This window comes from Dysidea avara, chromosome 3 (assembly GCF_963678975.1).
Source record: "Dysidea avara chromosome 3, odDysAvar1.4, whole genome shotgun sequence".
In the NCBI taxonomy this organism is placed as follows: Eukaryota; Metazoa; Porifera; class Demospongiae; order Dictyoceratida; family Dysideidae; genus Dysidea; species Dysidea avara.
In genome coordinates this window covers 15,254,072-15,398,250 of record NC_089274.1, presented here as the reverse complement: position 1 = coordinate 15,398,250, position 144,179 = coordinate 15,254,072, and the positions used below count along the sequence as shown (strand labels likewise).

At 37.7% G+C, this 144,179-nt stretch overlaps 4 protein-coding genes and 4 long non-coding RNA genes across 12 annotated transcripts; 3 read left to right on the top strand and 5 right to left on the bottom strand.

The window, feature by feature from the left end:
• Positions 1 to 24,878: 24,878 nt before the first annotated feature.
• LOC136249573 (uncharacterized) lies at positions 24,879 to 26,015 on the bottom strand. Its single transcript, XR_010698268.1, has 5 exons — positions 25,753 to 26,015; positions 25,584 to 25,676; positions 25,249 to 25,527; positions 25,148 to 25,193; positions 24,879 to 25,094 (listed from the first exon to the last, which is right to left on the bottom strand). It is a non-coding gene; the product is annotated as an uncharacterized lncRNA (long non-coding RNA).
• A 2,675-nt stretch (positions 26,016 to 28,690) lies between these two features.
• LOC136249566 (uncharacterized) lies at positions 28,691 to 55,737 on the bottom strand. The gene is made up of 19 exons (XM_066041616.1): positions 55,563 to 55,737; positions 51,708 to 52,937; positions 51,457 to 51,561; positions 51,160 to 51,400; positions 50,093 to 50,272; positions 48,763 to 48,932; positions 48,649 to 48,706; positions 48,248 to 48,577; positions 48,055 to 48,198; positions 47,812 to 47,962; positions 40,350 to 40,457; positions 40,050 to 40,138; positions 39,761 to 39,811; positions 39,569 to 39,711; positions 39,364 to 39,514; positions 39,169 to 39,306; positions 30,733 to 30,873; positions 29,017 to 29,267; positions 28,691 to 28,971 (listed from the first exon to the last, which is right to left on the bottom strand). Exons 2-19 carry the CDS (start codon positions 52,925 to 52,927, stop codon positions 28,758 to 28,760), a joined length of 3,885 nt encoding a protein of 1,294 aa, XP_065897688.1. The 5' UTR covers positions 52,928 to 52,937; positions 55,563 to 55,737; the 3' UTR covers positions 28,691 to 28,757.
• Positions 55,738 to 55,982: 245 nt separating this feature from the next.
• Positions 55,983 to 74,146, bottom strand: LOC136249567 (uncharacterized). Its single transcript, XM_066041617.1, has 19 exons — positions 73,899 to 74,146; positions 68,475 to 69,698; positions 68,146 to 68,250; positions 66,860 to 67,106; positions 65,032 to 65,211; positions 64,804 to 64,967; positions 64,332 to 64,389; positions 63,936 to 64,268; positions 63,735 to 63,884; positions 62,861 to 63,011; positions 62,700 to 62,807; positions 62,455 to 62,543; positions 57,644 to 57,694; positions 57,451 to 57,593; positions 57,252 to 57,402; positions 57,062 to 57,199; positions 56,870 to 57,010; positions 56,347 to 56,591; positions 55,983 to 56,298 (listed from the first exon to the last, which is right to left on the bottom strand). Exons 2-19 carry the CDS (start codon positions 69,677 to 69,679, stop codon positions 56,115 to 56,117), a joined length of 3,843 nt encoding a protein of 1,280 aa, XP_065897689.1. The 5' UTR covers positions 69,680 to 69,698; positions 73,899 to 74,146; the 3' UTR covers positions 55,983 to 56,114.
• A 510-nt stretch (positions 74,147 to 74,656) lies between these two features.
• Positions 74,657 to 91,241, bottom strand: LOC136249561 (uncharacterized). Of its 2 annotated transcripts, none has more exons than XM_066041605.1 (19): positions 91,116 to 91,241; positions 86,600 to 87,841; positions 86,433 to 86,534; positions 82,980 to 83,229; positions 82,528 to 82,707; positions 78,396 to 78,565; positions 78,273 to 78,336; positions 77,800 to 78,129; positions 77,593 to 77,745; positions 77,119 to 77,290; positions 76,582 to 76,689; positions 76,320 to 76,408; positions 76,227 to 76,268; positions 76,028 to 76,170; positions 75,819 to 75,969; positions 75,637 to 75,774; positions 75,444 to 75,584; positions 75,071 to 75,315; positions 74,657 to 75,014 (listed from the first exon to the last, which is right to left on the bottom strand). In XM_066041605.1, the coding sequence occupies exons 2-19, from the start codon at positions 87,829 to 87,831 to the stop codon at positions 74,822 to 74,824; spliced, it is 3,903 nt and encodes a 1,300-aa protein (XP_065897677.1). In that variant the 5' UTR covers positions 87,832 to 87,841; positions 91,116 to 91,241; the 3' UTR covers positions 74,657 to 74,821. The 2 variants fall into 2 exon arrangements, with proteins under 2 accessions (XP_065897677.1, XP_065897676.1); XM_066041604.1 differs by having other exon boundaries at positions 91,147 to 91,239.
• Positions 91,235 to 116,079, top strand: LOC136249563 (uncharacterized). 3 transcript variants are annotated; one of them, XM_066041611.1, is made up of 19 exons: positions 91,235 to 91,356; positions 93,641 to 94,907; positions 95,124 to 95,225; positions 96,171 to 96,420; positions 97,296 to 97,475; positions 104,038 to 104,207; positions 104,264 to 104,327; positions 110,926 to 111,255; positions 111,303 to 111,455; positions 111,621 to 111,789; positions 112,689 to 112,796; positions 113,738 to 113,826; positions 113,885 to 113,932; positions 113,990 to 114,132; positions 114,191 to 114,341; positions 114,397 to 114,534; positions 114,590 to 114,730; positions 115,088 to 115,332; positions 115,384 to 116,079. In XM_066041611.1, the coding sequence occupies exons 2-19, from the start codon at positions 93,676 to 93,678 to the stop codon at positions 115,577 to 115,579; spliced, it is 3,909 nt and encodes a 1,302-aa protein (XP_065897683.1). In that variant the 5' UTR covers positions 91,235 to 91,356; positions 93,641 to 93,675; the 3' UTR covers positions 115,580 to 116,079. The 3 variants fall into 3 exon arrangements, with proteins under 3 accessions (XP_065897683.1, XP_065897682.1, XP_065897684.1); XM_066041610.1 differs by having other exon boundaries at positions 91,258 to 91,356; positions 93,638 to 94,907; XM_066041612.1 differs by lacking the exons at positions 110,926 to 111,255; positions 111,303 to 111,455 and having other exon boundaries at positions 91,258 to 91,356; positions 93,638 to 94,907; positions 115,384 to 116,078.
• Positions 116,080 to 119,506: 3,427 nt separating this feature from the next.
• LOC136249558 (uncharacterized) lies at positions 119,507 to 121,652 on the top strand. Its single transcript, XR_010698259.1, has 3 exons — positions 119,507 to 120,190; positions 120,570 to 120,641; positions 121,166 to 121,652. It is a non-coding gene; the product is annotated as an uncharacterized lncRNA (long non-coding RNA).
• Positions 121,619 to 128,247, bottom strand: LOC136249556 (uncharacterized). Its single transcript, XR_010698256.1, has 3 exons — positions 128,045 to 128,247; positions 122,097 to 122,207; positions 121,619 to 121,874 (listed from the first exon to the last, which is right to left on the bottom strand). It is a non-coding gene; the product is annotated as an uncharacterized lncRNA (long non-coding RNA).
• Positions 124,660 to 130,971, top strand: LOC136249557 (uncharacterized). 2 transcript variants are annotated; one of them, XR_010698258.1, is made up of 4 exons: positions 124,660 to 124,803; positions 129,621 to 129,931; positions 129,990 to 130,206; positions 130,257 to 130,971. It is a non-coding gene; the product is annotated as an uncharacterized lncRNA (long non-coding RNA). The 2 variants fall into 2 exon arrangements; XR_010698257.1 differs by lacking the exon at positions 124,660 to 124,803 and adding an exon at positions 125,784 to 125,841.
• Positions 130,972 to 144,179: the final 13,208 nt, after the last annotated feature.

Sequence of the window (144,179 nt, the reverse complement as noted above, 5' to 3'; positions counted from 1 at the left end):
TCGTGCTTTATTAGCATTTTGGCCGCACGCCTCGTGCTTTATTTTTCATATAGCACTCGCGCCTATGCTTTAACATATATATAAAGAAACTAGTATAATAAAATATGAAATAAAAAGTATTGAAACATGAGAGATATGATGGATGATATACCATATAGCAGGTTTTTTCAAGGGGAAAATTTTTGTGATTTTCATGGATTGGCAGCTACGTATCTATAAAAAGTTCTCCTCTCAAAATTTGCAGCTCGATCAAAATAGCATTGTGTGAGTCCTGAAGAAGTGAAAAATTTCCACCTCAAAATTTTGGATGGTGGTAATCTGCGAAAAATTTTCCCCTGAAAAAAAATCCCACTATACAATATTACAACATACAGTAAATCCCTGCTCTGGCATTGAACAAATTATGCAATGTAAGGATTTTCCCACATGGCTATGTTGTATTATCAAGACACACGGTAGTGTGTCGTGTGGCCCAAGAAGCCGGCGCGTAACACCCGTGAGTATATTGACAGGAAGAAAGAAAACGCAATTTTCGTACCTCCGTAGCTCTGTGCTACCTTGATGAAACAATACGATTTTTGCTGTGGACATGCCCTCCAACTTCAGCACTCCACATTCCAAATTTGAGCGAAATCGCTTTACGCGTTCCCGAGATATGTGACTTCAAAAATTGGCTTAGTTTCTTCATTTTTTTTCTTCTTATTTTTCTTCTTGTTGTTGCACACTTACAAAAACTGCTATAAAACGCGAACGCCATATCTGATTGCCTTGAAATTTGGCACACAGAAGGGGGGTATAAAGGCGCATCTCGGTACCAACTTTGGTTGGAATACGATAAACAGGCAAAGAGTTATGAGCGATTATTCACGAAAAATAACACCAATATGTTGTCACGCCTACAGGGTAAACCGGGCCGCGTATGGGAAGAAGCTGAAAATCGGTGGGTGAATAGGTTAACTATTGAACCTCAAACCTTTTGTGGTTTGAAAGAAATCGAGCTAAAAACCAGGAAGATACAACGAAAAAACCAACACTGCGTAACAATTATGCAATCGAGATTAGCTAATAAAAAAAACGACTGCTTGCCACGCCTACCAGATAAACCGCTTGGGGGTAATGCTTTGAAAATCGTTGTACAGATGGAGTAATCATCTTAGAAAGGCTCATCAATGGTGTAGAAGAATCAGACTTAAAGCCACGGAGTTATAACACGAAATCCAACTTGATGCAGTAAGTGCGAGATCGAGATACTCTAATAGAGCAGTCATCCTAATAGAGCAGTCACCCTGAAGAGAATTCAAGAGATCAGCTAGAAACAAGAAACCTGTATAGAGATCAGCTACAAACAAGTCATCCTGTAGAGAGATCAGCTAGAAGAAGTTACCTTGTAGGGAGTTCATGCAACTATGGAAAGAGATACGTAGTTCAGCTAGAAGAAATCACCTTGTAGAGTTAAGCTACAAAGAAACCACCATGTAGAGAGTTCAGCTACAAACAAATCACCCTGTAGAGAGATCAATAGAAGAAGTTACCTTGCAGAGAGTTCAGCTACAAAGAAACCATCATGTAGAGAGTTCAGTTACAAACAAATCTCCCTGTAGAGAGATTAGCTAGAAGAAGTTACCTTGTAGAGAGTTCAGCTACAAAGAAACCATCATGTAGAGAGTTCAGCTACAAACAAATCTCCCTGTAGAGAGATCAGCTAGAAAAGGTTACCTTGTAGAGAGTTCAGCTTCAAACAAATCACCCTGTAGAAAGATCAGCTAGAAGAAGTCACCTTGTAGAGAGTTCAGTTACAAAGAAACCACCATGTAGAGAGCTCAGCTACAAACTAGTGACCTTGTAGAGACATCAGCTAGAAGAAGTTACCTTGTAGAGAGTTCAGCTACGAAGAAACCATTCTGAAAAGAGCTCAGCTGCAAACAAATCACCTGTACAGAATTCAGCTACGAACAAATCACCCTGTAGAGAGATCGGCTAGAAGAAGTTACCTTGTAGATAGTTCAGCTACAAACAAATCTCCCTGTAGAGAGATCAGCTAGAAGAAGTTACCTTGTAGAGAGTTCAGCTACAAAGAAACCATTCTGTAAAGAGCTCAGCTGCAAACAAATCACCTGTACAGAATTCACTCAATTCAGCTACAAACAAATCACCCTGTAGAGAGATCAGCTAGAAGAAGTTACCTTGTAGAGAGTTCAGCTACAGTGTACAAAGAAACCACCATGTAGATAGTTCAGCTGCAAAGAAATCACCCTGTATAAAATTCTGCCACAAACAAATTACCCTGTAGAAAGATCAGTTAGAAGAAGTTACCTTGTAGAGAGTTCAGCTACAAAGAAACCATTCTGTAAAGAGCTCAGCTGCAAACAAATCACCTGCACAGAATTCAGCTACAAACAAATCACCCTGTAGAGAGATCAGCTAGAAGAAGTTACCTTGTAGATTGTTCAGCTACAAACAATTCTCCCTGTAGAGAGAGCATCTAGATGAAGTCACCTTGTAGAGTGTTCAGTTACAAAGAAACCACCATGGAGATATCTGTAATCAATATATGTATTATATAATTATATATAATTTGTACATTTACTGATAAAATATTTAAAGTACATCTACTTCATCTTTTCTTCTTCCTGTGGTAAAGAAAAAAAGATAGGTTAAAAAAGTCCCAAAGCCGGCCTATGGCCGGCTTTGGGGTATACAAATACAAAAAGAAATGAAATCTAATCCAAAACAGCCAAGCTGTAAAAAAAGTGTGTGGCCCTCAAAAAGGCTATGGTGAAAAAAGATGTGAAATCCAAGGTGGCGGCCAAGAAATGGCTGTGACGGTAGGTTAATGGTAAAAATTTTAATAATGACAATTCAGGTGAATTTTGTGCCAAGACCAAGCGGCACAAAAATTCACCTGAATTGTCATTATTAAATTTTTTACCATTAACCTACCATCACAGCCATTTCTTGGCTGCCACCTTGGATTTCACATCTTTTTTCACCATAGCCTTTTTGAGGGCCGCACACTTTTTTTACAGCTTGGCTGTTTTGGATTAGATACCATCATCCAGATATATCTTGTTTCACCACGTTTTACATGTACAGCTTGGATGTTTACTTCAATTAAAGTAGTATATATTGTAGCATAAGCAACAAATTATGTAGCTTCGAAAATATTCGTAGAAAAAGTGACACAACTATCTTGTGCTATTACCAAAGTAGATCCATAATAGATGTGTGCCTATATGAAATGCAATCAGATATGCATGCAGTGTTGCTTGGATACTATCATATTGTGATTCACTTGGTTTGTTGCATAGTAACTTGAAAGGCACATAGTCCTAAGGTGGCTGAAAGAACAATATTTAGTAATAAATGAATGGGGGCCAGCCTTCTGTGAAAAAGTATTACACAAACTTAATGAACAGTTGCCCTAATGGTGTTAATCTCTTATAATGTACTTTTATCTTGATCAGCTAACTCAAAGAGTGTACAATACAAGGAATGTTGTACACAAAATACTATAGATACACTCCCTACCTTAATGTAGTTGAAACTGACTGCAAGCACATAAGTTGGTAATGGTATCAATACCAGTACCGATACAAGTATTGCTATTACTCCATATGGAAGATGTTGTCCAGCGAAACACTGTAGTGTCCCATCAAAATAGTAAACCTGTTCAAGTTTAATGTGTAACAAAACTAAAATGTGTAGTTCTACTTCTTTACTCACTCTCTTTCCTTGGAAATTAATGGGTTCGTACACCTGCACACATGCCAGCAAATTCAAACAGGTATCAGCAGTGTAGACATAGATGATTAAAATTAAAAACCAAATGCCATCAACTGTCTTTCTTTCACTTAGACGAGTCAAAAATCGTGCTCTATGAATATAGAACAACAGCTATGAGATAAATAACACCAAAGCTACTTCTTACAGGATAATGTAAATAGTAGCACACATTGCCATCAGTGCTGGTATTACAAATCCAAGCATGGCAACTTTTACTGTATCCATGTGAGGTGAAATACACAATGGAAAGAACAGGCTAAACCCAAAAAATCTTGACAAGTAGAAATGCTACAGTTAAAAGAAGTTATTAAAGATATTACAAAATTCACACACATACCCACTGAATGTTTCCTTTCGTAGCTCCTGCTTGGTAAATATATCCCAAAACCTGTACAACAATTAAAGTGAGACATGCAAGAGACAACACAGAAAAAGAATTTTTATTCTTGGAAGATTACATAAAACAAGGATATTTCATATCGCAGCTATGAAAAATTTTGTGTTAACAATTATCCACTGTATGCAGTTTATAAACAGAATAAATATCGATCCAATAATATTATACAGAATATTCAAATATTAAGTCCAATTTTTTAGTTACATCCCTACAATTATAGCTGTACCTGACTATAAAACAGAAATCCTTTGAGTGTGTTTGGTAAATGAACATTGTAGTACACGATCAAAAACGAAACAATTATGATCAAAATACCTGAGAATAAAACATATGCTATTAAAATAGTAGACAATAAAGAACAGCACACATGAAACACACAAGGTTAGCATTCATACACATTCAATATGCTCAATCATCCATGAGTGCATGTAGCCATGTTATGTATACATATACATACGTGCAGTTACGTGTCTAAATTGTTAAAATTAACATATTACACTCATTTACACAACTACACAACTTACAAATGAGAACAAACACTACAATATGCCATTCTTCACATGACACACATTCAATAAGATTTAAGGCTGTGCCATGATTGGAACTGCTAGGACACCTTCCACACAGGAAGTCTATAAAAAAATTAAGAAATGTGAATATGTGAACAGCATAATAGTAATTGAGATTGTGATCATTTCAGTACAAGCCGCACATAGGACCGTCACTATTTGATTGGTTACAGCTTGCCAAGGCTTACAGCTAGAGTCAATTATCAAATCTCAATTATCTGAACAGTTGATTATCTGAATGCAAAAAAAAACTGTTCAATTAGAGTATTTTGTCAACAGGAGTATGTTCTATTAGAAACAATAGCAAAAGTGAACAGCTGTTTGGTTTTCACACTCCTCTCCCAATATTATTGTAGATAATTGACTCTTCACTGTATTTCAGTTACACAACACTTTGTATGGCTTTCCTAGTTAAGTAACAAGCAATATGCACCCTTCTAGTGAAAGCATTTCAAAATAATGGTCCCAATTCCAGGTGACATGTTTGGTACGTGTTTGGTTGTGCCATTACATATGTCTACTGCGAATTGACACCTTGGGCTGTCAGCAAAAAGAAATGGGACACAAAGGAGGACAAAGGTAAGTCCATGATGCATGCATTGTATGTATTGTGGTATGCCAAAAGGCATGTCTCGGGATTAAGCAATGTCGAACAGTGAAAAAATTAAGCCCATAGCCTTAGCCGTTATCGAGTTACACTTGCCTGAAGGCATCAGGCAGGCAGGCGGGCGGGCAGGCGGGCGGGCGGGCAGGCAGGCAGGCAGGCAGGCAGGCAGGAAGGCAGGCAGGCAAGCAGGCAGTTATCAGTAGAAAATTTCATTGAATAATTTTTTAAAAGCTCATAACAATTTTTTGGAAGCCTTTAGGATTGTACTGAAGACACTTTTGGGCTTGGTTATACCTAACCAACAAGTACACAAAAAATTCGGGATTTTCAACTAGAGTAGGGACCATAACACATCGATAAAAAGTGCTGAAACAAGCTGGAGTAGTGCATGATATTAAATCACAGTAAAATAATAAGAAGTGTTATATCCCTACTGTGCATTTCCATTATCGTATTTTGAGCACAGAGGGATGTAACACTTCTTATTGTTTTACTGTGATTTAAAATCGTGCACTACTCCAGCTTGTTTCAGCACTTTTTATCGATCTGTTATGGTCCCTAGTCTAGTTGAAAATTCCTAATTTTTCTGTGTACTTGTTTGTTAACTCTTTTGTAAGTAAAAAGCTGTAAAAGATATCCACACAAAAACAGCCAAGCTGTGAAAAAATGGTGCGGCCTTAAAAAGCCTGGGTGAAAAAAGTTGTGAAATCAAAGGTGGCGGCCAAGAAATGGCTGCAATGATGTTAATGCTAATAAATTTTAACAATGCACACAGCCATTATTAAAATTTTTAGCATTAACATCATTGCAGCCATTTCTTGACCGCCACCTTTGATTTCACAACTTTTTTCACCCAGGCTTTTTAAGGCCGCACCATTTTTTCACAGCTTGGCTGTTTTTGTGTGGATTTCACTCCTTTTTGTACTCTACTAGGCCCCAAAACCAGCCTATGGCTGACTTTGAGGTTTGTCTTTACTCACATTTCTTCTTTTCTATGTAGATACAATGATGATTATTGAAGACAGACTTATAAAAGTATTTCATTGCATGATTTAATTCAATATTTGATAATATTATTGTAATACTCTAATAGAGTGCACATTTTTTTGAGGACTTCTAATAGAACATACATAGAATGTTCTAGAACAGTCTAGAACTTCTATTGGTAGATTTATGAAATTACAAACGTTTGACTATAAGCAGATTTCAGCTAGAAATTTCATTTATAAAGTAGAAATTAAGTGAGGTGATCAGTCAAGGTAGCAGTGGTTCAGTGGTTAAGGATGCAGGTGTTAGGTATGGAGGTCCCTGGTTCGAACTCTGGTAAGTTTTTTTTCCCGACATTTTTGCACACCTTTTTTACCCCGTGGTGACTGCTCTATTAGAGTATCTCGATCCGTGATTTTACACTTGCTTAGTTTTTGCTTTATAACTTTGTCGCTGTAACTCTATTGCTATTCAAACTATCAAAAGGCACTGCTACGATGATCAGCCTATCTACACACCAATTTTCAAGTTATTTCTATGCTTGGTTTACCCTGTAGTCGTGACAGAAGTTTGATCTGTTTTTACGTGAATAAACGTCCATAACTCCTTGAATACTACTCAGACTTACAACAAACTTGGTACGTGAATCCACCGTTACACGTTCTTAATTTGTGCCAAAGATCGAGGCAATCGAATTACACGTTTGCATTTTATAGCAATTTTTGCAGTGTGCAAAAAGAAATCGAAGCCCCCGTACGGCATAAGAAGAAAAAAACGAAGAAATTAAAACAAAATTTTGGACGCCCATATCTCGCAAATGGCTGTTGCGAATTTAATCTAATTTGCTGTGTGGCGTACCCTACCTGGGGGACAGCTATAATGCAAAAATAGTGTGCTTTGGAGAAGGGGCCATGGAGCTATGCATGCGTGAAAAAGCTGTTTTCTTTCTTCCTGTAAATATACTCACGGTGTGGTCGCCGGCTTTCTTGGCCGCACGACACACTACCGTGTGTCTTGATTAGTGTTACTGTAAGGTTAGAAACTTATAAAAAAAACAGCACAAATCATCTTTTGTACACCTGGATATAGGTGATACAATGGGTAGAAATCAAGTAGGGAGTGTGGGTTCACTTTCCTAGTACAGGCAAAATTTTTTCACTTTAGTACTTTTGGGGACATGTTTGCTTGACTGCTCTATCAGGGTATTTGAATGTTCTATTAGAGTACATAATTATATCAATCTTTTCTTGCTGTTTTCATTCAAAATAATTTCAGGAATCTTATTCTGAGGAGGGCTAAGCCTCCCCCCAGCAGACTGAGGGGGCTTCAGCCCCTAGCCCCCCTTTCCATCTCCTTTGGATGCCACACAGTCGTCAAACTGTTGAAAATCCTTTGGCTAGCAAAGTAAGAGACAATTCAACCATTTCTACTTCACCAAGCCAATCTTGGATGATTTCATGCATGGTCACAAATCACCACCCCAAAGGCTTGGGGAATTGGAATAGACAAAAAACACACCAAGTAGTAACACTGTATGAATGGATAGTGTATGAATGCAATGAGTTTTGAATTGATATTGTGTGTATTACAAACTAAGCACAAATTGGCTTTGTTTACCAGTCCTTCCTTGACTACACTGCTGATCAAGATCATCATCCTTGACTAGACATCCTGATAATCTTCCCTCTTGTGTACAATCTTGATAAGTTAGTGGAATTCTGGCTGTCAAGAAATTCCCATCATCATCAAATCCTCCATATCTATCAGACTGAACAATGGACATCAAGCACTTATGCCATGTTTGGTAAATTACAAAGACACATATTTTATGAAACACTTACACGGACATAGATGTGTCTATTAGTCTGGTCTTGTCTTATGATAACATCATTACCATAGATGAACACACACACTCCATCAGTACTGTTGTATTCATAGCCAACATGACAACATCTTATGCTCACATCTACTGTAAGTCTATTGACCTGTGTGGCGATTGTACGGAACAACATGATAGTACTAAGCTATACATACCACTTGTCCATTGGATGATCAATGAGATTTAGCATGAAACTGGATGGAAAACTAAAAGAGCTTCGTCGGTTTATAGCACAGTTATTCATCAGTTGTTCACCATTGCGCATCACAAGCGACGTGTTCTGCAATGTCATGTCATTTACTGCCGCAAAATTTGAAGCGATTTCCTCTTGGGGATCTAGATCAACCACCAGTACATTGGACGGTTGTGCTGTTGGGTTTCTGTAATATGAGTACACTGCATCTTGCAAGTTTCCATCTTGATCTTCAACGTGAACACGAAGGGTAGAAATTTCTCCCAGAGAAACCATATTGTTGTCATTTTCCTAAAAAAAAACAAGAACATCATACCACTACTAAAAGTAACGGACGCAACAGACAACACTTGTGCATTAACTTACCACAATTAAAACATGTGGAGCAGTTTCAAAATATGGTCTAGTTTCATTAATACTTTGGCTAAGAGGGTACAAACAATGTATATGTACAAAGTTGATATGCTAACACAATGCTTACCTATAACTAAATATTGATATTTTAGGAGAAAATATTGATGCATTGAAGAATTCTGCAGGATTCTTTGCAGCTGAACGTTGACCAATAACACACTGACTGATGTCATCAGCAAAAAATGCTTGTCCTTGTCCACGTTCTTCTACTCGGTTGTTTTCAAATACAAATTTCACCTATTACAGCAGTATTTGGGAACGTTATACACACAAATACATGACTAACACAATACTAAGAAAATTTGTTATAAACTGCATCTCTATGATTATACCTAGATGCACATCATGACCGACTGTTCTGTTAGAGTACATGTAATTGTGGTGTATTGCTGTTGTATATGGCGTTTTACACAGTGGAAAACTGTGGTAAATCTTTGGTTAACCAGGATAAAATGACAAACAGGAGAATCTTAGTATTAGTTAATACAAATCATCGATTAAATCAATTCATACTATTGCTGTACCAATTGCCCATCATGTTCTTGTTAAAACTGAGTGTGTCTACTGTACATGTTTCAGCTAACAGTTTGGAGGATTTCTACTAGATACTTATTCAAGATGTTTACAGAACTAGTATGTTTCGTTTTAATTAAGAGCAATGAAAAGTGGTAAAACAAGAGATATGCACTTAGCTACTATATTGGTGTTTCTGTAAGAGTAGTTTTATAGATTTGACATTGGATACACCACTAAAACTCTTCTGCAAAGGTATGTTTCACCGTGTCTACAATGACTTTGTTTTGGGGGTGCCATTTACTTTGAAGGTAATCCCTACTGTACAATCTGAAACATAGAATCCTATGGACAAGGGAACATGCACATACACTACTAACATTACGGGCAAAATTCAAACATGGTGTCTAGTGATAGTGAACATATCATTAGTTACATCACTTTTGTGTGCAACAGGGATACACAGAATGGGCTGCTGTGAAGATAGGAGGGCTGTTGAGTCAAGGGAACAGCTTGGATGGTCCATTGGAGTAATTTTGTGTCACTAGCGAATGTAGAAAGGCTGTCCTAGCTGCTATGCCTGTGCTACCATTCTTCCCTTGTGCCATTCATCTCCATTTCCTTTGCTTCGTCATGTTGGTAACGTGACATACTCAAGCATGTGCCTTCATATAATCAAGAGTACATAATAATAGAGACTCCCTCTTCTATTATTATGTACTCTTGATATAATGTCCTAACAAGGAAGTTTAAAAGTTACCATTTTATAGTACATGGCAGCCATGTTTAATCACAAAGTTACATGCTCCCTTGTCCATAGGATTGATGCACTCCTGGTACAGTACTACCAGACTGTATAATAAATTTAGTTGTATTCAAGATGTTCCAGTTTCATGACAAAATATAAAGACTCTAACAGAACAACCAACTACACAGAAAACAATCAACTACTTACTTTCCATAAATCTGGTTCATTTTCATGTTCCCCGCCGATATTATATTGGATAAAACAGACGTTGTTTAAGAGTAAAGTGATGTCATTTCCAGCCCTGAAGTTTCCTGCGGCAATACCTCCCCCGAGTTGTGATGCAGTGTTGTTGGTGAAGGTTATCTTAGTGTCCGGTAAAACATGCATCTGTCAAACAAAATTATTAATGTATTAAACAACTAACCACATCCAAACTTTGATATACATACAGGCTATATACTCAACCACTATAACAAAAATCTTATGTAACCTGAGTAGAAATCTGAAAGTCTATGCAGGTATCAACATTTTAAGCGAGTAATGTTGCTTATATTGAAAATTACTACTAAACTACTTTTAAGGCCAGCTCTGGAGGGTGTAGGCCATACCCTCCTTCCACTTTTTCTCAATTCTTAGCTAGTGCATACTATGTATAAATTAATGGTATGAGAAGCTATATAATCACACATGCAAGATTGCTGGTTAATTACGTAAGTGCAACTTACTTTCTAACTTATCAAAGCTTCTTATGAACTATAGCAGTACAAAACAGTACAAAACAGTAGTGCTGCACTAATGAAACAGTTTACAGTACTTCTATAACAGCCTATGCAAGCCACTCAAACACAGAGTAACTATTGCCAGAAAGTCTTGGTAGGAGCATGCAATAAAGGATTTGTGCATGTCCTTTTGATGATTGGTATGATTGACGCAACACCATAATTAGCAATGACTTCATAGCTACTGTGATCATACATATCATCATACTGTACATCGTCAGAAGCAGTACTGACAATATGGTATTCTACTCAACAAAACAAGCAGATACAGTTCAATATGTAAGATGACTGATTGTGTTAGTTGAATTTCTCAAATGTAGCCAACACATGTGGAACTTGGGAATACATATGTTCAATTAAAAGAGGTGTCTTTAATTTATGAGACATAAAATAACAAACTGTCAGTACTAGCACAATAAAACTGGTTTATTACTGGTGTTCATTGAAGAAATATTGCACACTTGAACTCTATACTCACAACAGTAGTAGTAGTAACATGAACTAACCAGTGCAAGTTCTCCTAGTCTGATAGCACCACCAAAAGTTCCTCCATAGTTGTGAAGAAACTCCAAACAGCCACTGATAGTTAATTTTGCATGATTCATGTTCACTCCACCTCCAATATTAGATCGAAACACATTTCTACCTCTAAATTCCACTGGGAATCGTAGTCCAATGACAGTGTTATACTGATATATTAAGAGCGAAGAGCCTGGTATACGGTAGATGCTGTTGTTTTCAAATGTGCTGAAAACACAGAATAACACACATTGTAATGCATCAAACATAAACTACGTGGCTTACCAGTTTTCAATCACTGTGGGATAGCTGCCAACATCTACCCGACTGTATGATGCCACTCCAACAGCTGATCCAGTGAGCAGAGCAAAATTGCTTATGAATGTGCAGTTGAAAGTAATGATATACAGGTAATGGTTACTAGTATATTAATTTAAAAATGAAGTAGAGATCCAAGCTATAAAAAGCAGTAACAGAAAAGAGATGAATGATGGCACTACACCATAGCTTCATAGCTTGGTGGGAAAATCCCTACATTGGCATGTTATAACAATCATTTTGTTCAACTCCAAAGTAGGGATTTTCCCACCGAGCTATCCTTGCTTAGATCCCTGCTTCATTTTGCTTGGTGTATTTTTTGTTCTGGGTGACTGCTGTATTAGAGTATCTCGAGTCTAGCCTTCATCTACAGGGGGCATGTCACTATTTTATATTTTCACTGTGCTAGCATTATGAATACAGCTAGACCAATAACAAGGGTGTGTGGCCATCATGACCGAGTAAATAGATTATTAAAAGGTGTGGTCTCTACACTGTATTGTTATTAATCAACCAAGATCGTTAATGGGCATGGTCTCAAACCTATCATGAAGTATCTACCAAGCATAAGCGCTTTAAAGAATTGCGCTGCTCAAGGAAGGTGTTGATATGGAAAGTAACACCTCAATATGGTTTCATTGCATGAAGAAGACAACGACTGAAAAAGGAAAGACAACACACAGAGGGCACACACTCGTCGGAACCCCAAAAGGCACATGAATTTGTTATCGTGGCATAAAATGGTAACTGTGTGCTGCTTAATTTGACCTCCACTTGAGACTGTGGTCAGGCAGGCAGGCAGACAGGAAGGCAGGCAGACAGGAAGGCAGGCAGACAGGAAGGCAGGCAGACAGGAAGGCAGGCAGACAGGAAGGCAGGCGGGCGAACAGGCAGGCAGGCTGGCTGGCTGGCAGACGAAAATTTGAGTTTCAGTGATTTTTTTGAAATTCTATATCCGGCTGCCTGTAAGTGTTTTCTTGTTTAACATATTGGATGTTATTTAGATGGACTAATATTATTCTGCAAGGTGATTTTTGTTGCATAAGATGCCTCTAGGATGATTTTTAAAGGAGGCATTTTAGGAAGCGTGTATCACTTTTGGGGCAATCTTTACTTAAACAGTACTACCATACTGTTTGATAAGCAGTGAGGTATTTTAATGCGTGTTAGTATATCATGTGCATTACTAACACTGGGTATTCCCCTTCATTATTAACACCAGGTAAGCTACTTGGATATTGGTTCTTTGTACATAAGCGGCTTCAAGGAATATAATGTACTAGTATTTACTAGGACTTTGGAGTCTAAAATTCACTCTTACCTATTTTAAAAGATAATGGCAACAAAAAGAACATAATTGTATAACACATATAGATATATGCAAATGTGTTTGTACACACTCCTCATAAATACATTCATGCACATGCATGCATGGACACGCACGCACATGCATGCATGGACACGCACGCACACGCACACGGATATGCATGCGCACATACGTACAACCAAATAACAGATGTAATGTACAATACATAACATACTTTGTGATGACAGCATTGTTTGTGTTTACTCCATCTTCCACGACTGTTAAAGAACTTCGCACGAGTAGTGCTACAGCACCAGAAATAACTGCCCAATTATTAGTGAATTTAGAATTCTTCACTCGTAATTCATTAAATTCAGATGATCCATACAAACTTACAGATATGCCACTCCCAATGCCACCTGCTGACAGAGGCAGTGTTGTTAAACCATCAGTAATGGTTGAAAACACCTGGTCAACTTTATTTATAAAGCTATCAGTATCAAAATCAATAACAGTATCACTTCTTGATCTCAAAAAATTTCCAAGTGCTCTGTTTCCAATAAATTCACATTCAGAAATATCCACTAAACAGTTAACTGAGTCCAGAGAGATCATTGCTATGGCACCACCTTGGTGGATCGCAGAATTGTTATAAAATTTGGTGTTAGAAATGCATGCTGAAAGATTGGTCACTTGGTTGAACTGCAAATAAACACCACCACCATTTCCAAAGGGAATAAACCCATATGGTCTCCCTTCAGTTGCTGGATTATAGTTTGGTCTCTTGTAAGCAATGTTGTTCTCAAATGTACAGTTCTCAATGGACAACCTAACATCAACTTGGTCTCTGAAATACACTCCGATTCCGACACCTCCAGATGGATCAATAAGAATTGTTGAAACAAATTAGTGTTAATATCTGGTTGCAGACCGACACTAGAATGAAAATGACAATTTCTTACAACTATGTTATTACACAAAACCATTTGAAGTCCATTGTCAGTATTGTGGTGAAAAGTTGAGTCTGATATTTCCAAATTGGTAACATTAAAGATGTAAAGTCCTGATGAACGAGGTCCACATCGTGAGATGCTCAAATCGGAAATGGAAATGTTAACGCCATTGTCGAAACCATTTCCATTAAACAGTGACAAACTTAAATTCTCTGGAAGACACTCTATTTCAACAGTACCTGTAATATTAGGATCCTTTTTAATAATAATATTTGTAAAATTTATGAAATTGATATGGCTTCCATTAGTAGAATAATATCTTCCTGGCTTTACGAATATTGTTACGGAGTTGTTATTGTAATTTTTAGCAATTTCAGTTACTTGTTCAGCAAAAGATTTACCCCCCGGTCTGATCACTCCATAGTTGTCAGTCAGAGTTAGTATATAAGATGTGTTAAGTAGAAATGCTGAGGTAAAAATGAGCCACTTTGTTGACAACATCTTTTAGTATCTACAAAGTAAAACACTTGATGAGATACTACCCGACACACACAAGTATATATTGGGGGAAGGAGAGTGTCGAACTGCACTATATGTTGTGTAAAATGAGCCCATAAAGTCCTATGGTATGACTCGGTGATTTGTGTTGATTGGTGACTAACTATATATGCAGTGCAAGCACGTCTCTATACCATGAAGAAACCAAAGCTGCTGAGTGAAAGAACAGTGTACTGAGGAAAGTATGGCGCATCACACAGGGGAACTTGGTGTATCACACAGGGGAACTTGTTTTTGCTTTCCAGGTAGTCTAGCCAATCTGGAAAGCAAAAACATCACGATGCTTACTTAGTCTTGGTAATTTTTTTTGACATTTGGAAAAAAAGAGACCAAATGACAAAAGAAAAAATACAGTCTGGCTGGTGAGATTATTCCAGTTCCCACATGTGCTGTACTTTGTGTGATGACCTCACATGTGACATCTTCATTCGAGATTTCATCAAGGTCACCATCCACTGCCTCGACAGTTTTTCCAGCAAAACTAACAGGTCTAGATGGACTTTCAGCCATTGTGATTCCATGCAGACCACCTGAAACAGAATTGAACTAGTAACGTGTTAAATCTGGGAAATCTACAGCGGTCAGGTTTATGAGAAGAAATGAACGTATGTGGGTTACTTTATGGGTTCATTTTTCACAGCCTATAGCACAATTCAACCCCATTCTATACTCTTGGCAGTATGAGGCGGAACTCTTCCATAACATTCTAAGCTTATTGTATTACTTGTTTTTTGTTGACTGTCAATTGTCAATAATAGAAATCATACACATACATATGCATAGTATCTGTAGTTGGAGTGAATCACACATTTGATGTATTCCCCTACATGCTATGTATCAGGGGAAGACTGATACCATACCTTCTGTTTACCTAGCATGTATAAAATGATGTGATAGAGTTTCCCTAAAGTAGTGATCATGTCCCCTTATTAAACAAGTACATTAGTGGGAGGTTAATCGGTATATTATATGGATATATACATCATCTAACCAGACCAGACAAAAGCCAGACAATAATGTCATTCTACTAATTTCAAGCCTTGACAGTATTCTCTTGTGACCAAACCGCCTTTTTTCTTTTGTTTTAGGGTACCGCGTGGCCAGACCGCTTTTTTTTCTTTTTTGTGTTGGGATACCCTACCCCAACACAAAAGAAAAAAAGCGGTCTGGCCATACGAGACTACCTGGACAGCTCCTCATAATAGTTTTGAGAGCTTTCTTTTTGGATGTGTGATAACTTTGTATGGTGGTTTCTGGTATTATTGGGGATCAGGAGCAGCATGGATGGCCTCATATAGCTATGTACATAGTTAAACATCTTCAGCATTAACTTTTGTAGAGTATCTCAACCATAAGTTTATCTGCTTGATCAAAAATCACAAATGTATTTGGTACATGTGTAGTTTCAACCATCAGTGAGCTACAACACTATATGAATTTCATGGAAATAGTTTGTGGAAATTAACTTTTGGCTATGTGTGTGGAGGAGACCTAGAGAAAGTGGGGTCTAGTGCCTAGTCTAGTGTGGCTCAATGTGGGTCTCATGAATACCTTGGTCTGAGATCACACGCAATCATGAATTAACAAGCTCGACTGTACTGATAGAAAATGCAGTTTTACATACTCAAGAAACTTATGTGAGCCATGCCCACCATTCGGGAATGTGTTTTGCTGCCTAAAGGATGCATGGAGCAATGGCCACTTATCAGGACTGCATGCTACTGTCTGGACATGCATGGCATCACACCTATTTTTCAGGATTGAATGCTGCTGCTTGTAGGAAACTATTCTGGTGTCAAGGTAAGCCAGGAATTGTGGGTTACTGTGGCTGATTACAGACTTATGTTGAGCCACGCCCACTTATCAATCATTGATTTTGCAGCTTGGGACTTGTGGAGCCATAATCGAGATTCCCATGTGTCACAGATTATAGACCACATACACCACAGACATGTGTGTTCCTAAATTATACATGTACCACTGTGTATGTTTCTGGTCACATCTTTGCACAGGAGTAGTGCTAGACAGGTAGACAAACTTTGAAATCGTCAGTATTTTGGTACCATGATAATTATGTATTGAATGATGCTCTTCGGAGAAGTTTTCCAAAACTATTTGTACAGATTATTGAGTACTGCTGACCCCCTGACCCAAACCAGACGGGACCCAGATGTGACCACCACAATACTAAAACTGCAAAAGTACTATCAGTGTACTTTAGATTGAGTATAACATACAGGCAAACAACGACTAATCTGTTATAATAGAAACACACATGACCTAATTTTTCAACACGAGTTAATTATTATTATTATTATTTAATGGGCTTGTAGATGCCAAGGCAAGCTAACTTGCCAGGCTAGGCCGCAGGCCTTTGAAGGTGCCCATATCTAGATTGCTTCCAAAAATTATCCAAGCGCAACTTGAAGGTTGCAACTGTTGGTGCTGAAATGATAAAGTCAGGTAAGGAGTTCCATAGATTGACTATTCTATTTGTAAAAAAGTTCTGCCTAACAAGTAATCTTGATCTTTCTTTAAAAAGCTTAAGAGAGTGGCCCCTGGTGGTAGCAGTATTTAAAGCAAAAAATGTAGATGGGTCCAAGTCATAATGTCGTTTAAGTATCTTATATGTTTCAATCATATCACCCCTTTGACGTCTGCAATACAGAGAATAGAGATCCAGAATTTAATCCGCGACTGTACAAGAAAACTCACTTTAAGTGACTGGAAGCACTTCTGATTAGTCTTCGGGATGTCTGATTAGATTGAACGATCGCCGTTTTACGATAGTTCATTCATAAGCTTGCCACAGTTTGTCACTACTCGCCAGACTGTACATAAACTCTGTACTTCGTGATCACTTACACATGACAGCATGACAGACTTTCACAAAACGTCAATGTAATCGTATCTCCGTTTATGGTAGTGAGTCGCGCGGCCAGTAAAGCAGAAACTCGCGCCGCAGATTAAAGTTACGGATAATGGTCACGTGAAGTGACGAGAAGTGATCAGTGAAGTAATGGCAACTATATCATGTATAGCAGTTTCACGCAAAATTGTGAGCGAAATCTACGTCTGGCCATAGGCATAGGTAGTATATTCTATGCTCCGACACATGCACTGCAATTTACATCCAACTAACCATGGCCTACCTCAAAAGTAGGCTACCCGCAACAAAACTCAGTGAACACTGTATTGTATTGTATTAATGCTTTACAGTGACCAGCACTGAAGGTCTGCAGCAACATGTGCTGCAACCTTAGGATTACCTAACCTAATTTCAAGGACTTAGACTTAGTGACTTATAGCTGAAAAGGTGTAACAGAAAAGGGGCCAAAGTAAGGAAAAAAAATGAACTTGGAATTGAAAAAAAAAACAACAAAAAAACCAATGGTAGCTATAGTTATACGAATTGCAGCAGTAAAAGATATGTACATAAATGTACAGTGATATTTTGCTGGGTAATTATAAGCTTTACAAATGCATTTCACTATAAATATTAGCTATACGATATACTAGCTAGTCTTCAACAGCCACAAAGTCACGTAATTCATCACGATACTCTGAATACATCATTGAATCTTCATCATTTGCTATTGGTGTGATATTGGATACCAGTTCATCATTTTCAGATGAAACTTTCCAGTAATTCAACAAAGAAGAAGGTGTAGGTCTCCAATGACAAGTTGCCATGTGTTGCTTCCTGAAATGTTTAGTTAACATACTATCAACTTGCAGCCTGTTATATATAAATGACTTACCAGCACCAGCCAACAATTTTGGTGAGTAAATAGAGCGAAAAATAAATGAACGAATGATAAGAAGCGCAACAGCAAAATCATTGTTGACAGTACTTGGTAAATGCCTGTTGTCCAAGAAGTATATGCAGAAAGGAGAACAAGATTCAGCAGTATTAATACTTCAATAAAATTCACCCATTTGTTAGTGTATGGACGTACTCTTGAGGTTATCACCAATCAGGGCCGCCCAGAGAAATTAAGAGGCCCAGGGCAAAGAGTTAAAGTGGGGCCCCAGAGGTAAGGAGGTTTCCATTTTGAATCACAACTTCACCCAAGCTGTAGGTTGAAGACCAAAAAAAAAAGAAAAAAGATCATTACATGCTCACAATGACAAAAGTTACCCCTTACAACCATATCTCCTTATTTATAAGCTTGCTTGCTACACTGCTCTTCTGAAGAATACAGTGACTGTTCTATTAGAGTATATCGATCTTTTAAACAGGTATCCAGGGGGCCCTTCATGGAGCCTCCTGGGGCCCCTTTCAGGCTGGGTCCAGGAGAAAATGCCTCAGTTGCCCCCCCGTGGGCGACCCTGTCACCAGTATCAGTAAAGAAGTGAATGTCAAGGCAAACTGTGTAGACACTCAATATGAATTGGTACAAATACAAAGCTTACTCACATATGCAAATATACCATGTATACATGCAGATGCATGTTATGTGCAGCATCTGAATGGCTGACATCCTATTCATGCATAGTATTAAAGTATGATATTATTGCAGGAATTTTATCACCAATTTGTGTATAGGGACCAGTTTATTTTGCTTTTTTTTCCACCTATTTTTCTTTCCAGCAATTCTTTTATTTTTCACCTATTATGCTCCATATTTTTCTCAAGAATTATAAATTTTGCTCAGCACTGATCTTTGTTAATTGAGTATTTCCAATTGCAAAACTACAGTTTTGCCTTAAAGTGACTGTTCTATTAGAGTATCTCGATCAGCAATTACTTCTAACATGTAAAGCAAGAAGCTAGCTAATATTCGTGACTGTTTTATTAGGGTATCTCGATTGTCACTTGTTGTTCCTGTAATGCATTGTCGATATTTTAGCGTGTCTGACTGTTCTATTAGAGTATCTCGATCTTTTGTGTAATTTTTATGTCCACTTCACAAAAATTGCACCTATTATGGCAGCATTTTGCTCATTGCTTTTACCCACCCATTATGCCAAAAATATGAATGGAGGCAAACAAAACATACTACATACTGACATGTCATGAAAGATATGTGTCCGACACATAAGGTGTATGTGGGTATTATGAGTCACTTAAGTTAAAAACATTCTTATCACCTAATAATGTGACCCCAATTTTTCATACTACTTGTAGGCAAAGGTGTACCCATAAACTACACTATCCTAAAATTTCAAAAATTATCCTACCATGTGGTGGGCTGTATGATTTTTTCTCTAAAGTACTTTATGTGCTCCTGTTATGAGTCATATAGGGGTATTATGGGTCACAATATTCATTACTTGATAAGTTAATTATTTTATATTCAATTATGGTAAATGTTGTAGAAATATTTACTGGCACTCTAATGGCATTCAGAACATCATAGTTGACTTGGTTTTTGCACTTTATATCTTCATGCTCCTTACTACATGGTAAGAGGTACATGTAGCTAATCCAGAGCAGTATTCCTGCTTAATGAACTAAGTTATCTTTTAATTGGATTTGCAGTTAGCTTATGATCACTGTCTATATTGATCTGAATTAGTATCATTCATTTCTTTCTAAATCTACAGGAGTTAACCCTGTGAGCATATTTTAAGCTATGCGACCCTTAATGCAACCTGACCCAAAATATCAGCATATACCTTATGCTAGGGTCCGCAACGCGAAAAATCGATATCCTCCAATCAACTAACTAACTATTGTCATGTGTTAGGCTAAGTGTAACTTAAATAACACCAGCGTGGCAGCCAAGTTTGTCACTTTCTTCTGGTAGAAAACGGTACAAATGTCTTAAAATCACGTGATTTTTCGTTGCAGCAGTTCGTAGGGTTCTTCGTATGCCACAATATTCACTCTCAACATTGTTCAAGTAGTCTATCATCAACTCAAAGTATTGGTGGTTTGATTATATTGGTCAGTTTCTGGTGGCAGCACGATCTGTGCAGCTTTTTGGCGACAGGCAAAATGTTTCTTCCTCTGGAGCACAGGACAAGCAGAGCAGCAACTGCGCCGTGGGTCAGCAATGACCAGTACTAGGTAAAGTACCTGCATGCCGAGTATGGTTGTAATTGAAGCTTGTTAGCCATCTGGCTGAGCCATCTATATGCTGAAATTCGGCCAAAATGAAACAATTTTTACAAATAAATACCAGAATGGTTGATACATCAATGAGACAGTCTCCAACAGCAAGGATACGAAGCTTATAAACACCTAACAATACGGCTATCTCGCCCAGTAAACGCATAGAGTAATCTAATGCATGAAATAGGTGATCAAAATTCAAATCGCTGAAATACCCATGAAATCGCTTTGATTTCTGAATAGGAACCATGCAGTGTGCTCCTTTTGTAAATATTTCTCACTCAGGCGTGGTCTGGGCCAACGCAGGTGTGTTTTATGCTGTGATGGCATCATAGGGAGAGTCTCAGACTGCTGGGCTAATCGAGATGCTGAACCTAATGCACACAAACTGATTGTCACTTGATTCCAAGTGATTTTAATATAGATCATGGTTGTATTTTTCGAGATTTGATTATCGATCACGTGAGTGCTTATTTCATGCATTGGATTGCTCTATGCGTTTACTGGGCGAGATAGCCGTGTTGTTAGGTGTTTATAAGCTTCGTATCCTTGCTGTTGGAGACTGTCTCATTGATGTATCAACCATTCTGGTATTTATTTGTATAAATCGCTTCATTTTGGCCGAATTTCAGCATATAGATGGCTAACAAGCTTCAATTATAACCATACTCCGCATGCAGGTACTTCACCTAGTACTGGTCATTGCTGACCCACGGCGCAGTTGCTGTTATGCTTGTCCTGTGCTCCAGAGGAAGAAACATTTTGTCTGTCGCCAAAAAGCTGCACAGATCGTGCTGCCACCAGAAACTGACCAATAAAATCAAACCACCAATACTTTGAGTTGATGGTAGACTACTTGAACAATGTTGAGAGTGAATATCGTGACATACGAAGAACCCCACGAACTGCTGCAACGAAAAATCACGTGATTTTAAGACATTTGTATCGTTTTCTACCAGAAGAAAGTGACAAACTTGGCTGCCACGCTGGTGTTATTTAAGTTACACTTAGCCTAACACAGGACAATAGTTAGGTAGTTGATTGGAGGATGTCGATTTTTCGCGTTGCGGACCCTACATATGCACACACAGGTTCTAGTAGTCTCGCGTGGCCAGACCGCTTTTTCTCTGTCACGGCGCTTATCGATTAGAGATTATAAGCGCCTACTCCGAAAAAGGGTCTGGTCCAGAGTCAATACGTAAACTAGACACTGAGGCTGTTTTTCTACGGTTAAAAAGGTCACGGGTTGATTCCTTGCTCAGTTCGCCTTTAGCCTTTTCGTTTTCACAAGGACTCGATCCGTGACCTTTTAACTGTAGAAAAACAGCGCTACCGGCAAACGTTCATGGCATTTCCAGTGCGTACGTGGCTTGAAATTTAAAAGGAAGTATACGTTTTATGACGAAAGTTGATTAAACATCCCGAGCTCTAGCTTAAGGTGTGAAAACGAGTTTACGTATTGATTCTGGACCAGACCCTTTTTCGGAGTAGGCGCTTATAATCTCTAATCGATAAGCGCCGTGACGGAGAATAAGCGGTCTGGCCACGCGAGTCTAAGGCTCTAGCTACCTGTATTGTAATCACTTTCAAAATTTAATTTCAAATATCAAGTAGACGACAAAAAACAATATAGTCTTCGTAGCAAGTCATACCCACTCCACCAGTGGGAATCTTTTTTAACGTCAAAACTTATTACATCTCGTATTGGGCCAGATTTCTGTGAAAATATATTTATGCATAAACCTATAAATCTTAATCTTACCTTAATCATGTTAAAGCTAATCACAAGTACAGTCAAAGTTAGTGGTATTACAACTACCACTGATATAAAGACAGCTATCACTCCATATGGAAGGTGTTGGTGATTAAAACACTGTAGTGTCCCATCATGGCAGTATACCTGTTAACATTACTGCTCAATGGCTGCAATATTCTGATCTAATACTCACCCGCATCCCCGTAGGATTAACAGGATCATACACTTGTACACATCTCATCTCAAATGGTGGCCGTACACTGCTTTGTTTGGCCTCTAGCCTTGCAACTGTGGCCAGTGAGACCAACTGTGGCCATTCAAGTTTTGGCAATTTTTAAAATTCAATATCCAGCCACCCGTAAGTGTTTTGTTATATTTAATGCTGTTTATATATTATATGGACTAATACTATTCCGTAAAGGTGATTTTCATCACATAAAATGTCGCTAGGGTGGAAGGCAGAATTTTGGACAGCACATGAAGTTTTCTGGGCAATCTCTACTTAAACAATACTATTGTACCATTGATGATTGTAAGTTTACATACTTAAATTGAAGATTTAAAGTGTCATCTCTGATTAGTATTCGGCAGATACAAACTACAATAATTATTTGTAGCCAAATAATAAGTAATCAAAGTGCATATATATATATATATATAAAGCTAAGTAAGTATATAAAACAGGGAGATTGCTCATTTTGTAGCTATAGGTCATCACTTTTGGGTTCAGTGTTTCATGATCATTCAGAGAATTTATAGTACTGTTAGTCTTGTTGTATGCATATATACTACACAGTGCTAGCTTAAGGCTATATGGCATACAGCAGGGTGTTACTTTGTATTACTTGTGTCTATGTAGGCACTATTGGAAGGCCTTATTAGCTATGATGTCACCATGGTGCCCATTACTAACCAACAACTCAACAATACAAAGGCGTGGCCACAAAGTGATAAAGCCTCAACATTTTTTCTAGTGTGGATTTATTTCCAGTTCTGCTGGCAGTTACTTACTGCATGACTACATACCTAGACTAATAGCAATGTGAAATTAATACTCAATTACATTACTACTCACAGCGCAACGAGAGGCATAGACTGATCGGTATAGCAGCGTCTACAGTACGTATATAAACAAAGACTGATTACATACGTGTAGCGTCAACCCAAACGTATAGATCAGTCTGTCCCGAACCTGGACTCTTAACTTAGACGGCACCTCTGTATATGTCACGAGTATAATCGTATTATAGACCCACACAGAGTCACACATACCTCAATACGCTGCATTTATTTATTTATTTATTTATTTATTTATGATTACTGGGCAGTCAGCACAGCTGGTGTGCCCAGGAAAAAAAAGGGCATCACAGTATTAGGTACAATTATATACTATCTAATGTGGTGTTGATTGTTTGTAAAGTGTGATATCAAGTTAGTTGTAAACTCATCATAGTTTGTCATCTCTATAATAAATACAGCCTGAGTTCATTCCATTCTTTGATTGATCTTGAGTAAAATGATTGTTGATAAGATGTTGTTGATGGTGTGGGCAGGATAAAATGCAAGGGATGATAGTGTCTTGTTTGTCTCTCTACAGATTGATAATATGGGGGAATTGATAGGGATATGTCTTGATGGAGGATTTTGTGGAGCAGTTGCAGTCTAGATATCTTTCGTCGTGTCCGTAGGGTAGGTCAGGATAGTTGATTTAATATTTGTGTCATGGAGCTAGTTCTGTTGTAATCACTGATGACCCACCTGGCTGCTCTACGCTGGATTTTTTCCAATTTGTCTACATCAACATTATAACAGGGGTCCCAAACAACTGAGGCAAACTCCATTTGGGGTCTTACCATGGTAAGATATGCTTGTGCTTTTACTTCTCTTGAACAATTACTCAGATTACGCTTTATAAAATTTAAAGTATTAGATGCTTTCTTAGCTATGTTTGATATGTGTGACGACCATGACAATGTCTTATTCAACATGATCCCCAGGTAGAGATGCTGGTCAGTTTCTTTTAGGAAAGAATTATTAAGTGTATAGTGATGAACTATTGGTGTTAGGGATCTGCTACATCGAATTAGTGCACATTTTCTAACATTTAGTCTAAGCTGCCATATTTTGACCCAATGTGAGATTTGATCTAGGTCTTGTTGGAGAATGATGGTGTCTTCTGGAGAGTTAATAACTCTGTACAAAAGGCAGTCATCTGCAAATATTCGTAAAGGCGACTTTATGTTGGTGGTGATGTCATTTATGTACAACAGGAACATAAGAGGACCGAGGACTGTGCCCTGAGGGACACCAGATGTTACAGCTACTGAGCTAGATGTTATACCATCAAGAAGGATTTGCTGGGTGTGGTTGGAAAGCCATGCCTTAATCCAGTTAAGCTGTATATCCAGTTAAGCCGTATAGAGGATAGCATGCAGTTAATCCTGCATACTATCCTCTATACGGCTGTATACGCTTCTGCTAGACCCACGCGTGGCCCATATCCCCTCTGAAATACCCTTTTAATTAATGACATCGCTTTCGATTTATTGTTGCTATTTCATGTGAGCCAAAACAAAGTACAGTTGTACAATAATGAAACTGAAACAAAAAAAAGGTAAAACAACCTCATAGTCAATGAGTTTTCAGTTATAACTGTTCTGCCTGATCATCACTGAGCTGTGTAGCAAGGACCCACAACACTACCCAATTCTTGCTTTCTACATACGGCTGAGAACAATCACATCATTTCTTCATCTGCAAATAGTTAACATTAATGTTCATACTTTGCATGTTGTAAATATACTTACCAATGCCAGTTTCAAGGTGAGTAGGTGCACTGAATTTGTGGGACTGCTGTAGTACATGAGATAAAAATTAGCAAAACCATATACAGTATAACTCTACTCACATTGGTATCTCTCAAACTAACTGCTCTTGTAGTGCTCTATATGAAAACATACATGTGACCCGCATCTTGCATGCCACGTACCATGCTGTGATATTCAGCACTTGTGCACCTTGAAGATTCAAGATTGCTAGAAACACAGGGTCAATGCAGCACAAATAACTTACTGAATCACCCAAGCAGGTACATCGTACAGAGTTTACAAAGGAGTAGACAATATCCACTTTCCTTCAATGCTTTATTCAATGTTCCAGCATTTCAAAAATGTAGGTAGTCCAAAGTCTATATTGCATAAGTGCACAGTCACCAATTATTATAGGGTACACATATACACGTACTGTCAGATCTCCACAGTGGTTAGTAGGACGTGTAACACCTGATTACTTTCATCGTCCCTCTTCTCTTAGGTCCATGTCCTGCATGTAATTCTTCTATGAAAGGACATATGCAGTCAACATAATACAGCTTGCATATTACAGTATCTGACTATCTGTAGTTTATGTGCACCTCTTTTTTAACTGTTTGTGCGATTCATTCACTCCTTCATGGTTGACACTGTAAATGCTGGTGTCATAGTGTCGATGTGCTGCTCTGTGAACAGAATTAGAGATATAAGACAAAATTACAACTTAAGAAAATAGTCATCAGCTTTCTTTCTCATCTTGAGTAAATTCGTTAGCAAGTAATTGAATATAACAGTCAAAAAACCTATAATATTTATGAAGTTGTTGTAAATTAAAAAAATTGTGATAATAACACTAATTGGTAATGGCTCACTGCATGGACTTTCCCTTACTGCAATTTCATGTTGGTCATCTAACTTCACAGCTCACCAACGTCCTTCCTAAGAATTAAAATTGCCTGTGTCATCATTTGGCATTCTTGAGACCCACACGCAGCTATATAAGTAGAGGATATTGTACACAGGACACATGGTATACACAAGTAAAATTCATACCAATACCTACAGTAAATTATTATTTATTCTTGCCAATACTATTAGCACACAAAGCTAAGGGGTATATATGGCCACATGTTGTCTTGGGCTTGGGCTAGGCCAGTCACATGCATCACACTCAAGAGAGATGAGACAAAGATGTAACAGTTACACTTTTGTCTGTAACCATAGTTATTATATTAATAACTAGCTGGGCACTTTATAACATGGTACAGAGATTTAAAATAAAGCACACTACAGGAATATCACAATTAATATTTGTATGGGACTCATCTGATACAGATGGGTCTCTTAATACATTGCACCAGCTCCCACAGATGCAAAGCAACCCACAGAATGCCCATGCAAGAGACCAGACGAGTAGAACTGGTAAGTAAAGTGTGTCAACAGTTTTATGAGTACATGTAAAGAATGACCCCTTACAATCCCACACTCAAGCAATCCCGTGCGTACTACTGCATGTGTGCAAGCTTCTGTTGTTCTTTTTGAAGGGGTGAGCATTGCCAGACTGACTCAACAAAATTTAATTCTGCCATGGATTCACCTTCATTGACCGACTCGGAGTTTTACACTTCTGTTCCAGGACGACAGAAATCAAGCCAGCCCAGATTCTATGCTGGGACCATTGGATTGACTCTACTAGTCTGTTGTGGCCATATCACTTTCTCTTCAGACAACAGATGAAGTATGCTGCCATATATGGATTGGCAGTGAACAACTAGTCTATAGCCAGAGCACTGTTTTGTCATTGGGTCAGCAAAAAAACAGATGTTTTACTATGTGAAGCGGTGTTGGGCCACTACTAAATATCTACCATCAAGAATCTGCTAACGTTTGCACCTTGAATCAAATTTACTAATAACATGATGCTGATATTTCGTACATCACAAAGAATCTCTCTGGCTAAAGTTTGTAAAGAGTGGCTAGGAATTCATATTGTCTAACCAAATTCATACAAACTGAAAATAACTATAACTAATATACGATCTGTAGCATTTAAGTCCACCGAGACTGTAGCTACATGACACTGTTTGTGGCAGCATGTTACCCAAAGACTTTCTTTTCTTCCTGAGTGTAGCTAACCGCATGATTTTTCATCCGTTGTTCATTCTCTTTTCCCGACCCATTGACTAAAAGAATAAAAGGGACAAACGAACAAAGGCCATATCAAAACTCATGTCAAATTAACCCATACATTACAATTTTCCATAAAATATTATTATGCGTAAAATTAATGTACAGCAGCCCATGGAGGTAAGTTAATTTTAAGTTACATTATTCATCATAACTCCGGTTCTGAAAGCGGTATCAAAATTGTTCGGCTGCCATTATACACGCATAACACTCCTCTATCCAATGGTAACAAAATTTATTCAAAGCTAAAGTGTTTACAGCTTGCAAATTTACAACAAATGATGGTAAATAGCAACTTACGCAATACAAAATCCATTGGAGAGCAAATCACGAATCTCGCGTTCTAATTAAATAGCGGCATCACGCAGTCACCATGGCGATTACAAATTTTGTTTGGCCGGAATCGGATAGAGCAACTCATAAGGAGTTGAATGATATCAAGTCTTATGGTATTTGATCGTGTCTAGTGCTTACAATTATTGAATATACAAAATGATGTAAAATGTATGGAGTTTGTATTGGAGAAATTGAAAAAGTGATCCATCCATCCTGAGAACTTTGAAAAAATCAGTGTTTAATCAGTCCATTTCATGATCTAAGGGCAGAAAACAAACAAAGGACACTGGTAATGTACAATATTGCTGATAAAATTACTGGCTGTGAATTTGATTTTACCATTTTTGCCATTTTGACTTTACAAATCCCAATAGCATGTTTTGATATGCGCCTGAGTTACCCAAGAGTGGGCAAAACCCGGCAGTTCTTCCTTCCCGTTGGGCCGCTGGTAGCTTAACAAGGACAGCAGCTAACTGCTGTTATATTTGTACATACAAACTAGTACTCACTCGAAACATCAGTCACTTCTACCATCTGTGCTTCGGCTGCACCATACTGCCACTCGAGTGTCAGTCAATCAGTAGCTGCGGCTGGTTCTTTGTCACAATAGCGATTCGCCTCTGACGACGTTTCACACAATGCAGTCAGTCTTGACCACAATTATGTGAACAGAAGAAGGCGTTCACGTATATGTAACGTCGTTCATTGGCAAGCTATACGTCTGCCATCTTGCTCCGTCTCTGTATTTGTCTGTATATTCTCCGTATATGTCTGAAAATGACTGTTTTGTATATATCCGTATATGCTTCCAGTTGCGCTGTGACTGTTATCAAGTGAATCGTACATAGATTTAAAAAGATTAAAAATGCAGCAGTCAAGAAATGGAAATCACTTCATGATCATTCTTCACATGATGATGATGAACTATTCAGATGAAATGGAAAAATCAACTGAAAGTGTAGTAACAGTAACTTATGTTTAACTGAGTAGTTGTATTATGTTATACACTTTATCTGATACATTTAGCATTGGTAATGATGTATTTTGCAACTATACTTGCGCAAATAAATAAACACAAATACTTTTAGTGGTCAACTGTTACATAATCTTCCAATTCATCTCGATACATTTCATAGTTTTTTGAGCTATCTTCAAATGTTGATAATTGCATATTTCTAGGAGTCTTTCGCTGACTGTTGGATGGGAGATAATTACTCCACCATCTCAGTATCCCAGATATTAGACTAATATTATTAGTTTCAATCAGTTCATTGGTGCTAGTAGAGACAAATCTTTTCCTACAATAGTACAATAACAACAGGTATATCCTGCTTCAAACTTACCGACACATGTCAAATATTTTAAACAGTATGTATAACCCGAAGTATACAAATGGAAGGATGAGTAGAACTATAGCAAAATCATTGTTGGCAGTATCCAAGAGCTGCTCATTGTCCAAAAAGTATGCAGAGAGAAGTACAAGGTCCAACAATATCAGTACTTCTACCAGATTCACCCAATGGTAACTGTAAGTATATGGACGAACTCTTGCAGTTATTACTAGTATCAGTAGTGCAGTGAATGTAAGAGCAAGCTGTAATCAACAGTTACAACATGTCATAGTAGTACAATTAACAGTTACTGTGTATTGTAACAAATAAACAGAACAGCTGCCTTTCATATACGTACATAGCACTTATGGAAAAAACAATGCCTTAATGAGAATTTTAAAGATTTTTAAGCTGATTCTTTGCATTGATTATTGCACAATGTAGTGAAACCCAGACACTTTTGGGATCATGTTAAATTGTCCGTATAGTATGTACGTGTTGAGCTGAATCCTCAAAAACATTTAATAATTCATGGATACAATTACACGCGATCTTGAAATTTGGCTCATTTGTAGTACTGCTTGACCTGCAAAAAATATTTCAAAATCTTTTTGTTCAAATGTCTGACATAATATTTAAGGCCAATCAGATTTTTCACAATTCATTTCCTATGGGAAAGCCATATAAGTACAGTGTCCATTACAGCCCTTACCCGAACTTGTAATGGAGCCAAACCGTACGTGTCTGTTGTTGACACCTTTGCTGTTACCACTAATCATCTGGTTGGCTGAAATGTTAACTCTGTTGACCACTTATAATTTTTAGCTGTTTTTCAGGATTCAGCTCAACTTGTACATACTATAGAAAGAGATGTCCTGATTTCAGGTGCTTAAATGTACATGCATTCACATTCACACACACACACACAACACACGCACAATACACACACACACACACACACACACACACACACACACACACACACACACACACACACACACAACACACGCACAATACACACACACACACACACACACACACACACACACACACACACACACACACACACACACACACACACACACACACACACACACATACAAATGGGACAGAGTGTCCACATTTTAGGATGTCCTTTCAGTTTGAGGGGCTCAAATTGCTTAACTACTCATTCAAACTTCCTAAAAACCATTTACAGTAGCATCATTACATAGGCTACTAAAACATATAGTAGTGTGTCATGCTACCGAAGAAGCTGTACACCAGTATGTTATCACGTAACAACAAACTAAAATGAAGGAATTACAATGCTTAAATAGTCCTTTTGTACTTTCTTTTCCAAATGAGACAACTTACACAGCAGATTTCTATTCCAGTTTGGTAGTCCATGTGTTAAATTCAAGTAACGGAAAACTAATCTTAAAAGAGCTGCATTGTGTACTCCCTAATAGTGGAGTCATATCAATGGAATAATAAGAGTGCTGTGTAGACTCCTCTACTATATTATATTTCTTTAGATTTTTTTTTTTTTGGAAAGTGCTATGTTTTCATCAGTTACACTTATGAAAAGCTTATAATCCTTTGAAACATCCCATCCATTGCTTGGGTGGGCATACAGTGTATTGTCATTTTAATTAAGGCACAACCTAATAATGAATTTTTTAGATAATAATAATCGCCCGTCCTGATTGGTAAACTAGGTTAGTTAACTACCAAAGTATCACTTACTTGTGTGTAACCACTACTGAAATTTTCAAACATTAAGTAGACAATAAAAAATAGTAATCTTCTGAGTAAGTCATATCCACTCCACCAGTGGCATTTATTATCAATTCCAGAACTTATTACATCTCGAATGGGACCAGCTTTCTGTGAAAATAAAATATAACAATACAAAGCTAAGAAACAACACTTACATGAATTTAATTCAAAACAGCCAAGCCGTAAAAAAAGAGTGCAACCCTCAAAAACGCTATTTATTGGCACAAAATTCACCTGAATTGTCGTTATTAAAATTTTTACCATTAACCTACCATCACAGCCCTTTCTTGGCTGCCACCTTGGATTTCACATCTTTTTTCACCATAGCCTTTTTGAGGGCCACACTATTTTTTTACAGCTTGGCTGTTTTGGATTAGATTTCACTTCTTTTTGTATCTGTATACCCCAATAGGCCGGCTTTGGGACTTTTTAAACCTATATTTGTTTCTTTACCACGGGAAGAAGTCAAAGAAGAAATAGATTTTAAATACTGTAACTATTTCTGATTTTATCAGTAAATGTACAAATTATATATATATATATATATATATAATACATATATTTATTACATGTCAATTATTCCCTACAGATAACTTGTTTGCAGCTGATCTCTCTACTAGGTGACTTGAAATGTAACTGAAGCCTCTACAGGGTGATTTGCTTGTAAATGAACTCCCTACAGGATTCTCTCTACAGGGTGACTTGTTTCTAGCTGAACTCTCTGCAGGGTTATCTGTTTGTAGTTAAACTCTCTACAGGGTGATTTGTTAGTAACTGAACTCTCTACAGGGCAGGGCGATTTTGTTTGTAGCTGAACTATCTACAAGGTGATTTGTTTCTAGCTGATCTCTCTACAGGGTGACTTGTTTCTTGCTGATGTCTCCTTTTTTCTAGCCGATCTCTCTACAGGGTAACTTGTTTACACAGTATAGCTGAACTCTCTACAGGGTGATTTGTTTGCAGCTGAACTCTCTACATGATGGTTTCTTTGTAGCTGAACTCTATACAAGGTAACTTCTTCTAGTTGATCTCTCTACAGGGTGAATTATTTGTAGCTGAACTCTCTACAAGGTGCTCTATTCGTAACTGAACTCTCTACAGGGTGATTTGTTTGTAACTGAACTCTCTACAGGGTGACTTGTTTGTAGCTGAACTCTCTACATGATGGTTTCTTTGTAGCTGAACTCTCTACAAGGTAACTTCTTCTAGCTGATATTTCTACAGGGTGATTTGTTTTTAGCTGAATTCTCTACAAGGTGATTTGTTTGCTCTACATGATGGTTTCTTTGTAGCTGAACTCTCTACAAGGTAACTTCTTCTAGCTGATCAGTGATTTGTTTGTAGCTGAATTCTCTACAAGGTGGTTCCTTTGTAGCTGAACTCTCTACAAGGTGACCTCTTCTAGCTGAACTCTCTACAGGGTGATCTTTTCATAGCTGAACTCTCTACAAGGTAACTTCTTCTAGCTGATCAGTGATTTGTTTGTAGCTGAATTCTCTACAGGGTGGTTTCTTTGTAGCTGAACTCTCTACAAGGTGACTTCTTCTAGCTGAACTCTCTACAGGGTGATCTTTTCATAGCTGAATTCTCTATAAGGTAACTTCTTCTAGCTGATCACTCTACAGGGTGATTTTTTTGCAGCTGAACTCTCTACATGATGGTTTCTTTGTAGCTGAACTCTCTACAAGGTGACTTCTTCTAGCTGAACTCTCTGCAGGGTGATCTTTTCACAGCTGGACTCTCTACAGGTGATTCGTTTGCAGCTGATCTCTCTACAGGGTGAAATGTTTGTAGCTGAACTCTCTACAGGGTGATCTGTTTGTAGCTGAACTCTCTACAGGGTGATTTGTTTGTAACTGAACTCTCTACAGGGTGACTTGTTTGTAGCTGAACTCTCTACATGATGGTTTCTTTGTAGCTGAACTCTCACAGGATGACTTGTTTCTAGCTGATTTTTCTACAGGGCGATTTGTTTGTAGCTGAATTCTCTACAGGGTGATTTGTTTGCAGCTGAACTCTCTACATGGTGGTTTCTTTGTAACCGAACTCTCTACAAGGTGACTTCTTCTAGCTGATCTCTCTACAGGGTGAATTGTTTGTAGCTGAATTCTCTACAAGATAACTTCTTCTAGCTAATCTCTCTACAGGGTGATTTGTTTATAGCTGAATTCTCTACAGGTGATTTGTTTGCAGCTGAACTCTCTACATGATGGATTCTTTGTAGCTGGACTCTCTACAAAGTAACTTCTTCTAGCTGATCTCTCTACAGGGCGATTTGTTTGTAGCTGAATTTTCTACAGGGTGATTTGTTTGCAGCTGGTGGTTTCTTTGTAGCTGAACTCTCTCCAAGGTGACTTCTTCTAACTGAACTCTCTACAGGGTGATCTTTTCGTAGCTGAACTCTCTATAGGGTGATCTTTTCGTAGCTGAACTTTCTACAAGGTAACTTCTTCTAGCTGATCTCTCTACAGGGTGAATTGTTTGTAGCTGAACCCTCTACAGGGTGATTTGTTTGTAGCTGATCTCTATACGGGTTACTTGTTTCTAGCTGATCTCCTGAATTCTCTTCAGGGTGACTGCTCTATTAGGATGACTGCTCTATTAGAGTATCTCGATCTCGCACTTGCTACACCAAGTTGGATTTCGTGTTATAACTCTGTGGCTTTAAGTCTGATTCTTTTACACCATTGAAGAGCCTTTCTAAGATGATTACTCCATCTGTACAGCAATTTTCAAAGCATTACTCTAAGCGGTTTTTCTGGTAGACGTGGCAAGTAGTTGTTCTTTATTTGCTAATCTTGATTGAATAATTGTTACACACTATTGGTTTTTTCGTTGTATCTTTGTGGTTTTAGCTCCATTTTTTTCAACCACAAAAGGTTTGAAGTTCAATAGTTAACCTGTTCACCCACCGATTTTTAGCCTCTTCCCGTAAGCGGTTTACCCTGTAGGCATGACAACATATTGGTGTTATTTTTCGTGAATAATCGCTAATAACGTTTTTCCTGTTTATCCTATTCCAGTCAAACTTGGTACTAAGATGTGCCTTTATACCCCCCCTTCTGTGTGCCAAAGTTCAAGGCAATCGGATATGGAGTTCACGTTTTATGGCAGTTTTTGTAAGTATACGAAAAGACGAAGAAAAAAAAATGAAGAAGCTAAGCCAATTTTTGAAGTCACATATCTCGGGAACGCTTGAAGCAATTTCGCTCAAATTTGTTGTGTGGAATACTGAAGTTGATGGGTGTATCCACAACAAAAATTGTCTTGTTTTGTTAAGGCAGCACAGAGCTACAGAGGTGAGGAAATCGATTTTTTTTTCTTCCTGTCAATATACTCACGGTGTTGCGTGCTGGCTTCTTGGGCCGCACAACACACTACCATGTGTCTTGATATGTGTACATACAACCTTTTTTTTTTACAACTAGTGCATACAACATTATGTACACACAACTAGTGCATAAACAAATGTTTTGAAATTCAAAGGTTCAGTCATTAAGGAGCATTCAAATGTAAAACCAAAACATTCAAATCCTGTTGGCATACTTTGCTATTGTTTACACTATGTAAGTAAGTAACAGCCTGGCTTGCAGTCTGTATGATGTCTACAGTCAGGTGCATGTGAAGCTTATGTAGCTAAAGTCTTTGAGTAGGCTGTAGGACCAGGTGTCCTACAGACCTTCAGCACTTGTGCTGTAAAGCATTAATAAATTTAAAACAATAAAAAAAGTCAGAAGTGCTACATGCTCAGATCCAGGGTTATTTGTAGCAATGAAACTAGTACTTTGCTGTTGTATTAACAATAAACTTATCGTGGGTTTTAATTATTAAAACATTCAAATTTTTCATTCAAACCCTCAACTGTAGCATGCATTTATGCACTAGTTGAAAGCAACCCCTCCGGTAACATCATGAAAAGTGAGAAGTATCATACAGTATGGAAGTACTACATATTAGGGATCCCTCCTTCCCCAAATAAAGGGTGCCCACTCAAACATCGCCATCATAGAATTACCATATGAGATAAAAGGGAAGAGTCTTGGGCTATAAAAACCAATATCTTGATAACTTTTGATAATGAAAACCATTTTTTATCATGATAAATGATAATATCAAAATTATATGGCATGGAATAGTTTTAATAGTAGAAATAACGAGTGTTTTTTTAGTTTCATATTGTACAAGCGTAGCGGTGCTTTAACTGGTTTAGAGTGTTTGTTGTCTTGCTTGGAACATTCATTTTGTGAATTCGAACCGCGTCAGTTTTCAGCCATCAGACAATTGGTAAGTGTCTATGTAGTACAGTTGTGGTAGTAATACAAGCAAATAGTATCTTTTTGGCTACTTTTGGCGATTAGAAATGTTATGCACGTGATCTTGTTTTTCGTATTGATTTTCCAATCAATGCATAACTGTTCATAACTGTACTTTATTGTGACACAAATGGAAAGTATAGCACACTTGAATGCATTACAGAAAATAGAGCACTTTTTTTGCTTTGATCTCGCCAACGCAAAGTACTTTAATCCTACAATAAAGCACTCTTTGCGGTACAATAAAGCACTGTTTGTGGGCAATAAAGCACAGTTGCCCATGTGCTCTAGTGCAGGTTAATAGCCCACGGCGCTCACGCCAGTACAACTAATCACCCAAGCTGGTGTAGGCTGATAGTCCGCGCTGTACTGAGTGGCCCAGCCAATATAAGTTCTACCACTGGATTGATTTCATAGACATATTTAAATACTTTGATGATGGGTAGGAGAAGGTAACATTGCTGTTACATTTGTTAATGTAAATGGACAAGTCCTGGAGATATCACGGAAATACTTCACCACTGTGTCACAATAGAATCGATTGTGTGTTGTGACCAAAACCTACCAAAATATACGATGAATGTCTACCATGCCAAACTATGGTGAACTACACGTGAGTTACTAGTTTGTGTGCATTCAGGCTGCTAATAATTCGTGCAATGCATGTCCTAGTGTATGGCCGCAAGCTACCACTAGAACGTTCCATTAATCATTTAAAACATTGCTTTGCTTGTGCTATATGAAAAATAAAGCACTTGGTACTTGACCTCGATGCTAATAAAGCACTCGGCTTCGCCTCGTGCTTTATTAGCATCTTGTTTAAAGTACTTTGTGTTGGTGAGATCAAAGCGAAAAGAGTGCTCTATTTTCCATAATGCATTCAAGTGTGCTATATTTTCCATTTGCGTCACAATAAAGTACAGTTATGGAAAATAAAGAACAGTTACGCATTGATTGGAAAATAAATATGAAAACAAGATCACGTGCGTAACATTTCTAATCACCAAAAGTAGCCTAAAAGATACTATTTGCTTGTATTACTACCACAACTGTATTACATAGACACTTACCAATTGTCTGATGGCTGAAAACCGACACGGTTCGAATTCACGAAACGAACGTTCCAAGCAGGACGAAAAGAAAGCCCTCTAAACCAGTTAAAGCACCGTTACACTTGTAAAATATGAAAATAAAAGTGCTCGGGCATGGTCTCGAGCCTAATATAGCACGAGGCGAAGCCTCGTGCTATATTAGTCTCTCGCCCACGCCCTCGTGCCATATTAGTCTCTCGGCCATGCCCTCGTGCTTTTATTTTCATATTGTACGTGCAGCGGTGCTTTAACTAGTATATAGCACTCATGGCAATGCTTTAACATATACATAATACTTGCCAAAATGGTCTTTACAGCACTGTCACAACTGGTAGGGGACTTTTCTCACAAGTGGACCTTCTGACTGGTATTGATATACAGCAGTTTACTATTATCTCGATATCTCAGTATTTAAAGAACCAATATTTTCATCACAATAAGTCATATGCAGTTTTCTATTATCCGGGCACCTCCATTGTTGGACAGGCCAAATAAGTCATGTGGCTTGTAGTCTATTGACCATAATGAAGTTTGGTTTAGATGAAAGCACAAGGAGGGAGCCTAAAGGTTAGGGTGATGAATATGAAATGGAATGGTAGTAGGTTCCTTTGTTAAATTGGCTATACTCGATCATATTCTATAGAAGGACCATCTGTTTTCAGTCACTGAATTGACTACAATATGCACTATATGTTCTCTACAATCTGTAGCTTCTGAGCAAAGGATCTACCATGCAAATTTTGTTCTGAAAAGCTACTCTTCATATGTTAGTATTACCAGTGTGCAGGGGAGGGCAACTGGAGCAAATTTTTCCCTGGCCTGCTTTGGGCCTTATAGTATAGTGAAAATGTACCGGTACTTTTTTATACTGTAAGGACCCCACTTTTATTTTCTAATACTTGCCCCTGGTGGCTCTGCCAGTGTGGTTTGTGGGATAAGGTGGGAGTCAACTAGTATAGGTATATTTATTTCATCAGATCATTTTTTCTGTCTGAGAGCACAATGACAGGGCCACCAGGGACAAGGGACAGAAGATAAAAGTGGGGCCCTTACAGTATAGTATGCCAAATACATTTTTACTGGGCCCCAAACAGGCTGGGTAGGAAAAAATGTTCCAGTTCTCCCCTCCTTTGTGGCACTCTTATAATTTAGTGAGTAGTTGTTCAGTGTAAATCTGCATGGCAGATCTTTGTACAGATCTAGATTCTAGAGTGCATTGTCAGGACATATAGTAAGTAGCCACTATGAAAATACGGACAACTTCCATTGCGAAGGGAAGCCATCATGTGCTACCACCAAATTGACACTTTTCACTGTCAGCAAAGATGAATGGGACACAAAGGAGGACACTGGTAAGTCCATGAAGAATGCATTGTACGTACTGCAGTATGCCAAAAGCACCTCTTGTGCTGAAGCGACGTCGAACAGTGAAAAAATCAAGCCCGTAGCCTTAGCCGTTATTGAGTTACGCTTGTCTGAAGGCATCAGTCAGTCAGTCAGTCAGTTACTCGGTCAGTCAGTAGAAATTCCGTTAAATATATATTTTAAAATTCTGTAGCACCTTGTGGAAAGCATTCCGGGTTGATCTGAAGGCTTGTTTGGGCTTAGTTTTACCTAACCAATGCAATACTGCCTCATCGTTGACTGGGAAAATTGAAGCTGGTTTTTGGGGTGATTTTTATTCATGGGCCACACCCACACCCACACCTTTGACCAGACCACCCGGATAAGAGAGGTCCCACTGTAGGTATCATGAAAAGTGTTTTATCCTGATTATCATATAGTCCTAGTTCACGAGTCTTTGTTTATCATCAAATGTTAAATCTACCTATGCTTTAACAAAAAAGTAAAGAAACTAGTATAATAAAATATGAGGGATCAAAAAAATTAAAAGTATTGAAACATGAAAGATATGATGGATGATATACCATATAGCAGGTTTTTTCAAGGGGAAATTTTTTGTGATTTTCATGGATTGGCGGCTACGTATCTATAAAAAGTTCCCCTCTCAAAATTTGCAGCTTGATCAAAATGGCATTGTGTGAGTCCTGAAGAAGTGAAAAATTTCCATCTTGAAATTTTGGATGGTGGCAATCCACAAATAATTTTCCCCTGAAAAAAATCCCACTATACAGTATTGCAACATACAGTAAATCCCTGCTCTGGCATTGAACAAATCATTAGAACATAGCAATGTAAGGATTTTCCCACATGGCTATGTTGTATTGTACCATCATTCAGATAGAATTCCTATGGATATAATTACATGAAAATACCAAGGAGAAAACATCCTGACCGCCTGGTAGACTCCTGTAAGTGTTCGAGCGTAAATCGGATGGCTGCAGGTTCGAGGCCACCTAGGTCCAGTCATGGATTTTTTTTCTCCTTTCTGCAACTTTTCAAACACACCTTAAGTAGCTGATGTCTTAGTATCTAATGTCTTTGAGCAGGCTGTAGGACCAGGTGTCCTACAGACCTTCAGCACTTGTGCTGTAAAGCTTTAATAAAATAAAAAATAAAAATATATCTTGTTTCACCACGTTTTACATGTACAGCTTGGATATCAACTTCAATTAAAGTAGTATATATTAGCACAAGCAGCAAATTATGTAACTTTGAAAATATTCGTAGAAAAAGTGACACAACTAACTATCTTGTGCTATTACCAAAGTAGATCCATGATAGACGTGTGCCTGTATGAAATGTAATCAGATATGCATGCAGTGTTGGAGTTTGTTTGGATACTATCATATTGTGGTTCACTTGGTTTGTTGCATAGTAACTTGAAAGGCACATAGTCCTAAGGTGGCTGAAAGAACAATATTTAGTAATAAATGAATGGGGGCCAGCCTTCTGTGAAAAAGTATTACACAAGCTTAATGAACAGTTGCCCTAATGGTGTTAATCTCTTATAATGTACTTTTATCTTGATCAGCTAACTCAAAGAGTGTACAATACAAGGAATGTTGTACACAAAATACTATAGATACACTCCTTACTTTAATGTAGTTGAAACTGACTGCAAGCACATAAGTTGGTAATGGTATCAATACCAGTACCGATACAAGTATTGCTATTACTCCATATGGAAGATGTTGTCCAGCGAAACACTGTAGTGTCCCATCAAAATAGTAAACCTGTTCAAGTTTAATGTGTAACAAAACTAAAATGTGTAGTTCTACTTCTTTACTCACTCTCTTTCCTTGGAAATTAATGGGTTCGTACACCTGCACACATGCCAGCAAATTCAAACAGGTATCAGCAGTGTAGACATAGATGATTAAAATTAAAAACCAAATGCCATCAACTGTCTTTCTTTCACTTAGACGAGGCAAAAATCGTGCTCTATGAATACAGAACAACAGCTATGAGATAAATAACACCAAAGCTACTTCTTACAGGATAATGTAAATAGTAGCACACATTGCCATCAGTGCTGGTGTTACAAATCCAAGCATGGCAACTTCTACTGTATCCATGTGAGGTGAAATACACAATGGAAAGAACAGGCTAAACCCAAAAAATCTTGACAAGTAGAAATGCTACAGTTAAAAGAAGTTATTAAAGATATTACAAAATTCACACACATACCCACTGAATGTTTCCTTTCGTAGCTCCTGCTTGGTAAATATATCCCAAAACCTGTACAACAATTAAAGTGAGACATGTAAAAGAGACAACACAGAAAAAGAATTTTTATTCTTGGAAGATTACATAAAACAAGGATATTTCATATCGTAGCCATGAAAAATTTTTGTGTTAACAATTATCCGCTGTATGCAGTTTATAAACAGAATAAATATCGAGCCAATAATATTATACAGAATATTCAAATATTAAGTCCAATTTTTTAGTTACATCCCTACAATTATAGCTGTACCTGACTATAAAACAGAAATCCTTTGAGTGTGTTTGGCAAACGAACATTGTAGTACACGATCAAGAACGAAACAATTATGATCAAAATACCTGAGAATAAAACATATGCTGTTAAAATAGTAGACAATAAAGAACAGCACACATGAAACACACAAGGTTAGCATTCATACACATTCAATATGCTCAATCATCCATGAGTGCATGTAGCTATGTTATGTATACATATACATACACGTGCAGTTATGTGTCTAAACTGTTAAAATTAACATATTACACTCATTTACACAACTACACAACTTACAAATGAGAACAAACACTACAATATGCCATTCTTCACATGACACACATTCAATAAGATTTAAGGCTGTGCCATGATTGGAAATACTAGGACACTTTCCACACAGGAAGTCTATAAAAAAATTAAGAAATGTGAATATGTGAACAGCATAGTAGTAATTGAGAATGTGATCATTTCAGTACAAGCCGCACATAGGACAGTCACTATTTGATTGGTTACAGCTTGCCAAGGCTTACAGCTAGAGTCAATCATCAAATCTCAATTATCTGAACAGTTGATTATCTGAATACAAAGAGTGTTCAATTAGAGTATTTTGTTACAGGATTATGTTCTGTTAGAAACAATAGCAAAAGTGAACAACTGTTTGGTTTTCATTCTCCTCTCCCTGTATTATTTTAGATAATTGACTTTCCACTGTATTTCAGTCACACAACACTTTGTATGGCTTTCCTAGTTATGTAACAAACAATATGCACCATTTTAGTGAAAGCATTTCAAAAATAATGGTCCCAATTCCAGGTGACATGTTTGGTGTTTGGTTGTGCCATTACACTGTCACAAGTTTAAGGAAAAATTAAGAATTTTAAGTTCAATTAGGGATCATAGAAAAAATTAGGGAAATAAGGGAGGTCGCCTATACCTGCAGATATACTAGTGAACATTTAATCCCTAATTCAGTCTATACTCCAAGACCAAGACTGAATCAGGGATTAAATGTTCACTAGTATATCTGCAGGTGTAGGCAACCTCCCTTGCTTTCCTAATTTTTTTTCTATGATCTCTAATCGAACTTAATTCCTAATTTTTCCTTAAACTTGTTTGTTACTTTTTTTGTAACATTATTATGACTGGTGAACCCAAACATACTGCATCAAAAGAAAGGATGGTGCCAGAATTAATGTTTTCATCTGAACGCGTGCCATAGCTATCAAATACTGCTTCAAAAGTGCAGTGGCCATTATGCTTCACTTTCAGTTATGTTCAGCCCGTTACACAGCGCCACAGACAAAAAAACAGAAGTGCCTCTGCAACAATCCAGTCACCACGAAAATACGACAATTTGTGCACCCCCAACTATCACAAAAAAAAAACAATCAATTATTGCCTCGAAAGTGCAGTGGCCATTACGCTTTGCGTTCAGCTATGTTCAGCCCGTTACACAGCGTTACAAATGAAGAACAGTGTTAGAATCGTCTCTGCAATCAATCCAGTCACCACAGAAAATACGGATGATTCCAGTTTACAAACATACTGTAGGGAAACCATGCATCGCACTACCGCAAATCGACACCTTGTGCTGTCAGCAAAAAGAAATGGGACACAAAGGAGGACAAAGATAAGTCCATGATGCGTGCATTGTACATACTGCGGTATACCAAGAGGCATATCTCAGGACGAAGCAATGTCAAACAGTGAAAAAATCAAGCCCATAGCCTTAGCCGTTATTGACTTATGCTTGCCTGAGGGCATCAAGCAGGCAGGCAGGCAGGCAGGCAGGCAGGCAGGCAGGCAGGCAGGCAGGCAGGCAGGCAGGCAGGCAGGCAGGCAGGCAGGCAGGCAGGCAGGCAGGCAGGCAGGCAGGCAGGCAGGCAGGCAGGCAGGCAGGCAGGCAGGCAGGCAGGCAGGCAGGCAGGCAGGCAGGCAGGCAGGCAGGCAGGCAGGCAGGCAGGCAGGCAGGCAGGCAGGCAGGCAGGCAGGCAGGCAGGCAGGCAGGCAGGCAGGCAGGCAGGCAGGCAGGCAGGCAGGCAGGCAGGCAGGCAGGCAGTTATCAGTAGAAAATTCCACTGAATATATATATATATATATATTTAAAGTTTCGTAACAATTTATTGGAAGCCTTTAGGATTGTACTGAAGGTACTTTTGGGCTTGGTTATACCTAACCAATACTGCCAAGGAGCCAGGATGGAGTTGTGAAGCTGGTTTAATTTTTTGGCTTGGAAAATGCATATCTCTATGATCCGTAATATACAGTACTACCATACTGTATGTTATGATGCGTGGCCAATTTTCTCTAGGGTGGCACTACAAAATGGTAGAAGATGATGAATAGCACAAGACCACAAGACAGCTTTCCAGATGCCACTAGTGGCGGAGGAAGTAATTGAAGTGAGGAGGGTTGACCAGAGTATAGAATTGCAGCAGGGGTCAAGGGGCAGAGCCCCCCAGAAGCTGTATCCATTCTAACTTTCAGGATGTCCCAAAGTTCACCAGAATTAATTTACAGTAACCATATAGGTGCAATTTGAAGCTTTTAAACTACAATAATACTCATTAAGTTGTAAGTATTTAAAACAGGTTAATAAAAAGCTGTAAAAGGTATTAGTATTACTACATTCTGTGTACTTATATAGCATTTACAAAACTGCACAAATCACCCTTTGTTCACCTGGATACAGGTGATACAATGGCCAGAAATCAAGTAGGGAGTGTGGGTTCACTTTCCTAGTACAGGAAAAAAATGTTCACTTTTAGTACTTTTGGGGACATTGTAGGAACAGTGAACTGTAACACTTGCTTTACATGCATACATACTTGTAACATTAAGTAATTCTATTAATGTGTGTACGTCATTATGTGATCACATGATAAAGAGGGTTGACCTCGTGTTTCCTACATGGTGCTGCGAGCAGTTCGAAACTGAGCAGTTGCGACTTACTGCTATTAGTCAACTGTAAAGGAACCACCAGACTATATCCCTGTGCCGGTCGAGGCACCTGTAAAGGTGATTTTAACCAAGTTGTAGTTGTTTCTGTCGCGTGCTCCCTTTGTAGACTAATACAAAACTACCCGGAGAAGATGCCATACGTGTTCCGGCAAACTGACTTGCCCAAGCTTGACATACAAGTAGACAGAGGGTCCGATTTTGAGGCGTGGAAGGATCAATGGGCATCGTACTGTACCCTCTCAGGGCTGGCAGAGGAGTCCGCAGCAACTAAGGTACAAGTATTAACTTTGTGTTTGTCACGAGAAACCCTCGCCATTGTTAATAATCTTGGTCTCACTACAGAGCAAAAGCAAGACCCATCCGCCATCATCACAGCAATAAAGCGCCATATCGATGGTCATATCAACGAATCCGTAGAGCGACGTAATCTACGCTGTTGCACACAGCAACCTGGTGAGAGCTTTGATGATTTCTTGGTCTCCTTACGCGAGCTAGCAAAGACATGTGGCTTCTGCTCAGAGCAATGTATGCAAAAAAGCATATGGGACCAGATAATTGAAGGCTCTCTCGATGGTGATGTCACTGAGAACCTACTGAAGCAACCAAACTTGACATTGGATACTGCCATAACCATGTGTAGGGCACAGGAGGCTGTTAAGAAACAGCGGAGTGAAATGAACAGTGCAAACCCTGGAGCTGTCTTGGCAACTAAACAATGGTGACAGCCACCAACTATTCAACCCAGCCAGCAGCCTGTGATCTGCCCAGGGTGTGGGTCGAAGCCACACATTGGGGGTCGAGTACGCTGCCCAGCTTATGAACAAATCTGTCATCACTGCAACAAGGTGGGACACTTTGCCAGAGTATGTCGGGCTAAGAAAGCCACACTACCCCGACCCCCACCACCAGTCTCTGCTAAATCTGTACAGACAACATGGACTGAGGACCATCAGCAGCACTGGCTAGACACCATCACACAGATCGCCGCCACTGAACCAGCACCCACCATTGAAGTTCGTATCTGCTCTGCCAATGGTTCATGTGATACACTAGCCCTACCAGACTCAGGTGCTGACATTTCAGCAGCCGGACCACAGCTTCTACAGTTGCTTAAGGAACACTCCCTCAACCTATTACCGTCAGAGATCATCCCCCGTACAGCAGATGGCCATAGCATGCAGCCAATGGGCAAAATACCTATAACATTTCACCTACAGGGAAGGCAGCACAAGGAAGACATGCACATTTATTCACAAGTATCAGGGGTCATCATGTCCTGGAAGGCAGCTAGAAGCCTCAGCATATTACCCTCACAGTACCCTCAACCAACACCAATCTTTGCACCCTCCATGACACCTAGTAATGACATCAAGACTGTCAACGTAACACCCAGTATAGCAGAAGTTGGTGCAATGATCGATTAATACCGCACAGCGTTTGATGGCCAGATCAGAACCATGTAGGGCGAAGAGTTCCGTATCTGTCTAGCAGCAAATTCCAAACCCTTTTGTGTACACACACCTCGCACAATACCGTTTGCTTATCGTGACAAATTAAAAGCTGAGCTAGACCTCCTGGAGTCACAGAACGTAATTGTTCCAATCACTGAAGCCACAACATGGTGTGCACCGATTGTGGTCACACCGAAGAAGCATTCGCAGAACATTCGCATGTGTGTGGACCTATCACATCTCAACCGCTTCGTCATCCGAGAAAGATACCAATCTCTCACCCCTGCCCAAGCTGTGGCTGACATTGCCACCAGTGATGCAAAGGTATTCACTGTTCTTGACGCACTTAAGGGCTACCATCAATGCCCATTAGATGCAGACAGCCAAGCACTGACCACATTCATAACACCATTTGGTAGATATAAATACTTACGAGCCCCCTATGGCATCTCCTCAATTTCTGAGCATTACAACCGGAGAATGACTGAAGCCTTCAGTGGGTTGTCAGGGTTCAGACGCATTGCTGATGATTTTGTAATCTATGATAACAATGTCACGGACCATGTTAAGCACGTGGAGCAATTCTTGCAGCGGTGTGTGGAGAACAACATTGCACTGAACATGGAGAAGTGCCAGTTCTTTAAAGCTAAAGTCACCTTTGCAGGCTTTCAGCTATCATCACATGGATACAAAGTAGACCCATCTATCACAGAAGCAATTACCAAGTACCCTACACCTACAACCGGTCTGACTTGCGCTCCTTCATGGGTCTAGTCAACCAAATGTCAACGAGCACCCACACTCTGGCATCACTGTTGACGCCTCTCAGACCACTGCTCAGCACAAAAAATGAATTCTTATGGTCTAGTCATCATCAGGAAGCTTTCACAAACATCAAGACATCCCTGACTACCTCACCACTGCTGTCTTTCTTTGACATGACCAAACCGACAAGGTTAAGTACGGATGCCAGTAAACAAGGTCTCAGGTTTATTCTACAACAGAAGACTGGAGATGAATGGAACCTGGTCCAAGCAGGGTCTCGATTCTTATCTGACGCAGAAACACGATATGCAGTGATTGAGTTGGAAATGCTTGCTGTCTGTTGGGCAGTCACCAAGTGTAGAGTATTCTTAGCAGGCCTACAGCATTTTCTTATAACAACAGATCATAACCCACTGATCACGATCCTTAATATTTGTCGCCTGGATGAGGTAGAGAACCCTAGGTTGCAATGCCTTAAGTCTCGCTTGATGGGATACCACTTTACCACACAATGGACTAAAGGTAGCAGTCACTGTGCTCCTGATGCGTTGTCCCACAACCCTGTTAGCAACCCTCTTGTTGAAGACTCATTAGCAGAGTATGATAGCCAACACAACCCTGAATTATCAACAGCCGAGATTAGAGCTCTGTCAGGTTCAGAGCCTCTCACCACCACACGCTTACAAGAACTACAAGACAATGCAGCCAATGACCCAGAATATCAACAGCTGAGAGAGATGATTCTCAAAGGATTTCCAGATCACCGACAACAGCTTCCAGAGTCCTGCAGATGATTCTGGAATGTATGAGAACATCTTAGTATAGATGGTGGCTTTATTGTCCACGGGTGCCGTTTGTTAATCCCGACCATTATGAGACAGCAAGTACTATCTGACCTTCATGAATCACACCATGGGCAGTTCGTACTAAACAGCGTGCACGGTTAACTGTCTACTGGCCAGGAATCGATAATGATATTGATAACATTATTTTATCTTGCCAGTTGTGCCAAGATCACCTACCCTCTCATCCCAAAGAGTCACTGATGCAGAAACCAAAGCCACTTCATCCTTTTCAGGAATTTGCAGTTGATTATTGTAGCTATGGTGGACGCCAATTCTTGATCCTTGTAGACTGTCACACGGATTGGCCAGAGATTATCCCAATGGGTCATAACTCTACTACACACTACCTTATCACAGCATTAAGGCAAACATTTTGTCGCACATCAGTACCTGACATTCTATGGTACGATGGGGGTCCACAATTTACAGCCCACGCATTCAGAAACTTTGCAACACACTGGGGTTTTACACACAACACCTCGTCACCACGGTATCCACAGAGTGACGGCAAGATAGAAGCCACGGTAAAATCAATGAAGAAGATTCTGGCAACCTCATGGGATCATCGTCACCTCAATGAAGACCGATTGTGTCGTGCCCTTCTCCAATACCGTAATACACCTTCACGTAAAGATGGAACCTCTCCAGCCCAGAAATTGTTTGGACATCCCCATACAGGACAGTATACCAGCACACCGCCGATTGTTTGCACCAGAGTGGCAGAAGAGCACTCAAGAAGCTGAACAACAAGCTACTGAGACGCTAGCCCAATCTAAGGAATTTTACAACACCCATGCTCATCCACTTCCTGACATTCAAGTTGGTTCTAAGGTAGCTTTACAAAACCAACAAACAAAGCTGTGGGACATATATGGAATAGTTGTCAGTATTGGACCTAATCGCAGGTACTTTGTCAAGACACAAAGTGGAAGAATCCTTGTCCGTAATCGCCACTTCCTCAGACGCTGTACACCAGCTTCACTTCAACCACCCTCCCTGTCACGTGATAGAAGAACAAATGCTCCACATGCCTCCCCACCAACATCTCCAAGACCACCATCACAACCTCCAGCTGAGATACGACGCTCTGTGCGACCCCACAGACCATCTGCAAGACTTATTGAAGACCCCAGCTGGCCTGATTGATATCAGCATTGGTGCTCCCCTGTGCTACCAATGCTTGGGGGAGGTGTAGGAACAGTAAACTGTAACACTTGCTTTACATGCATACATACTTGTAACATTAAGTAATTCTATTAATGTGTGTACGTCATTATGTGATCACATGATAAAGAGGGTTGACCTCATGTTTCCTACAGACATGTTTGCTTGACTGCTCTAATAGGGTATTTGAATGTTCTATTAGAGTATATCAATCTTTTCTTGCTGTTTTCAAGCAAAATAATTTCAGCGATCTTATTCTGAGGAGGGGAACTGAGGGGGGCTTCAGCCCCTAGCCCCCCTTCCACCTCCTTTGGATGCCACACAGTCAGTCAAACTGTTGAAAATCCTTTGGCTAGCAAAGTAAGAGACATTTCAACCATTTCTACTTCGCCAAGCCAGTCTTGGATGATTTCATGCATGGTCATCGATCACCACCCCAAGGGCTTGGGGAATTAGAATGGACAAAAAACACACTGAGCAGTAACCCTGTATGAATGGATAATGTACGAACGCAATGAGTTTGGAATTGATATTATGTGTGTTGCAAACTATGCACAAATTGGCTTTGTTTACCAGTCCTTCCTTGACTACACTGCTGATCAAGATCATCATCCTTGACTAGACATCCTGATAATCTTCCCTCTTGTGTACAATCTTGATAAGTTAGTGGAATTCTGGCTGTCAAGAAATTCCCATCATCATCAAATCCTCCATATCTATCAGACTAAACAATGGACATTTTTAAATTGGAGCACTTATGCCATGTTTGGTAAATTACAAAGACACATATCTTATGTAATGCCATGAAACACTTACACGGACATAGATGTATCTATTAGCCTGGTCTTGTCTTATGATAACATTATTACCATAGATGAACACACACACTCCATCAGTACTGTTGTACTGATAGCCAACATGACAACATCTTATGGTCACATCTACTGTAAGTCTATTGACCTGTGTGGCGATTGTATAGAATCACATGATAGTACTAAGCTATACATACCACTTGTCCATTGGATGAATCAATGAGATTTAGCATGAAACTGGATGGAAAACTAAAAGAATTTTGTTGGTTTATAGCACAGTTACTCATCAGTTGTTCACTATTGTGCATTACAAGTGATGTGTTCTGCAATGTCATGTCATTTACAGCTGCAAAATTTGAAGTGATTTCCTCTTGAGGATCTAGATCAACCACCAGTACATTGGATGGTTGTGCTGTTGGGTTTCTGTAATATGAGTACACTGCATCTTGTAAGTTTCCATCTTGATCTTCAACGTGAACACGAAGGGTAGAAATTTCTCCCAGAGAAATCATATTATTGTCATTTTCCTAACAAATAAAACATCATACCACTACTAAAAGTAACGGACGCAACAGACAACACTTGTGCATTAACTTACCACAATTAAAACATGTGGAGCAGTTTCAAAATATGGTCTAGTTTCATTAATACTTTGGCTAAGAGGGTACAAACAGTGTATATGTACAAAGTTGATATGTAACACAATGCTTACCTAAAGTTAAATATTGATATTTTAGGAGAAAATATTGATGCATTGAAGAACTCCGCAGGATTCTTTGTAGCTGAACGTTGACCAATAACACATTGACTGATGTCATCAGCATAAAATGCTTGTCCTTGTCCACGTTCTTCTACTCGGTTGTTTTCAAATACAAATTTCACCTATTACAGCAGTATTTGGGAACGTTATACACACAAATACATGACTAACACAATACTAAGAAAATTTGTTATAAACTGCATCTCTATGATTATACCTAGATGCACATCATGACTGACCGTTCTATTAGAGTACATGTAATTGTGGTGTATTGCTGTTGTATATGGCGTTTTACACAGTAGAAAACTGTGGTAAATCTTTGGTTAACCAGGATAAAATGACAAACAGGAGAATCTTAGTATTAGTTAATACAAATCATCGATTAAATCAATTCATACTATTGCTGTACCAATTGCCCATCATGTTCTTGTTAAAAATGAGCGTGCCTACTGTACATGTTTCAGCTAAAAGTTTGGAGGATTTCTACTAGATACTTATTCAAGATGTTTATAGAACTAGTATGTTTCGTTTTAATTAAGAGCAATGAAAAGAAGTGAAACAAGAGATATGCACTTAGCCACTACATTGGTGTTTCTGTAAGAGTAGTTTTAACAGATTTGACATTAGATACACTATTAACACTCTTCTGCAAAGGTACGTTTCGCCGTGTCTACAATGACTTCGTTTTGTGGATGCAATATATTTTGAAGGTAATCCCTATTGTACAGTCTGAAGCATAGAATCCTATGCACAAGGGAGCATGCACATACACTACTAACATTACAGGCAAAATTCAACACGGTGTCTAGTGATAGTGACATATATCATTAGTTGCATCATTTTATGTGTAACAGGGATACACAGAATGGGCTGCTTTGATAGGAGGGCTGTCGAGTCAAGGGAATAGCTTGGATAGTTCACTGGAGTAATTTTGTGTCACTAGCGAATGTACAAAGGCTGTCCTGCTATGCCTGTGCTACCATTCTTCCCTTGTGCCATTCATCTTCGTTTCCTTTGCTTCGTCATGTTGGTAACGTGACATACTCAAGCATGCGCCTTCGTATAATGTCCTAATAAGAAAGTTAAAAAGTTACCTTTTATAATAGTACACGGCAGCATATGAAATTACATGCTCCCTTGTCCATAGGATTGATGCACTCCTGGTACAGTACTACCAGACTGTATAATAAATTTAGTTGTATTCAAGATGTTCTAGTTTCATGACAAAATATAAAGACTCTAATAGAACAACCAACTACACAGAAAACAATCAACTACTTACTTTCCATAATTCTGGTTCATTTTCATGTTCCCCACCGATATTATATTGGATAAAACAGACGTTGTTTAAGAGTAAAGTGATGTCATTTCCAGCCCTGAAGTTTCCTGCGGCAATACCTCCCCCGAGTTGTGATGCAGTGTTGTTGGTGAAGGTTATCTTAGTGTCCGGTAAAACATGCATCTGTCAAACAAAAATTATAAATGTATTAAACAACTAACCACATCCAAACTTTGATATACATATATACAGGCTATATACTCAACCACTATAACAAAAATCTTATGTAACCTGAGTAGAAATCTGAAAGTCTGTGCAGGTATCAACATTTTAAGCGAGCAATGTTGCTTATATAGAAAATTACTACTAAACTACTTTTAAGGCCAGCTCTGGAGGGTGTAGGCTATGCCCTCCTTCTACTATTTCTCAATTCTTAGCTAGTGCATACTACATATAAATTAATGGTATGAGAAGCTATATAATCACACATGCAAGCTTGCTGGTTAATTACGTAAGTGCAACTTACTTTCTAACTTATCAAAGCTTCTTATGAACTATAGCAGTACAAAACAGTAGTGCTGCACTAATGAAATAGTTTACAATACTTCTATAACAGCCTATGCAAGCCACTCAAACACAAAGTAACTATTGCCAGAAAGTCTTGGTAGGAGCATGCAATAAAGGATTTGTGCATGTCCTTTTGATGATTGGTATGATTGACGCCACACCATAATTAGCAATGACTCCATAGCTACTGTGATCATACACATCATCATACTGTACATCGTCAGAAGCAGTACTGACAATATGGTATTCTACTCAACAAAACAAGCAGATACAGTTCAATTTTCCATATGTAAGATGACTGATTGCGTTAGTTGAATTTCTCAATGTAGCCAACACATGTAAAACTTGGGAATAAATATGTTCAATTAAAAGAGGTGTCTTTAATTTATGAGACACAAAATATCAAACCATCAGAACTAGCACATTAAACTGGTGTTCATTGAAGAAATATTACACACTTGAACTCTATACTCACAACAGTAGTAGTAGTAACATGAACTAACCAGTGCAAGTTCTCCTAGTCTGATAGCACCACCGAAGGTTCCTCCATAATTGTGAAGAAACTCCAAATGGCCACTGATAGTTAATTTGGCATGATTCATGTTCACTCCACCTCCAATATTAGATCGAAACACATTTCTACCTCTAAATTCCACTGGGAATCGTAGTCCAATGACAGTGTTATACTGATATATTAAGAGCGAAGAGCCTGGTATAAGGTAGATGCTGTTGTTTTCAAATATGCTGGAAACACAGAATAACACACATTGTAAGCATCAAACATACACTACGTGGCTTACCAGTCTTCAATCACTGTGGGATAGCTGCCAACATCTACCCGACTGTATGATGCTACTCCAACAGCTGATGCAGTGAGCAGAGCAAAATTGTTTATGAATGTGCAGCTAAAAGTAATGATATGATGGTATGCAGCTAGTGGTAAGCAGTGAGCTATTTTAATGTGTGTTAGTATAGTGTTTGTACACACGCACGCACACATGCACAGCCAAATAACAGATGTAATGTACAATCCAATTGATACATAACATACTTTGTAATTACAGCATTATTTGTGTTTACTCCATCTTCTATGAGTGTTAAAGAACTTCGTACAAGAAGTGCTACAGCACCAGAAATAACTGCCCAATTATTTGTGAATTTAGAATTCTTCACTCGTAATTCATTAAATTCAGATGATCCATACAAACTTACAGATATGCCACTCCCAATGCCACCTGCTGACAGAGGCAGTGTTGTTAAACCATCAGTAATGGTTGAAAACACCTGGTCAACTTTATTAATAAAGCTATCAGTATCAAAATCAATAACAGTATCATTTCTTGATCTCAAAAAATTTCCAAGCGCTCTGTTTCCAATAAATTCACACTCAGAAATATCCACTAAACAGTTAACTGAGTCCAGAGAGATCATTGCTATGGCACCACCTTGGTGGATCGCAGAATTGTTATAAAATTTGGTGTTAGAAATGCATGCTGACAGATTGGTCACTTGGTTGAACTGCAAATAAACGCCACCACCATTTCCAAAGGGAATAAACCCATATGGTCTTCCTTCAGTTGCTGAATTATAGTTTGGTCTCTTGTAAGCAATGTTGTTCACAAATGTACAGTTCTCAATGGACAATCTAACATCAACCTGGTTTCTGAAATATGCTCCAATTCCTACACCTCCAGATGGATAAAAAATAATTGTTGAAAACAAATTAGTGTTAATATCTGGTTGTAGACCAACACTAGAATGGAAATGACAATTTCTTACAGTTATGTTATTGCACAAAACCATTTGAAGTCCATTGTCAGTATTGTGGTGAAAAGTTGAGTCTGATATTTCCAAATTGGTAATATTAAAGATGTAAAGTCCTGATGTCCGAGATCCACATCGTGAGATGCTCAAATCAGAAATGGAAATGTTAGTACCATTGTTAAAACCGATTCCATTAAACAGTGCCAAACTTAAATTCTCTGGCAGACACTCTATGTCAACAGTACCTGTATCGTTAGGATCCATTTTAATAATGATGTTTACAAAATTGATGAACCTTATAAGGTTTCCATTAGTAGCAAAATATCTGCCTGGCTTTACAAATATTGTTATGGACTTGTTATTGTATTTTTTAGCAATTTCAGTTACTTGTTCGGCAAAAGATTTACCCCCCGGTCTGATCACTCCATAGTTGTCAGTCAGAGTTAGTATATAAGATGTGTTAAGTAGAAATGCTGAGGTAAAAATGAACCACTTTGTTGACAACATCTTTTAGTATCTACAAAATAAAACATTTGATGAGATACTACCTGACAGGCAGTAGCAATTGTTGCATTTAAAGTCTTATCTGATGATCATGCTTTAAGCTTTAAGCACACATACCATATTTACTTGGTCAAAATTGCACCTTTAATAGTAGCCGCACTTGAGTGGTACAGTGATCGATTTTGAAAGTAAGGACTGCAACATTCTTTTCTAGCATCAAGTGGTGGTCAAGTTTGAATAGTTTCTACATCAACTTTTAGAATTAAGGTAATAAACACCGTGGCACTTAACCAAGTAAATATGGTATTCACACACAACATTTCTAGTCTTTAAGTATGAACACATGTAAGTTATTACATGAAGTTAGGTGGGACTTTTCCATAGTTTCCAAGCTTTTGGTATTACTTATTTTCTCCTAATGTGGTTGACTGTCAATAATAGAAATCATACACATACGTATGGTATCTGTAGTTGGAGTGAATCACAGTCTACCCTTATATGCTATGTATCAGGGGAATACTGATACCATACCTTCTGTTTATCTAGCATGTATAAAATGATGTGATAGAGTTTCCCTAAAACAGTGATCATGTCCCCTTACTAAACAAGTACATTAGTGGGAGGCTAATCGGTATATATGGACATACACATCATCTAACCAGACTAGACAAAAGCCAGACAATAATGTCATTGAGTGGCTACACTACTGATTTCAAGCCTTGACAGTAGTCTCGCGTGGCCATACCACTTTTTTTCCTTTCTTTTGTGTTGGGGTACCCTGCCCCAACACCAAAGAAAAAAAGTGGTCTGGCCACGCAAGACTACCTTGACAGCTCCTCATAATGGTTTCGAGAGCTTTCTTTTTTTTGGATGTGTGATAACTTTGTATGGTGGTTTCTGGTATTATTGGGGATCAGGAGCAGCATGGATGGCCTCATATAGCTATGTACATAGTTAAACATCTTCAGCATTAACTTTTGTAGAGTATCTCAACCATAAGATTATCTGCTTGATCAAAAATCCCAAACTTATTTGGTACATGTGTAGTTTCAACCATAGGTGAGCTACAACACTATGAATTTCATGGAAATAGTTTGTGGAAATTAATTTTTGGCTATGTATATGGAGGAGACCTAGAGAAAGTGGGGTCCAGTGCCTAGTCTAGTGTGGCCCAATGTGGGTCTCATGAATACCTTGGTCTGAGATCACACGCAATCATGAATTAACAAGTTCGACTGTACTGATAGAAAATGCAGTTTTACATACTCAAGAAACTTATGTGAGTCATGCCCACCATTTGGGAATGTGTTTTGCTGTCTAAAGGATGCATGGAGCAATGGCCTATTATTCAGGATTGAATGCTTGTAGGAAACTATTCTGGTGTCAAGGTAAGCCAGGAATTGTGGATTGCTGTGGCTGATTGCAGACTTATGTTGAGCCACGCCCACTTATCAATCATTGATTTTGCAGCTTGGGACTTGTGGAGCCATAATCGAGATTCGGTTGTATACAATCACTGGACTGGACTAGTGGACTGGACTGGTGGACTCAGTTTTTTTTTTTTTTCTTCTTCTTCATTTTAGCACATATTTGGGCAACTGGTCGTAGCTATTGCTACATTGAATGTAAAATATGCAGGTGAATCTGTCTACTTGGCACTGTCTGTTATCTTAGAATTGTGTGCAATTCTCTCTCTCTTGGCATAATCTGTATTGTACGACTACCATTTGTCTTATCATGAAGTACAAACCATACAGTATATGTGTATGTAGTGTTGTAGTATCCATGCAAGTTATAGTCATGGAGTCAGCTAAATTAAGTGGCGACAGTTAACTGTCTTGCTATTCAATAGCTGATAAAAAGGTTCTATAGTTTTTGCACGACGGCAATAACAAGTGAAATCACATGCACAAGATTTCAACCAATCAAATTGATCCATTTTGAACTTTAAACTATAATTATCGCATGTGACTTCTGTTTTAGATTTGTTGACATGCAAGAACTATTAGAACCTCTGTACATAGCTGAAGCTGGGCAATGTTGACAAGTCTGGCATGATCACACCTTTCTTTGGTTTGTGTGTGGGTTTCTTTATGTGTGGGGGAGTGGTCTAACTACATGAGACTAACATACTTTCAACCAGTTGCCCAAATATTTGGTTAAAAAAGGGAAAATACCTGAGTCCAGTAGTCCAGTCCACCAGTCCAGTCCAGTGATTGTATACAACCATCGAGATTCCCATGTGTCACAGATTATAGATCATGTACACCATAGACATGTGTGTTCCTAAATTATACATGTAGCACTATGTATGTTTCTGGTCACATCTTTGCACAGGAGTAGCGCTAGGCAGGTAGACAAACTTTGAAATCGTCAGTATTTTGGTACCATGATAATTATGTATTGAATAATACTCTTGGGAGAAGTAAGTATTTGTACAGATTATTGAGTACTGCTGACCCCCTGACCCAAACCAGACGGGACCCAGATGTGACCACCACAATACTAAAACTGCAGAAGTACTATCAGTGTACTTTAGATCGAGTATAACATACAGGCGAACAACGACTAATCTGTTATAATAGAAACACACATGGCCTAATTTTTCAACACGAAGTAATCCGCGACTGTAACTCACTGGAAGCACTTCTGGTTAGTCCTCGGGGTGTCTGATTAGATTGAACGATCGCCCTTTTACAATAGTTCATTCATAAGTTTGCCACAGTTTTGTCACTACTCGCCAGACTGTACATAAACTCTGTACTTCGAGATCACATACACATGACAGCATGATTGACCTTCACATAACGTCTATGTAATCGTATCTCCGTTTATTAAAATTACGGATAATGGTCACGTGAAGTGATCAGTGAGGTATATAGCAGTTTCACGCAAAATTGTGAGCGAAATCTACGTCTGGCCATAGGCATAGGTAGTATATTCTATGCTCCGACACATACACTGCAATTTACATCCAACTAGCCATGGCCTACCTCAAAAGTAGACTACCCACAACAAAACTCAGTGAACACTGAACTTGGAATTGAAAAAAACAAACAAAAAACAAACAAATAATGGTAGCTAGAATCGCAGCAGTAAAAGATATGTACATAAATTTACAGTGATATTTTGCTGGGTAATTATAAGCTTTACAAATGCATTTCACTATAAATATTAGCTACACGATATACTAGTCTTCAACAGCCACTAAGTCACGTAATTCATCACGATACTCTGAATACATCATTGAATCTTCATCATTTGCTATTGGAGTGATATTGGATACCAGTTCATCATTTTCAGATGAAACTTTCCAGTAATTCAACAAAGAAGAATGTGTAGGTCTCCAATGGTGAGTTGCCATGTGTTGCTTCCTGAAATGTTTAATATACAATCAATGCAGACTGTTATATAACACTTACCAACACCAGCCAACAATTTTGGTGAGTAAATAAAGTGAAAAATAGATGAACGGAATGATAAGAAGTGTAACAGCAAAATCATTGTTGACAGTACTTGGTAAACGCCTGTTGTCCAAGAAGTATGCAGAAAGCAGAACAAGATCCAGCAGTATTAACACTTCAATAAAATTCACCCATTTGTTAGTGTACGGACGTACTCTTGAGGTTATCACCAGTATCAGTAATGAAGTGAATGTCAAGGCAAACTGTGTAGTTACTCAATATGAATTGGTACAAACTCACATAATATACCATGTACATATGCATGCCATGTGCAGCTGATATCCTATTCATGCAAAGCATTAAAGTATGATATTATTGCAGGAATTTTATCACCAATTTGTGTACCATAAGTAGCAAGTAGACAGAGTATTGTATAATTATAATTACAGTATGTGAATGGAGGCAAACAAAAAAAATACATACTATACTTACTGACATGACACAGCATATATCATCCACACATATATACAACACTAGCTACCTGTGTGTAATTGCTTTCAAAATTTTCAAATATCAAGTAGACAACAAAGAACAATAGCCTTCGTAGCAAGTCATAGCCACTCCACCAGTGGCAATCATTTTTAATGCCAAAACTTATTACATCTCGTATTGGGCCAGATTTCTGTGAAAACACATTTGTGCAAAAACCTATAAAATTGAAGTCCTATATTACCTTGATCATGTTAAAGCTAATAGCAAGTACAGACAAAGTTAGCGGTATTAAAACTACCACTGATATAAAGACAGCTATCACTCCATATGGAAGGTGTTGTTGATGAAAACACTGCAATGTCCCATCATAGTAGTATACCTGTTAACGTTACTGTTCGATGGCTGAAATATTCTGATCTAATGGTACTCACCCGCATCCCTGTAGGCTTATTAGGATCATACACTTGTACACATCTCAACAAATTCAAACAGGTATCAGCAGTGTAGACATAGATTATGAGAACTAAAAACCAAATGCCATCAACTGTTTTCTTTTTACTAAGACGAGGAATAAATCTAGCACTATAAAATGATAATCAACCACACACAACCATTAAAAGTATTACTTACAGCATGATATAAGTTACTACACACATTGTTATCAATACTGGAGATATATACCCCAACATTGTAACTTCAACTGCATCCAAATTGGGTGAAATGCACCAAGGAAAATATAGGCTGAATCCAAAGAATCCTGATAAGTAGTAGTGCTGTTTAAAAACATGTTAGCACGTATAATACAAAATAGTTAGTAACATACCCACTGAATTTTGCCACTTCTGGCCCCAGTTCGGTAAATGTATCCTGTCACCTTTAAATGTAGATAAATTCTATACAACCCCAGTAAATTTCATTAACTCAAGTAAGTTATGAACATGTGTTCTATATATACCACACAAAAACAAAGCTGTGTAAAAAAGTGCAGCCTTAAAAAGCCTGGATGAAAAAGTTGTGAAATCAAAGGTGGCGGCCAACAAATGGCTGCAATGATGTTAATACTAATAAATTTTAACAGTGCACACAGCCATTATTAAATTTATTGGCATTACCATCATTGCAGCCATTTGTTGGCTGCTACCTTGATTTCACAACCTTTTCACCCAGGCTTTTAAGGCTGTACCTTTTTTCACAGCTTGGTTGTTTTTTGTGCGGATATCACTTCTTTTTGTAATTGCAAGTTCTAAGGTCAACCTATGGTTGACCTACTTTTAACTTTTTCCCCTTTACTACAAAGACTGCGTGGCTATATGAAGAACTAAATTAAGATGAATGTTGAAGGTGCATATACCCCAATGATAGCTGGGCAGATTCAACTCAAACTAGGAATGGGAGATGCCGAAGCTTCCACTGCAGAAATGGTTAATCATACCGTTCAAGCACTAGGGAGCTACGGATACATGATTTTTTATTATTATTCCCAGGGTTATCAGCACCCCTTGCCACCACCCTGACATCACAGAACCATATGACACTACTCCTTCTGAAGAGAGACAAGGAGAGCAAGTCTTCTGTAAAATACAGCACTGAGCAGCATGACCCATACCACCCCTTAATGTTGAAAATACAAGTGGGACAAAAGAATCTATCTCAATTTTGTTGTTCATACTTCTGTTGTTTCTCATGTTCAAAATGTCAATAAACTACAGTGAGGATACTTGGGTACCATGATATGAAGGTACATGCAATAGCCTTAATTTTGACATTAAAAAATGCCTTCAGATGTTTGCTTACCTCCCCAGAATCCTGAAGCATAAATGTCTACACAAGCCCTGTCCTCATTATTAGCTGTTGCATGTTGAAGGCTGGGTCTCACCTGTAAAGAGGCTGCAACGGATGTATGAAAATGGCGTTTTCTAGTTCCGTAAAATGAGTATGTCACCCACCCACACTGGCTGTACTTGGCCGCATGACACAACTAGATATATACTTTAATTTTTGTAGAATGTTCTATATTTTCCATTGGTAGATCTATGAAATTATGAACTTGACTATTGAGTAGATTTTAGCTAGAATTTTCATTTATGAAGTAGAAATAAAGTGAGATGATCAGCCGTGATAGCAGCGGCTCATTGGTTAAGGATTTGGTGTTCAGTATGGAGGTACCTGGTTTGAATGCTGGTCGGTAACTTTTTTCGATGTGTTTTTATGCACCTTTCTTACCTGCGGTGACTGTTCTATTAGAGTATTTCAACCCCACGATTTACAGCTGTTGGTTTTTGCCTTGTAACTCTGCAGCTGTAAATGCGATTTCTTTTAAACCACAAAAGGTTTGAGCTATGATGGTTAACCTATATGCAAACCAATTTTTAAATTATTCCCATAAGTGGTTTACCCTGTAGGCGTGACAACAAGTTGGCCTTTTTTAATGCAAATAATCGTCCATAGCTCTATGAATATTACTCAGATTTGCACCAAACTTGGTATGCGATTGTGCCACAATACATTCTTAAAGTGAACCAAAGCTCATGACAATTGAGCTACACATTTGCATTTTATAATGGTTTTTGTAAAGTGTGCAAAAAGAATCTAAGCCCCCCCGAGCCCCCTAAATGAAGGGGAAAAAATGAAGAAATTAAGCTAAATTTTGAAGGCTTATATTTCACAATTGCATTATTTTTTAATCTTGCTCAAATTTGGTATGTGGGGTCCTGAAGGTGGAGGACATTTGCAGTATAAAATTGATTCCAATTTGAGAAGAGAGCACGGAGATACGTATGTGTGAAAATCACATTTTGTTTCTTCTTGTAAATATACTTACAGTGTGGCACGCTGGCTTTCTTGGCCGCATGACACACTACCATGTGTCTTGATATATATAATGGTTTTGCACTTTTAATGCATAAACCAATTGCCAACATAATTGCTACATACTTTTAACCATATTCACCTAATACTAAAATTGTGTGATAGTGTAAAGACTCATAGCTCACTAGCTCTGGTTTGCATTAGAGAATGACAGTATAGCTCCAAAATGCTATTAGCAAGCGGCCGAAGTAACAGAAGTTATTAAGGAAAACATAGGGCTCAGTTACGTATATTCTGAATAACAACAAAATTTGGTGGCAAACTAAATTTGGTGAATTGGTGATTCATCACTAAACCACCAAATTTAAAATTTGTCAATATTATTTTTATTCCTTTTGTCCAAGCTTTTGATATGTAGCAGTTACTGAGGTAGGTTTTGACAAACCAAGGGTGGCTTCGTGGATACTACTTAAACACACCTTACTGGTAAATTAGTGTGATTCCACAGATGCAAATGGGTGTGGCTCACAACAGAAGCTGCCTGCTGTAAGACTAGACTAGAACTCTTACTCAATTAGTAGGCGTGGCTCCACGTAAGCTTGCAGAGAGCAACAGACATGGATTCATGCACAGCCATTGATAAGGCCAACGTAATAAGCTTCCTTGTTTTCCATCACTTTGCGAGCAACCAGGTAGTGAGGTTGGACAGTTATTATTATCAATAACTAAAATTTTATTATTTGGGTGAGCCTTCAATATGACAATACACTGCCCACCAGCCAACTTGTTTCAAACAACATGCTAGATGTTTCAAAGGGCTGTGGCTTTTCATATGTGTCACAGAAAACAACTTCCAGTAAATTTAGCAACAAAGTAATACTTTTTAGAGGAGTTTGAAACTAGTAAAATCCAATAAATCATAGTTTTGATTGTAACTCAGTGCAGCATACACCCTAATAACCATCAATTATGTTCATTAATGGTTGACATGGCATCAGTAACAAAACTTTGAAGCTTCAGTAACACTTTCTCAAAAAGCTTCTGAGGTTGTATTTGTACATTTGTTCCAGCACTAATGGACTAAGCTATACCTACTGTATATAACAACAAATATTGGTGAAACTATTATTTGGCAATTTGCTATAAAATTGCTGTTGGTGAAAATTAAATTTGGCAAAATGCTCTCACTGAAAAAATTGGTGGTGCACCATTGTACACGAGGTTGTACATGGGTGTAAGCTGACAAAAAGTTGAAGCATGCATCCTGTACAATCCTTTTTGTGTTATCTTATGGATTCAGTCACTGCATGTATCAGTCTGGCTGGGTCATGCACTTTCATGATTGAAACAGGGTCGGTCTGACCCACTTTATAAAAGAATATCCAGGTCCTGCTGCAGCCCAATTTCATCTGTGGTCCATGTCCACTTATCAGGATCATGTGTTTCTGTCTGTAGGCATACGTAAAAGCCTCTCCCATTTAGGCCAATGTTCATTAATTCCTTGTTTCCTGTCACCAGCCCACATGCCACTTTGCCTACCACATTGGTAATTATTATTGTAATTGAGATTTAAAATTGCAAATAATTTTTGTGTAAATATTGAGATACTCTAATAGAGCAGTCAGAAACTCATATAACTATGTGAGTTGTATTAGAAGTCCAAAAAATGTGTACTCTATAACAAAACTACAGTCAAATAAAATATGCAACACATATGGTGCTACTGTAACTTCTGTCTTCAATAATCATCATTGTGCCTGTACATCAGAAGATGTGTGGGTATTTAAAAACAATCCCAAAAGAGTGCTTATGGCTGGTTTGGGACCACATCAAAATACAGAAAGTAAAACCTATGCAAAGCAGCCAAGCGGTGGTAATAGGTGTGACTCAAAACACCTGAGTTTTATAAGTTTGTGAAATCAAAAGTGGCAGTCAAAAATGATGTTAATTAGTGTTGCACCGATATCCAAATTAGCCGATTATTCCGATAACCGATATTAAGCAACAGAATTAGCCGATACCGATAACCGATCCGATATACACTAATAACACTAACACTCATCCTCATCATTATTAAATGGCTCATATTAGTGACATAACCATTGATATACAGCTCATTCTAGGCTAAAATGTAAAGTTAGATGTATACCACAAGTAAAAGTTACTCATGGTAAACAGGTTTTAAGTACATTTTACTACTGCTATACAGTTGAGACAAGTGGCTGGTACTACATAGAAACCTAAAAACCTCAGTTTATTGTTGGGCATGGCCTAAACCCTGACAGTTTATTATGGGCATGGCTTGTAGTCACCGCTAAACCATTAACACATAACTTAATTAAAATGCCAAATAACTTATGTCTAGCCTCCCTCACATTATACTACACAGCGCAGTGGAGATTAACATTGGCCTTGATTTAATCAAAACCGATTAATCGGCTAGTAGCCAATATCGGCCCGGTATCAGTGCAACACTAATGTTAATGCTATATAGCAAATTTATGTCCATTTAGCATTAGCTGCAACCTTTGTCAATGGTTTTACAAATTTTAAAACCCAGGTGTTTTAAAGGCGACACGCTCTGCATGTTTTATCGATTAGAGTGTTTTGTTAACAAGACTGTGAACTATTATAGTATCAAGAGTTATTATTAACTCTTGGTATAGAGAGGTATGTATAGCACATGTTTTCACTGAAAAATCCAACTAAGTGAGTGGAGCCACACACAAAATCAAGGGTCTACTAATACAATTTAATAGCAATGACCAGCCTTGTTTGCACTGTATGTGTGTGCCCATGTACATAGAGTATATACTTCCATCTCACTTGTATGAAGAACAGAAATCCTTTCAATGCATTGGGTAGACCAATGTTGCAGTATATGACCAACAATGAAACCACCACAATTAGAACACCTAAATAAAAAAGAAAAGAAAACAGGTAAACACAAATGTTTTTAGTGTACTGCAGTTGTCAGTGGTAATAGTAGTAGCAAAACAGAGCAATAATATTCAAAATTGCTAAGGTATGCAGCTACGTATGAGGAATGTATACACATGCCACCAACTTACAGTATAGAACAAACATTACAATATGCCATTTTTCACATGATACACATTCAATGAGATTGAGAGCAGTGCCTTGATTGGAACTGCTAGAACACTTTCCACAGAGAAAACCTATAAAGCGATGAGAATAACGATAATGTAACAGTGGTAGCTATGATGGGTACCAGTTCTTCCCTGACTACATTGCTGATCAAGATCATCATCCTTGACTAGACATCCTGATAATCTTCCCTCTTGTGTACAGTTTTGATAAGATGGTGGAATTCTTGCTGTTACAAAGTATCCATCAGAATCAAATCCTCCATATCTATCGGACTGTACCAATAAGTCTTTCAATGCTACACACATTAATGTATTTATCTAGTTGCTAAAAGTTCAAATGTAGTGGTAAATTCAGTTGGTAAATTTTGAATATTGTTTATGCATATATAAAACCAGGAGCTTATGAGCTGCCAGTGGTGGCAACAGAACATGAAACTTGGTTTCATGTCTATCCAAATTATGTCACACATTTAAACTTTAAGGTGGTACATTTAAACTTTAAGGTGGTACATTTACATAATTAACTGTGATTACAGCCATGAAGAACACGATGAGAAAATGATAATAGCGATGACCCCATCATTTCCAAGAGCTACTAAGAATGATAACTAAAGGCCAGTGTGTCAAAGTGGGAGCCTCACACATACACACACACACACACACACACACACACACACACACACACACACACACACACACACACACACACACACACACACACACACACACACACACACACACACAACAAACACACACACACACGCATACAATCCTTATACAGCTTAAAATAACAAGGTAATATTCCATTATGGTATTATTCAGTAATGGATTTGGATTGTGATGGCAAATGGTAGGCAGCGTAAGTTGCATGCTCTTTTGCTTCCTTTGGCAGCTCACAAACCCCTGACAAAATAGCTCTTACTGTTAAAGAACATGTTTTGCAACCTCACATGTGTAAGGTTTGGTACTAATAGGTAGCACAAATAAAAACCTTACTTGAATGAAAATATATCTGTTACTGCTGTCTTGTCTTATAATAACATTGTTCCCTCCACCATAGATGAACACACACACTCCATCAGTACTGTTGTACTCATAACCAACATGACAACATGTTATGTTCACATCTACTGTAAGTGTATTGACCTGTGTGGTGATTGTATGGAACAGTATGATAGTACTGAGTTGTGTACATACCACTTGCCCATTGGATGAATCAATGAGATGTAGCACAAAACTGGACAGAAAATTTTGATAAGTTTTTTGGTTAACAGAACAAATATTCTGTAGCTGGTTAGAGTTACGCATTATTAGTGCTGTTCTTTGAAGTGTTCCATTGCTATTAACAGCAGCAAAACTTGAGGTGATGTCTTTAACAGAACTTAGATCCACCTCTATGATGTCTGATGGACTTGCCGTAGGATTCTTATGATATGAGTACACTGCATCTTGAAATAAATTATTCTGATCTTTGGCAAAAAGAAACAAGTTAAATATCTCTCCAAGGGAAATTGTTATGGTTTCATTGTCCTACAAGCATATGAGTATAACACAAGTTATTAATTGTTCTAATTTTAACATTCTTGTGCTTACTGTAAACAGAGTATGTGGTCCTGATTCAAAGTAAGGCAACATTTCATCTTGGTTCTTGCTATAAGTTAATTATCATGCAAACACATAAATGTAACATAATAAACACAGCATTGTTTACACTAACCATACATAGACAAATAGTCATACGTACGTACATGGACAGACCACTATTTTGGCAAAAAAAAAAAAATTATTGCAGATATACATGCATGACAACGTGAGGGTGTTGACTGATTCATTACAGTGTTAGGTTAACTGGCTACAACACAAATTTACACCAGTAGGTGCAGTAGTTATTGCTATCCCACCACTACAGACCCTTGAGAAGACAACCTGTAGATGCATGGAGTCAGAACCCCGACACAAAAACTTTTGAAAGCAAAATACAAAGTTAAAATCTATTAATCCAGATGACTTGATGGGCTCTTACAATCAATAAATCATGCTTATTGTACTTACAGGCCATGCTTACCTGAAATTGAAAACTTTTGCAACAGAAAATATTGAAAAGTTAAAAAACTGCTGGCTGTCAGTTACAGATTGAACTTTAACACATTGACTGATATCATCAGCAAAGAATGCTTCACCCTCTCCACCTTTAGTGGTCAATTTGTTATTTTCAAATATAAATTTCATCTATAAATAGCAACAGAGTATAAATAGAATCACCGCCTGCTTGTATACATAATAGATATTTTACCTTCCAGTTATCTGGTTTGTACTCATGCTCACCCCCAATGTCATATTGAATGAAACAAAAATTGTTTAATATTAAAGCAGTATCATTTCCACCTCTGAAATTTTCTGCAGCAATGGCACCTCCAAACTGTGAAGCAGTGTTATTGACAAACATCAGCTCAGTATCAGGTAGCACATGCATCTGTTGACAACACATCAGTACTCGTATCAAATCAAAATACTGTATTCTCAAAGAGGCCATGCATTATTATCCATGCAAAAACAGCCAAGCTATATAAAAACTAGGGATGCGGCCTTTAAAAGCAAATTTGTGAAATCAAAAATGGCGGCCATCATGATGTTGACGACAATAAATTTTAATAATGGCTTTGTGCATTACTTTTTTTCACCCAGGCTTTTTGAAGGCTGCACCCCTTTCATACAGCTTGGCTGTTTTTGCATGGATTTTACTTCTTTTTGTATTTTAAGTATATACCCCAAGCCAAACATAAACTGAGGTTTGTTTTTACACAAATCATTGTTCTTCTTATCTACAGATGTAATGACGACGATATATGTAAGGCAAATTAGTGCTCTAACAATACAGAAAAATGACCTACCAATACAGACAAATGACGTACCAATACAACACCAAAGATAAAGGGTCTATGTTAATACTGATAATTGCTCTATAATTTTGTGCTTGGCTATTATTATAGTGCCTGTATTTATCTGCAATAGAGCTTTATCATACATACAGTACGATATACTGTATAGTAGGGATCGTGCAGAATTGGGCTTTTCTAGCCAAAAATATCACCCTAAAACCAGAGTTACGCTTGTCTGAAGGCATCAGTCAGTAACTTACTTACTCAGTCAGTAAGTAGAAAATTCTGTTAAATATATAAATTTTTTAAAAATCTGTAGCAACTTGTTGAAAGTGTTTCGGGTCGATCTGAAAGCTTGTTTAGGCTTAGTTTTACCTAACCAATACTGTTGTCTAGGAAAATTGAAGCTGGTTTTTGGGTGATGTTATTTTGTGGGCTACGCCTACTCCTTTGTGGTCCCTACTATACAGCACTATCATACTGTATGATACACTTACAGCTGAAGGACTTACCTTCATCATCATCAATGGCATCGTCAAGTTGGTACCAAGTCTAACTCTCACAAGTTGGAACCTCTGAAGCAGAGCAAGGCAAACAATGTCATTCTTGATTGGGAGTCTAGGCCATAGGTGGTGTAATGGGGGGTAGGGGTATCATTGGACCCCATTTTTTGGAATACTTGCAAGAAAAGATTGAGATACTCTATAGCGCAATCAGCCACTCAAAAGTCACCCACTGTAATAGAACAGTCAACTTAAAATAAGCTCTCAGGTTTTCTAAAATATGGAGGCAAGCCCCCAGACCTCCTACTATATCTGTTGTATGCTTCAAATTTCACTGTCAAAGTTAGCCACCTCACTCTTGGCCTGCTACGCCCCTGATCTAGGCACAGGGATCTGAAAAGCTATTGTAAATTATTTTCATTGTGTGTGGTTGACTGCTTTATTAGAGCAAAGAATTACAATCGTCAAACTTTACAATGTGTAAAGGATTTCCAATTTCCAATTTCACAGAAAATCTGCCAAAACGCCTGGTACCACTTATACTAGAGTTTTTCAATATAAACATAAAACAATTATTATAGTAATTATATTCATAGTGACAGGAAGAGATGAGAAATAATAAGACTTCATAAACTCACAGCAGTGGCTCACACTTATTTATTTGAAGTGTGCTTTTTACTTCTTGGCTGCACAACTCACTACCATGAGTCTTGATATAACTGCAGTATAATACACTCACCAAAACAAGCTCTCCTAATCTTATAGTACCACCTAGTGCTGCTCCATGATTGTCAATAAATTCCATTCTACCATTAATGATTATCCTAGCATGATTGATGTTCAATCCTCCTCCATTGTTGGAATGAAACACATTTGTACCAGTGAATTTCAATGGAAACCGAAGAGCAGATATAGCACCAATATATCTGTGTCGATTTGAGGCAGTAGAGCCTGTCTGTATCATGTTACTGTTGTTAAGGAATGTGCTAAAAAAGGTTAAATATTAATATTCTAAAGACTGGGTGGCATGAGGAACATGTTTAGTATGACAGTGGCTAAGTTTGGTGCTACCTGAAAGACTATCTGCCAGGACTGTTAAATAATACATTAAGTGCATGGTACCAGCAATGATAGTAGTATGTGTATATTCAGTATTACAAATGGTGGGTTTAGTATTGATCGTGATACTAAAAAGGCACCAAGCATAGCCCTAGCTGTCATGTCACGCTACCGTGAATTGATACCTATTGTGCTGTCAGCAAAGATAAATGTACACAAAGGAGGACACAAGTATGTAAGTCCATGAAGTATGCATTGTATGAAGTATGCATTGTATGTATTGCAGTATGCCAAAATAGGCTGAAGCAATGTCAAACAATTATAAATCAAGCCTGTAGTCTTAGCTGTTATCAAGTTACGCTTGTCTGAAGGCACCAGTCAGTCAGTCAGTCAGTCGGTCGGTCAGTCGGTCGGTCGGTCGGTCGGTCGGTCGGTCGGTCGGTCGGTCGGTCGGTCGGTCAGTCAGTCAGTCAGTCGGTCAGCAAGTCAGTCAGTAGAAAATTTCACTGCATAATTCTTTTTCTTTTTAAATTTCTTTTTAAATATATAACTACCTAATGGAAGCGCGTTTTGGGTCACACTGAAGGATAACTGATGTGCCAAAGGTATTGTGACGTTGGTTTCTGGCTAATATTGTTTTTGTGAGAAAGTGCAAGCCTCCAAGATCTCTACTACCACAGTTACCATACTGAATGATATATGTATTGTATCCCTAAGCAGGGACTAATACTGCACATTACCTTTTAAACCAAAACTCAACCGGATTATTGTTTGTGCTGTTTCCCTTTCACCAACAAAAGGTACTTAGTAGCTATACAACACATCTTGCTGTTCCATGAAAAATACTTTTATTTTATCTATGCATAAGAATTTACATTTAGTGCATAATAACATTTTCAATGCCACACACAGAGTGCATGCATACATGCATTCCTGCACACACACATACACACACGGAGTACTTACCAGTTTGCTATATTTATAGGCTTAGTGCCAAAGTCTACTCGAGTGTATGATAACACGCCAATGGCTGATCCAGCATTGAGTGCAAAATTATTCACAAACCTGCAGCTAAATAATACACAGCATGCATTGTATGAAAGTTATCTACAAATTTAACTGCATGCACACACGCACGCACACATGCCACACACAGCAAACATATCTCCTAGGATGCATTGTTATAATTGCCTTTTAAAGAATTGTAAATTAGTGACTATATACTGTTGGAACGTGTGTAGTTATAGTACATTATTAACATTATTAGAAACAAGATATACAACATACACACTTACCTTGTAATGAATGCTGCATTAGAGTCAACATCATCAGACAAAGAATTACGCACAATAAAGGCGACAGTACCTGAAATGATTGCCCAATTTTCTGAGAAGTTCGAATTTTTGACATGAAGTTCATTAAAATTAGCTGTTCCATACAAGCTAACGGCAATAGCACCTCCCAATCCCCCAGCAGAACCAAAACTAGAAATAGGCAAATTTTCAATTGATCTGTCAAGGCTATTGGCAAAAGAAGAAAATCGTTTTTTAGTCTTGTTAATAAAAGTATCTATATTGTCAACTGTATCATTGCTTGATCTCAGTAAGCGACCAAGAGCTCTATTGTGAACAAAATTACACTCAGTAACAAGCAACACATTATGGTCAGAGTTTACGGAGATCATTGCTAATGCTCCACCCTGGTGTATTGCAATATTATCATAAAAGTGACATCTGTGAACTTTAGCAAACAAATTGTTTACATTAATCACCTGCAAATAAATACCTCCACCATTTCCAAAAGGAATGTAGCCAAAAGGTCTTCCATCACTATTTGAAATGTATTCAGCAGTTTTATATGCAATATTATCTTGGAATGTGCAGTTTTCAACTAATAAGTTGACATTGGATTGATCTATAAAGTATGCTCCGAAGCCGACTCCTCCTGTTGAGTTAGTCGTGATTAAGGTAGAAACAAGATTTGGTTGCAGTCCAACGTTGGAATAGAAATAGCAATTTCTAAGAACAAAATAGTTCCCAAGGTATATTTGAATTCCATTGTTAGTGTTATGATGAAAAGATGAATTGATAATTTCAATGTAAAAAGAGTTGAAAATGTATAATGCAGCTGTTGTAGGTCCACAACCAATGAAATCCAAACCCACAATGGTGATATTTGAGGAATTATCAAAACCAATTCCACTATAAATACTGCTCACAATTTTTGGGCACATGATGGTGGCCTTCCCTGCATCCTTAGAGTCCAATTTTAAGGTAACATTTATGAAATTCACAAAGTTAGTGTAACTTCCATTGGTAGCACTGTAGTTACCAGGATGTACTAATATTGTAATTGATCTGTTGTCAAAATTCCTAGCAATGTTAATGACTTGGTCGGCAAAAGATGATTTCCCTGGTACAACTACACAGCAGTTTTCAACAGGCATCAGCACAGTTGATAAAACTGTTATGACTACAAAAGTCCACCTTGTCAATTGCATTATATACACTTGTCACTACCTAAACAAATGAATCAATGTAAAATACATGGAATTTAAATCAAATACCGTAAAATTGGGTTGATAAGCGCATGTGTCTATTCAGCACATATTATTTGTTAAACGCATACACATTTCTTGTGATTAACCATGGATGATAAGTGCACATGGTCAAACGTAAGGCTCAAGATGCTAAAAAGCTACACACGAGAAGAAACGCTGGAATTACTGGAAAATGAATGTATCCTTGAGTGCTTACGTCTCCCTTGAGGTCTCCCTTCACTCTGTATACAGCAAATCAGCCTTCTGGATTACAATATTCTTGTTCATTAAGAAGGATTTCACCCAGAAATAGGATCAAATATCCTTACACACTGGCGTGGTGACCAGCACGAATTACTAACTCCTCTATTACAACATAGTGATTCCGTGTTAACTCACCATGATTATTTATTAGGCGTATGTGCCTAACAGATTGTATGATTTTTTACAAAAGTTTTCTCTGAAAATTATAAGCGCATGCACTTAACAACCTGATTCTACAGTACAGTATCTGTTTCTCAATAGGTATGTATTTCCTCATCTGAAAAACACTACCAATTGGTTAACTCTGCATTCACTGCATGAGATGATCATTTTAAAATTTAAATAGTGTAGGTGCATGTACTGTGTCTGTAAAAAGAAACGTTAAACAAACTATTAAGTAGATAGCTTAAAATTTAATAGATAGCTTGCTTGACTAATGCAATTTCTTAGACTGCTATAGCTTGTTACCAACTTTTAAGAACACTGCATGGCTGCATTCAGCCAATAGTTGTACAAAAACAGTAGATGGGTTTCTGCGGTTTCGACAGAAACCTCTTTTAAATTTAGCTCAGTGACAGTCTACTAGCTTCATTATTGTTGTATTGACAATTGATCATAGCAAACAACTATATACCACTCTGTATTTCAGTAGCATGCTAACATCCATTAAACAATAACACTTTACTTTTCACCTCCCACTGCATTAAAAACGATCAAGATACATTGTACTCTAATAGATCAGTCAATTAACTACTCTAATAGAGCAATCAAAGCTACAGCTTAGTTACAACTTTTGCCCTATAGTATTTATAGTTTGAAGCATTGGAATTATTGTAATTGTTAACTAAAAGTAGCCTAAAATCCAATCTTGGAACTTCTAAAATCTCAAAATTTCCAGAGAAATGTCCTCAAACGCCTTATTTTTCAGCTATACCAACTTAAATCCAGATCTGCCACTGAAAAAATCCTTTATGCAGTAAGGAAAAGGCTATATATGTGGTGGGAATGAAATCTAGTTAATGTGGCCTTTTTTCAGTATGGTAGTAGGGCCATGAAGGTGCATTCTCACTGCAAAATATTAACCAGAATCCAGCCTCACAATACCTTAATTAATGGTGCCTTGGCAATATTGGTTTGGTATAATAAAGCCAATTCCTGTGGCATGCATCATGCCTACTCACCAGGATTGACTGTTGCTGCTTACTTAATTAATAATCTTTAATTGTACTAATTTGTTGACTTTTTATTATAGCATTGCTATGTTATTAATTATGTGGCTGTGATTGCATTATTAGAGTATCTCAATCTCCCTGATATATCGTAGTAAAAACTAAGCAAACTACCGCTTTGCCTATGAGTAATTAGTAATGTGGCATATGTTTCATTGCATAATTATAGCCTCACCATTCTTCTTTTGATGCAGTACACAACAAATTTAATCTTGGTCAGTGTTTTGGCAAACTTGAAAATAAAATAATGTTAATCACGTGATCCCTTTAAAATGAATATAGCTATAAACTCTAATGTAGATATTAATAGGTGTAGTATCAATAGGGAGGGAAATAAAGCTCCTCCACTCTAAAATGCCATTAATAGTCTGACTTTAGCCTCTGAGATCGAGATACTCTAATAGAGCAGTCATAAACACTCTAATAAAACAGTCAGCTGTAGCTGAAATGATTTACATTTTTATTCATTTTTGACTTGCCAGGTCAGGGAAAATACTCCATAAAACATGATAAATTTTTTATGGCCTAACGCTAAGAAGAAAGAAAGGTTATCGACAACAGAAAATATTAGGTATTCTCATGAAATTTTACTTGTGGCATACCCACCTAAGCCGAGGTCCAACAATATAGTGTAGGCATTAAACTAGTATGGCCTTTATAGTGAGGGATCTTTGCTAGGAGGTGGTCTTATAAAGAGGATATCACTAAGTAAAAGTATCGAGTACAAATGTTCTGGTCCACTATTCCATTCCCTCAATCTACTATTCTAGTCCACCATTCCATTCCACTGAATCCAGATGCCCTAGACTCAGTGAACTGATGCCTGTGGAATCATACAATCTAGGTACGTGATAAAGGAACCACAACAGCTGTAATCTTGAATTCTCATACATCCAGACTTAAGCAACGATTCATAGGTTACTTCATGCCAGCAAAGAGTCTTTATCACATTAAAGCATGCAAGTTACTGTTCCAGCTGTGGAGGCCAAAGTCTGGTAAGTACCGGAGGTTAGAATCTTGTCACCAAAGTAGGCATTTCAGTATCCGAGTTCTTTTATATTTCCCCAATAGAACTCAGGCACAAAATAACAACATGCTTTTAAATTGAGATTGCTCCATCACCCAAGCTCCTATGGAGATGAAAATCACTATGGGGTTTGCCCATATGCTGTTCATTGTGGAAATCTTTTATCATGCATTACATCAAAGTAAGTTGTCATATTGTAATCTTTTTAAGCCTTAAAATGTATGCAGTATACTTTGAAACTTTAAAAAACATACTATCAGATGGAAGGCATTCACTATTGCTTACTTTAAAGTCTGCAGTTAATTTGCTCAAGTTAGTGATTTTCAGCTACACAACAATTTTCTGATGGTTATGTGTCACCAACTCAAAGTATAAACCCCACCTCAAAGTCAGCATAACAAAGACATATTTAAGATCATCACTCCATCTTATAGGCACTGTTGCATAATTGTGACACCTCTGGTGTATCTTTACGTTTACTTAAGATAACCACTTGCCTATACATGGCCAATTATCAACTAGCACCTATTATCGGCTTACGCGATACCAATAAGGATTATCAACTAAGAGTTATTATGAATATTTCCATAATCCACAATAGTGAAATGTAGGGTTCTGGTTGTTGCTGGAGTAGCCTTTTTGTGTTTATAGGCACCCTTTTGTATGTGCCTGACTGAAACCCAATGTTTTTCACAGGGTGAAGACGGAGCATGGAAGGGACTTATGCAACTGACCAGACAGCTGCTCACACTTGACACCATTAATTGATACTCACTTGAAAACAAGGAAGGAGACACCATTTATTGTATTCATGATCAGAAAGACACGAGAAAGACGGACAATAAATCCAACCACCAACAACTCTTGATAAAATTTATGCAATCACGTGCGCCATTATAACAGGATTGGTAAAGTAAATACCTGTCACAAAGCTGGGACAACTACAACTGAATAGTAGTTGCTGTTGTGTAACGGAAACCACTTCTCATTGTTCTTGCTTTGACACAGCTGGTTGTAGATCCATTATTTAATGGATTGGTCTAGTGCACAGAGTTTGTCAGCAGAATGGCCCACGTGATTCATACCAACTTTACGAGACAGCTCAAGGAGAGATGAAGAGAATGGTAAAAAGTGGAAGTTGATAGGATATACCAACAAGGAGATAATTAAGATTGGAAGGACCAAACTTGGTTGATAATTGACCACTTACAATACACTGACTTGCTATTGTACTGACAAGTGTGCATTAGGTGAACCACAAAGCATATAAAAATTGCTAAGATCCAATAAACCTTGAAGTTACAGTATACTCTCGCTGACTCTTATTACATGTACAAACTTGCAGCTAGAAGCAACTGCAACTTCAAAGAAGTCCAGGTTGTCATTTTTTCCTCTTTGAAATGTATGGGGAATCCCAGAGAAAAATGTACCTTTGCACTGCATGTGCATGATTGGCAATTGATACTCTGTCTATGACTAGGCATATTAAAAATCCTGTTTTAAATCCGGAAAAGGATATGATGCAAAATTCCCAGAACTTGGAAAAAATCCCTGGCCAGCTGAATTTTCAGCTTCATGGTGCGAGTTAAATAAAAAAACACACACACACATGTACATAGGTACAGTATTAACATACGTACAATATAGTACGCCTCTATACCTCTTGTTCACCAGTTGCGGCCTTCCTTGTAAATGTGATCCGACGTCCGTTGTTCAACGATCGCAGCGGTAGACTGAGGTTCAAGGGTGCACTGAGTGACGTCGGGTCCACTGACGTGATCGAGTCCGACCTATAGCGGCTAGGTGGTCTTTATTGGTATTCAGGACAGTGATTATACCTTTAGCCTGCGCGACAACCTGTGATCACCGAACTCCACATGCGATCACGGGTCCTTAGTACATGTTGTGGGTTTCAGTATAACCACTAGAATGACATCACTATAGTACATCATCGCTTTTTAAAATTTATTTGTTAAGATGCTGAAGCTGATAGGGTGGTGTTCAAACCTAAATGCTTAAATTTGTTAGAGGTATAGTCTGTGGTTATTATTAGCCTAGTCTCGCGTGGCCAGACCCTTTCCACGCGGCCGCTTATCGATTAGAGATTATAAGCGGCGCGCCACTTATAATCTTTAATCGATAAGCGGCCGCGCGGAAAGGGTCTGGCCACGCGAGACTATTATTAGCCTATGTCACCACCAGATTGCTTAATACCACTGCCCCTAGTGTGCCGAGTTATTCCAGACACATGCAATGTCGGGACAACAATAAAGCTCAAATTTTCTGTATTTAGAATACTTTTCTAGTATCCTGGGCTCCAAAGATGTAATCGTGTTATTACTGTATTGGATTGCACAACAACCCCTGCCACATTACATCATCCACTTCATTACACTACACCTTACATCATGTACTTCCTTGCAGATAAACACATTTATTTATAAATAAAAAATAAATCAATCAATCAATACAGAAGGTTCAAACTGTGCCTCGCGCTAAGACGCTCAACAAATCATACTTACACCATGAGAAAATACACACAATAGAAACATTTATGAATCTATGCAAGTGTAGTCTTTATGATTAATCTTTAACAGTGACAAATTCATCCAGTTCATCACGAAACTGAGAGTACACCAAATCTTCATTTACTATCAGTGGAAAAGTACGTTGGGTAGTTTTCTTCTTGTGTAATAATGCACTCCAGCAACTCAATAATAAATCAGACAAGCTCCCAGATCCATAATACTTATCACTGATGCTTAACAGTCTTTTCCTATAATGATAATATGCATTCAACAATTGTCCATCAATATTATATCATATACTTACCCGCACAGCATGACTATTTTGATAGAAATATACATTAGAAAATAAACAAATGGAAGGACAAGAAGAATGATGGCAGCATCATTGTTGCTGGTACTCAGAAGTTGATCATTATCCAGAAAGTACGCAGTAATAAGAATGAGATCCAACAGTATTGAACATTCTACAAAGTTTACCCATTGTTTAGTATAGGGGCATACTCTTGAGGTTATCACCAATATCAGTATGGCAGCCAATGTTAGAGCAAACTGCAGACCACAATATATATATATATGTGTGTAGGTACATTTTGTGCAACTAATGCATGTTAGTAGGTGAAATAATTATACAGCATATAGATACAGCATATAGATACACCATGTTTTGACAAACTTACTTGAGTATATTCACTCCTGAAATTTTCAAATATAAGGTAGACAAGGAAAAACAATAATCTTCTAAGTAAGTCAAAGCCACTCCACCAGTGACATTTGACTTTAATTCCAAAGCTTATAACATCTCGTAAAGGACCAGCTTTCTATGTTTAAAAATATCTAATAGCTAATGGATGTGTGCTGTGATAGACTCACTTCGATTAAATTAAAGCTTATTGCAAGTACATATGAAGTAAATGGTATCAATACCAGTACTGATACAAGTATTGCTATCACTCCATATGCAAGATGTTTTCCATGGAAACATTGCAGTCCTCCATCAAAGTAGTACACCTGTTACAGTTCATTCCAAAAGTACAATTTTTATACCTACTCACTCTTTTTCCTTTAAACTCAATGGGCTCATACACTTGAACACATCTCAATAAATTCAAACAAGTATCAGCAGTGTAGACATAAGTGATGAGAACCAAAAACCAAATGCCATCAACTGTCTTTCTTTCACTCAAGTATTGTGAAAATTTTGCACTATATAACAAAATTACAGACATCCAGTGGTGTCATACAGAATGACAAATTCACTTACAGGAAAATGTATATAAATGCACACATTGCCATGAGTGCTGGTGGTACAAAGCCAAGCATGGCAACTTCCACTGTGTCTAAGCTTGATGAAATACACAATGGAAAGAAGAGACTGAAACCAAAAAACCTTGATAAGTAGAAATGCTAAAAAACATCACAATGTATTTTCCAATGAAGTTATCATATAAATTTCATATTACCCATTGTAGTCCGCTGTTAGCTCTGTAAACATACCCTGAAACCTACATACAATCAGAGCAACACACATAATATTATATCACGAATATGCATACCTGAATAAAGAAAAGGAATCCTTTTAATGCATTCGGTAGACCAATGTTGAAGTGAATGATTGCCATAGAGACTAGTATGATTATAATGCCTAAGAAAAAAACAACAACTTCATGCATGCATCCAACATTTAAAAACATAAGGTACTATTAAACTCCTAGTTGCAAAAAGTATGTTTCCTTCCTACTAAGGACATTGATATCCAAACATTGAAACTGCACATTTGCATACATAAATTAGGTGTATACAGCTGGTGAAACTCACAGATTAGAACAAACACCACAATATTCCATGCGTCACATGATACACACTCAGCAAGGTTGAGAGCACTCCCATGATTGTTATCATGTGAACATTTTCCACACAGAAACCCTACAAGATTATTGTGCAGTCATTAAATGCAAAGGCTGGTACAAAGTGGTGTATATGTAAATTCTGTTACAATATGATGGTTTTTTCAAACTATTCTGCATAAAAGACATGACCTTGTGCACTTTGATTAGAGGCATGCTGATCTGATTTATTAGGAATATACACAGTATACATGCTGTAACCCACCAGGCTGAATGATTAGTATTGTTTGCATGTGTACACTGATTGGGAGATGATGAGCAAATAGGGTTTGGCTACTTAAATGTCTGGGACTCTAAATGTCTAGATATGGTAGCCACTGTTGGTACTTATTGTTAGTTAAGTGTACGTTAACTTGATATGTACTACACTCATATTTGAGTCTTGTATAACAAAAATTAAATTAAAGTTCAATAAACTTTGCCACTACATATTTCATAACTAGATTACCAGTTCTTCCCTGGTTACACTGTTGATCAGGATCATCATCCATTACTACACATCCTGGTAACCTTCCTTCCCTTTCACCAAGTTTAACATAGGTACAGATATGATAAGGTGGTGGAATTCTTGCTGTCTCAAAGTATCCATTATCTGAATCAAATCCTCCATAATAGTCAGGCTGTATAAATATAGAACATTTATTACTTCAAATTCTATAAACTTATGATATTATTGAATTGTATAAGAATGTGCACTGGCAACTGGTAATTTGTTTTAAAACTTCACAGTTAGTGCAGCACTACAATAAATGATATTATACCAGTGTAATGAGTTGTGAATAAGTGATTCCAATGCAATGAAGGTGTACTGGTACTGAACAAGTATAAGAACTAAGTTATTGCAACTATTAAACATAAAGCATTACTAATCTGTATTTTTACGTACATAGGATGGTTGGCCCTTAATGCATACACTACTTACACGAATGTAAACGTATTTGTTACTTATCCTCTCTGGTCCTAAAATGATATCATTGTTTCTGCTGTATATGGAGACACACTCTCCAGTGGTACTGTTGTATACATATCCGACATGACAGCACTGTATGTTTACAGTCACTACTGTCACACTAACCTATACATATGAAGAATGTCTAACAGTACATGAATATTGTATAGTATAACCTACCACTATTCCTTTAGAAGAATCAGTGAGGTTTAATGAAAATTTGAATGAAAGTTTATAAGAATTATTATGATTTTTACGACAATTATTTTGTATTTGCTTAGCATTATGCATCACTAATGTTGCCTTTTGCGTTGTAACATTTCTTACAACACCAAATGCCGGGGTGACTGTATCATCATTATCCAAATGTATACGGAGTTCATTAGATGGGCCGGCTGTTAGGCTGGCAGGATACAAATAGACTCCATCTTGCTTGTTTCCACTCTGATCCTCAGCATATATGTTCAAGAAGAAATTCTCACCAAGGGAGGCTGAAAGCGTGTCATTCTCCTAGGTAAAGATAGACACATGCAATTGTGAGCCCACAGGAAACATTCTCATAGTCACCATCTTTGGGAAAAATTATCCATTAGCAACACCCACTAACATGTATCACTGACTGAAATTAAGTGCATATAACTAAATGTACGTACCACAATGAGTATACGTGGATCTGTTTCAAATGGTGGACTATTCATTTCAGCATCATTGTTCTTGCTATATAATATTATCACACAATGTAACTAATTCCTACGCAAAACGTTGGCTTTACTTACCTGAAATCAAAAACAGATCTTTCTGAAAATATTGATAAGTCAAACACTTCACTAGCATTAGTCTTAGCAACACGTTGACCCAGAACACACTGGCTAATATCATCAGCAAAGAAAGCTTCACCTTGTCCATTGCTGCTTGTCACATTATTGTGGTCAAATACAAAACTAGCCTATGTATATAGAGCATCAATAATTTTAAATATTACTTTGAAGACAAGACATTAGATATTATGCAATTACATTCATCCTTCACAAGCTCAGTCTTAAATACCTGTCCTACACCTAAAACTACTCTAGTACACATTTATCTCTATTTCAGTTCTTGGTAGTATAGCTCGCTTGATTGTAGGGGCATGATCAAAAAAGCTACAGGATTCATTTTATACAGTTAAATTTGCACAGAATCACAGCAATAGAAAGCAGTGAAACTATAGAGAGGTCACTAGCATATCTTCAGATGTAGGTGACCTCCCTTGTTTCACTACTTTTTAATTCTTTGATCCCTTAATTGAACTTATTCTAATTTTTCCTTGTACTTGTTTGTTTACATAACATTATTATGACTGGTGAATCTGCGCATATTGCATTAGAAGAAAGAATGGCACCAGGTTTATTGTTTTCATCTGAATGCACGCCCCAATATCAATTACTGATATAGTGAAGTGGCCATTACGCTTCATTTTCTGCAATCAATCCAGTAACAACAGGAAACTGGGATGATTCCCATTTAAACAAATGTAGGGAAGCCATCATGTAGCTCACACCTTGCTCTACCAGCAGAGATCAATGGGACACACAGGTAAGTAACCGTACGTACTGCGGTATGCCAAAAAGTACCTGTTGAGTTGAAGCGGCGTCAAATAGTGAAAAAATCTAACCCATAGCCTTAGCCGTTATTGAGTGATGCTTGTCTGAAGACATCAGTCAATCAGTCAGTCAGCCAGCAGAACATTCCACCAAATAATTTTAGCAACCTACTGGAAAAGTTTCAGGTTGTCCTGAAGGTTCTTTTGGGCTTTGTTATATCTTAAGGTGGAAAAGCCCAAACCTTCTTGATCCGCACTATCATACTGTATGATGATGATGTTGGAACTCCATTAACACTACAAAGAGGTAAATACCCTGGAAATAAACAAGTTGATGCTGTGCTGATTCTAAAGACCAAGTCCCCATTAATTACTATCTCTTGAATTAAATTAACCATACAGCATGCTATAGCTCTGTTTTTTTTTTGCCTTGTTTTGTAACAATACATGCAGTACAATAAAATTAAACATATTTTGTAATTCACCAATTATTTTATAATTCATCAATTACATTGCTATGCATTGCTAAGGAAGCGTAACTTGAGCAAACCACTTACCACAAATTAAGCACAGAAGTATCGTTATAGTCCCTAGTGAATTGTTTCACATGGTTTCATACAGTTACCAGCCACACCTCCTTCGAGTAAACACAACGAAAACAGAAAGTTAAGCTTTAATACAGTACGTAAACAGCCTTTATTCATTGAAAGAAGGTATATTTTCTGTAGATCAAAGCCTGTTTGCTCACGTGGGTTTTGGCCAGACATGTATACATGCAGCCACACAATTTTTGCCAAACCAATTGGAGGAAACCAGGTGTGCCTTGTTTAAAATGTTTGTCTGATTGCTCTAGTGGTAAATGCATATAAAACCTTAACAACGTTTTGCACACTTATCAAGGGGCACAAGTACATGTAGACTTCCTTGAAGATTAAATTAAGTACTACCTAAATATCTACTGAGCCCCAGTGAACTGCATAGCTGATTTTATACTGCAATTGTTTGGACTCACATGAATACCAATATGCAATTAAATACGTGGCACACAATGCATGTATTACCCCCTCTGCTATACATACAGGAGACAACAGAGGAGGTTGGCTACATGTTGTAGCCCCCATGACATATTGCTAAGTGTGACTGCACAACCAAACATGGTTTGATATTGTTGTTATGAAGTTCTTTTGTCACATACAGGAGAAGTATCCCTCTACATCATCTTTTCACCCAAAGTTTGGGGAATCACAGTATTCCACAAGAATGGAAAATACATCAAATTGTACCTACTTACAAGAGTGGCGACAAACAATGTATCCGAAATTACCGACCGATTTCCTTATTATGTTGTGTGTCCAAAGTACTAGAACGACTTGTGTATGATAAGATCAGTGATTTTGTTGTTTCGTCAATCTCTCCGGCTCAATTTGGCTTTCTTCCTAACCGTTCTTGTCTTCAACAACTGCTATTTCTCAATTTTATTACCTCCACTCCTAAAGCATGTGTTGATGTCATTTATTTAGATTTCCGTAAAGCGTTCGACAGTGTTCCACACAAAGAACTGCTTTTTAAACTTTATAGTCTGGGAATTACTGGTAATATTTGGAAGTGGATTGAGGAATATCTTACTGGGAGGAAGCAATGTGTATCCATAAATAACAACTTATCTGGCTACCTTCCTGTCACATCTGGGGTACCGCAGGGAAGCATTTTGGGACCATTGTTCTTCATTGCTTATATTAATGACATATCTCAATATATATCTTTCTCAAAGTTATTCTTATTTGCAGACGACGCCAAGCTTACCAAAATTATTAACTCTCTTCAGGACAATAAATCCCTCCAAGAAGACCTCTGCTCATTTATTACCTGGAGCTCACATTGGAACCTTTTCATTAATTATGATAAAACATTTTTACTCCGATTATTCTCATCGTATTTGGTTCATGAATTCACCTATGAATCCCCCAACAGCTCATCCATAAACATTGTCACTTCTCAGAAAGATCTAGGTATTTACATCAGTAGTGACCTTTCATGGACTCACCATCACAATACTATAGTCGCTAAGGCCTACAAGATGTTAGGACTCCTGAGGCGCACATTTGGTGCCTTTCACTCCATTACAACTAAGAAACAACTATATTTGACGCTTGTTTGCTCTCAGTTAACCTACTGTTCACAACTCTGGAGACCACAGTTAACTAAAGATATTACTTCCTTTGAAAGGGTTCAAAGACGCGCTACAAAGTTTATTCTAAATGATTACGATTCTGATTATAAGTCTCGTTTAATTACCTTAAATGTACTTCCATTGATGATGAGATATGAACTAGCTGATATTTTATTTTTTATTAAAAGTCTCAAGAATCCTACTGCAAATTTCAACATTACTGACTTCGTGATTTTCTCCTGCAGTTCAACCAGATCTTCTACCCACAATAAATTACAACATGTTAGACAATTTAACAACCGTGACAGACATTTTTATTTTTGTAGACTACCTCGTTTGTGGAATTCTCTTCCCCCGTTAAACATTGAATCTTCAGTTGCTTCTCTCAAACGTCAACTAAAATCAATATTTTATAATCACTTCTTAGAAAATTTTGATTCTTCTAACCCTTGTACATATCATTACTCATGTCCTTGCTGTAAATGTATGCATACACCGCACACACCCCTATATAATTAATTGTAATTACACCTACTTTTAGTTTTAAACTTTTTAGGCTACTAGCTATGCTAGTAGACCTTCAGTGTATTCCTAACTAATTTCCGTCTTTGTAATCATATCCCTATTTGTATCGTACACTGTAAAGCATTATAATAATAATAATAATAATAATAAAGTATGGTTTGTTTCTTAGCCATATAAAGTGATGGGCATCTGAAACGAGTGCTGTAGGAACTGTACGTATATTAATTTGTACATTAGAATACTTTATATCAATACTGAGGTATCCTGGTTGAATTAGCTAAACTTTTCTTTGAGATCATGAGACATTTAATGACAGATGATCAACCTCATCACTATATGGTACTGCCCAAGCACAACGTCGCACTAGCTCGCACGCGCAACTTTGCTCGTGATTTTAAAAATCGCTAATTAAGGGGCATGGCAACCATTTCACTCGCAATTCTCATAAGCGAAACAGCTGGCACATTGTCTCGTGAGCGAAACAGTTGCCATGCCCTTAATTAGCAATTATTAAAAATCTCAAGCAAAGTTGCACGTGCGAGCGAGTGCGACATTACGCTTGAGCAGTGCCATAGTACAGCACCCTAGAGTATGTATGCATTAAACAAAGTCATAACTACGTATCACTTACATTCCATTTGCTTGGCTGATTCTCATTTTCACCGCCAATGTTATACTGGATGAAACAGTTGTTATTTAAGATCAGTGTAGTGTGATTTCCACCTCTAAAATTTTCTACAGCAATGGCTCCGCCCAGCTGTGAAGCAGTATTGTTAACAAATGCCAGCTTAGCACCAGGTAACAAGTGCATCTGTGAACAAAATTAGACCACAAAGTACACTAGTATTTATGTAGATGTGTTTTAGTATATAAGCATGTATATAAGTGTGTTTTAGTATCAGTGTGCCTTCAAGAGAAGTTCACTACTGCCTATGTATTTTGGTAATTTATCAAAAAAAAGGGGGGGGGGGGGAAAGAAACCATAGTGCTGAGATAGCTAAAGATTCATTCTAGCACAATTCTGTCAAGTAGTACACACTGCTATCAAGCAGCACATAGCACATATAACAAGCTTCTACTAACCAAAGTGAGCTCTCCAAGTCTCATGGCACCACCAAGTGTAGCACCACTGTGATCAGACAACTCCATTTCTCCTTGTACAGTGACCCTGGCATGATTCATATTCAAACCACCACCAATATTAGATTGGAATATATTTCTACCACTGAAGCTCACTGGAAAACGAAGCCCAAGTATAGTGCCAAGAATTCCAAAACGCTTTGAGAATGTTAGTGGCACTGAGCCTCTTAGGTTTCTGTTACTTGAGAATTTGCTACACATTAAAACACACACACACACACACGATGGCAAGGTTTGCTATGCAAGTGATAATCATAATTCATTCATCATTACTTTAAAACACACATATAATGAACAAGGTTAGAATCAAGGAAGTGTTCATAAAGTTAGATATGCAACTTTTGCCCTCGTTTCAAAGGGAAGAGAAGGTGCATAAATACCATGTACAGCACTGCTAACAGTGCTCAGGAATGTAGTAACAAGAAACAGAGTTAGTATATCAAAATTTATCCCTTGTAGGAGGGAGTATATTTTTGATCTAATTAATACATTCCCAGAAATCACATTTCTTTCAACAATGAAGTTTTGTTATCCACAATATAGTGATACTTTATGGGTTCAATTGTAGGTTTTAGTTTTGTGGATGATGTAAAGTTGAGTCAGAGTTAAGCAGTGGACTTGGAAACGAAGGTAGTTCATTCTTTTATTGAATGAAGAAGTCACAGGTTTGTGATTTAGCTATTAGCATTGTGAATGTATATTCACCAGCGTTGAAACCGGGTCGGGTCATCCGGGTCATCCGGGTCACATTTTCTCCGGGTCATCCGGGTCTGACCCGGTTTACAATTTATCCGGGTCTGACCCGGATTGGATCACGTGAGAAACGAAATTGTTCGTTTGACGACGTGGAACTTATAAACGCTATCGCGTAGCTCTTTCGTGAGCCACGCCCACTTATCGCATTACCAACATATGCTCAGTCACGCCCATTTGTTAGTAAGTGCAGTATGTAGCACGAAACTGAGGGTATCTATGGTGAGGAGTAGCTATTGTCAGTAGGTGAAGACCGTTTTTTTTTTTTTTTTTTTTTTTTTTGGTCTTCAACCTACAACTAGGCTGAAGTTGCAATATTTACTCAACACGATTCGAACGCTCAAAATGTAGACTCGTTCGCTCACTCGAGACTAGCCGAAACATGTCTCGGCTTTAATTAATCCGGGTCACATCCGGGTCAAATCCGGGTCTGACCCGGATTGCTATCCGGGTCTGACCCGGATTGCTATCCGGGTCAGTGGGTCATCCGGGTCAGCAGAAGTGACCCGGTTTCAACGTTGATATTCACGACTTTCATGGCAAGTAAAGCAAGTGTTTTGGAACACTTAAAACATCATTATGAGCTTGCGTTTTGGTTATGTGCTAAATTATGCACCCACAATCAAAGCTTTCTGCATGCTCATGTTGGTACACATATATTTGGCTTAAGTAACACCTTGTTGTTATTCTTACGTAGGTTAGCCACAATTGAAATTCACATGTTACAATATGAATACACTCGTTAAGTCATGCTTGCAGTTCCCCACACTTGCAGGTAAGTCACCCAAGTGGAATATAGTAGTTGCCCGATATATTATATATGCACTCGCAATCGTGTCTGCGGCATTTGTGCCTGTGTATATTAAACGGTACGGTAGTACCGTTTAAGTAGGGATCGCCCAAATTTCACGTGCCACCCAAAATTCTGCCTTTAAAATCATCCTAGCAACATTTTATGTGACGAAATCACCTTTATGGAATAGTACTAGTCCATATAATGTACAAAACAGTATTAAATATAACAAAACACTTACAGGTGGCTGGATATAGAATTTTTTTAAATGCCAAAACTTGAATTTAGTATCACTGCCTCACTGACCACAGTTGCAAGGCTAGAAGCCAAACAAAGCAGTGCACAACCACCATTTTACACCACACACCAGTGGGATGTGCTTTTTGGGGTTCTGACAAATGTAGGCCCTCAGTGCCTTATCTTTTCTTTTATCTTCAATCAGGCTGTTTGTCTTCTTCATCCAACGAAACCATATCAAGGTATTAATTTTCCGTATCAACACTTTCTTTCAGCAACATAATATAGACGCCACAAAATTATTTCAGAGCTGGATTTCAGAAGCGCTTCAGACCTGGTGCTATTATAAGAGATATACTAGCTAAATATCTGCAAGTTCGCAATTGGGATCCTGTTCACGATACCACGCCCATCAATTCAAGATCTAGATGGACTAATAGCGATAGAGTATGGAGACCACACCTCTTAACAATCCAGCTGTTTACTTAATAGTAAACAAGATGACCTTACCCCTGATTGGTCTAGCTAGCTGCATACCTCTTGGCTGACTCGAGATATCTCTAATACAACAGTCACTCTAATACAATAGCCATGTATGATTTTCTAATAGAACAGTCACTGTAGCTAGCTGTGCTGCAACAAAAAAATAACAAACTAGTACTTTAAATTAATTTTAAAATGTAAGGATCTATGCAATAAAAAGTAGTGAAACAAGAGATGAATGATGGTATTACAGCATAGCTCAGTGGGAAAGTCCCTACTTTGGCACATTGGCTATAACAATTATTTTGCTCAATGCCAAAGTAGGGACTTTCCCATTAAACTATACTGTAATACCATCATTCATCTATTGTTTCACTACTTTTTATTGCATAGATCCCTACTTCATTTTTAAATTAACAATTTAAAAAAATACTATATATTAGACAAATTAATCAATTTCCCTCGTTACAACTTTTACTTATAGGTAAGCATTTATGGTTAGGATTGCCTGGTCCCATCTAGTATACACAGATGTGTATACTGCTAAAATCTAGACATCTCACAAATAACGACACTTCAGTGTGGTTCCTAAGTGTTGCGGCTGTAATGTGTGTTAATACAAGGTTACAGGAGTAGTAACAGTAAAGTAAAGATCTCTTCACATGTCTTCCATGAACTGTAGCATCTGAGCTGCAGCACAAGATAGATCGCAAGAAAGGCTGCTGCCAGGAAGGGGGTAATGGAGTCACTCGCCATCAGATTCACTAGTGGGATTGATGAGAACACAAAAAGTTCAGGTGTTTTAGTGTTACTTCTGTCATGCGTGCAACTACCACCTTTCCACTTGACATGATTGCATTGTTGGACAATATGTACGTCTCAGTTATAATTTGTATTCAAGAGAAGAAACTGGTTAAACTGAAGACAAAACAATAATTATTTTAGAGGCGCTTATTGTGTATGAAGGTTAAGTAAGCAACTTGAGTTATATTACTAGCATTTATAGCATATTTAATTATATAACTAAGTTACCACAAAAGCAGTAACGCGTTACCCCCCCAACACTGTGGTGTTCACACATGTAACATTTTCTCTCAGATGGATTACACGCATAATTATAAATATCTCACCTGTTTCTTATGTTTACTGGTAGACTGCCAACATCAACACGAGCATACGATACAACTCCAATTGCTGCTCCATACAGTGCAAAGTTTTGAGCAAACGTACAGCTGCAAACATACAGAAAATGATCATATTGTATGTAACTGTGTTCTATAAACAAGCACTGACTTACTTGTCAATAAATGCTTGATTAGAATCAACCCCATCATTAATAGTTGACAATAAACCATTAACAACAAAGCTAATAGATCCAGCAGCAAAAGCTGTATTACTTAAGAAGTACGTATCTCTGACACAAAGCTTGTTATACTCAACCGTACCAAACAGACTGACAGAAATGGCACCTCCAGACCCACCGGTTGAACGCAGGTCACTAAAACTGAGATTACTTAAAGACTCTATGTCCGAATTGCTAGAAGAAAAGTAGGCATTAATTCTGTTAATAAAATCATCCACATTTAGTCTATCAACAGTATCATTTCGTGAGCTTAAGGAGTACCCAAGAACTCTATTTCCATCAAATGTGCACTTAGAAATATCCAAAGTATTATTATTAGAATTTACAGGTAGCAAAACCAAAGCTCCTCCCTGGTTAATAGCCTTGTTATTAGCAAAGTCACAATTTGATATACTGATATAAGAATTTTGAACACCGATAAGTTGTATGTAAACTCCTCCACCATTTCCAAAAGGGATAAACCCATAAGGTCTTGTTTCATCATCAGGGTTGTAGTCTTCAGTCTTGTATGCAATATTGTTTGTAAATGTACACCCTTCAACTGAAATCTTAACACTGTCTTGGCTTCTCAGAAATAATCCAAGACCTGTACCCCTATTTCTTCTAAGATCAGTGTTAATCAAATCTGATAAACTATCCGGCTGTGTACCAACATTGGAGAAGAAATCACAGTGTGTAATTGTAATGTTATTTCCAAATACAATTTGAAGTCCATTATCAGTATTGCGATGAAAAGATGAGTTTACAATTAGTACGTTCATATTATTTAAAATATATAAACCTGATGAAACAGGGCCACAGTTTGTAAAGTTTAAACCTGAGATTACAATATCTACAGAGTTCTCAATGCCTATTCCATTAATAGAGTTAAAGTTGTGAGAAGCAGCAGGACACGCTATAACAGCAAAACCTTCATTCAACTGCTTTGTAATTGTAACATGTTGAAAATTGTTGAAGTTCATACGACTTCCATTAGTAGCATTGTAAATTCCTTGGTATAGAATTACTGTAAAATTTCTGTTGCCATGATGCTCGGCAACTTCGTGAACTTGTTCAGCAAATGAATGACTTCCAGGTGCAATAAAACAAGTTCGGCCAGTACAATTTAATGACCACCCAATACGTACTGAAGCAACAATAACAATGACAACAGCAGTGTGGAACATGTTTACACACCTGTAATAATTGAATGACAGTAATTAGCACGTATTATTGACACATACCTTGTAGTGTATTACATGTAGCTGTAGCTCATAAACACTATGTGCACACGCACACATGCATAGACACATGCATGAGTGCACACATGCACACATACACATGCAAGCATGCGCAAATGCATGCACATACGGTCACACATAGACAAAACATCTTGAGATACCCTATTATTCTCTACAACAAAGCAATCCTTTTACTGTAGTCACAGTGTAGTGTATTCTAATTGTAGATACTGGTTACTGGTAACATTCAGGAGCCTAATTACGAGTATTATTAAATTTTTAGGTAAGCAAACATTACAGTTCTTTCATGCCAGTTTGAAATACGGGTATAACAAATTTCTGAATAAGTCATGAAAGCTTTTCCCAATGAGCTGTGTGGGCATTAAATGGTCATTGAAAAACAGCATAGCTATACTATAGCCTTGCCTTTGTGTTGAAAGGGGGTATGTCCCCTTTGTATGCATACAAAATGAAGAGCAGCTTGAGGCTTTCTCTCAAGAATTTACATAAGAAAGCATGGTAGACATACATGTAATTTGTTAGAGTTGCACTTCCTTAACAGTGCATAGCAACATAACCGATGGATTGTAAGCTACTTAATTACACACAAAGTACATTTATAATTATAATTACAGTAATAAAAATAACAACTAGATAATTAAATACACGGATTGATTAATCCAGCTTATGGTGGTATCATGTAAGTGCCACAAGCAAAGTGGCAGAAATGAACAAAACAACACACAAATTAAATTCAGCCACGATGATTGTGTAGGACACTCAGTATATATGTAATAGCTATAACATGGGCACAAGTGATTTGCCTGAAATGTACACTTGCACTCAGGCCGATGAGTCAAAGGCCTAAGTGCAAGTGCATATATTTCAGGCAAATCACATGTGTCCATGCTGCAACTAATATGGGTGAGTGTGGGAAACTGTAGGAATGCTTGTGAGTGTCTATAAAGCTGAGCTAGAGTTAACCTGTGGACTTGGAGAAGAAGATAGTTCGTTGTTTTACTGAAGAGGTCACAGGTTAGCATTTTATTGATTATAGACACCTGGTGAGATATCACATATATAGCAACGGGTGTGGCACTTAATTGATTTGACCATTAGAGTTGTAAACATATTTACTACTTTAGTTTATTCATGGCTAGTAAAGTAAGTACTTTTGTGCACTTAAATGTATTTTCGTCTTTATATTGTTGTTTTGTAGACACCTGGCGTGATGTCATGCAATGTCAGAAATGAGTTTCAAGTCACCATTGGGTCTGGGATTTTTTTCTGCATTCTTCAACATTTCAGTTACATGTTTCAGACTCCCTGTATTCACAGGCTTTAGCCTTCTCACTGGTCCCTAGTGGGATAGCATTCACAGATATCACTCACAGATATCACTCATGTATAGGACTGGGCATGGCACTTGATTGATTTGACCATTAATACTGTAAACATATTCACTATTTTATGGTTAGTAAAGTAAGTCATTAGTGCACTTAAAACATCATTATGAACTTGCATTTTGGCTTCTGTGTTTAATTGTGTACCCACAATCGAAGCTATCTGCATGCTTGTGTAAATGCACTTATGTTTGGCCTCAGCTACACCTTGTCGTTGTTCTTATGTATGTTATATCCATAATCGAAATTCACATGGTCCCATATAACCTACAATGGACCTGTGAAGTGTCACTGTATTAGATACCACAGTTTCATCAAAAAGAAATCTGATGATTTCTGAGAATGCCTTCCAGGCATTAACGAGAAATGGAGGTAGTGTATCAAAAATATGCTCTCTCCTACGACGAATATATATTTGATATACTATCTCCGTTTCTAGTTAAGTACGTTACGGTATTCCTGAGCACTGATAGCAGTGCTATATGGCATTTATACACCTTCTCTTTCCTTTGAATTGAGGTGCGAGAGTGGCATATTTTAGTATATGTAGCTAATGTGCTTACATTTCAAACGATTCATAGCCCGGGTAGCTATTAAAAGTCTAGATATGAGTCAAGTAAACAGAGTTGTGCAAGCTTTCTGGACTATTTCCTCACTCTGAAACAATTGTATGGTTCACATGTACAAGACAGAAGAATTAACAATAAATGTGTTGCTTTTCACATGTACTTGACTATCATACCATTTTGTAATATACCCTATGGACACTGTACGGTATATTTATCAAAAGTTAGGCATTCCAGTATCCAAGTTTCTGAGCTCCTATGATGATAAAACTTGTTTGTTAATATGCTGAACATTGTGGAAATCTTAATTTTATCATGTGGTTCATGTCTAAGTGAATTCTATGCTGTTGTGCAATCTTTTATAAAGGCTTGTAGTGTATGCAGAATACTTTAAAACTTTGAAAAGCATACCGTCAGACGGAAATCCACTTCAGAGTCAGCATTACAATGACACAACTCCACCTTAGGCACTGTTGCATCACTGTGACACCTCCTCCTTAGTTGTTTACCTTTATCTTATAAGCTACTAGCTTTTAATCTTTTGAGTTATCTATGTACTTGCCTACGCATCACTGTATTGACAAGTGTAAAACTTATTTGCTTACCACAAAGCATGAAAGACCATTGGGACTCAACAAACCCTAAGTTAGGCCACTCAAAATAAATTATCTGTTTCCCATCCTGCTCAGGCATATTTGCATGCAGGTGGGCAGTCCATTTCCTTTATAAGATTGGCAGCTCTTCAAACCATTATTAACCTGGCACAGCCATAAAAGGCTACATAAAAGCATGTTTAAGCTTGTACCTTCATTTTTTAAGTTGCAAAAATAACACAGACGTGAATTTGTGCCGACTTGATAGCCCTGCTGACAAGTGCGCTGACAGTTACAAGATGGCTTTTATTGAGCCAGTAACCAGATGGGAAACAGAGAATTTATTTGGAGTGGCCTTACCTTCAGTACATGTACAAACTTGCAGATAGAAGTTCAAGACAGTCCAGATTAGCTACTATTAAGTGGCTGTCCAATTCAAATGTGTGGGAGCCCAGAAGAAAAATACACCCTTTTCTGCATTAAAGCTCTACGCATGCCAAGGAAGCAACCCAACAAAACTATACATATTTTGAGATCGGCAATCAATACTCTATCTGTTGAGCTAACTTGAGCACCTAAAAAGCTCCTTTCTCAAAATTTAATCGGGCTGGTGAATGCCTATACAATACCCAATAGTCACATATAGCGGGACGAATGATTGGACATACCACTACTCAACCGTGCAGACTCCACTCTCACTTCCAGCAGGCGTGGCGCATTTCTTGGTCACTGACGCTAGTGGTTAGTCGTAGAAAATCCGATCGATGCTGCGAAAATATAAGGGTCGATCGACTTGGTCTTGCAGGTGCACGTGACCTAAGAAGAAAGACCTAGTGGCTTTTCCCAATATGATGGGTGGAGCCTATTCAGACTACAAATCAAGCTAAGAATACGACAGCATCAAAACTGGTATGTGTGTACTGTATGTCTGATCTGTTTGTACGTGTTAAGTATACTGTTTGCACTTGTATGGTGTCTAGGGGCGTAGCTGCCGAAGCTGAGAGTGCAGGATTTTGAATGCTATGGGGTCTTAGCAGTTGCTGAGTAGGCATACTATTATTATTATTATTATTATTAGTGATTATTGTACAGAACTCAAAGTTGAGTGTAAAAGTACATATAACTGTGGCTTTTAAGTAACAGATGTTATGGAGTGAGTGATCAGTAATAAATGTACCCGTGAATCTCTTGTTGTATGAATCTCTTGTTGCTATGAACACTCCTACACTTGTTACATCTGAACTGTGGCTATTGATGGATAAAATACAGCGAATGGTCATTGGTGATCACTGGCAGTTCTGGCATGGGTGTCAGTCAAATGTATATGCGCATGCAATAGCTATATCCAAGACGGTCTAGAGTATGGAAAACTCATCAGTACCAGGATAATTTTAGTGGATTTATATAACACCACTGTAGTTTTTCTAACTTGAATCTGGCTTTCACACAGAGTTGAAGCATTAAAATTTTAAATTTATTATTTAAAAGTGATGAAGGTAATATCTCACACCTAGCTGTAGCAGCTATTGTGCAAGTTGCAACCTCTAAACATGTCATATGGTGTCCTAGCTTGTGCAATAATAGAGCTTTAGACATGCTATAACATTCTTCATGTTAAAGTGCCAGGAACATAGGGAAAAAATCCATCATGCATTAGTGAGTGTAATATTGCTGTTCGGTTTTTCTCCATTTGTCCTTGTTACTAATTTGTGGGGTACATGTGCGTGTGTGTGTGTGTGTGCGTGTGTGTGTGTGTGTGCATGTGTGCATGCACATAGTACAAAATTTAATGTTCTCCCATTGCTTGCTACCAGCACATGAAAGCAAGTCTCTGTGGCCTGCACAATAAGATAAGTTACGAGATAGCATTACAATCTTTCTATCAGATAGGATTTAGGCCACATGTGAGTGTGATCTGCTACTTTATTTATAAATAGGTCAGCAGTGTAAATTGTATTGTCAGTGAAGGAACAATATAGAAAACTGTTTGTTAGTCCTTTGTAGAAAAGTTAACAAGCTAATTTTCATGTATTATTGCTATTAACATTCTTGTGGTTGCTGTGGTCGCTACTATTAAAATATATTTAAATCGCTCAGAAAAAGGGCAAACAAAATGATAGGTTAAGAGTATTTCATGCTTTACTTAGTGAGATATGGCAATGTGTAATATTATTATTGGCCCACTGTCAACAAATCAGTGGTAAAGGAATTCTTACCAAATTTCTCTGAAAATTGTCATGTAACCAGGTACTTAATAATACCTCACTGGATTATTTTTAAAGTTTGATTGGTCAACTATACATAAATCTAGGGAGTGTATCAGATAAACAGTGGAATGGAACACTGGAATGGTAGAATGGAATTTTTTAAAGTTCAATATTAGCTTTTACATCCAAATTAGTACAACTCCTCCCTTTAAGAAAGCAAATAAATAGGATTCCTCTTGAAGTCACTGAGCTCTTTTAGCACAGTTCACCTCACCATAGACAAAATTTACCAATGTAATGTACTGTAAAGTCAGTTATGAACATGCACAATAGCAGTTTATTGGGAAGACTCCTGACTTAACCCTTGTTCCCAAATGATAAAAAGTTAGCTAGCTAGCTAGCTGATTACATGTATGCATTGTAAAAGTACATGCACTGTATAATGAAGTATTCCGTTCATTTATTATCAACTTTACCAGTTAGGCACTGGAGGGTGAACACAGAGGGCAGAGCCTGTATGAGGTGTTTACCACTAACCTAGGAGCTTAAGCGAAAATCTTTGGGAAAAGTGAAACGGGACTATCTTGTAATGAGCAATTATGTCAGAAAACAAAATTTAATTCAAAGTTCATTGTGGCAGTACCACATTGCACACTGAACTGAACCTTCATTAGACAGTTAGTTTCAGACAAGTGATTAAGTATTGAGTTATAAGTCATACAAGTGTTGTGGTGAGGAAAAGTATGCTAAAAGAGCTGACTTCAAAGGGAATCCTATTTATTTGCTTACTTAAGGGGAGGAGTTGTACTTATTTGGATGTAAAAAATGATATTGAGCTTTAAAAAAATTTCATTCCACCATCAGTAACCGCAGTTGAAATGTTGTAGCCTAAACAATATGCCAAGTACTATACATCCATTCTGTAATCTGTATGATTATATTGTACTATAGGCCAGCTATATTATGCATTTGATTTTCTTTAGTAGAACTTTGCAAGTCTTGTGTATAACAGAAAGCAGTAATGATGAATACTGCTATTGCTGTTGTCTTTATTCTATCACTACAAGTGGTGTATCCACTGAACTGCACTAACGGAGTTTGTTTCATTGCACCTGAAAATCGTTCATTTGCTGAACAAGTCATTGAAGTTGGTCAACATTACAACAAGAGTGATTTTACAATTTTAATGCACCCAGGAAATTACACTACTACTAATGGAACTTTCATAAACTTTCACAATTTTCAACATGTTGTGATTCAGAAGTATCCAAATGAGAGTGACCCTGTTAACATAATGTGCCCTGGTGTGTCTCATAGTATTCCCAATGGAGCGGGCTTTGAAAACTCAGCAGATATTTTAATTTCGAATCTAAATTTTATGTACTGTGGTCCCATTACTTCTGGACTGTTTTTTAACAAAACTAATGATATTGTAATTGTCAACTCGTCTTTCCACCATAATACTGACAATGGAATTCAAATTATACTTGGAAATAATATTACAATTAGAGACTGTGATTTCTTCTCTAATGTTGGCACACAGCCAGACAATTTTTCAGATTTGATTACAGATGATCACAATCTTGCAGAATTTCGAGGCGCAGGGTTAGGAATATTTTTTGAAGATCAAGAAGACATTAAGGTTACAATTGAAGGATGTCGTTTTAAAGATAACATCGCTTATAAGAGTGCAGACTACAACCCTGATAATGAAACAAGACCCTTTGGGTTTATTCCATTTGGAAATGGCGGTGGTATTTATATGCAGCTTAACAGAGTTCACAATGCTTATGTGAAAGTTTCTAATTGTAACTTTACTAACAACAAAGCAATTTTCCAAGGTGGAGCTCTAGTCATGTTACCTGTAAACTCCAACAATACCACTTTAGATGTCTCACAGTGTAGATTTATTGAGAACAGAGCTCTTGGGTTTTCATTAAGTTCCCAAAATGATACTGTCGACATATTGAATGTGGAAAATTTTGTCAATAAAATTAACACTGAATTTTCCTTCAATTTAGATACACAGTCCTTAAGAAACCTGACCTTTGGAAGACTACGCTCAACTGGTGGTTTTGGAGGTGCCATTTCTGTTAACTTGTTTGGTACAGTTGAATTTAACAAACTTTGCATAAAAGATTCATACTTCTCAAGGAATACAGCCTATGCTGCTGGAGCTATTGGTCTTGTTGTTCGTGATTCATTATCAAAAGTTAAAAATGGTGTAGATTCTAATGAAGTATTCATTGAAAAGTAGGAACTTTTGTATTAGTGGTGTTTATGCTTTTTGATGTTTTAGGGAATAATTATGTGGTATTTTATGCATAACTACAAAGAGCTAGCATGTTCACTGTTGTACAGTGGGTGATATTAGGTAGTAAAATCTTTGTTGCTACTATTATGCCTTTTATGTGTGCACATAATGGTTGCAAACTACATAATGTGCATTTATATTTACTTGTGATTTAGCTGCACCTTTCTAAAAAACTTTGCACTGTATGGATCAGCTGTAACTGTTGCATCACAAGCTCGTGTTGATATTGTCAGTCTACCAGCTAGTATAAGAGATTGGTAAGGTTTTTATTAGATTATGTATATTACGTGTATTTGCATAATATATTCGTAATGTAAACAACTACACCAAGACTAAGGTATAGCTGCAGGTGTTGGCTGTTTCGTCACTCATTATTTTTATATAATGTTTCCTACTTGAATTTAATGCAACCCGATTTATGACTCATTAATGAATCCACTCATACTGCATGAAAGAAAAGAATGGCACAAGATACATTGTAAGATTAATTTCAAGTGTGAACACATGCCATGGCTATCAATTATTACTGAATAGCGAGAGGCCATTGCACTATGCTTTCAGCTATACTCCACCCCAAGCAAAGAACAGTATGAGAAGTCCTTGGTAATTAATACACTTCCACTTCCTACAGAAGATTCTCATGATAAGACAGTGAGCACAAGAATCCCACTAATATTTTATCAGTGAATCAACACCTACATGGTGGTTAAGAGAAAGGAAAGTAAAACTCAATTAATTAGTTTATAATAAGCTGTACCACTGTAACTATATATGTGTAATTTTCCTTCGGGCATTATTCGCCCCTGGGTGAATTGGCATACCGTCTGCCCAGTAATAACAAATAAATAAATATGCACATAAGCTTAAGAGGATGAAGATAAGTCCAGCATTGTATACTGCAGTATGTGAAAAAGCATGTCTTGGGCCTAAGCGGCATGAAGAAAATCAAATCTGTGGTATTGAATATAGTCAAGTAATGCTTTACTGAATGCATCAGTCAGTTGGTTAGTGTGTCAGTCAGTAGAGTATTTGGTTAAATTTAAAAAAAAATTATAAAAATTTGTTGTTCTGTATGATAATTGCATATCTATATAATAATTATAATTTTAGTCCATAATTAATGCTTTACTTCAAATTATGTACTGTAAATGCTACTCTATTATATTGATGTTCTAATTGTTGTGTTGTTTGTTGTTCTATAGCACCTTTTTGGGCAACAGCAATTTTAGGGACTCAATACCACTAACCTTTTCAAGTCATTTTGGTATTATTGGCACTGTCCTCGCTTTTCGCTTTCCTTTAAGCTTCAGTGGTAGAAACCTATTCCAATCTAATATTGGTGGTGGTGTGACTGTAAATCATGCCACAATTACTATACATGGACAAATGGAATTATATGATCATAGTGATAATTCAGTTGGTGGTGCCATGAGACTTGGAGAGGTTACTTTGGTTAGTTGGTTGTAATAATGTAAACTCTGGTACATGAATGTAATGGCGGGCGCAGATGATTTACCTAATATGCATGCTAAAAGCCCTAGGGCTTCAACCATATCAGACCAACCCACTGTTACATATTGCTTTCTTAGTATATAGCAACTTTTACTATTTTTATTAAGTGGAGCTTGAGCCAAAATGAAAATTAATAATAAATTATAACCATAACCATGCATAACAAGCAACCACTCCCCAGCTGTATTAAACCGGGGTTTAAAAATTTGTATATAAAATCAAAGGAAATGGCTGCAATGATCTCTATTTAAAATTAATATCTTTGCAACCAGAGCCCTGAAAGTTGCTTGTTTAGTATGGATTGCTGGTAGATCCTTCCCTGAGGGATGAATATGATTTTATTGTTACTATAAATTGTTGTGCTATACTGCATGTTGGTACTTACTACTTTTGTGCTGCCAGGAGTCCTGTTCTATAAATTCGGGTTTCCTGTCCCCTGAATAGTATGTGATTACTGCTTTCACACAGAGAGGATATGGTAAAAGATCAAGACAGTCTAATAGAAGATTCATTGTAATTATTCTAATAGAGCATTCACACAAGAAAGGAATGTGTTTTATATAGAAAATTGATATTATGGAGTATTGATTCTCAGGGTATTTTGTTTTCATTGAAGAAGAATACTTGTAGACATGATATTGCATAACTTTAACAAATGCAAGCTGCCAGAGGGTGAACTTATAGCTACCAGACCCCTGCATCTGTGTCTCAGCAGTGCTTTTGGAAACCCTGTTTGAAAAAACCCTGGCTATATCCCTGCATTGTGAACTTATATATACCCTAGAATTTAATGTGTTCTTTGTTGTGATTTACAGATGCACTTACTACCTGGTGCTACACTAATATTTGGCAACAACAGTGCTTCACGGTTAGGAGGAGCCATTGGTGTGGAAAATATTAGAAGTAAAAATGAAGTTTCAGTGAGTTTAAATGATTTTTGCTTCATTCAATACAATATTGGAGGTGAAAATGAACGTAAACCAAAACACTGGGAGGTAATTTGCACCCTGAATTTACGTGTACACACACACACACACACACACAGAGTTTTATGTACAGTAAACCCTCAGTTATCCAACCTTCATTTATCTGTACCCTCGAAATTGGAAATGACTGTTCTATTAGAGTATTTTGAATACAAGCGTATGTTATATTAAAGTATTTCAACATACAGTAGTTCTGTATGTTACGTATATAAATGTGTGGGGTTCAGCTATCTGAACAATTCACTTATCTGAACACTTTTATCATTGCCTGAGGCACGTTGGGATTTGAATAACTGAGTAGTCATATAAGGTGCTGCTAGTGTTTATCCATGTACATATCAAGATACATGGTAGTGTGTTGTGTGACCAAGAAAGCTGGTGTGCCACACCATGAGCATTTTATAGGAAGAAATAAAATGTAATTTTCATGCATACTTAGCTCTGTGCTCCCTTCTCGAATTGGAATCATTTTGTACTGCAAATTCCCTTCATCTTCAGCACCCCACATACCAAGATTGCCAAAGCAATCATGAATCGTGTACAAGCCCTCAAAATTTGGCTTAATTTATTTGTTCTTTGTTTAGGGGGCATGGGGACTTAGATTATTTTTTCTCACATTTTACAAAAACCATTATAAATGCAAATGCACCGCTTGATTTCTTGAGCTTTGGTGAAGTATTATGGTAAAATCATGTACTAAGTTTGCTGCAAATCTGATAAATAGTCATAGAACTATGGATGATTATTTGCATTAAAAAGGGCTTGTTGTCACGCCTGCAGGGTAAACCACTTATGGGAATAAACTTTAAAAATCAGTATGCGTATAGGTTAACCATCATAGCTCAAACCTTTTGTGGTTTGAAATAAATCACATTGACAACTATAATGTTACAAGGCAAAAACCAAACAACTGTAAATCATAGGGTAGCCTAATAGAACAGTTACCATGGGTAAAAAAAAGTACATGAAAAATGTAAAAAAAAGTTGCCAGCGTTCAAACCAGGGATCTCCATACTGAACACCCAAATCCTTAACCACTGAGCCGCTGCTTTCACGACTGATCACCTTACTTAACTTCTAATTTATAAATGAAAATTCCAGCTAAAATCTACTCGATAGTAAAGTTCATAATTTCATAGGTCTACCAATGGAGATCTAAATTGTAATAATGTGAACATTTTATGTGTGTTCTATTAGAAATCCTCAAAAAAAATGTGTGTTCTATTAGAGTAATCAAATAACACTGCAATACACACCCTAGCAAAACTTGTGAGAACAGGTTGGAAATCATATTCTAGCATAAAAGGTGCAGGATTTACTTTGTTAAAAGTTGAGCAACTGCATCTTATCACATTTTGCATGAAAATTGAGATACTCTAATAGAACAGTCACTGTAAAATATAAATCCTAAATGACAAATAGTATACAATTATGCATACTTAACTTGGAAGAAATTTACTTTGTTATAAAGCATGCACTATTACAAATAAATGCAGACATTATAATAGCCATAGCCATGAATAAGCAAGCACAAAATTATACAGTAATTATCAGTACAGCGGAGCCCCTCTAAGATGGGGAAATGAAATATGTCCTTATATGGAGGTGTCCTTATTTAAGGGGTTTTCAAAAATTTTAAATAATCAGTTTAATGCATGAGACTAGACCAAGTGGTGGAGCAAGATGGGTTATGGTACCATGTGAACCAGATATGATCAGTTTAATAGCAACAGAAGTGATGCTATTGAGCATGGGTTACCTATGGCGTGTGGCCTCTACTACACTGTGACTATCCAGACAATTAGGCACCACAAAAATTTTATACATATTTCCTTAAAGACTTGTCCATATTTGATTAGTTATCAAGATGGTTGGCTATACAGATTATGTAGTTTATCCTGTAGTGCAGTTTATTCTTAAAGTGCGCCAGCTACTATTTTCAGAAGACCTGGGTAAGAAGGACTAAAGGACTAAGAACATTAACAGCAGTATTTGTATACGCATTCATATGACTTCTCATAACTTCAGTGCTTTGTCTTGCACTTTGCAGAAAAGGCAATACAGAGACAGTGCTTTCTGCATTAAATGATGTAGTTTGATTGTTTGTTGTAACTGGCAATGAACCTTTGTTACTTGTGTCTGCGATTAGTGAGGTGTTGTACTGTAGTGCTTGCCATATCTGGGGTGTCCGGTTTATGGAATAGAGAGGTGTCCACTATATTGAGGGGGCATTAATACACACAGGTACTGGAAGTGGCATTTGGGACTTTATTAATTGTCCGTTATAAAGAGGCTGTCAGGGGTGTCTGTTAAGAGGAGTTCCACTGTATTAGCTAATTGGTTATTGCATTGCATAGATCATTTGGCTTTGGTATTGGATCATTCTGTATTGGTAGAGCACTAGTTTATCTTAAATCATTGTCATTGTATCTGTAGATAAGAAGAACAATAATTTGTGTAAAAACAAGCCTCAAAGCCAGTTTATATAATGGCATTATGCATTATTAACATCATTACAGCCATTTCATGGCCACCACCTTTGATTTCACAACTTTTTTCACCCAGGCTTGAAGGTGCACCCTTTTATACAGCTTGGCTGTTTTTGCATTGATTATTGCAGCAATTATCATACAATATGGTAGTAACTGTATATAAGGGATCATGGAGGTTTGCACTTTCTTACAAAAATTATTAACCAGAAACCAACCTTGCAAAACATTCATGGTACCTTGGCAGTACTTTAGTTAGGCCTAAAATTGTGTTTAGAGTGGGCGCAAACGTTTCCAATAAGTTGCTACAGAATTAAAAAGAGAAAAGTATTTATCTATTGCCTGCCTGCCTGCCTGCCTGCCTGCCTGCCTGCCTGCCTGCCTGCCTGCCTGCCTGCCTGCCTGCCTGCCTGCCTGCCTGCCTGCCTGCCTGCCTGCCTGCCTGCCTGCCTGCCTGCCTGCCTGCCTGCCTGCCTGCCTGCCTGCCTGCCTGCCTGCCTGCCTGCCTGCCTGCCTGCCTGCCTGCCTGCCTGTCTTCAGATAAGTGTAACTCAATTATGGCTAATGCTATGGGCTTGATTTTTTTCACTGTTAGATGTTATTTTAGCCCAACTGGTGCCTTTTGGAATACATAGTACATACAATGTACGTATCATGAACTTACTTTTGTCCTCCTTTAATTGTGTCCCATTTCTTCTTGTTGACAGTACAAATGCATGATGGCTTCACTATATGTTTGTAATGGAAATTGTCCATATTTTTTGTAGTGACTGGATTGATTGCAGAGGCGCCATTGAACTGAGAATAGCTGAAACAAAGCATAATGGCAACTTCACTTTTTCAGTAATTAATAGTTGGGGCACGTGATCAGACAAATACATTAAATATGGCACCATTCTTTCTTTTGATTCTGTAAGTGCTGGCTCACTATTCATAATAATGCTACAAAACAGTAAACAAACAATTAGAAGGAAAATTACAAATTTATAAGTTTGACTAGGGATCATAGACACAGAAAGTAGTGAAACAAGGGAGGTCACCTACACACCAGTTAAGTGGACATTTAATCCCTAATTCAGTCATGGGTATAAACTGAAGTAGGAATTAAATATCCACTAGTATATTTGCAGGTATAGGTGACCTCCCTTGTTTCACTACTTTTTATGGCTATGATTCCTAATCAATTCCTAATTTTTCCTTTTACTTGTTCTATTGTAGATTTTGGGTCATTTGCATTGATAATAGAATCTAAATCAAAACAGCCAAGCTGTAAAGAAAGAGTGCGGCCTCCCAAAAGACCAGGGTGAAAAAAGATGTGAAATCCAAGGTGGCGGCCAAGAAATGGCTGTGATGGTAGGTTAAAATGGCAAAAATTTTAATAACGACAATTCAGGTGAATTTGCATTGCCTCCTCCAAGTTTCACTAGGATTCGGCACCAAATTCACCTGAATTGTCATTTCTAATTTTTTTTGCCATTAACTACCATCACAGCCATTTCTTGGCTGCCACCTTTGATTTCACATCTTTTTCACCCTGGCCTTTTTGGGGGCCGCACTCTTTTTTTACAGCTTGGCTGTTTTGGTGTAGATATCACTTCTTTTGGTTTTGTAAGCCACAAAGCCAGCCATAAACTGGCTTTGGTGCTTCCTTTTAACTTGTTTTTTTTTCCTTTACTGCAGGAATTGTGGAACAAAAGAAGCAATTGTGTGTATAGCTTTTTGTCTGAATATTTGTATATGCTGAATAAAATGAATGATTATCACATAGGTAAAAGGTGACTTCTTACATTACTGAACTGAAACTGAAACTCTCATTGTTTGTAGTTGAACTCTTTCAGGGTGACTTGTTCCTAACTGAACTCTTTACATAGTGATTGTTTCCAGCACATATTTCTACACGGTGGTTTGTTTTGTGGCTGATCTCTCTATAGGGTAACTTGTTTCTAGCTGATATCTCTACACAATGACTTGTTTCCAGCTGATCTTTCTACAAGGTGATTTTTTGTAGCTGATCTTTATACAGGGTGACTTGTTTCTAGCTGAAATTTCCATTGGGTGACTTGTTTCTAGCTGAACTCTCTACTGGGTGACTTGTTTCTAACTGATCTCTCTACATGGTGATTTGTTTCCAGCACATATTTCTACTGGGTGATTTGCTTGTAGCTGATCTCTCTATAGGGTAACTTGTATCTAGCTGATATCAATACAGGTCAGGGTGACTGCTCTATTAGGATGACTGCTCTATTAGAGTATTTCGATCTTGCACTTAAGTTGGATTTCGTATTATAACTCTGTGGCTTTAAGTCTGATTCTTGTAAACTATTGAGGAGTCTTTCTAAGGTGATTAATCCATCTGTAGACCGATTTTAAAATCATTCCACTGAGCGGTCCTTAGATAACAGTCTTTGTCTGCCCAGCTGCAATCAACCATCTCTAATTGTCCTCCACCTTTGCGCTGGGCTGTTGAGTGCTGCATGGAGAGGGGGGTCTCTTCCTGGCTGTCTGCACTTCCGTTGGAGTGGTATGGTTTCGCCCTTCATAAGGGTGAATTCATTGATGCCGTCTGTTTACATTATGGCTTTACACCATCATTGTTACCGTCGCACTGTGTGTGTGGTAAGGATTTTACCTTGTTTCACGTCCTTAGCTGCCCACATGGTGCTTTTCCAATTATCTGGCATAATGAAGTATGAGATTTGACTGCTAGTTTGATGACAGAAGTGTGCCATGATGTCCAGGTGGAGCCTCACTTACATGCTCTGTCTGGTGAGGTTATGCATCACCGTTCAGCTGTGCTTAATGATAATGCCAGAGTGGATAGAGCATCTGGTTTTTGGAGGTGCTTACATCATCGTACCTATTTTGTTGTTCGTGTTTTTAATTCTTTTGCAGCTTCCAATCGGTCCACCACCTTGGCTGCCACTTTTCATAGGCATGAGACTGAGAAGGGTCATGCTTATGAGGAGCGTATACGCGAAGTAGAGCATGGCAGCTTTATCCCATTAGTTTTTTCTTCCTCTGGTGGAATGGGGAAAGCAGCCACTACCGCCTATAAGCATTTGGGTCAGTTACTTAGTGAGAAGTGGAGTTCCTCATATTCAGTGATGATGGGCTGGCTATGTTGCAGTATGGGGTTCTCCTTGCTTCGCTCCTCCATCATGTGCATCCGTGGTTCTTGATCACGGTCTAAGCACCTTGGTGTGCCCCTGCAATAGATCTCGCCATCGCAGAGGGGCATCTACCAGTTCACTAACATTCCCTGGGCTTCTGTAGGTTCTTTTAGGTGTATTTTCTGTAAGTAAATTCTTCCTTTTTTCCTTTTATGTTTTTCTTCCAGCTTGTTTTCCATAGAGATATATGGGTGGAAGATAGTACCATTAGGACTGAGCGGTTTGTCTGGTGTAATTGTTTTTTCATTAGCTAATCTCAATCACGTAATTGTTACACACTGTTGGTTGTTTCGCTGTATCTTCATGGTCGTTAGCTGGATTTCTTTCAAACCAGAAAAGGTTTGAGGCTCAATAGTTAACCTATCCACGTACCAATTTTCAGCTTTTTCCCATAAGCGGTTTACACTGTAGGCGTGACAACATATTGGTATTATTTATTTGTGAATAATCCCTAATAACTCCTTGACTGCTTATCGTATTCCAGCAAAACTTGGTACCAAGATGCACCCTTATACCCCCTCTGTGTGCTAAATTTCAAGGTAATCGAATATGGCATTCACATTGTATGGCAGTTTTTGTAAGTGTGCAAAAAGAGGAAGAAAAATAAGAAGAAAAACCGAAGAAACTAAGCCAATCTTTGAAGTCACATGTCTCGGGAATGCTTGAAGCAATTTTGCTGAAATTTGGAATGTGGAGTACTAACGTTGGCAGGCATGTCCACAGCAAAAATTGTTTTATTTTGTAAAGACAGCACGGAGCTACAAATGTGTGAAAAGCATGTTTTCTTTCTTCCTGTCACTATATTCATGATGTTGCGTGCCGGCTTTTTGGGCCACATGACACCACCGTGTGTCTTGATAGTTACCCTGAATAAGAAATATAAACATGCTTTCTTTTTTACCCTATACACAGAGTAATTTTATATTCAATCACAATACTGTGACAATTGAAAAAGGACAAGGTGATGCTTTCTTTGCTGGTGACATTAGTGCATGTGTTCTGGGTAAGCAAGTCTCTGAGAATGATGTTGGTCAAACTTTTGATTTGTCAATATTTTCAGTACCGTCTGCATTTGATTTTAGGTAAGCAAAATGAATCTGTCTGCACATTACTACATATGTGTGTTTAATTTATTCAGCAACAACAGAGATAGTAGCACACACAAACCAGATTTGGAAACAGCTCCACATAGACTAATTGTAGTAAGTTCTACCTGTATTAATACATAGAACCAGAAATACAGCATTCAACTGCAAGTATGAAAGTACACAGATACATTGTGATTAGAAAAGTCTCACACATTTTGAGCTGTATGTAAAAAAGGGTTCCGCCTCATCACAGCTGTTATTAAAGATGATCAGTTGTTGCACCAGTATTTAGGCTACCACCTTTGATTTCACAACTTTTTCACCCAGGACTTTGAAAGCCACACTTGTATTTCATGAATGCATAAGGTGATGATTTTCTTTAAATTTAATGTGGAAGGTGGAGGGCAGCTATAGTGTAAAATTCGTATGCTTTTGAGCAGGACCATGGAACTATGCATGTGTGAAAATTGAATTTCTTTGTTTCTGTCAATACACCCACGGTGTGGCATGCCAGCTTTCTTGGCCACATGACATACTACTGTGTGTCTTGATTACTAACTTAAAAAGCCAAATAGAATTCTAGACTTGCACTGGCTTATTTGAATGATTTACTTGTGCAATGAATTTCCAAAATATATAATATTGTGTACATTAGATGTAATGGAAACTTGTGGTAGTGTGCTATATGGACCAAGAAGGCTAAACTTGTGCCAATTATGCTAGCATAATTTCGAGCATATTAGGCTAGCAAAAGTAATTTTTGCTTATTAGTCTATATTTATACTGTTTTATCTATTTTACTGTTTCAGCAGTGTTATTTAAAAAATGAAATGCATTTTGCCAGCATGATGGGATGATTTTCAAGATTATTAATTAAAATGTGCAATGCGTACATTAAAAATACAGCAAAACTACACTTAATACTGGATTTCATGTCTGCAATGTTATTATTTTTCTTTGGCTGATTACTCACACTTCGCGGAAATAAGATATTCTAATGGTCAGGAGTAGTCACATACTGTAATACAACAGTCAGGAAAGGCTAATAAAACAGCCAACTCTAGAGCATAATGTCGATTTTGAAAGCATAATTTTGAGCATAATAGGCTGGATTTTTGAGCACTGCTCAAAAGCATAATAGAATACAAAGCATAATTGGTTCAAGCCTAAAGAAGGCAGAACCACAATTTCACTCCTTGTCAGATTGGGTAATCCACATACGAAGCTTTAGCAAACATACATATACGTATGTAATCAAATTTTTGAAAATCGATTTGTGCACATGTCACAATTGAAGTTAACTAATCACCATTATTGAATAGCCACACCAACACACTACACATTTACTCCACAGCCATGCCATTGATTTGCTTAGGCTGCTTTTTTACAAGTAGATTTCTAAAAATGTGTGCCAGCTACTGCATGGGGCACCTGTGAATGTCACTGGACAGCTGTAGCTTGGGAAGGCCATGCCAAAAGCTGAAATTGTCACTGTAAATGCAGCCAACTACAGCATTTAACTTGTTTTAGTAGCTGGCCACTGCAAACCCATGATTGTATCTGTAGCACAAGCACATTACCAGCAGGCAATTGATATGTTAACACAAATAGCTGGGTCTGAGATACTTCCATACACATCTCTGTACTGACCTGAGTACATAGATGAAACTGTTCAATATAATAGTGTGCGAAGTATTTTAAACCATCTGCAGTACCAGGGGACTGGTTTTTGGCCTTCCCTTCCATTTTTGAGTATTATTAATTGCCCACCTATGGTTTCCTCTCCACTCAACAATGCTTGTGGTATAGCTGGACCATAAATAAAGCTTTTAAAAGTGGTAGGAAAATCATTTGGCAGCATATTATATATATATATATATTCTACAGGTATTACACCGGTGTATTAACTACAGGTAATATACCAGTGTATTAATAACCGCACAAAAACAGCCAAGCTGTGAAAAAATGGTGTGGCCTTAAAAACCTTGCTGAAAAAGTTGTGAAATCAAAGGTGGCGGCCAAGAAATGGCTGCAATGATGTTAATGCTAATACATTTTCACAGCCATTATTAAAATTTATTGGCATTAACATCATTGCAGCCATTTCTTAGCCACAACCTTTGATTTCACAACTTTTTTCACCAAGATTTTTTAAGGCCACACCATATTTTCACAGCTTGGTTGCTTTTGTGCAGATTTCATTTCTTTATGTACTTTATAAGGCCCCAAAATCAGCCTATGGCTGACTTTGAGGTTTGTTTTTACTCACGTTTCTTCTCATGTATACAGACATAATGATGACAGACTGATAAATGCATGCTTTAGTATTATTGCAATACTCTAACAGTGTGCACATTTTAATAGAACATACATTGAATGATCTACCGTAATTCGTTTTATTTTTGTGCAAAAATTTTTGTGATAAAAATATTTCCGTATGATTTACGTGGTTGACAACTCTATTAGAGTAGTTCGATCTTATGTAAAAATTTTGGTGTAAGAAATTTTCGTACAAGTTTTGCATACAAAAATTATTTTATTGATAGATCTATTGCATGCTTTACTTAGTAATAATTATTAGTGGAATACTCAAATAGAGTGCACATTTTTAAAGGACTTCTAATAGAACATACATAGAAAGTTCTAGAACAATCTAGAACTTTCATTGGTAATATTATTGTACTACTCTAATAGAGCATAAATTTTTGAGGATTTCTAATAGAACATACACAGAGAACAATCTAATACTACTATTGGTAGATTTATGAAAATTACAAAAACAGAAATTAAGAGGTGATCAGTCAAGATAACAGTGGTTCAGTGGTTAAGGATGCTGGTGTTATGTATGGAGGTCCCTGGTTTGAACTCTGGTAAGTTTTTTTCGACATTTTTCTGTGCATTTTTTACCCTGCGGTGACTGCTCTATTAGAGTATCTTGATCCCGCAATTTTACAATTGTTTGGTTTTTGCTTTATACCTTTGTAACTATAATCCTATTGCTATTCAAACTATCAAAAGGCACTTTTATGATGATTAGAGCCTATGTACACACCAATTTTCAAGTTAGGCTAGGCAAAGTTGATTCACAGTTTAGCTTTTTAAAAATAGCATGAGGGTGGGAGGTCATTTTTCACTTTTCATTATTTGTACCAATAATAAAGTACTAACAATGGGTACAACTGTATGCACTGTGTGATAACTTTAAACTCTTCACATTAGCCAACTTAAACAAATCATTAAATAGTTTGTCCTTTTATTTTTTTCAGGGATAGAATTCTGAGCACAACTATGTCGCTGTGACTCCAGAGAGAAAACCAAAAGAAAGTGTACAAAAAAATACAACAAACAAACAGTATGTGAATCCTTGGACTAACGTGTGACCACATATCAGATCCACACAGTAGATTCCTTGTAGGAATGGCAAGGAAAACAATGTTAGTTACATACAAAAAAAGAAGAAAAAAAAAAAGAAAACAAACAAACATAAACAAACAAACAAAGAGCTGTACAAAAATACTATAATCACAATTGTAAAAACGTTTTGCACAATAGCCTGGCTCGAGCCAGTTGAGCTTTCACCCTATTCAAGTATGGACACAACAAATTTTAATGTTCCACCCAAACAATGAACAAACACTCACAACATTAACAGTTACATCCATGCAGGAATTAGCATTCTGCTTAGAGCTGAGCGATAGGTCAAAAATATCGATAACAAAAGCAAACATGATAGCGCTAGCGTTGAATCAGAAAACTGTAAAAGACTAGTAGCTTGACCGTGGACAACAAAGATAACAACTGTAATACTGACCATAACAATTTTAGTGGAGTGTTAGAAAAGCAGATGTGTGGTGTGTACATGATTGGAGTATTCATGTGTTGTATTCGTTAAGTTAAGTGCCTTTAATAACTGCTAGCAACTATCATGATAGTGTCGTTATCGTGACAACGACAGTTCCAACGATGCAGTAATATTTGAAAACTTTCCAGACTTTATATCTAACTAATATATAGTCAATGTTGGTTCCACTGCTGTTACAGAGCAAGGGACAAGTGTTCAGTCTATTCAGAGCTTGTACAAGAAAGTTACAGTATTTAGCCATGCTGTTATTTAAACATGTATGTCACGTGAATGAATAATTAGAATGTCATGTGATAAAAATGATATAATGAAAATTTTTAGGAGGCTATCAAATATCATGCGGGTAGTGACAATAAACTGTGAATTAACTTTGCCTGGCCTTATTCTCATACTCGGTTTACTCTGTAGCTGTGACAGAAGTTTGATCTTTTTTTACCTGATGAATGCTCATACTCCTTGGATATTTATCAGATACACAGCAAACTTGGTACGTGAATTCACTTTTATACACTCTTCATTTGTGCCAAAGATCGAGGCAATCAAATTACATGCACATTTGCGTTTTATAGCAATTTTTGCAAAGTGTGCAAACATAAATCAAAGCTCCTACGGCTTAAGAAGAAAAAACAAAGAAAATAAAATGAAACTTTGAAAGCCCATATCTTGCAAATGGCTGGTGCAAATTTAATCAAATTTGCTGTGTGTCCTACCCTACCTGGTGGACAGCTATAAAACAGAAATGGTGTGCTTTGGAGAAGGGGGCATTGAGCTATGCAGGAGTGAAAATGCTGTTTTCTTTCTTCCTGTCAATATGCTCATGGTGTGGCACGCCGGCTTTCTTGGCCGCACGACACACTACCATGTGTGTCTTGATAAAATTTGGTAGTCATAGCCTTAATTGTAGTAATTTATACTTGAATACTTTAATACAGGATGTCTCATTATCTCCTGGACAAATATATGAGATCCTTTCAGATCCAATTCTCTGTAACTGTATGTAGAATTGTGTAATGCAAGAACGTTGGTAAAGAACTGCTTATTAGCATTACAATGGTTTGTTTTATTGTACAATAATAATCTGACACTATTCATTCCTTTATTACAGAAGTTTATATAATAATAAATTATGTACAAAAAGCTTAACAAACTAGCGTAAGAACTTTACAAGCTAGAAGGGATCTTTATTGCATGGATAGTGCTTTTAATATACACTGTAAATACAGTGGTGGTCACAACACACTAACACAGGTGTGATATTGTTGTCTAAACTGGCACATCCTTACAAGAGTAGTATAGTAGTATGCACACCATATCAGTCACACTAATAAATAATAGTGTGACCATACATGTACAGCTGAAAAAAAGCACTTGTGCATTCAGGAGTGGAAGGGTAGAATGTGATGGCTTTATTATCAAAGTCAACCACTCATCATAGTATTATTGTGAAATATTACATTATCTGCAGTTTCACAATTGGTGTAACATTCCTGAAAAGTCAACAATCTACAAACAGTACACAACACTATTAGTCAGTCAGCAACTTACTGCTTTCAAATCTCTACTTAAACATTGTTTCAAAATGTATATAAAACCTATATCACCAAGCTTGGAGTTTGATTGTGGGCTTTAATTTCACTCAACTGAGGCTTACATGTTCTACCTTAAGATATGTATGGGCCCCCACTGATCATCAGTATACAAATTTTTCATCTCTCTACTGTTGACTGGATTAATCTGATGAAATAATGTTTGAATGTGTTTTATCTAATGGAAATTCTATGTAGTTACTGTTAATCAAGAGTAAATTTACTCTTGGTTAATGCAAACTGATTACTTTATTGATACAAACATACCAGCTTTGTTCATCAAATTGAACTTTCACTACAATAAAATGTGTATTTGTGCATACGTGATGAACTCTAAATGTGATATGCATAATTATAATGTACTTTGGTGCCGGGAGTATGTGATGTGTAGGAGATGATGGTTCTCATTTGCTAACTAATGGTTCACATTTGTTAACTAATGGACAAATGTGAACTATCATCTCCTACACATCTGCTACACATCTCCTACACATCACAAACATACACCACAGGAGTGCATGCTATGTACAACACATTTAGAGCATACCACACTATGATATGTACAACTACACATTTTATTGTAGTGTGTCTGTGTAATGGCTTAGCACAAAATGAGTTTAGTTATAGCACATAAATTCGATGCTTTTTATACATCCTACTACCTCTAAATGATAAAGGATGCCAAAGAACACCTAATTTTTAACACTAGAATCATCTATAATAGCAGAAAATAGTTTTTCATCTTAGTGTCATGTACACCAATATACAGTCACACTGCTTGTCTTGTGTGCTTCACACACCATATCCTGAAAGTGTACCTGGACCCCAAGGGTGTGCTGCTGGAAGTAATGAACAAGTGGGTATATAATTATATACTCTTAAACTAATAGAACAGTCACATTTGAGTATGTTTCAGTGAATCATACTGTACAAAACCAGCAAACGCAAGCTCTAATGCTGGCCTGCTTTGGAGCTTGTAAACATGAACAAAAGTTGAACCAGAATAGTCAAGATGTGAAAAGGTGACCCTTACATAGCCATGATAACAAATGCTTAGAAATTAAAAGTGAGGGATATCAATAATTTTAGCATCGACATTACAGCCATTTCATAATTACCACCTTCCATGGCTAAATTTTAGATGTCATTATATATAGTCATACTTATAAAAGTATGAAATACACAAAATGTACTTACGACACTGTATCATTGAGTTTCAAGGCATTGTTTCAATATTGAAATATTTACTGTTACTTATTTCCAGGAGAATACCACAAATTTTGTTTCTCTTGGTGAAATTTTCAGTCTAATTATTTATGCTGAGGATCAGAATGGAAATATTCAAGATGGAGTGTACTCATATTATGCTAACCTCACAGCCAGTCCATCTAATGTACTTCGTATACACTTGGATACTGATGATATAGTTACTACAGCCTTTGGCGTTGCAAGAAATGTTACAACACAAAGAACAACATTAGTGATGCATAATGCTATCCAAATACAAAATAACTGTCAAATAAATCATAGAAATTCTTACACATTTCCATTTAAGTTTTCATTAAACCTCACTGATTCTTCTAATGGAATTGTGGTATGCTCCTATATAATTATCCGGTACTGGTATAATGTCTTACATAGGTTAGTGCAACAACAGTGTCTGTAACCATAGAGTGTTGTCATGTTGGATACAAATATGACAATGTCACTGGTATTTGTGTTCCTTTGTACAATCAAGACAATAGCATCATTTTGGGACCAGACAGAATAAGTGGCAAATATATTTATATTCGTGTAAGTATGCATGTCTGTCCATAGTATTACAGATGAAGAGTGTGCATAACTCAAACTTTAAGAAACGAAGTGCTAAATGTTTTTAATACAAGTGATTTATGCTATTTTTAGGAATACATTGAGTTGATATGTTGGTTCACACTGTAAATTTTTGTATACTTACAGCCTGACTACTATGGAGGGTTTAATGATGTTGGTTCTTTCGTGACTGCAAGAATCCCAACATCATATCATAGTTGTGCCTTTGCAAACCAAGAAGGAAGAGAAGGGAGACTACCAGGATGTCTAGTAACCGATGATAATATTAATGAGCAGTGTAGTCAAGGAAGAACTGGTATGTATTTAGTACTAGCTGTAGGAAAACCTTAAAAAGTTTATGTGTAAGGGATAATATATACTGCAAATACAAAAGTAGAATATCATCACCGATATATATGTAAATTTAATTCCTACTTTTGTACATATAATTACAGGGCCATAACTAGGGTGGTTCAGTGGGTTCAGATGGACCACTCTGGCTTCAATTGCCAGTTTTTATAAACAGCATTTGGCAGGCTGGTAGATGAAGGCATGCTTATTTGCAGAAAATAGAGGAACCATTAAACATTCTCAGCTTAGTTTTACTGCTAGGTGGAGCTGAATAAAAAGCTGTTTAAAAGATTGATATACTCTAACAGAACAGTTATGCAAATACTGTCAAATACATTTTTGCTCTATGGTTTCCTCTTTAAAATAGGAGTAAAGAAAATCTATTAACTAATACTATGTTACCTGAGATTGAAGTCCTTCAATTCCTAAGTTTGGCAGTATAGGACAGAGTTTTCAGATGCAGTGATATTAGCACCTGGTTGATAATTTATGTATGGAAAATATACATGTGGTTGATAACAAGTACCAGTGGTTAATAGTTCCTACTTTGCATGGTCTCACTCTACCACATAGAGTGTTAAACAAATGGATATACAAAAATGGGACCTCAACTAATGTATAGCAAAAAGAAAGCTGTAGCAGATGATGAAAACTAGGAGAACTTTCTTGACCAAGTTAGAAATTAAAGGATGAAACTTGGTCTGATCTATGCTAAAATTTATGATATTGCCACATAGAAACTTAGTTTAGCAATTTTTAAATATTATATTGACATACATGATTGTGCATGTTTCTATGCAACACACTGAAAAGGTGCTGGTATAATACGTACATGTTGTATAGACTGTTATGTTTTATTTCTAGGTTTTCTGTGTGGAAAATGTCCACATCATGAAAATCAAGGAACTGCTCTTAGCCTCAATGAATGTGTATTATGTAAAGCATGGCATATAGTGGTGTTTGTATTCATCTGTAAGTTAACCAGTGTTGTGTATATTCTGCTACTTTATATATGTGACCCAGTCTGGGAAAACCGGTCTTATCGCCTACTTAAAAGTATAGAGAAACGCCGGTTTTAAGTATTTAGTGTGTTGTAGCTCGCCAATGGTTGAAGCTATGTGTACCACATTTTCACACGTTTTACACCAATTCCTTACCTTCCAGAGCATCCACTGTGCAAGTAGCCAACAACTAAGTTTCCCACCATTTTAAATAGTTTTAAAACTGATGTTGACTGTATCAGGCGAGCTCCAAAAAGGGTGGGAGGGGGGGGCCTGGAAGGCGGGCAAGATGGTATTCAAAAATTGAAAAGGAAGGCATAGGGATGGATTAGGCCAAGTTTTGGACCGTTCAGGTCTCAAAATTGGCTAGAATGAAAGGAAATTCACAGCAGAGGTACTTATTCAACACCACAGAACTGTGTACAACATACAGACATTCCCATGCTGACCAGAGCTCCATTAAGGCCCCACACCGCACGTACAGATCACCACTGGGCTTGGGAAAAGCAGCCAGCAAACCAGACAACTCAAGTCTAGCTGATTTTGATTGTAGAATTAGATAGTTTATTCATGTAGCTTTGTGTCCTGGGTGAAAAATCGAATCTGCTGACATGGGCGATAAGACCGGTTTTCCCAGACTGGGTCACATATTATGTGTATATTGACTATCCTTTATATCCCAGTAAAGCCATACTTCATAGAATTGTATAATAGTTATTCTACAACTGCTACTATAACTTGAACTATATGGTACATGTACTTCTTTTGGGAATGATACTAAAATGTATCTTCGCTTTATGCTAGTGTACCTGTGATATGTAAATGATATCACTAATCCATTTACATAGAAATATGTTAGAAATTCATCATGATAAAATACTTGCATTTAGCTACATGTGTGCCTCTTTTCAGGTATTCTTATTATAATGGCTTCTATGGTGATCATTTTCTACAATATTGGTCTTCCAAATGCATTAAAGGGATTTGTTTTCTTCATTCAGGTATACAATGGTTTACAAAATTCTTTTATATATGCATGCGGGTGTCTTTTTGTATCAGGTTGTAGGATATGTTTACAAAACTAATGATGGAGAGGAGCGTCAGTGGGTATGATGATCTTAGTAGCAACTTAATTAGTTACATAATAATATTTTTCTCATATAGCATTACTACTTGTCAAGATTCTTTGGATTCAGTTTGTATTTTCCACTGTGTATTTCACGAAACTTGGACACAGTGCATGTCGCTATGCTAGGGTTTATACCACCAGTGCTCATGACAATGTGTGTTTCAATATATATTTTTCTGTAAGTGTAATAGATATCCAATTTTGTTAGTGTATTAATTACCACTGACTGTTTGCAGTGCTAGATTTTCTCAGCGTCTGAGCAAAAACAAAACAGTTGATGGCATTTGGTTTTTGGTTCTCATTATTTATGTCTACACTGCTGATACCTGTTTGAATTTGTTGAGGTGTGTACAAGTTTTTGAACCTGTTGAGTTTAAAGGGAGAAGAGTAAGTAGTTTCTTCAATATGTTTAGTGCCGGCTTCTATACAGTTACTTCATCAGGTCTACTATTTTGACGGAAGACTGGAATGTTTTAGTGGACATCATCTTCCATGTGGAGTACTGGCAATAATTGTATCACTTCTTGTTCTGATGCCATTTACATTATATGTGCTAGCAATTAGTTTTAATTTGATCAGAGTAAGTTATTTGATTTTAATGCAGGGATATCAGCATTATTGTATATTATACACAGAAAGCTGGACCTTTACGTGACATTATAAGTTTTAAGATCAAAGACAAGTATCACTGGTGGAGTGGTTTTGATTTATTAAGAAGACTATTGTTTTCTCTTGTCTACTTGATAGTTGAGAACTTTGCAAGTGATTATACTCAAGTATGTAAATGTAGTAAAAAGAGTTGTGTTTGTACTATAATACGGGTGGCCAAAACTCTATTTGGCATCATAACCAATAGGGCTTTAGATCAGCTTAGCTTTTGGAGAAAGGTAAAAAACTTTGTATGATGCCTAACTGAAGATCAGAGTGTCCTCTACACCCTATTAGTTTATCTCAGAAGGTTATTGAAGCTACAGTATTAGCTACAAGTTGGTATCACCATGTAATGTGTTTAGAAACCTTATTTGGTGTATCCTTATTATTTTACACATTCTAGACCACATTCAGGAAGAACTAGTACATGTTGAAGTATTTATGTATATATTAGTTAAGAATCATTTCACTTTTTATTACAGCTTGCTATGACACTTACTGCAGTGTCAATACTGATGATGACTGCCAGAGTACAACCATACACACAGAAATGGGTTAACCTTGTTGAAGGTTTAATACTACTAGATCTTGTCCTTATTACTGCATTCTTTTTGGATATTGACCAACTGCTACATTCAACAAACAACTCCTTTGCTATTGTTCTCCTTGTCCTTCCATTCATCTACTTCTTAACATACATGTTGATCAAAATAGCCATCATATCCGGGTATGATAATACTGTGTTAATGGTCTAGCTACATGTAGTATGTATCTGTAGGAAGAAAGTTTTAAGCATCAGTGATAAATATTATGGATCTGGCAGTATGTCTGACTTGTTACTGAGTTGCTGGATGGGAATATCCCACAAGCAGCCTATCAAGCCACACACCACACCCTTGATAATTAGTATGAGAGAGAATGTGTATACAGAGTACAGTGATGAGCTGGATGAATTCGTCACTATTAAGGATTGATTGTATTACCTAATATTAATGCTATAAATGTTGTAAATATCTATAGTGTCTGTTGCAAAATCTTCTGGATTAACATGATAAATACAAAAATATAAAACTATAATAATTAACATTTTACATGACGTACATAATTTTCAGCAGCTGTATACAAGTGAACTACAAAATTAATGTTTGGGGACCCTACAACAAACATGTTAAAGGCTAGACACAAGTCACCCTGTAGAGAGATCAGATAGAAAAAGTCACCCTGTAGAAAGCTCAGCTAAAAGAAATCACGTTTCAGAGAGTTAAACTACAAAGAAACCATCCTGTTGAGAATTCAGCTACAAACATATCACTCTGTAGAGAGTTCAGCTACAAACAAGTCACCAACTAGAGAGATCAGCTAGAAACAAGTTACCCTGTAGAGAGATCAGCTAGAAGAAATTACTTTGCAGAGTTCAGCTACAAAGAAACCACACCCTGTAGAGTGTTCAGCTAGACACAAGTCACCCAGTAGAGAGATCAGCTAGAAGAAGTCACCTTGTAGAGAGGTCAGCCAGAATTAGAAATCACCTTGCAGAGAGTTCAGCTACAAAGAAACCATCCTGTAGAGTTCAGCTACAAACAAATCACCCTGTAGAGAGTTCAGTCACAAACAAATCACCCTGCAGAGTTCGGCTACAAAAAAAATCACCCCACAGAGTGTTCAGCTAGAAACAAGTCACTTTGTAGAGAATTCTGTGACAAACAAATCACCCTGTAGAGACTTCAGCTAGACACAAGCCACCCTGTAGAGAGATCAGATAGAAGGAGTCACCTTGTAGAGAGATCAGCTAGAAATAAGTCACCTTGTAGAGAATTCAGCTACAAAGAAACCATCCTGTGGAGAGTTCAACTACAACAAAATCATCCTGCAGAGAGTTCAGCTGCAAGCAAATCACCCTGCAGAGAATTCAGTTACAAACAAATCACCCTCTAGAGAGTTCAGCTAGACAAAAGTCACTCTGCAGAGAGATCAGGTCACCCTATAGAGAGATCAGCTACAAGAAGTCACTTTGTAGAGAGTACAGCTATAAACAAATCACCCTGTAGAGAGATCAGCTAGAAACAAGTCTTCTTGTAGAGAGTTCTGCTACAAAGAAACCATGCATCCTGTAGAGAGTTCAGCTATAAACAAGTTGTACTACAGAGAGATCAGCCAGAGACATGTCATCATGTAGAGGCTTCAGCTATGAACAAATCATCCTGTACTATTAACAGATCACCCTGTAGAGAGTTCAGTTAGATACAAGTCACCTTGTAGAGAGGTCAGCTAGAAACAAGTCTCCTTGTAGAGAGTTCAGCTACAAACAAATCACTTTGTAGGTATTTCAGCTATAAACTGATCACCCTGTAGAGTGATCATCTAGAAACAAGTGACTTTGTAGAGAATTCAGCTACAAACAAATCACCCTGTAGAGAGTTCAGCTAGACACAAGTACCCTGTAGAGAGATCAGCTAGAAACAAGTCACCTTATAGAGAGTTCAGCTACAAAGAAACCATCCTGTAGAGAGTTCAGCTACAAACAAATCACCCAGTAGAGAGTTCAGTTACTAACAAATCACCATGCAGAGAGATCAGCTAGAAACGTGTCATCCTGTAGAGACTTCAGTTATGAATAAACCACCTTGTACTATGAACAGATCACTCTGTAGAGAGTTCAGTTAGATGCTAGTCACCCTGTAGATACGTCAGCTAGAAGAGGTCACCTTGTAGAGAGATCAGTTAGAAATAAGTCACCTTGTAGAGAGTTCAGCTGCAAAAACATTACCCTGTAGCGTGTTCAGCTACAAACAAATCACCCTGCAGAGAGTTCAGCTAGACACAAGTACCCTGTAGAGAGATCAGCTAGAAACAAGTCACCTTATAGAGAGTTCAGCTACAAAGAAACCATCCTGTAGAGAGTTCAGCTACAAACAAATCACCCAGTAGAGAGTTCAGTTACTAACAAATCACCATGCAGAGAGATCAGCTAGAAACGTGTCATCCTGTAGAGACTTCAGTTATGAATAAACCACCTTGTACTATGAACAGATCACTCTGTAGAGAGTTCAGTTAGATGCTAGTCACCCTGTAGATACGTCAGCTAGAAGAGGTCACCTTGTAGAGAGATCAGTTAGAAATAAGTCACCTTGTAGAGAGTTCAGCTGCAAAAACATTACCCTGTAGCGTGTTCAGCTACAAACAAATCACCCTGCAGAGAGTTCAGCTAGACACTAGTACCCTGTAGAGAGATCAGCTAGAAACAAGTCACCTTGTAGAGAGTTCAGCTACAAAGAAACCATCCTGTAGAGAGTTCAGCTACAAACAAATCACCCTGTAGAGAGTTCAGTTACTAACAAATCACCATGCAGAGAGATCAGCTAGAAACGTGTCATCCTGTAGAGACTTCAGTTATGAATAAATCACCCTGTACTATGAACAGATCACTCTGTAGAGAGTTCAGTTAGATGCAAGTCACCCTGTAGATACATCAGCTAGAAGAGGTCACCTTGTAGAGAGATCAGCTAGAAATAAGTCACCTTGTAGAGAGTTCAGCTGCAAAAACATCACCCTGTAGCGTGTTCAGCTACAAACAAATCACCCTGCAGAGAGTTCAGCTGTAAACAAATCACCCTGTAGAGAGATTAGCTACAAACAAATCACCCTTTAGAGAGTTCAGCCACAAACATATCACCCTGTAGAGAGATTAGCTAGAAACAAATCAACTTGTAGAGAGTTCAGCTACAAACAAATCTCCCTGTAAAGAGTTCAGTTACAAACATATCACCCCCCTGTAGAGTGATCAGCTAGAAACAAATCACCTTGTAGAGAGTTAACTACAAACAAGTTACCCTGTAGAGAATTCAGTTACAAACAAATCACCCACCCTGTAGACACTTCAGCTACAAAGAAATCACCCTACCCTGTAGAGAGTTCAACTTCAAACAGATAACGCTGTAGAGAGTTCAGTTAGAAACTGTAGAGAGAATCCTGTACAGAGTTCAGCTACAAGCATATCACCCTGTAGAGAGAACAGCTGCAAACAATTGCAAGTTATCCTGTAGGGAATAATTGGCATGTAATAAATGTATGTAAATAGTTTGTATAATTACTGATAAAATCAAAAATAGTTAAAGTATTAAAAAATTTGCTTTAAATTTTTTTCTTCTTCCTGTGGTAAAGAAAAAAGATATGTTAAAAAGCCCAAAAGCTAGCCATAGGCTGGCTTTGGGGTATACAATTACAAAAAGAAGTGATATCTAATCAAAAACAGCCAAGCTGTGAAAAAAGGTGCGGCCCCCAAAAAGGCCACGGTGGAAAAAGATGTGAAATCCAAGGTGGTGGCCAAGAAATGGCTGTGATGGTAGGTTAATGGTAAAAATTTTAATAACGACAATTCAGGTGAATTTGGTGCCGAATCCTAGTGAAACTTGGAGGAGGCAATACAAATTCACCTGAATTGTCGTTGATCTTTTTCCACCATGGCCTTTTTGGGGGCTGCACCTTTTTTTCACAGCTTGGCTGTTTTTGATTAAATATGAATTTGCTGCTGGTAAAAATTACCATAACTTTGAAATGAAATATGCTATTAGCTTGCAACAAGTATCAACTTGTTTCTTGGATAAAGATCTTCAATTTGGAACCTAGTTTGAACAAGGTGAGTGTTGTATGGGTGATACAAAGGTCACTATTTTTGAGCATAAAATGAACTGTAGAGAATACCAAAGGTCAAATCTACGATGGCTCCACATCTCAAAATACACTTCATGGTAGGTAGGTACTATGTGCAAAGTTTCATACTTACTGCACAAAGTGCACAATTTGCTCATTTTTACTAGCTAAGCTGCTCTACTAGTCTGCATGTGAGTGGGATTGTTCTTGTAACATTCCTTATATAACTGTTCTCCATATATAACTGCCCAATTGTATGCACAACTGTGCTGTATGACTCGTACAGTACAGTTATGTAGCTGTATTCAAAACACTGTACAATATATTTACAAAATTGCCTGTAAATACAGTGTCAAGATTCAATGTATCATTTATAGTAGTAAACAGCAATGTTCATGTGTGCATGTATACGTATACCCTGTATAAGGCTAATGTGCTGAGAACATGAATCTCATGTTCCAAAAGAAAGTTATTTTTAGTGCTGAAATAAATACTGCAAGTACTCAGATATTGTTTAGGATGTCGGTACTTGAATAGCAAAATTGGTACTTGAGTACTTGTTAAACTAGGTTACAAGATCCATGTTAGCCAGCTCATGTGTTACCTAGTAACAACATCATGTCTGAGGAGTTTGATTTGTGGAATTTAATGTGTTTTGCTTGTCAAGAACATGCACTTCTATATGACATGTTGATCATTACTGTTACTTGTGATTATAAAAGTTGTGAAAATCCTTTTCACCAGTGGACCTATAACAAGTATTATCCTCAGTAGTGTGACCATTATGAATCATTGTATCGAACTGTCTACATGTATATACTGCAAATTAGATTACAGTATTCTGTTTTATGTCATCAATTAGGATATATACCGCCAATTACTATTGACAGTTTCAGACACTTGTACATGATCACTGGAACATTTGAGGACATCCTGTAAGCCATCTTTCACATACACATTACCGTACAGCGTAATGATTTGATGGAGAAAAATTTGACAAATTGGAGGAAATGCTTGCCATTCGTCAAAGTTTCCTCGTCAAGGCTCACATGACTAGTTAATTAGAATACTTCTGGTGCAGGACATTTATCAATATTTTCCTCATCAATACTCAAGATAGAGAATTTGTCGAAACTTTACACTGTACGGTATCTGTTTTGTGTCTCGAGTGTTTGGTTTTGTAACTTTTGCTTTTAATTTGTTGTACAATATGGCTGTTTGTAACAGCGTGTGTGTGTATATGCTCTGGTAAGGAATAACAGCTTTACCAGTTACGATGTGGTTACATCATTGTACATAATATATTGTTTGCAGTAAGATGAAGCAATTCTTAGCTGACCTTCATTCTGGTGAACTATACACAGAGAGATTCATCATGAACTTGATGTGAGTGATACGGTAAGTACAGGGTCATAATACAAGTTTGGGTCATTGTAATGGTGTGAATATAGCTAGTGAGTGGGCAATATTAAACTCCATTCCCAGTATAGTAACTCTGGTTATCACCAAAACATTACAAAGGGAAACTTGCACAGTGAAATCTCTCAAATTGAACAACACCACACACTAGACCAATTACAGTGCAAAAACAATTGTCAGGATGTTTAGCTCATCAACTTACAAAGTCTCATTAGGAAACAGTGTCAGATTATGCATGTGTTCTAGATTGTTGAGGTTTTACTGTATTGATACACAGGTTCTAATAGTTCTTGCGCGTCAACAAATTTAAAGTGGAAGTCAGTGCGATAATTGTAGTTTTAAGTTAAAAAATGAATTGATTTGATTGGCAGAAATCTTGTGTATGTGATTTCGCTTGTTATTGTTGTCACGCAAGAACTACTATAACCTGTGTATTCACACATTATTATGAACATGCTGCCATGTGACCACTACTCTATTATTCACTCTAGCCCTTTTGACTGCTGGATGAAGTGACACAACCATGAGCAGTGATGATGTTAGCAGACAGATGGCTCCCCCAAGAGTACATTTAGGAAGTTGCACATGTTTGTTGTTCTTTTGGTTCGGCTTACAAAGAGGATGGCACTTACATATGGACATAACTGATAGCGTAGACTATATGGTATGGAGTAAGCACTAAACTGAACTGAAATACTTTAAGATGATTTAAGGCGTATGAAGGCTCTTGCTAATGGACACCATGTACTGTGTGTGGTACATGAAGCTGGAACACCAGGTCTCTTTATAGGGAAAACAAAAAAAAGCTATAACTCGAAAGGACTAGTTGCAGTACAAAGAAAGCTGGATCACCTTTAGATAGCATGCATATCCTGTATGCAGTATATTTTGTACAGACCAACTTTGTGATTATCATCAAGACATTTCCTATGTAGATCTAGAGATGCATTTAATGGAAAGTATTATGCATTATTGTATAATATGAAGTGTGAGCTGCTTTATTTGTAAATTACCAGCAACTTCTACATAATCATACACCTGTATATTTGATCACAGTACCCTGTTCATGATGATGATTAGGTTAGCTCATTTGAGGTCAAGTAGTTGTGACATCAAGTCTGTGTATGTGTCATATGACTGCAACAGATCTGGTAGAGTGTCTGTTATTGACGCCTGGCAACTCGATGTAGTCAAGTAAATCTGTAGATATAGATTAGGGGATTGGTCACATGTGTACAAGAGCTAGTGTGGACACAACTACTGTACACTATCACACCACACCACATCACACACACACACGCACGCACGCACGCACGCACGCACGCACGCACGCACGCACGCACGCACGCACGCACGCACGCACGCACGCACACACACACAAAGCAATGCCTTTGGCTACTACACTAGCATAGTCACGCCTACCTGGTGAACCAGAGCTGAGACATTTGTGCAACTTTTTAGTATGTAATTATACCAAAGACATCATCCCTGGTTCCGAGTAGATGGTGTCATGGTGACAAGTATAAAATTCATCTGCAGCAATGAAATAAATAAACGTATCTAGATATCCACAGTACTTGGCTTCCAAACAGCACATTTATTATCTGGATCTGGCGGTAAATATTCCCTGTGGCAACTATATTGGGAATTGTGCTTTCAGAGGCATAGAGGTTTGTATAGAACTGTACACTATAAAAAGGTTGAATGTTCAGTGTCCTTTATATGGAGGTGCTTTAAGAGAGGTTCCACTGTAGTAACACCTCACGTAGAAGTCGAGTAACAATTGTTTATGGTATTACAGTACCATTATATAGCTTTACAACATACAGATAAGTTCATAAAGTTCACAAAAATTTGTACAAAAACACTAGGGAGTGGTTGGCTCCTAGCATACTTTAATCTTGGAGGATAGCAGACAATATGTAACCCACAGAGCAAAAACCCAACTTGTTTATATTTTTCTCATATTTTATGACTTTTGTTGTCTAGAGGGAAACACCAATTGGCTATTAGTTTCAGCCTAATCTGGTAAGTGCTTTCGGAGTTATAGTGTTAGACATCAAGAAGGGCAAAGCAATCGATTTGTACAGTAATTTACAGGCACTTGTTTAATCGATCATAAGTCTCAAGTGCAACAGGCTGCAGAGTTGGGACTTGTATTCGATCACCTTAAACTGGGACATTCATCAAGGTACAGTTTTTGACCTAAATACACCCATGCTATTAGCAAGAAGGTTGTCAAGCTTAGAAACGGCGATGATAACGTTACGTTTGACTGCAACGTAACCAAAATGGACGTAACTCATGTTTGCTTCATGGTAGAGAAACAAAACAAAGTTATTCTTACTCTCAGTGGCTGCTGCTCATCACATTGCTTTTTACTACTCAATATATAAGCTGAGTAGCTATAGTGTACGTCTGTACAAATGTGAGTGTGTATGAGATTTGAACTGTACCAGATACTACCCAACTCATTGACAAAGAGAAAAGTCATCTGGATAACACCAGAGACCGCTTAGGGAAAACTTCCAACTACCATTTATGTATATAGGATAACATCACACAAACACAACTGAAGTAAAGTGTGTATGTGCCATTAATGACCTTAGAATCATTGCCTGCTCTATTATGCCAAACTAATAGACATTACAACACTTCTTTTAGCCAAGCTCCAAAGTTGATCACACCTGTAAGCAAGGCAGATTGCGGAACTAGTTAAAACCATCACAATAAGTTTCTCATCCAGCCTTTCTAAGGCCCCTATTTGGTGATTATTAGCTTCTCATCCAGCTTTTCTAATTATTATGATGCGGGCGGGAGGGTATTACCATTATGCCATTATTTTATAATATTAACACACTGATGTACAGACCTTGTCCAAATTGTCTTTCTTTCTTACTACAAACATTTCCTTCACCAGCTGATTCTACTTTTCGTGATCGCCAACTGTTTTTCGACAGTCAACTGAAAGCCTGCTTAGATGAAGTCGATAGAACACGATTGCAACTGGTACTGCAGCAATTTGCTAAGGAAAACAACAGTTCTCCTGGTGATATATAGCGCATTGTAGTGTTCATCAACAAAAAATTATATCAGTTTGGTATCACGTGTTCTTCTGAGCATGCACAGAGTAAATAATGGCTTACCATGTGGTAGCTTAAGAAGGATGCGGGCGGTGGATGAGAAACTAATAATCACCAAATAGGGGCCTAATTATTATGATGCGGGTGGGAGGGTATTACCATTATGCCATTATTTTATAATATTAACACACTGATGTACAGACCTTGTCCAAATTGTCTTTCTTTCTTACTACAAACATTTCCTTCACCAGCTGATTCTATTTTTCGTGATCGCCAACTGTTTTTCCACAGTTAACTGAAAGCCTGCTTTGATGAAGTCGATAGAGCACGATTGCAACTGGCACTGCAGCAATTTGCTAAGGAAACAATAGTTCTCCTGGCGATATATAGCGCATTGTAGCGTTCATCAACAAAAAATTATAACAGTTTGGTATCACGCGTTCTTCTGAGCATTCACAGAGTAAATAATGGCTTACCATGCGATCGAGAAACTAATCGAAAAAATAATTTGAGAGCCTCACTAATGTATAAAATAATTAATGACATGGTAGATATTAATGTGCACCAACAGTTTAGATCAAGCAACACCACAACTAGAGGTCACCATAAAAGATTTCTGCAGTTGCCAACAAGGGTAGATGCTTATATGAACTCCTTCTTTCCTTTTACAATAAAATTATGGAACACTAGATGATCATATTATCCAAGCTCCATCTCTTGATTTATTTAACAATTATATAAATTTGTAAATAAGTAGCTAACTACATATGTACGAATATACTCATGATTGAGTTTGTACATTAACAAATATATATATATATAATAACTACTCACATGCGGTAGCTTAAGAAGGGGGAATCGCTAAGTTCACCCTATTCCATGTTGAGTCACGTGATCCTCTGTTCTTATGTTCTATTAATAGAACTATAAACACTGACTGCTCGAATTTAATAGACATATTATCAATCGTAGTATATTTTATGGAAGCCTGAAGAGTTGGACGGACGAAAGCGGCTACCCTTCCATATCTCATCAGTCCTCCTCAGGTAGTGCATCTGAAACTTGTGACTCGCCAGTACAGAGAAATTACTACACATTGTGACACCAATCATAGTATTATCTGTGCCAGCTAGACTCAGGTGATGGCAGGGGGGTTACTATTCAGTGGACTGGACTACTGGACTGGAACACTGGACTGGACTACTGGACTGACATATTTTTGGTTTTTGCACATTCTGTGGTTGGATTTACGGAACCTTGCTAGTAAGCACCCTTAGGGTACCTGCAGCCCACTTCTAAATGCTGAAGACGAACAGTGGAATACTCGAAAACTGTCTCTTAATAATTTCGCTGCTGTTTATTATGCCACTATACAACACTTATTCCTTACCTGGTGTGTAGTAATTGAATGTGACAGCAATAGTTAACCAGCAATCAACTAGCCAGTAGACAATAACTTTCAAGATATCCTTAGAGCAAGCTTGAGGAGTAAGCTAGTCTCGCCAGCATGGCCAGACCTCTAGACTTGCCTCTAGTTCGGTGCAGGGGCTTACCAATTAGAGATTTTTCAGTATGGGCACTTATAATCTTTAATAGATAAGCCCCTGCACTGAGACAGAAGTCTGGCAGCGAGACTAGCTTGCTTGCTCCTCAAGCTTGCTCTAAAGATATAACTCGAAGGATACCGTCTACTGGCTAGTTGATTGCTGATTAACTATTGCTGTCACAATCAATTCCCTGCACTGCCTGCAGCATTACTACACACCAGGGTAAGAAATAAGTGTTGTATAGTGGCATAATGAACAGTAGCGAAATTATTAAGATAAGAGACAGTTTTCGCATATTCCGTTGTTCGTCTTCAGCGTTTAGAAGTGGGCTGCAGGTGCCCCAAGGGTGCTTACTAGCAAGACTCCATAAATCCAACCATATAATGGCCATATAATGTGCAAAAATCAAAAATATGTCAGTCCAGTAGTCCAGTCCAGTGTTCCAGTCCAGTAGTCCAGTCCACTGAATAGTAACCCCCTGATGGCAGGGATCAGTAGAGCTGCTAATAGAGAGCCGGAACTTGGATTGAATATAATGTAAGATGCACCTATAGGCCACTCCAAATAAATTCTCTGTTTCCCGTCCACCACCCGCATCTGGTTACTGCCAGCTCTAAATTTTCCGTATTCTCCCATTATTTTCCGTTTATTCTTGCATACTGACAGGCTCAGTAAAAGCTATCTTGAAACAGTGACAGCTCACGTGTCAGCAGTGCTATCAAGTCGGCACAACTTCACGTTTGTGTTATTTTTGCAACTTACAAAGGAAGGAACAAGCTTATAAGCATGATTTTATGCAGCCTTTTTGGCTGTGCCAGGCAAATAATGGCTTGAAAAGTTAGCAATCTTATAATGAAATAATGGAAATGGACCGCCTGCCCGCATACAAATATTCCGGAGTCCAGGACGGGAAACAGAATTTATTTGGAGTGGCCATATCGATGTTGTGCTTAGGTGTGAACTTGTCAGCCTGCAACAGTGTATACAGTGGGACTTGTGACAATTTTTTTTTCTCTTATCCCCACCAGATGTAGAATTGTAGCCTGCAAAGTTCCCGCACATCTAACACTGCCAGGCCTATTTTTAGGCTAATACCCTGCTTCAAGTGAGTAGCTAATCACTCATTCTGGCCAGTATATACAACCACTCAACCAATCCAATAGCCCACGCACAGTTCTAAGGGTTTCCGAACCAGTTAGCTTTTTAAATGTCTAAGACAAGGTGTATTACTACTTCTAGTGATCAAACTACATAAACTGCTTCTCTCCAGTTCTTCCAAAGGGCGTTACTATTCAGTGGACTGGAACACTGGACTGGACTACTGGACTGGAACACTGGACTGGACTACTGGACTGGCATATTTTTTGTTTTTATACATTATATGGCTGGATTTATTGAGTTTCACCAATTAAGGCCACTCCATATAAATTCTCTGTTTCCCGTCCTGGACTCAAGCATATTTGCATGCGGGCGGGCGGTCCACTTCCATTATTTCATTATAAGATTAGCAGCTTTTAAGCCATTATTTGCCTGGCACAACCATAAAAAGCTGCATAAAAGCATGCTAAGCTTGTTCCTTCCTTTTAAGTTGCAAAAATAGTACAAACGAAGTTTGTGCTGTGATAGCACTGTTGACACATGAGCTGATACTGTTTCAAGATGGCTTTTACTGAGCGTGTCAGCATACAAGAATAACCAGAAAATAATGGAAGAATACGGAATAATGGAATATTTAGAGCTGACAGCAACTAGATGCAGGCGGTGGACGGGAAACAGAGAATTTATTTGGAGTGGCCTAATGGCCATTTGGTAGCCTGCAGCCTACTATTAAACACTGAATACGAACTGTGAAATGCACAAAAACTGTCTTTTAAATAATTTTGCTACTGTTCAGCTATAGCTACCATAAGGTACACAGGACTTACTCCTTACCCTGTAATGCTGTATGTGACAGTGATAGTTAAGCAGCGGTCATCTTTCCAGTTTATGAAGAGCTGGCTCAAAGAAAGAGAGCTGTGTAGTCTTTCGTGGCCAGACATCTATTTCAACACCAAGGCTTAACAATTAGAATTATAAGCTATATTAAGCCCCTATAGATGCTACAAAAGACTACACAGTTTGCTCGTTGAGCTTGCTCTAAGGATATCATAGTAAACTGGAAAGATGATTGCTGATTAACTATTGCTGTCAAATAGCAGCATTACAGGGTAAGGAGTAAGTGCTATATTGAGCCCCATGCTGTATAGGAGCATAATTATTAAAAGTCAGTTTTTGTACATTTCACTGCCCGTATTCAGTGTTTAATAGTGGGCTGCAGTCTACTAAAAGGTCATTTTAACTGGTGAAACTCAATAAATCCAACCATATAATGTGCAAAAGCAAAATGTATGTCAGTCCAGTATTCCAGTCCACTGAATAGTAACGCCCTCTTCCAAGTCTTAAATGTGTTAAGCACCTCTAAAATAATTATCCATTAAGCTATTGACTGGGCGTCACTATTCAGTGGACTGGACTACTGGACTGGAACACTGGACTGGACTACTGGACTGACATATTTTTGGTTTTTGCACATTCTATGGTTGGATTTACGGAGTCTTGCTAGTAAGAACTCTTTGGGCACCTGCAGCCCACTTCTAAACGCTTCTAAACACTGAAGACAAACAGTGGAATATGCAAAAACTGTCTCTTAATAATTTCGCTGCTGTTCATTATGCCACTATATACAACACTTATTCCTTACCTGGTGTGTAGTAATGCTGCAGGCAGTGCAGGGAATTCCGGCAGTGAATGTGACAGCAATAGTTAACCAGCAATCAACTAGCCAGTAGACAATATCCTTCAAGATATATCCTTAGAGCAAGCTTGAGGAGCAAGCTTGAGGAGCAAGCTAGTCTCATTAGTCTTGCTCTCACTAGTCTCGCTGTTTCAGTGTAGGGGCTTATCAAATAAAGATTATAAGCGCCCATGCTGAAAAATCTCTAATTGGTAAGCTCCTGCACTGACTTAGAGAGGTCTGGCCATGCTGGCGAGACTAGCTTGCTCCTCAAGGATATGTCGAAAGGTTGTCTACTGGCTAGTCGATCGCTGGTTAACTATTGCTGTCATATTCAGTTCCCTGCACTGCCTGCAGCATTACTACACACCAGGTAAGGAATAAGTGTTGTATAGTGGCATAATGAACAGTAGCAAAAATATTAAGAGACAGTTTTCGCATATTCCACTGTTTGTCTTCAGTATTTAGAAGTGGGCTGCAGGTACCCAAAGGGTTCTTACTAGCAAGAAAGACTCAACAAAACCAACCTCAGAATGTGTAAAAACCAAAAATATGTCAGTCCAGTAGTCCAGTCCAGTGTTCCAGTCCAGTAGTCCAGTCCACTGAATAGTAACCCCCGCTATTGACTTCTGCAACTGTTCGATAATGCATCAAGTCTTTCTGTATACTTGATTTAACTGTAAAACAGTGTTTTTATTCATATTGAACTAAAATTGCTTAATTAAAATGTCTCAGAATGGACCCCCACCTCTGATAGGCTTTTCTGCCTTTGAATTGGAAACCAGTCAACAAATTGTTTAGAACTGCCCCTGCAATAGCCTGTACTGCACTGGCTGACCAGTCAACCCAACCAGTAAGAGCAGAACCACTGGATTTAATTTATAGACATACTTGATGATGGTTACTTGTGGTCAGCAGCAGTGAACGTTCTTACTTTGTGCTGTTCACATAAATGGATGAGTCCTAGGAGTATCATATAAATATGCTCATTCTGCTTATTATACTTAATGTGCTGAAAAAATTTGTGTGAGACATTACATTGGCCGTGTGAGGCATTACATTGGCCGTATGATATTACAAGGCACTATAACAATCTGCAAAATCAGGGTGGATGTCTTCCAAGAAAATAAAATTTAACTTGGCTATCTGATATTAAATATTAGGGTATTTTTCATGGCTAATAGGGCCTAATGTATTTCGTGGACTGGACTCACAGACTGAGCTGGAAACAGCTTCTTAACAATAATCTAGGGATTACCTATCTCTTCTAATGGAGGCATTATCTTGTTCTTCCAGTAGGCTGCAGTTAATAGTGACTCCAACCTTACAAGAGATAGATAATGGCTGGATTATTGTTAATCTGCTTCCAGCTCAGTCTGTGAGTCCAGTCTGCAAGTCCATTCCACAAAATATATTGGCCTGGCTATAGGGCCATTTAAAAAAAAAAAAATTATAGTAAAATAAACTCTGAGTCAGCTAATACGTACTTGTCTGCATTTGTTATGACTAAAGTGGTTAGCTATACACTTGTGCATTTATGTAGAAACTTAACATCACTGAAGAGTCTATCAAAGCTCGCATCATTCTGAAAACGATTGAAAATTTGACATATAATTTGACAGATGCTGATGTTCCATTAGCACAGCAGCTGAGGAATGATTTATATTGGAAGTATCATGCACAGCTCCCAAAGTCTGAAGGATTATTGTTGCGCCCAAACTCAAAGAGTTTATTGCAGTATGCATGAGACGAGCTAAATTGACCTTGCAGTGTTCTACCATGAAGAAAATGAAGCAAAGAAAGAAAAGATCTTCAAAAAGGGTTGGAATTAAGGCAGATAGGTTGGCCAAAAGTGTAAGCTATATTGATGTGCAATTTTCTGAAGTGAATATTGATGTTTGTTTTCATGTAGGCTAGTGGTATTAAAATGCAAGGAGCAAAGCCAGCAACAGAAGGTAGAAACGCACGTCGAAGGTGCTATAAGTGTTTAGGATACACAGCAAAAAGAATGTGGTGTCTGTAAATACTGTAAGGATAAGCCTAAGTATGGTGGACCAGGCACTCTGAAGCAATGCTGTGTCAAACGAAAATGTACCATGATATCTACTTGGAATAACAGCAAAAAGACGGTACGATAATGACAAATGGTTTTACCTGTTATTATTTATTCTATATTTAGGACAACATACTGTCACATGACAAACAGTGGTCGAACAATAATAACTATGGTTGGCGATGGGAACTGTTTTTATAGAGGAATTTCTTATCAGTTATTTAGAACACAAGAGGAGCACCCCACAGTACAGAGTGTTGTGTATCGTATGGAAAATCTAAACAAAGAGATTTTTTCAACTTATCTAATCCCAGGTGTAAACGAAGCCACAATAGAAGAGCAAATTAAACATGTGTGGGAATCAAAAACTTGGGCTACCCATGTTGAAGTACTTGCTACTGCCACTATATTTCAAACGCCAGTATTTTATTGTACTGAAGACTTAGAGGGCTTTAAATGGAGAGTGGTAAGACCCATATGTAGCTCAAGAACGCGCAATTTGTGATTTGCTGTATTACCTGATGTTGATGCAAGCATTGCTTTACTGATGCCAGACCACTTTGAACTTATGTACTTTGAAAATTATCATTGTGATGCAGTTGTGTCTTTGACTACTGGAAAAGTTTGCACAGATCATCCTATTTTAGCAGGCACTCATGATCAGAGTTCTGTGATTGGACTCACAAGTTGAATTTTGTCATTTTTGGTACCTATTATGTATGGCATGTTGTGCCTTCGTGTGTTTGTTACTTCTGCTCTTTTATATTACTGTAATATATCAGTGTTACATACTAGTGCATTCTTGTGGTATAAAGATTTCATGATATTATTCCAATACAAACACACTGTGTAGAGTTTATTTGACACCTCTGCTGGTGATATAGAAAAGGATGTAGAAGAAGAATGGTGGTGTGAAGATGTTACTCACTACAGCTAGTATGCTTACTGAATGTGCACCAGTTCCTGATCTTCCCTTGGTTATATATTATAAGTATTGCATACTACTATGATGTTCTTTACGGCTTAATAGGCTATAGAGATGGGACAATGATATCAATAAATCACCATATTGAGTGAATCAATACAAATTTCACTAGATTGACATATCGCAACATAATTATCTGGTGTACTGAAATGAATATTAGAAAGTTTGTAGATGCTAATTTACAAAAATGTTAGTATTATGATCTGTCTTTTAAGAATATCTGACATGTACTGTTTCTAATAATTATCGTAATTAATGATATTTTAAGCCAATGTATTATGTATACTGTTGATACTTTCCAATCCTGTATTGTCCCACCTCTACAGGCTATATACTATGCAGTGGGAGTATTAATCCTAAACCTTGACCATCTAGGATCACTAAAAGCCCAACCAGGTTGTATGAGCAAGTAGCTATAGTGTGCTCAATTTACTTATGCATTATTCTTGTATGTCAAGACTAAGTTGGGCTGTTTTGATTATATAAATTGCCACTTACTGTTTGATGTGAGCGACTGAATGTATACAGTGAAACCTTTGTATTAAGGACATGGATGTTGGAACCAACTGACTGTAGTGTCCTGATTATCAAGATGTTTAAGTGATACCTTACTAAGTGTCCAGATTATACATGTATCCTCATCTTCCAAGTGTCATAATCAACAGGTTTCGCTGTACATGTATATGCATAATAATAAGTTAATAGCAGAGCTCTGCTGCCACGTTAATGATAGCCCTGTACTATCATGGAGGTTATTTCATCCAAGAGCATTTATATAACCAAAATATATTGCATGTATATACACATTATTGTCAATAGTACAAAGAACACAGTGGCATAAATGTGGTGATCAATGTCTAATTAACACATCCATTAATGTCAAAACAGCTTTTTAAACAATCCAATAATCTACAAAACTGGTAGGGGACATGTCAAAGATTCTATGAACACAAATAAAACAAAACAAAAACAAATAATACAAAGAGTCAAATACTGAAAAGTTAAATCAAGAAAATGTGCATGTACAACAGATTCAAGCCTAGATGGAATTTTGGCCAACATCTGTAATGTGCAGTATCTATAATCGGAACAATTTTTTGATACTTTCAGTTAATGCAAATCCTGTATTCACACACATTCTGTATCCCTTGTTCCATGCACTATCAATTCTTACAGATACGTACTTGTGAACACTATTTTACTGGAGGACTGCACTCTTTGTCTATGTTCTAGCTGAATATTTCTCTTTGGTTTTTACTCAAGAAGACACTAATGTAGCAGTATTAGAAGGTAATCCTCTTCCTGAAATTCCAACAATTTACATACACCCTGATGGGGTATCTCAATTACTTCATAATTTGAAGCTGAACAAAGGGCCCAGACAATCTTCCATCTTACTTTCTCAAGAGGTAGCAAATGAAATTTCCCCTGCCCTTTCTATAACCTTTTCTATAATTTTCCAAACATCACTAAACCAAGGATCCATACCTGACATATGGAAACCTGCTCTGATAGTTCCAGTATGTAAAAAGGCAGTAAGAAGGACCCTGCCAACTAGCGTCCTGTATCACTAACATGTATGTGCTCAAAAATCATGGAACATGTTATCTACTCTAGTATGTTTGAACATTTGAATCGTCATGAACAACATGGCTTCTGGCAGCATAGGAGTTGTGAGATACAATTAATTATAACAGTAAATGATTTTGCACAATGCTTAAACCAACAAGCCTTTGACAAGGTCCCCCACTCCGGTCTCTTCCACAAGTTACAATTTTATGGTATTGAAGGACCTCTTTTGACTTGGATTAAGAACTTCCTTTCTGATCGATCACAAGAAGTGGTGTTAAATAATAAACAAGGTGACTCATGTAATGCGGGTGTACCACAAGGAACTGTTCTGGCTCCATTACTATTTTGATTTACGTCAATGACCTTCCTTTACATGTCTCAAGTAAAGTTTGATTTTATGTTGATGTTATACTTTACTCAAATATTTACTCCGTGGAGGACTGCCATCAATTACAATGTGATCTTGACTCCTTAACACAGTGAACACAAGTGGCTTATGACCTTTAATCCAATTAAATGTGAATTTCCTACAAATAACAAACAAGATAAACATCATACCATTCACTTACCACATAGACAACTCTACAATCAGAGAGGTCACTCATGCTAAATATCTAGGTGTAGTCATTGATCAACACCTTAACTGGGACAACACACAAAACAAGCTGCTAGTAAAGCCACTAAAATACTATAGTGCACAGTTTTAAATTTTCCTTTTTCCCTTCAGTGATTAAACTATGGAATAATCTACCCCAGAACATTGTTAACACTTCCACATACACTGTGCTTTGTAATGAATTGGACACTTTTATAATTACACCTGTGCATTATAATCATACATGATTCCTGCACAGTACACAATAATATAATAACTAGGCAGATGCTAGCAGCATCGTGGGGCGAGCCTGAAGGGAATAAGTGTTTTATATTAGTATAGGTCATAATTGAATGTTGGTCTTATTATCTAGCCATTCATGCTAATGGAAGATATGCACATTATATAAAAGTATGGGGTTGAAATGTGGTTTGAGCACCAGTAGGAAAAAGGACAGGAAAAGCACAGGTAATGTACTGTTCACATTGGAATTCATTTAAGAGATTTTCTCTTCTGGCTGGTCATGTTACTGTAGTTGATTGCAATGAATGTCTGATATTTTGCACCTCGGTCATGGTCTGAGGAATCGTTGGAACAAAAGTTCTACATACGTATATCTGGGTTGTTGTGATCTTCTGTTATGTTTGTAGGTGAATCAGGTTGCTTTACATGTGTAGGTCAGATGGCACGGATACTGTAGGTAGATTTGTAAGATGATCATTTTCAGGTAAAGCTGATATATTATCATGATTGATTGTAATATTACTGAAGTATACTATCAACCACTACAAGGCAGTCAGTATCTTTGATCGTCGCACACATATAACTGGTGAAATTAACATTTGTTCTACTTTTGACAATCCCTACAAAAGGAAATGTTAAATGGTTATTAGACATCATGTATGTGAGGAACATAACTTACAATAAGTTCTGGACCAGGATCCATATTATTAGCAGCAGAAAATAGCTTTAGGACATGGCTATCATTGTGACAACGCCTACAGGGGTACTTATGTCAATTATTGAAATGCTTGGGAATTTTTCAAGACATATTGAACAGTGTCAATTCAGCATGAAATTCTGTCATCTTGGCAATGACTGCAGGGTCACTAATGTCAACTGGCACATGACGTTGGACATGTTGTGATTGGTCCACATTCACATCAGTATTTGCTACTACACCAACATTTGAAGCACTATCAATATAAACACATCATGAAAATGAGTCACAATAGTTGTTAGTATGATATGCACATATAACCATCTGCAAGAATGTGGTAGTGAATTTAGATCATAATCAGTTCTATTTTTTTTATCAGTTGTATAGGATTCAGTTTAATATTTTATGAACAGCAATTACTAATCTATTATACTCAAATATTTTGTGAGTCTTACAAATTTATATATAACAAACGTACTAATTTTGCCTTCTCTGCTGTATGATTGTGTCTCTTTACTCTTGTGTAAATTGAGCACATCTTCTCTGATATTCTCTGTCTCTCCTTCGTCTTTCTTCTGCTACCTGTGAAGTTTCTCGATCTCTTCTCAATCTATAGCTACTGCTCTCTTCTCTAAGGCGTTCTTCCCTGTCCATCATGGACAACCAAGTTTATTTCATGGTCGACAACACGTGCCGTGACGTGGTAGACGAGATGAGCAGTGCTGTAATCTACGCCGCTTATTTTTCCGTGACATGGTTGATGACACGAGCATATATGGAAGTGCCGTAGTCTACGCCGTTTATTTTTCCGTGACATGGTCGATGACACGAGCATATATGGAAGTGCTGTAATCTACGCCGTTTATTTTCCGTTACATGGTTGATGACACTAGCATACATGGAAGTGCTGTAATCTTCGCCGTTTACTGTACCGTGGCATGGAGTATAGTGGGCATTAATTCGGTAAGTTTTCCAATTTCTTTTGTAATTGTTTGCGCATGGTTGATGACACGAATTTATGTGGGCGACTCGCTAGTGTGGGGCTCGCTCAGGCTCACCCCAATAATTCGTGACAAAAAGGTAGACCAACATAACTCTTTCAGATGTGCATCTGAAATTTACTCCTTTACATTTGCAAGAGATCAAGGACACTTAAATGCCCACTGTACATGTGCTCGACAGCATTAACAAACTTCCAGTTTGGACTTCTTTGAGGCAGTGCAAGGATTCCATACCATGCGTGTACATGTATACTCCAGAGATGATTATATCAGATACCAATGAACCATGCAATATGGATTCAGGTGTATGTAGCACCTTATGCAAAGTATTACTGGCTTGGGAGACATAATGCTTGCAGTGGCTTGACAAAACTCAATTGCGCAGAATATGTACTTGCTGATGTTAATTGTGTGCTAGATGTGCGGGCACTTTGCAGGCTACAGTTCTACATCTGGTGGGGATAAGACAAAAAAAATTGTCATGAGTCCCACTGTTGCAGGCTGACAAGTTCACACCTATGCACAACATCGATATAGATGCATCTTACATTATATTCAATCCAAGTTCCGGCTCTCTATTAGCGGCTCTACTGATCCCTGCCATCACCTGAGTCTAGCTATAGCTGGCACAGATAATACTATGATTGGTGTCACAATGTGTAGTAATTTCTCTGTACTGGCGAGTCACAAGTTTCAGATGCACTGCCTGAGGAGGACTGATGAGATATGGAAGGGTAGTCGCTTTCGTCTGTCCAACTCTTCAGGCTTCCAAATATACTAGGATGATAATATGTCTATTAAATTCGAGCAGTCAGTGTTTATAGTTCTATTAATAGAACATAAGATCACGTGACTCAACATGGAATAAGGTGAACTTAGCGATTCCCGTGGTACAGCAATAGGAATTTCCACAGCAATATGGTTGCGCAGAAGTTAAACGGCTTCCTTTCCGTGTAACGTACAGGCTTTTAGTATTTGGTCGTTTCCTTACCGCAATTAGTTTAGCCGCACCGTGATGAATCCTCGAGAATATTCGAAGACTGAACTGTATGTACAGGGAACAGTGCTCCTTCAATTGAAGAATGCTGAAAGGTAGGGTAACATGGCGACGCAGTGAAAATTCGAAGCGATACTCCGCCTTTGGTTTTTTAAAAAATTTTTTAACCCGGGCTTGATGGACTGCCCTTTCCTACCACCCCCAGCACAGATTGCAAGTGCTGGCCAACTGAACAAAATTAAGCAGACAAATGGGATTCACAGTCACTAAGTCCACTGACTGTGGAGTCCTGGTGTAAACACCAATGGAAGACCGTGCCCCACGAATACACTGAATTGCCGAGCGCAATAACGAAAATTTCAGAGGTTTAGTGTTTATTGGTTTCTCAGACGCTCTCCCCCAGAGTTATCTTCGAGGTTAACAGCCACACTTCTTTACGCAACAGAGCGATGCTCTTCGTGGTGAACTTGAACATCGAATTGAACGCACGCCCTTGTGTCCGGGATAGTCTAGGCTTTGTGGTTAAATGCGAAAATATACTATAGCCAGTCTGTCGTTACGCGGAAAAGAAACCGTTTAACTTCTGCGCAATCATCTGTTACAGGACTGTAGGTCGTTAGACACTCTCCTCTCTATATTATTAACTCTTGATATTACCGAGCTGCATATTTCGAGGGGGAGATAATCGGATTTCGCGCAATTGGGATTGTAGCGTGAAAACCGCAAAAAATATTCCCCTCTGAAATTTTCGGTTACGTGCCGGATGTATGGAGCGATCACTAAAATACAGCGTTACTTGTCTAGCGATCTTCGCACTTGGAACAGTGACTTTATTATGTTACTTGGTATATGATAATACGATATTGCTGGATGACTGGAGTAGTCAGCATTTTACTGTAACGAAAGAAGAACTTTCCAACAGTAAACAGGTGGTGACATCAGAATTAACAAATCAATATGATCATAACCGCCAACAATCGCCCACATCTCAGCGTGATGGCAAACTGGATGTACCAACCGTGACGAACATAACTGAGACAATGCCACAGCGGGATCTCAAGGCTACCACTAAGGTTCCTCTCAAGGCTAGTTCGAAGGCTACCAAAGAAGCCTCTACTTCGAATTCAAAAGCTCCTACTACGTCGAAGTCGACTACTACTAAGCCCTCTGGAGAGCCGGTATCACAGGGGTATGCTTTTATTTATAGCAACTTTGAAGAACAAACCAACGGAGCTAGAAATTTATGGCAGTTAGAAATGTGGGCCAAGTTATTTGACATAAAAGTTGCAGAGCCATTTGCTGTAGACTCTATGTTTGGATTGAAGGGGGCACTTCCTAACACATCTCAATCACTACGATTCAGTGACTATTATGACATAAAAATGTGGAACAAAATGGTTAGTGAATACGGTGGCAGTCCACTAGTCAAATGGGAGAATTTTCTCTCTAATGCTCCTCACAAAGCAGTAATTCTGTGTACAGTAATGAGAGCTGTAAAACAAACACTTATTGTTAGTTTTGGTGAAGAGGATGTAAAGAAACTCGTCCCACAAAATGACATGGTTTGGCTGAAAAAGAAGTTTGATATTGTCAGGATGGTAACTTTTGTTCGTAGTATATCCTCCCGTCATGCTGTGACACTTGAAGAATACAATTCTTACCTATTTGGAGACTTGGAGCCAAACCAAGTGACTTTAATAGTAGTGAATTGGTTTGGTATTGGTGTACAAATAGAGAGGGTGGAAATCAAATCAAACCCATCAACTAAGTCTTTTCTTTCTTCTACGCGTATCGCCTTTGTTCCCCCAGTAAATAGTTCTCATGTATCACCTAATGTTTTACCAAGTCAGAGAGTTTTAAATGCATACAAAACTTATGTCGCAGAATACATTGGTGACCGCAAATATGTCGGAATTATTTTTAGAACGCACTGTGTACTGTTTTACTTTGCTGGCAGTTTTGATGTAAAGAAAAAGCATTTGCTTAGCTGCAGCAAACAGCTTAGTGATGTACTGAACAAAATCAGGAATAAATGGGAAATATTTATGGCTTATGACTTGGATTCATTTGGAAGTGATGGATATTATAAATCATCTGACAAAAGGTTAATTCCAGTTCGTAATCAAATCTTCCTAGACGTCTTTAATGGTAGTCTTCAAATGAAGCAAAGAGAAGAAAGGTTGATAAAAGCTGCAGGTGGAGTAACAGACAAGGGATTTATTGCACTATTGGAAAAGACAATTGCTACACATGCTGATTGTATTGTATTACTTGGGGTCGCATCTAGTTTTGTTGACTCATCAGCACAAACATATATTTCACTTCACAATAGCAGTACTATGTGTGTTGTATCTGTCTGTGCACGTAATTACGGTGACTCAGCTGGTAAGAAAGTCTCATCACAAAGCATACCAGATAAATTTGTGTAAGGTGTATACGGTATTATACCATTATGAATCATTCTATTTTTGATGCTGAAATATTGAAGCGGAGTGAGACATAAGAAAACAGATGATAAACTTTATGTCATAAATTGTAATTTCAGTCGTACAGGTTTCATTTTATCAACAGTTAGGACATCTATATTCATCATGATTATAATTGGTACAACTAGCTGATTAAAGTTCATAATATTAGAGATGCATGTATGCCAGGAACATGCATTCAGAATAAAGGACTTATAGTGGAACCTGCTAATCAGGACACTTGAAAATGCGTACAATCTGGACACTTGGTAATGGTCCCAAAATATCTGTTTACATGTAAACTGACCTGGATGCATGGTCAGTCCCCAAGGTGTCCTTAATATAATTATACACTGTAGTTGATTGTGCCTTATGAAGACTGACCATCAGCAGTTTGATTAATGGTAAATTGACCAAATGTGTTTGTAGTTTGTACTGGCCATATTGGCAGTTGATACTCTACCTCATACAAAATTTTACAATATGGAATAGGGATTAGTGTTAAGTGCTTTTGACATGGTACAATATTGTTACTTGATATTGTGGTATGTATAACTGTATAATCAGAATGCCTTAGTCAGATGCCATTTTAGACCTCTACTACTAGATCTAAATTATGAAACTAATAAGTGCCACCTGTTCCAACCCTGCTTTTGCACCCTTGTGAAATGGCCGTCAACTTTTATTTAAATGTTTGTTCAATGATGGCCGTGGTAGTGTGAAAAAGCTTGAAATCTTTTTGAGGAACTTGTTATTCATTGTGGTCTGGCATGGACCCATTAGTTTTGTGACAACATATTTGGGGGGTTTATTATAGGAAGAAAATTACTGATAACATCATAAAACCATTCAAAAGACAAACCAGTACACTCCTTACAACAAAAGAATAATATGGTGAGTAAGCAAAAATTGGTAGTTCTTTTGAAACGTTTGTCTGAAAATGCAAACACCAAAATCACTCACTATAGGAATTAACCAGCCTGTATCCAAGCAAAACAATTCATCTAACAACTACTCCCAAAACAGCTTTGCTGTTAAAAAAGGCACGTCCAAGAAACTACAAATACCTGTAACCCCATGTAAAAACAGCTCAGCCGTAGAAAATGACTATGAAATAAAAATAACTAGTAACTGAAAGAGCTAATAACTGGAGTGGCCAAGAATCAATGTTAATGCAACTACCATTTACCTCCATGAACACCTTGGTTGTAAAACAGGTGCACCCATGAGAGTAAAAGTAACTGGCAACCGAAACAGCTGATATCTGAAACAACCTAGAATGAATGTTGATGACTAAATTTAACATTGAATCTAACAGTGTTCTACATTCACCCTTGCTGCATCCTAAATTAATGTAACTCTAACTGACTGATAATTTGACCACTTATTTTTCCATTATTGAAAAGGTGGCCAAATTACGTTAGGATGCAATGTAGAACAAAGAGTCAGTTGAATGACATGCTACCAATGAATTTGCTATTGTGGTATTAAATGGTGGCCATGCACTAACTTTGATATTTGGCCTCTAGCCTTAGGCTAGTAGGCAGGCAATCAGACCAAAAAATCAGACTTTAAAAAAATTCAATATCTGGTATCTGGTTGTCTGTGATGTTATATGCACTAAGACATCTCTGTAAAGGTAATCTAATCCAAAACAGCCAAGCTGTAAAAAAAGTGTGCGGCCCTCAGAAAGGCTATGGTGAAAAAAGATGTGAAATCCAAGGTGGCGGCCAAGAAATGGCTGTGATGGTAGGTTAGTGGTAAAAATTTTAATAATGACAATTCAGGTGAATTTTTGTGCCGCTTCACAAAAATTCACCTGAATTATCGTTATTAAAATTTTTACCACTAACCTACCATCACAGCCATTTCTTGGCCGCCACCTTGGATTTCACATCTTTTTTCACCATAGCCTTTCTGAGGGCCGCACACTTTTTTTACAGCTTGGCTGTTTTGGATTAGATTTCATTTCTTTTTGTATTTGTATACCCCAAAGCCGGCCTATGGCCAGCTTTGGGACTTTTTTAACCTATGTTTTTTTCTTTACTACAGGAAGAAGAAAAGATGAAGTAGATGTACTTTAAATATTTTATCAGTAAATGTACAAATTATATATACTGTATAATACATATGTGACCGGATTTGCGAAAAGGGGTCCAATTTGCCAACTTTGACAATTGATAACTTCAGATTGGAAAGAGCTATTGCCTTGATATTTGGGCAGTGGTGAGCACCACTATAGCTGAATACATGGTGAAATGTTCAGGTTAATAATTATGTTACTTGAACACTGAGTTATGGTCTCCAACATTTACGGAATTGGATGTGTGTGGAAGACCCCTTTTCGCAAATCCGGTCACATATATTGATTACAGAAATCTCCATGGTGGCTTCTTTGTAACTGAACACTCTACAAGGTGACTTCTTCTAATTGCTCTCTCTACAGGGTGAATTGTTTGTAGCTGAACGATCTACAAGGTAACTTCTTCTAGCTGATCTCTCTACAGGTGATGTGTTTGTAGCTGAATTTTGTATAGGTGATTTGTTTGCAGCTGAGCTCTTTACAGAATGGTTTCTTTGTAGCTGAACTCTCTAAAAGGTAACTTCTTCTAACTGATCTTTCTACAGGGCAATTTGTTTCTGGCAGAATTTTCTACAGGGTGATTTCTTTGCAGCTGAACTCTCTACATGGTGGTTTCTTTGTAGCTGAACTCTCTACAAGGTAATTTCTTCTAGCTGATCTCTCTACAGGGAGATTTGTTTGTAGCTGAACTATCTACAAGGTAACTTCTTATAGCTGATCTCTACAGGGTGATTTGTTCGTAGTTGAATTCTGTACAGGTGATTTGTTTGCAGCTGAGCTCTTTACAAAATGGTTTCTTTGTAGCTGAACTTTCTCCAAGGTAACTTCTTCTAACTGATCTTTCTACAGGGTGATTTGTTTGTAGCTGAACTATCTACAAGGTAATTTCTTCTAGCTGATCTCTCTACAGGGCGATTTGTTTGTAGCTGAATTCTGTACAAGTGATTTGTTTGCAGCTGAGCTCTTTACAGAATAGTTTCTTTGTAGCTGAACTCTCTACAGGGTGATTTGTTTGTAGCTGAAATCCCTACAAGGTAACTTCTTCTAGCTGATCTCTCTACAGGGTGATTTGTTTGTAGCTGAACTCTCTACAGGTGATTTGTTTGTAGCTGAACTCTACAAGGCGATACTTCTAGGTGATTTCTCTACAGGATTCCTTGTTTCTAACTGAACTCTCAACAGGGTGATCTGTTCATAGCTGAACTTTCTACTGGGTGATTTGTTTGCAGCTGAACTCTCTAAATGGTGGTTTCTTTGTAGCTGAACTCTCTACAATGTGACTTCTTCTAGCTGAACTCTCTACAAGGTGACTTGTTTCTAGCTGATCTCTCTACAGGGTGACTTGTTTCTAGCTGAACTCTCTACAGGTGATTTGTTTGTAGCTGAACTCTCTACATGGTGGTTTTGTTGTAGCTGAACTCTCTACAAGGTAACTTCTTCTAGCTGATCTTTTTCACTGCATATTTGTTTGTAGCTGAGTTCTCTACAGGGTGATTTGTTTGCAGCTGAACTCTCTACAAGGGAGTTTCATTGTAGCTGAACTCTCTACAATGTGACTTCTTCTAGCTGAACTCTCTACAGGGTGACTTGTTTCTAGCTGAACTCTCTACAGGTGATTTGTTTGCAGCTGAACTCTCTACATGGTGGTTTCTTTGTAGCTGAACTCTCTACAAGGTAACTTCTTCTAGCCGATCTTTCTACAAGGTGATTGAGTTTTTTGCAGCTGAACTCTTTACATGGTGGTTGCTTTGTAGCTGAACTCTCTAAAAGGTGACTTCTTCTAGCTGAACTCTCTACAGGATGATTTGTTTGCAGCTGGATTCTCTACGTGGTAGTTTCTTTGTAGCTGAACTCTCTACAATGTGACTTCTTCTAGCTGAACTCTCTACAGGGTGACTTGTTTCTAGCTGATCTCTCTACAGGGTGACTTGTTTCTAGCTGAATTCTCTACAGGTGATTTGTTTGCAGCTGAACTCTCTACATGGTGGTTTCTTTGTAGCTGAACTCTCTACAAGGTAACTTCTTCTAGCTGATCTTTCTACAGGGTGATTTGTTTGTAGCTGAATTCTCTACAGGGTGATTTATTTGCAGCTTAACTCTCTACAAGGTGACTTCTTCTAGCTGAACTCTCTACAGAGTGATTGATTTTTTTTGCAGCTGAACTCTCTACATGGTGGTTTCTTTGTAACTTAACTCTCTACAGGGTGATTTGTTTGTAGCTGAACTCTCTACAGGGTGATCTGTTCATAGCTGAACTCCCTATAAAGTAACTTCTTCTAGCTAATCTTTCTACAGGGCGATTTGTTTGTAGCTGAGTTCTCTACAGGGTGATTTGTTTGCAGCTGAACTCTACATGGTAGCTTCTTTGTAGCTCTACAATGTTACTTCTTCTAGCTGAACTCTCTACAAGGTGACTTGTTTCTAGCTGATCTCTCTACAGGGTGACTTGTTTCTAGCTGAACTCTCTACAGGTGATTTGTTTGCAGCTGAACTCTCTACATGATTGTTTCTTTGTAGCTGAACTCTCTACAAGGTAATTTCTTCTAGCTGATCTCTCTACAGGCCGATTTGTTTGTAGCTGAACTCTCTACATGATGGTTTCTTTGTAGCTGAACTCTCTACAAGGTGATTTCTTCTATAGCTGATCTTTCTACAGGGTGATTTGTTTGTAGTTAAACTCTCTACACGATAGATTCTTTGTAGCTGAACTCTCTACAAGGTGATTTCTTCTATAGCTGATCTTTCTACAGGGTGATTTGTTTGTACCTGAACTATCTACATGATGGTTTCTTTGTAGCTGAACTCTCTACAAGGTAACTTCTTCTAGCTGATCTCTCTACAGGACAATTTGTTTGTACCTGAACTCTCACATGATTGTTTCTTTGAAGCTGAACTCTCTACGAGGTGATTTCTTCTAGCTGATCTTTCTACAGGGTGATTTGTTTGTAGCAGAACTCTCTACAAGGAAACTTCTTCTAGCTGATCTCTCTACAGGGAGATTTGTTTGTAGCTGAACTCTCTATACATGATTTGTTTGCGGCTGAATTCTCTACATGATGGTTTCTTTGTAGCTGAACTCTCTACAAGGTAACTTCTTCTAGCTGATCTCTTTACAGGGTGAATTGTTTGTAGCAGAACGATCTACAAGGTAACTTCTTCTTACTTATCTCTCTACAGGGTGATTTGTTTGTAGCTGAACTTTTTACAAGGAAACCTCTTTTAACTGAGCTCTGTACAGGGTGAATTGTTTGTAGCTGAACTATCTACAAGGTAACTTCTTCTAGCTGATCTCTCTACAGGATGATTTGTTTGTAGCTGAACTATCTACAAGGTAACTTCTTCTGGCTGATCTCTCTACAGGGTGATTTGTTTGTAGCTGAATTCTGTATAGGTGATTTGTTTGCAGCTGAG

Bases quoted from the DNA above. Each gene is read 5' to 3' on its own strand.
- LOC136249566 (XM_066041616.1), bottom strand. From the start codon at position 52,927: ATGTTGTCAACAAAGTGGTTCATTTTTACCTCAGCATTTCTACTTAAC. The intron at 51,401-51,456 runs GTAAGCCACGTA...CTGTGTTTCCAG, and splicing joins CCCACAGTGATTGAAGACTG to CATATTTGAAAACAACAGCA. The intron at 28,972-29,016 runs GTAAGTTTGAAG...GTACTATTGTAG, and splicing joins AAAATATTTGACATGTGTCG to GAAAAGATTTGTCTCTACTA.
- LOC136249567 (XM_066041617.1), bottom strand. From the start codon at position 69,679: ATGCAATTGACAAGGTGGACTTTTGTAGTCATAACAGTTTTATCAACT. The intron at 64,390-64,803 runs GTAAGCATGGCC...ATTAACTTATAG, and splicing joins GCAAAAGTTTTCAATTTCAG to CAAGAACCAAGATGAAATGT. The intron at 57,695-62,454 runs GTGAGATGGAAG...CTACATTTAAAG, and splicing joins GATTTCTGTTCTTCATACAA to GTGACAGGATACATTTACCG.
- LOC136249561 (XM_066041604.1), bottom strand. From the start codon at position 91,166: ATGCGCCACGCCTGCTGGAA. The intron at 78,337-78,395 runs GTAAGTAAAGCC...AATATTATATAG, and splicing joins AGATCTGTTTTTGATTTCAG to CAAGAACAATGATGCTGAAA. The intron at 75,015-75,070 runs GTAAGTATATGA...TTATCATTATAG, and splicing joins AAAATAGTCATGCTGTGCGG to GAAAAGACTGTTAAGCATCA.
- LOC136249563 (XM_066041611.1), top strand. From the start codon at position 93,676: ATGATGAATACTGCTATTGCTGTTGTCTTTATTCTATCACTACAAGTG. The intron at 95,226-96,170 runs GTAAGGTTTTTA...GTTGTTCTATAG, and splicing joins CCAGCTAGTATAAGAGATTG to CACCTTTTTGGGCAACAGCA. The intron at 112,797-113,737 runs GTAAGTTAACCA...GCCTCTTTTCAG, and splicing joins AGTGGTGTTTGTATTCATCT to GTATTCTTATTATAATGGCT.